Source organism: Orbicella franksi, chromosome 11, assembly GCF_964199315.1.
Source record: "Orbicella franksi chromosome 11, jaOrbFran1.1, whole genome shotgun sequence".
NCBI classification, from domain to species: Eukaryota; Metazoa; Cnidaria; class Anthozoa; order Scleractinia; family Merulinidae; genus Orbicella; species Orbicella franksi.
Window position 1 is genome coordinate 28,420,402 of NC_138155.1, and position 143,230 is coordinate 28,563,631.

The window sequence follows — 143,230 nt, forward strand, 5'->3', positions numbered from 1 at the left end:
TTCCCGGAACTTTCGGGATATTTTCCAGTCCCGGGGACTCTAAACTAATTCATGATGGCCTTGGTTTTTAGTGAAATGGACACAAGTAAAACGATCGCACGCTCGGTGTCGAGCTTCTAGGCCGAAATATAGCCCCACCACTCTAAGACTGATAGAGTAGCTGAGACCGCCTCACGCGCATCGTGATTTTGACCAACTTTGGCTCGATTTTCCGGAACTTGGGGGATAATTTCCAGTCTCGGGGACTCTAAACTAACTCCTGATGGCCTTGGTTAGAAGTGAAATGGACACAGGTAAAGCGATCGCACGCACGGTTTCGAGGTTCTAGACCGAAATATAGCTACACTTCACTTTAAGACTGAAAGAGTAGCCGCGATCGCTTTCCGCGCATAGTGATTTTAACCGACTTCAGCTCGATTTCTTGGAAATTGGGGAATATTTTCCAGTCCCAGGGATTCTAAACTAACTCCTGATGGCCTTGTTGTGCGGTGAAATGGACACACCGAAACTTTTTGAACGCTTACTTTCGAGCTTCTGGGCGGAAATATAGGCCCCCTTCACTTTAAGACTACTAGAGTAGCCGAGACCGCCTTGCGCGCATCGTGATTTTGACCAACTTTAGCTCAATTTCCCGGAACTTGGGGAATATTTTCCAGTCCCTGGGACTCTAAACTAACTCCTGATGGCCTTGGTATGCAGTGAAACAGACACAGTAGAACTTTTTCAACGGTCACTTTCGAGCTTTTGGGCCGAAATATAGCCCCACTTTACTTTAAGACTCATAGAGTAGCCGAGACCGCCTTGCGCGCATCGTGATTTTAACGAACTTCGGCTCGATTTGCCCGAACTTGGGGGATACTTTTGCAGTGACGTGGACTCTAAACTAACTCCTGGTACCCTTGGTTTGCAGTGAAATGGACACAGCAAAACTTTTTGAACGCTCGATTTCGAGCTTCTGGGCCGAAATATAGCTCCAGTTAACCTTAAGACTGATAGAGTAGCCGAGACCACCTTACGCGCATCGTGATTTTGACCAACTTTGGTTCAAGTTTCCGGAACTTGGGGGATCTTTTCCAGTCGCGGGGACTCTAAACTAACTCCTAATGGTCTTAGTGATGTCCTTGGTTTTTAGTTAAATGGAGCCAGGTAAAACGATCGCACGCTCGGTTTCGAGCTTTTAGGCCGAAGTATAGCCCCACTTCACTTTAAGACTAAAAGAGTAGCCGAGACCGTCTTGCGCGCATCGTGATTTTGACCACCTTCGCTTTGATATCCCGAGACTTGGGGGATATTTTCCAGTCCCGGGGACCCTAAACTAACTCCTGATTAACTTGGTTTGCAGTGACATGGACACAACAAAACTTTTTGAACGCTCACTTTCGAGCTTTTGGGCCGAAATATATCCCCATTTCACTTAAAGACTGTTAGAGTAGGTGAGATTGCCTCACGCAGATCGGGATTTTGAACAACTTTGGCTCCATTACCCGGAACATGGGGGACATTTCCTACTTCCGGGAACTCTAAACTAAGTTTTCATGGCCTTGGTTTCATTAGAAATGGACACAGGTAAAACGATCGCACGCTCGGTTTCGAGCTTCTAGGCCGAAATATAGCCCCACTTCACTTTCAGACTGATCGAGTAGCCGAGACCGCCTTACGCGCATCGTGATTTTGCCCAACTTCGGCTCGATTTCCTGCAACTTGGGCGATATTTTCCAGTCCTGGGGACTCTAAACTAAGTCCTGATGCCCTTGGTTTGTAGTGAAATGGACACAGCAAAACATTTTGAACGCTTACTTTCGAGCTTCTGGGTAGAAATATAGCCCCACTTTACTTTAAGACTGTTAGAGTAGCCGAGACCTCCTTACGCCCATCGTGATTTTAACCAACTTTGGCTCGATTTCCCGCAACTTTCGGGATATTTTCCAGTCCTCGGGACTCTAAACTAACCGGTGATGACCTTGGTTTTTATTGAAATGGACATAGGTAAGACGATCGAACGCTCGGGTTCCACCTACTAGGCCAAAATAAAGCCCCCCTTAACTTTAAGACTAAAAGAGTAGCCGAAACCGACTTGCACTCATCGTGATTTTGACCAACTTCGGTTTGATTTCCCGGAACTTGCTGGATATTTTCCAGTCCCGGGGACTCTAACTAACTCCTGATGGGCTTGTATGCAGTGAAATTGACACAGGTAAAACGATCGCACGTTCGAGTTCGAGCTTCTGGGCCGAAATATAGCCCCACTTCACTTTAACACTGAAAAGGTAGCCGAGACCGCCTTACGCGCATCGTGATTTTGACCAACTTCGGCTCGATTTCCCGGAACATGGGGGATATTTTCCAGTCGCGGAGACTCTAACCTAACTCCTGATGGACTTGGTTTCCAGTGAAATGGACACAGCAAAACTTTTTAAACTCTCACTTTCGAGCTTTTGGGCCCAAATATAGCCCCACTTCACAACTTTGGCTCGATTTGTCGGAACTTGGGTGATATTTTCCAGTCCCGAGGACTGTAAACTAACTCCTGAGGGCCTTAGTTTTCAGAGAAATGGACACAGGCAAAAGGAGCGCACGCTCGGTGTCGAGCTTCTAGGCCGAAATATAGCCCCACTTTATTTTAAGACTGAAAGAGTAGCCGAGACCGCCCTACGGGCATCGTGATTTTGAGCAGCTTTGGCTCGATTTGCCGGAACTTGACGATATTTTCCAGTCCCGGGAACTCTTAATTAACTCCTGATAGCCTTAGTTTTCAGTGAAATGGTCACAGGTAAAAGAAGCGCAACCTCGGTGTCAAGCTTCCTGATTGAAATATAGCTTCACTTCATTTTAAGACTGAAGGAGTAGCCGAGACTGCCTTACGCGCATCGTGCTTTTGAGCAACTTTGGCTTCATTTCCCAGAACTTGGGGGATATTTTCGAGTTTCGGGGACTCCAAACTAACTGCTGATTGCCTTAGTTTTTAGTGAAATTGACACAGGGTAAAGAAGCGCACGCTCGGGATCGAGCTTCTAGGCCGAAATATATCCCTGCTTCATTTTAAGACTAAAAGAGTAGCAGGGACCGCCTTACGAGCAACGTATTTTGAGAAACTTTGGCTCGCCTTGCGGGAACTTGGGGTATATTTTCCAGTCTTGGGTACTCTAAACTAACTACTGATGGCCTTAGTTTTCAGTGAAATAAACACAGCCAAAAGGAGCGCACGCTTCGTGTAGAGCTTCTAGGCGGAAATATAGCCCCACTTCTTTTTAAGACTGAAAGAGTGGCCAAGACCGCCTCACGAGCATCGTGATTTTGAGCAACTTTGCCACGATTTGCCGGATCTTGAGGGATATTTTCCAGTCCTGCGGACTCTAAAGTAACCCCTGGTTGCGTTAGTTTTCAGTAAAATGGACACAAGCAAAAGGAGCGCACGCTCGGTTTCGAGCTTCTAGGCCGAAATATAGCCCCTTTTAGTTTTAAGACTGAAAGAGTAGCCGGGAGCGCCTTAAGCGCATCGTAATTTTGAGCAACTTTGGCTTAATTTTCCAGAACCTGGGCGATATTTTCCAGTCCCGGGGACTCGAAACTAACTCCTGACGGCCTTAGTTTTCAGTGAAATGGGCACAGGTAAAAGGAGGGCACGGTCGGTGTCGAGCTTGCAGGCCGAAATATAGGCCCACTTCATTTTAAGACTCAAAGAAGGGCCGAGACGGCCTTACGCGCATCGTGATTTTGAGCAACTTTGGCTTAATTTGCCGGTAATTGGGGGATATTTTCCCATCCCGGAGACTCTAAGCTAACTCCTGATGGCCTTAGTTTTCAGTGAAATGGACATAGGTAAAAGAAGCGCACGCTGGGTTTCGAGCTTCTAGGCCGAAACATAGCCCAACTTCATTGTAAGACTGAAAGAGTTGCCGAGACCGCCTTACGCGCATATTGATTTTGAGAAACTTTGCCTCGATTTGCCGGAACGTGGGGGATATTTTCCAGTCTGCGGGACTCTAAATTAACTCCTGATGGCCCTGGTTTGCAGTGAAATGGACAGAACAAAGCTTTTCGAACACTTACTTTCGAGCTTCTGGGCCAAAATATATAGCCCCATTTCACTTCAAGACTCATAAAGCAGCAGAGACCGCCTTGAACGCATCGTGATTTTGACCAGCTTCAGCTCGATTTGCCGGAACTTGGGGGATATTTTCCAGTCCCGGAGACTCTAAACTAACTTCTGATGGCCTTGATTTGCAGTGAAATGGACACAGCAAAACTTTTTGAACGCTCACTTTCGAGCTTCTGGGCGGAAATATAGCCCCACTTCACTTTAATACTGATAGAGTAGCCGAGACCGCCTTGCGCGCATCGTGATTTTGACCAACTTTGGCTCGATTTCCCGGAACTTGGTGGATATTTTCCAGTCCCGGGGACTCTAAACTAACTCCTGATTGCCCTGGTTTTAAGTTGAATGGACACAGGTAAAACGATCGCACGCTCGGTTTTGAGCTTCTAGGCCGAAATATAGCCCCACTTAACTTTAAATTTGAAAGAGTAGCCAAGATCGTCTTGGGCGCATCGTGATTTTGACCAACTTCGGTTTCATTTCTTGGAATTTCGGGGATATTTTCCAGTCCCGGAGACTCTAAACTAACTCCTGATGGCCTTGGTTTACAGTGAAATGGACACAGGAAAACTTTTTCAAAGCTCACTCTCGAGCTTGTGGACCGAAATATAGCCCTACTTTACTTTAAGACTGATAGAGTAGCGGAGACCGCCTGCGCGCATCGATATTCTGACCAAATTTAGCTCGATTTCCCGGAACATGGGGGATATTTTCTAGTCCTGCGTAGTCTTAACTAGCTCCTGATGGCCTTGGTTTGTAGTGAAATAGACACAGGTAAAACGATCGCACGCTCGGTTTCAAGCGTCTGGGCCGAAATATAGCTCCACTTCACTTTAAGACTGAGAGAGTAGCCGAGACCGCCTTGCGCGCATCGCGATTTTGAGCAACTTGGGCTCCATTTCCCGAAACTTGGGAAATATTTTCCAGTCCCTGGGTCTCTAAACTAACTCCAGATGGCCTTGGGTTGCAGTAAAATGGACACAGCAAAACTTTTTGAACGCTTACTTTCGAGCTTCTGGGCCGAAATATAGCCCCACTTCACTTTAAGATTCATAGAGCAGCCAAGACCGCGTTGCCCCCATCATGATTTTGATCAACATCGGCTCGATTTCCCGGAACTTGGGGGATATTTTACAGTCCCGGGGACCCTAAAGTAACTCCTCATGGCCTTGGCTTGCAGTGAAATGGACAGGGGAAAACCTTTTGAACGCTCGGTTTCGAGCTTCTGGGCCAAAATATAGCCCCACTTCACTTTAAGACTGAAAGAGGAGCGGAGACCGCCTTCCGCGCATCGTGAATTTGACCAACTTGGGCTCGACTTCCCGGAGCTTGGGAGATATTTTCCAGTCCCAGGGACCCTAAATTAACTGCCGATGGCGTTGGTTTGAAGTGAAATGGGCACAGGAAAACTTTTTAAACGCTCACTTTCGAGCTTCCGGGCCGAAATATGGCCCCACTTCACTTTAAGACTGATTGAGTAGTCGAGACCACCTTACATGCGTTGTTATTTTGACCAACTTTGGCTCGATTTCCCGAAGTTAGGAGATCTTTTCCAGTCCCGAGGACTCTAAACTAACTGGTAATGACCTTGGTTTTTATTGAAATGGACACAGGTAAAATGATTGCACGCTCGGTTTCGAGCTTCTCGGTTTAAATATAGCCCCACTTCACTTTAAGAATGAAAGAGTAGCCGAGACCGCCTTTCGCGCATCGTGATTTTGACCAACTTCGGCTCGATTTCGCGGAACTTGGAGGATATTTTCCAGTCCCGGGGACTTTAAACTAACCGCTAATTGCCTTGGTTTTTCGTAAAACACACACAGGTAAAACGATTGCATGCTTAGTTTCGATCTTCTAGGCAGAAATATAGCTCCCCTTTATTTTAGGACTGAAGCCAGGTGGCCAAGCCACCTTACGCGCCTCGTCATTTTGACCAACTTCGGCTCGATTTCCCGGAACTTCGGAGATGTTTTCCATTCCCGGGGACACTAAACTAACCGGAGATTGCCTTGCTTTTTAGTGTAATGGACACAGGTAAAACGATCGCACGCTCTGTTTCCACCTTCTAGGCTGCAATATAGCAACACTTTACTTTAAGATTTAAAGAGTAGCCAAGACCGTCTTGCGCGCGTCGTAATTTTGAGCAACTTTGGCTCGATTTGCCGGAACGTTGGTAATATTTTCCAGTCACGAGGACTCTAAACTAACTCCTGATGACGTTACTTTTCAGTGAAATGGACACAGGCAAAGAGAGCGCACGCTGGGTGTCGAGTTTCTACGCCGAAATATAGCCCCACTTCATTTTAAGACTGAAAGAGTGGCCTAAACCGCCTTACGCGCAACGGGATTTTGAGCAACTTTGGTCGATTTGCCGGATCTTGGGGGATATTTTCCAGTCCCGGGGACTTTAAACTAACTCCTGATGGCCTTGGTTTGCAGTGAAATAAACATAGCCAAACTTTTTGAACGCTCACTTTCGAGCTTCTGGGCCGAAATATAGCCCCACTTCACTTTAAGACTGAAAGAGTAGCCAAGACCTTCTTGCGCGCATCGTGATTTTGACCAACTTGGGCTCGATTTACCGGACCTTGGGGGATATTTTCTACTCCCGGGGACTATACACTAACTTCTGATTGCCTTGGTTTGTAGTGAAATGGACACTGTAAAACTTTTTGAACGCTTACTTTCGAGCTTCTGGGCCGAAATACAGCCCTACTTCACTTTAAGACTGAAAGAATAGCCGAGACCGCCTTACGCACATCGTGATTTTCACCAAATTTGGCTCGATTTCCTTGAACTTGGGGGCTATATTCCAGTCCCGGGGACTCTAAACTAACCGGTGATGGCCTTGGTTTTTTGCAAAATAGACACAGGTAAAACGATCGCACTCTCGGTTTGGAGCTTGTAGGCCGAAATATATAGCCCCATTTCACTTTATAACTTAAAGAGTAGCCGACACCGCCTTGCTTTAATCGTAATTTTTACCAACTTCGGCTCGATTTCCTGAAACTTGGGGGAAGTTTTTCAGTCTCGGGGACTCCAAACTAACTCCTGATGTCCTTGGTTTGATGTGAAATTGACACAGGTAAAACGATCGCACGTTCGGTTTCCAGCTTCTAGGCCGAAATATAGCCCCACTTCCCTTTAACACTGAAAGAGTAACCGAGACCACCGTGGGCGCATCGTGATTTTCACAAACTTCAACTCGATTTCCTGCAAATTAAGGGATTTCTTCCTGTTCCGGGGCTCTTAACTAACTCCTGATGGCCTTGGTTTGCACTGAAATGGACACAGCAAAACTTTTTGAACGCTCACTTTCGAGCTTCTGGGCCGAAATATAGCTGCATTAAACTTTAAGACTGATAGAGTAGCCGTGAGGGCCGTGCGCGTTTCGTGATTTTGACCAACTTCGGCTCGATTTCCTGCAACTTGGGAGGAATTTTTTTGTCCAGGGGACGCTAAACTAACTCCTGACGGCCTTGGTTAGCAATGAAATGGACACAGCAAAACTTTTTGAACGCTCGGTTTCGAGCTTCTGGGCCGAAATATAGCCTCACTTTAATTTCAGACTGATAGAGTGGGCGAGACCGCCTTGCGCCCATCGTTATTTTGACCAACTTTGGCTCAATTACCTCGAATTTAGGGCACATTTTCCAATCCAAGGGAGTCTAAACTAACTTCTGATGGCCTTGGTTTGCAGTGAAATGGAAACAGCAAAACTTTTTGAACGCTCGATTTCGAGCTTTTGGGCCGAAATATAGTTCCACTTTACCTTAAGACTGATAGAGTAGCCGAGACATCCTTACGCGCATCGTGATTTTGACCAACTTTGGTTCAATTTTCGGGAACTTGGGGGATATTTTTCAGTCCCGGCGACTCTAAACTAATTGGTGATGGCCTTGGTTTTTCCTGAAACTTGGGGGAAGTTTTTCAGTCTCGGGGACTCCAAACTAACTCCTGATGTCCTTGGTTTGATGTGAAATTGACACAGGTAAAACGATCGCACGCTCGGTTTCGAGCTTTTAGGCCGAAGTATAGCCCCACTTCACTTTAAGACTAAAAAAGTAGCCTAGACCGTCTTGCGCGCATCATGATTTTGACCAACTTCGCCTTGATATCCCGAGACTTGGGGGATATTTTCCAGTCCCGGGGACACTAAACTAACTCCTGATTGCCTTGGTTTCCAGTGAAATAGACAACACAAAACTTTTTGAACGCTCACTTTCGAGCTTCTGGGCCGAAATATATCCCCATTTCACTTTAAGACTGTTACAGTAGCCGAGACCGCCTTACGCACATCGGGATTTTGAACAACTTTGGCTCCATTTCCCGGCCCTTGGGGGATATTTTCTAGTCCCTGGAACTCTAAACTAAGTTTTCATGGCCTTGGTTTCCATAGAAATGGACACAGGTAAAACGATCGCACGCTCGGTTTCGAGCTTCTGGGCCGAAATATAGCCCCACTTCACTTTAAGACTGAAAACGTAGCCGAGACCGCCTTACGCGCATCGTGATTTTGACCAACTTCGGCTCGAGTTCCCGGAACATGGGGGTATTTTCCAGTCGCGGGGACTCTAAACTAACTCCTAATGGTCTTAGTTTTCAGTGAAATGGAGACAGGTAAAAGGAGCGCACGCTCGGTGTTGAGCTTCTAGGCCGAAATATAGCCCCACTTCATTTTAAGACAGAAAGACTAGCCGGGACCGCCTTAAGCGCATCGTGATTTTCAGCAGTTTTGGCTCTATTTGCCGGATTTTGGGGGATATTTTCCAGTCCCGGGGACTTTAAACTAACTCCTGATGGCCTTAGTTTTCAGTGAATTGGAAACAAGTTAAACAAGCGCAAGCTCGGTATCAAGCTTCTAGATTGAAATATAGCCCCTTTTCATTTGAACACTGAAAGAGTAGCCGAGACTGCCTTACGCGCATCGCGCTTTTGAGCAACTTTGGCTTCATTTCCCGGCGCTTGGGGGATATTTTCCAGTCCCGGGGACTCGAAACTAACTGCTGATGGTCTTAGTTTTTAGTGAAATGGGCACAGGGTAAAGGAGCGCACGGTCGGTGTCGAGCTTCGAGGCCGAAATATAGCCCCACTTCATTTTAAGACTGAAACAGTAGCCGAGACCGCATTACGCGCATCGTGCTTTTGAGCAACTTTTGCTCGCTTTCCCGGAACTTGGGGTATATTTTCCAGTCCCAGGGACTCCAAACTAACTCCTAATTGCATTAGTTCTCAGTGAAATTGACACAAGTAGAAGGAGCGCACGCTCGGTGTCGAGCTTCTAGGCCGAGATATAGCCCCACTTCATTTTAAGACTAAAAGAGTAGCCAAGACCGCCTTACGCGCATCGTGATTATTAGCAACTTTGGCTTGATTTGCCGGAACTTGTGGGATATTTTCCAGTCCCGGTGACTCTAAAGTAACTCCTGATGGGCTTAGTTTTCAGTGAAATGGACACAGGCAAAAGGAGCACACGTTGGGTGTCGAGCTTCTAGGCCGAAATATAGCCCCACTTTATTCTAAGACTGAAATAGTATCCGAGACCGCCTTAGGCGCATCGTGATTTCGAGCAATTTTCGCTCCATTTGCCGGAGCTTGGGGGATATTTTCCAGTCCCAGGGACGCTAAACTAACTCCTGATGGCCTTAGTTTACAGTGATATGGACACAGGGAAACGGAGCGCACGCTGGGTGTCGAGCTTCTAGGCCGAAATATAGCCCCACTTAATTTTAAGACTTAAAGAGTGACCGAGACGGCCTTACGCGCATCGTGGTTTTGAGCAACTTTGGCTCGATTTGCCGGAACTTTGGTCATATTTTCCAGTTCCAGGGAGTCTCAACTAACTCCTGATGGCCTTAGTTTCATTGAAATGGGCACAGGTAAAAGGAGCGTACGCTCGGTTTTGAGCTTTTAGGCCGAAATATAGCCCCACTTCTTTTTAAGACAGAAAGACTAGCAGGGACTGCCTTAAGCGCATCGTGATTTTCAGCAGCTTTGGCTCCATTTGCCGGATTTTGGTGGATATTTTCCAGTCCCGGGAACTCTAAACTAACTCCTGATAGCCTTAGTTTTCAGTAAAACCGACACACGTAAAAGAAGCGCAAGCTCGGTGTCAAGCTTCCTGGTTGAAATATAGCTTCACTTTATTTTAAAACTGAAGGAGTACCCGAGACTGCCTTACGCGCATCGTGCTTTTGAGCAATTTTGGCTTCATTTCCCGGACCTTGGGGGATATTTTCCAGTTTCGGGGACTCCAAACTAACTGCTGATTTCCTTAGTTTTAAGTGAAATTGACACAGGGTAAAGGAGCGCACGCTCGGTGTCGAGCTTCTAGGCCGAAATATAGCCCAACTTCATTTTAAGACTGAAAGAGCAGCAGGGACCGCCTTACGCGCATCGTGCTTTTGAGCAACTTTGGGTCGCCTTGCCGCAACTTGGGGTATATTTTCCAGTCTTGGGTACTTAAACTAAGGCCATCAGAACTTAGTTTACAGTCTTCGGCACTGGAAAATATCCCCCAACTTCCCGTAAATCGAGCCAAACTTCCTGAAAATCACGATGCGCGTAAGGCGGTCTCGGCTACTGTTTCAGTCTTAAAATGAAGTGGGGCTATATTTCGGCCTAGAAGCTCGACACCGAGCGTGCGCTCCTTTTGCCTGTGTCCATTTCACTGAAAACTAACGCTATCAAGAGTTAGTTTAGAGTCCCCGGGACTAGAAAATATTCCCCGAGCTCCGGCAAATCGAGCCAAAGTTGCTTAAAATCACGATGCCTGTCAGGGGGTCTCAGTCACTCTTTCCGTCTTAAAAAGAAGTGGGGCTATATTTCGGCCTAGAAGCTCGACACCGAGCGTGCGCTCCTTTTCCCTGTCTCCTTTTAACTGAAAACTAAGGCCATCAGCAGTTAGTTTAGAGTCGCCAGAACTGGAAAATATCCCCCAAGTTACGCTAAATCCAGCCAAAGTCGCTCAAAATCACGACGCGAGTTAGGCGCTCTCCGCTACTCTTTCAGTCTTAAAATGAAGTGGTGCTATATTTCGGCCTAGAAGCTCGACACCCAGCGTGCGCTCCTTTTGCCTGTGTCCATTTCACTGAAAACTAAGGCCATTATTAGTTAGTTTCGAGTCCCTGGGACTGGAAAATATCCCCGAACCTCTGAAAAATCGAGCCAAACTTGGTCAAAATCACGATGCGCGTAAGGCGGTCTCGGCTACTCTTTCAGTCTTAAAATGAGGTGGGGCTATATTTCAGCCTACAAGCTCGACATTGTGCCTGCCCTGCTTTTGCCTCTTTCCATTTCACTGAAAACTAAGCCCATTAGGAGTTAGTTTAGAGTTCCAGGGACTGGAAAATATCACCCAAGTTCCGGCCAATCGAGCCAAAGTTGCTCAAAATCACGATGCGCGTAAGGCGGTCTTAGCTACCCTATGAGTTTTAAAGTGAAGTGGGGCTATATGTCGACCCAGAAGCTCGAACGTGACCGGTCAAAAAGTTTTGTTGTGTCGGATTCACTGCAAACCAAGGCCATCAGGAGATAGTTTAGAGTCCCTGCGACTGGAAAATATCCCCCAACTTCCGGGAAATCGAGCCGAAGTTTGTCAAAATTACGATGCGAGCAAGACGACCTCGGGTACTCTATGAGTCTCAAAGTGAAGTGGGGCTATATTTCGGCCCCGAAGCTCGAAACCGACATTTCAAAAGGCTTTGCTGTGTCCGTTTCACTGCAAACCAAGGCCATCAGGAGTTAGTTTGGAGTCCTCGGGACTGGAAAATATCCCCCAAGGTCCGTGAAATCGAGCCGAAGTTTTCCAAAATCACGATGCGCGCAAGGCGGTCTCAGCTCAACTTCCGGGAAATCGAGCCGAAGTTTGTCAAAATTACGATGCGAGCAAGACGACCTCGGGTACTCTATGAGTCTCAAAGTGAAGTGGGGCTATATTTCGGCCCCGAAGCTCGAAACCGAACGTTCAAACACTTTTGCTGTGTCCATTTCACTGCAAGCTAAGGCCATCAGGAGTTATTTTAGAGTCCCCAGGACTGGAAAATATCCACCAAGTCCAGGGAAATCGAGCCGAAGTTGGTCAAAATCACGATGCGCGCAGGGCGGTCTCTGCTACTTTATGAGTCTTAATGTAAAGTAGGGTTATATTTAGGCCTAGAAGCTCCAAAGTGAGCGTTTAAAAAGTTTTGTTGTGTCCATTTCACTGCAAACGAAGGCGATCACGAGTTAGTTTAGAGTCCCCGTGACTAAAAAATATCCCCTAAGTTCCGGGAAATATAGCCGAAGTTGGTCAAAATCACTATGCGCACAAAGCGGTCTCGGCTACTCTATGAGTCTTAAAGTGAAGTGGGCCTATATTTCGGCCCACAAGTTCGAAAGTGAGCGTTCAAAAAGTTTTGCTGTGTCCATTTCACTGCAAACCAAGGCCATCAAGAGTTAGTTTAGAATCTCCGGGACTGAAAAATATCCCCCAAGGTTTCGGAAATCGAGTCAAAGTTGTTTAAAATAACGATGCGCGCAAGAAGGTCTTGGCTACTCTTTCAGTCTTAAAGTGAAGTGGGGCTATATTTCGGCCAAAAAGCTCGAAAGTGAAGGTTCAAAAAGTTTGGCTCTGTCTATTTCACTGCAAACAAAGCCCATCAACAGTTAGTTTAGAATCGCCGGGACTGGAAAATATCCCCCAAGTTTCGGGAAATCGAGCCAAAGTTGGTCAAAATCACGATGCGCGTAAGGCGGTCTCGGCTACTCTATCAGTATTAAAGTGAAGTGGGGCTATATTTCCGCCCAGAAGCTCGAAAGTGAGCGTTCAAAAAGTTTTGCTGTGCCCATTTCACTGCAAACCAAGGCCATCAGGAGTTAGTTTAGAGTGTTCGGGACTGGCAAATAACCCCAAGTTCCGGGAAATCGAGCCAAAGTTGGTCAAAATTCCGATGCGCGCAAGGCGGTCTTGGCTACTCTTTAAATCTTAAAGTAAAGTGTTGCTATATTTCATCTTAGAAGGTGGAAACAGAGCGTGCGATCGTTTTACCTGTGTCCATCACACTAAAACCCAAGGCCATCACCGGTTAGTTTAGTGTCCCCGGGACGAAAATATCCCCGAAGTTCCGGGAAATTGAGCCGAAGTTGGGCAAAATAACGATGCGCGTAAGGTGACTTCGCCACCTTGCTTCACTCTTAAAATAAAGTGGTGCTATATTTCGGCCTAGAAGGTCGAAACTGAGCATGCAATCGTTTTACCTGTGTCTGTTTTACGAAAAACCAAGGCAATCACCGGTTAGTTTAGAGTCCCCGGGGCTAGAAAATATCCTCTAAGTTCCGGCAAATCGAGCCGAAGTTGGTCAAAATCACGATGCGCGTAAGGCGGTCTCGGCTACTCTTTCATTCTTAAAGTGAAGTGGGGCTATATTTAAACCGAGAAGCTCGAAACCGAGCGTGCAATCGTTTTACCTGTGTCCATTTCAGTAAAAACCAAGGTCATCACCGGTTAGTTTAGAGTCCCCGGGACTGGAAAATATCCCCAAAATTCGGGAAATCGAGCCAAAGCTGGTCAAAATCACATTGCGCGTAAGGCGGTCTTGACTACTCAATCACTCTTAAAGTGAAGTGGGGCTATATCTCGTCCCAGAAGCTCGAAAGTAACCGTTCAAAAAGTTTTCCTGTGTCCATTTCACTTCAAACGGAGGCCATCAGGAGTTACTTTAGGGTCCCTGGGACTAAAAAATATCTCCCAAGTTCCGGGAAGTCGAGCCGAAGTTGGTCAAATTCACGACGTGCGCAAGGCGGTCTCCGCTACTCTTTCATTCTTAAACTGAATTAGGGCTCTATTTTAGCCTAGAAGCTCGTAACCGAGCGTGCGATCGTTTTAGCTGTGTCTATTTTACTAAAAACCAAGGCCATCGCCCGTTAGTTTAGAGACCCCCGAACTGGAAAATAGATTTCTAGGAAATCGAGCCAAAGTTGTTCAAAATTACGATGCGCGTAAGGTGGTCTCGGCTACTCTATCAGTCTTATAATAAAGTGGGGATATATTTCGGCCTAGAAGCTCGACACCCAGCGTGCGCTCCTTTTCCCTGTGTTTATTTCACTGAAAACTAAGACCATCAGTAGTTAGTTTATAGTCTCCAAGACTGGTAAATATCCCCCATGTTCCGGCAAATCGAGCCAAAGTTGCTCAAAATCACGATGCGCGTAAGGCGGTCTCGGCTACTTTTTCAGTCTTAAAATGAAGTGGGGCTATATTTGCCCAGAAGCTCGACACCGAGCGTGCGCTCCTTTTGCCTATGTCCATTTCACTGAAAAGTAACGCAATCAGGAGTTTTTTTAGAGTCCCAGGGACTGGAAAATATCCCCCAAGTTCAGGCAAATTAAGCCAAAGTTGCTGAAAATCACGATGCGCGTAAGGCGGTCTCGGCTAGTCTTTCAGCCTTAAAGTGAAGTGGGGCTATATTTCGACCTACAAGCTCGAGATTGAGCGTGCGCTCCTTTTGCCTGTGCCCATTTCACCGCAAACCAAGGCCATCAGGGGTTAGTTTAGAGTCCCTGGGACTGGAAAATATCCCCCAAGTTGCGGGAAATCGAGCCAAAGTTTGTCAAAATCACGATGGGCGTAAGGCGGTCTCCACCGGTCTCCTTTTGCCTGTGTTCATTTCACTTAAAACTAAGGCCATCAGTAGTTACTTTAGAGGCTCCGGGACTGGAAAATATCCCCCAAGTTCCGGCAAATCGAGCGAAAGTTGCCCAAAATCACGATGCGCGTAAGGCGGTCTCGCCTACTCTTTCAGTTTTAAAATGAAGTTGGGCTATATTTCGGCCTAGAAGCTCGACACCGAGCGTCCGCTCCTTTTGCCTGTGTTCACTTCACTGAAAACTAAGGCCATCAGTAGTTAGTTTAGAGTCTCCGGGACTGGAAAATATCCCCCAAGTTCCGTGAAATGAAGCCAAAGTTGCTCAAAATCACGATGCGCGTAAGGCGGTCTAGGCTCCTCATTCAGTCTTGAAATGAAGTGGGGCTATATTTCGGCCTAGAAGCTCGACACCGAGCGTAAGCTCCTTCTGCCTGTGTCCATTTCACTGAAAACTACGGCCATCAGGAGTTAGTTTAGAGACGTTGGGACTGAAGAATATCTCCAAGTTCTGGCAAAATCAAGGCAAAGTTGCTCAAAATCACGATGCGCGTAATGCGGTGTCGGCTCCTCTTTCAGTCTTAAAATGAAGTGGGCCTATATTTCCGCCTACAAGCGCGACGCCGAGCGTGCGGTCCTTTAACCTGTGTCCATTTCACTGAAAACTAAGGCCATCAGGACTTAGTTTAGAGTCCTCGGGACTGGAAAATATCCCCCAAGTTCCGACAAATGGGCCCAAAGTTGTGAAGTGGGGCTATATTTCGGCCCAGAAGCTTAAAACCGAGACTTCAAAAAGTTTTGCTGTGTCCATTCCACTGCAAACCAAGGCCATCAGGAGTTATTTTCGAGTCCCCGGAACTGGAAAATATCCCCCAAGTTCCGGGAAATTCAGCCGAAGTTGGTCAAAGTCACGATGCGCGCAAGGCGGTCTCGGCTACTCTATGAGTCTTAAAGTGAAGTTGGGCTATATTTCGGCCTACAAGGTCGAAAGTGAGCGTTCAAAAAGTTTTCCTGTGTCCAATTCATAGCAAACCAAGGCCATCAGGAGTTAGTTTAGAGTCCCCGGGAGTGGAGAATATCCCCCAAGTTTCGGGAAATCGAGCCTAGATTGGTGAAAATCACGATGCGCGCAATGCGGTCAGGGCTATTTTATGAGTGTTAAAGTTAAAAGTTGCTATATTTCGGCCCAGAAGCTCGAAAGTGAGGGTTCAAAAAGATTTGCTGTGTTCATTTCACTGCAAACCAAGGCAATCGTGAGTTATTGTGGAGTCCCAGGGACTAGAAAGGCGGTCTCGGCTACTCTATGAGTCTTAAAGTGAAGTGGGGCTATATTTCATCCCAGAAGCTCGAAACCGAGCATTCAAAACGTTTTCCTGTTTCAATTCCACTGCAAAACAAGGCCATCAGGAGTTCCTTTATAAACCCCGCGACTGGAAAATATCCCCCAAGTTTCAAGAAATCGTGCCGAAGTTGGTCAAAATCACGATGCGCGTAAGGCGCTCTTGGCTACTCTTTCAGTCTTAAAGTGAAGTGGGGCTATATTTTGGCTCAGAAACTCGAAATTGAGCGTTCAAAAAGTTTTCCTCTATCCATTTCACTGCAAACCAAGTCCATCAGGAGTTAGTTTAGAGTCCCCTGGACTGGAAAATATCCCCCAAGTTCCGGGATATCGAGTTGAAGTTGGTCAAAATCACGATCCGCGCAAGGCGGTTACGGCTACTCTATGAGTCTTAAAGTAAAGTGGGGCTAAATTTCGGCCCAGAAGCTCGAAACCGAGCGTTCAAAAAGTTTTGCTGTGTCCATTTCACGGCAAACCAAAACCATTAAGAGTTAATTTAGAGTCCCCGGGACTGGAAAATATCCCCCAAGTTCCGAAATATCGATCAAAGCTGGTCAAAATCACGATGCGCGCAAGGCGGTCTAGACTACTCTATCAGTCTTAAAGTGAAGTGGGGCTACATTTCGGCCCAAAAGCTCGAAACCGAGCGTTCAAAAAGTTTTGCTGTGTCCGATTCAATGCAAGCCAAGGCCATCAGAAGTTAGTTTAGAGTCCCCGGGAGTGAAAAATATTCCCCAAATTCCAGGAAATCGAGCCGAAGATGGTCAAAATCACGATGCGCGCAAGGCGGTCTCGGTTACTGTATGAGTCTTAAAGTGAAGTGGGGCTATATTTCGATCCAGAAGCTCGAAAGAGAGAGTTGAAAAAGTTTTGCTGTGTCAATTTTACTCTAAACCAAGGCCATCAGGAGTTGGTTTAGAGTCCCCGGGAGTGCAAGATATCCCCCAAGCTCCGGGAAATCAAGCCAAAGTTGGTCAAAATCACGATGCGCGAATAGGCAGTCTCGGCTACTCTATGAGTCTTAACGGCCCATTAACCGATCTTTTTGAGCCGTTGCTAGGGAAAATTTAGTCTCATATAACCTCATCATTTTTAGTTAGTTCAGAGTTACTTGATGTGTTTTAACTTTTTCCTCATCAGTAACACTAGTGATGACGTCACCAGGCCACGCCCATGGTCATGTGACTACTACAGAAAAAATGCAAAGGCTCCCAGGTAAATTACTTTCCCGGAATTTTTTTCATTGATTTAGTATTTTAATTTAAATCCTCATTACGCTATGGATCGATTTTGTTTAATTTCTAAAAGGTCAGATTTTGAGAGCATTTCAAAATATTGAAAAACTCGTAATTTTCTGAAAAAGCATGATTTCGAAAAAAGAATGCATAGCTATGTTGCCAACGTTGGCTTTAATCGAAATTCGTCGAAAAAGGCTGAATTTAATGAAAAACCGCGTTTCCTTTAGCATTTAAAGAAACCGGAAGTGCGCCCGATATCTATTCGAAGTTACCCTATCAGCGCGTGCGCAATTTACACTACCAGCGCACTTCGGTAAGATCAAACAAACCCACAGGGAGTTAGTTTTTCTCTTTCTATTGCCCTTGTTTTTCTTTCTCTTATTTTGTCTTTGCTTGTACTTTTTTTACTTTGCATTTTGCGAAACACAAAGAAAAAGGTCTAAAATGTAAGCGAATTTGCAAGTTTTTGAGTTGTTTTTATTTTCCGCGCTCAGGCTGACGTAAGTGACCGGAAGTAAAATTTCACCCCCTTAGCAACGCGCGCCAGTGCGCGCATGAATCGGTTAAGGTGGCCGAACACAGTTTTCGCGCGCACAAGGATTGCAAAAACAAACATGCCGTCAATAGAGCGATCATTTTATTTCCTCAACACCCGCACTATCTGCGCTATTTTTCTCTATTATTGAACGCAGTGTATTGATGGCTTTAGTCTTTTATTACAAAGATATGTTAGAAAAGGTAACGACGCAAAGAACCCAGCAATTCTCAGCTTTTTCTTTGTTACCGAAAGAACCCAGTTTGATGCAACGCATACGCAGTTGCTCGAAAAATTGAGACCGATTGCTTTTGCAGAAACATGCCGATTTCTAGCGATCCAGTCGTTAGAATTTCAAGAAATTTGGCAAAAAAATAGTTCAGAAACCACGTGAATGCTTTATCGCAAAAAATTTGAATTTTGACATAGGGAATTTTTAATAATACAGAACATGCAGTGAAAACGGTTAAAGGCGAATTACGAAAATTTTATTAGAACAGTGTTGACAGAAGTGATTTAATGTCAATTCTTAGTGGGCAAATGATGAAAAAAATCTAACGACTGGATTTTTTTTAAATAAACAAAAACCATTTTTTAAGCCTTGTTTTTAACCAGCCCCGTTGCCATGGCAACAGCACACACCTTAGCCAAAATGCGATAATAAACCCTTCTGTGGTTAACCTTGACGCTTGCAAAAAACGGGCGCCAAAGCATAAATAGCTTAAAAGTAATGGTGAATTAGGCATAGGCTCTTGAAAACTATGTTCGGCCACCTTAATGGGCCTTTAAACTGAAGTGGGGCTATATTTCGGCGTTGTAGCTCGAAAGTGAGCATTCAAAAAGTTTTGCTCTGTCTATTTCACTGCAAACAAAGGCAATCACGAGTTAGTTTAGAGTGCCCGGGACTGGAAAATATCCCCCAAGTTCAGGCAAATCGTGCCAAAGTTGCTCCAAATCACGATGCGCCTAAGGCGGTCTCGGCTACTCTTTCAGTCTTAAAATGAAGTGGGCCTATATTTCGGCCTAGAAGCTCGACACCGAGCGTGCGCTCGTTTTGCCTGTGTCCATTTCACTGAAAACTAAGGCCATCAGGAGTTAGTTTAGAGGCCGTCGGACTGGAAAATTTCCCAAAAGTTCCGGCAAATCGAGCCAAAGTTGCTCAAAATCACGATGCGCCTAAGGCGGTCTTGGCTACTCTTTCAGTCTTAAAATGAAGTAGGACTATATTTCGGCCTAGAAGCTCTACACCAAGCGTGCGCTCCTTCTGCTTCTGTCCATTTCACTGAAAGCTAAGGCCATCAGGAGTTAGTTTAGAAGCCGTCGGACTCGAAAATTTCCCAAAAGTTCCGGCAAATCGAGCCAAAGTTGCTCAAAATCACGATGCGGCTAAGGCGGTCTTGGCTACTCTTTCAGTCTTAAAATGAAGTAGGACTATATTTCGGCCTAGAAGCTCTACACCGAGCGTGCGCTCCTTTTGCTTCTGTCCATTTCACTGAAAACTAAGGCCATCAGGAGTTAGTTTAGAGTCCCCGACACTGGAAAATATTCCTTAAGTTCCAACAAATCGAGCCAAAGTTGCTCAAAATCACGATGTGCGTAAGGCGGTCTCGGCTACTCCTTCAGTCTTAAAATGAAGTGGGGCTATATTTCTTCCTAAAAGCTCGACACCGAGCGTGCGCTCCGTTTGCCTGTGTCAATTTCACTGAAAACTAAGGCCATCAGGAGTTAGTTTAGAGTCCCCGGGACTGGAAAATATCCCCCAAGCTCCAGCAAATCGAGCCAAACTTGCTCAAAATCACGATGCGCGTAAGGCGGTCTCGGCCACTCTTTCAGTCTTAAAATGAAGTGGAGCTATATTTCGGCCTAGAAGCTGGACACCGAGCGTGCGCTCGTTTTCCCTGTGTCCATTTCACTAAAAACTAAGGCCATCAGGAGTTAGTTTAGAGAGCCCGGACTGGAAAATATCCCTTAAGCTCCGGCAAATCGAGCCAAAGTTGCTCAAAATCACGATGCGCGTAAGGCGGTCTAGGCCACTCTTTCAGACTTAAAATGAAGTGGGGCTATATTTCGGTCTAGAAGCTCGACACCGAGCGTGCGCTCCTTTTGCCTGTGTCCATTTCACTGAAAACTAAAGTTAGCTGAAAAGTTAAGTAGGCTAGGCTGTGTGAGTAGGCTGTGTGTTAAAGTTAACTGAAAACTAACTATATTCCGGTCTAGAAGATCGAAACCGAGCGTGCGAACGTTTAACCTCTGTCCATTTTACTGAAAAGCAAGGCAATCAGGAGTTAGTTTAATGTCCCTGGGACTGGAAAATATCCCCCAAGTTGCTGGAAATCGAGGGAACATTTTTCAAAACCACACCACGCGTAATGCGGTGTCGGCTACCTTTTTTTAGTCTTAAAATAAAGTTGGGCTATACTTCGGCCTAGAAGCTCGAAACCGAGCGTGCGAACGTTTTACCTCTGTTCTTTTCACTGAAGAGCAAGGCCATAAGGAGTTAGTTTAGAGTCCCCGGCATTGGAAAATATCCCCCAAGGTGCAGGAAATCGAGGCAAAGTTGGTCAAAATCACGCTGCGCGTAAGGCGGTCTCGGCTAAAGTGAGGCTATATTTTCGCCTAAAAGCTCAAAACCGAGCGTGCGATCGTTTTACCAGCCCCACGTCATTTTAAGACTAAAAAGAGGAGTCAACACCGCCTTACGCGCAGCGTGATTTTGACCAACTTTGGCTCGATTTGCTGGAACTTGGGGGATATTTTCCAGTCCCGGGGACCCGAAACTAACTGCTGATGACGTTGGTTTCCAGAGAAATGGACACAGGTAAAACGATCGCACGCTCGGTTTCGAGCTTTTAGGCCGAAATATACCCCCACTTCATTTTAAGACTGAAAGAGTAGCCGAGACCGCCTTACGTTCATCGTGATTTTGACTAACTTTGGCTCAATTTGCCGGAATTTCGGGAATATTTTCCAGTCCCAGGGACTCGAAACTTACTCTTGATGGCCTTGGTTTGCAGAGAAATGGACACAGGTAAAACGATCGCACGCTCGGTTTCGAGCTTTAAGGCCGAAATATAGCCCCACTTCATTTTAAGACTGAAAAAGTAGCCGAGACCGCCTTACACGCATCGTGATTTTGACCAACTTTAGCTCGATTTGCTGGAACTTGGGGGATATTTTCCTGTCCAGGGGACTCTAAAGTAACTGCTGATGGCGTTTGTTTCCAGTGAAATGGACAGAGGTAAAACTATCGCACGCTCGCTTTCGAGCTTTTAAGCGAAAATAAAGCCCAGCTTGATTTTAAGACTGAAAGAGTAGCCGAGACCGCCTTACGCGCATCGTGATTTTGACAAACTTTGGCTCGATGTGCCGGAACTTGGGGGATATTTTCCAGTCTTGGGGACTCTAAACAAACTGCTGATGGCCTTGGTTTGCAGAGAAATGGACACAGGAAAAACGATCCCACGCTCCCTTTCGAGGTTTTAAGCCAAAATGTAGCCCCACTTCATTTTCAGAGTGAAAGAGTAGCCGCAACCGTCTTACGCGCATCGTTATTTTGACCAATTTTGGCTCGATTTCTAGGAACTTGGGGGATATTTTCCAGTGCCGGGTACTCTAAACTAACTGTTAATGGCCTTTGTTTGCAGAGAAATCAACACAGGTAAAACGATCGCACGCTCTGTTTCGAGCTTTGAGGCCGAAATATAGCCCCACTTCATTTTAAGACTGAAAGAGTAGCCGAACCGCCTTACGCGCATCGTGATTTTGACCAACTTTGGCTCGATTTGCCGGAACTTGGGGCATATTTTCCAGTCCGGGGGACTCTTAACTAACTGCCGATGGCCTTGGTTTGCAGTGAAATTGAAACAGGTTAAACGATCGCACAATCGGTTTCGAGCTTTTAGGGCGAAATATAGCCCCTTTTTATTTTAAGAGTGAAAGAGGAGCCGAGATCGTCTTACGCGCATGGTGATTTTGCCCAACTTTGGCTCAATTTCTAGAAACTTGGGGGACATTCTCCAGTTGCAGGGATTCTAAGGTTACTGCTGTTGGCCTTAGTTTGCGGAGAAATGCACAAAAGTAAAACGATCGCACGCTCGGTTTCGAGCTTTTAGGCCCAAAAATAGCCCCACTTCATTTTAAGACTGAAAGAGTAGCCGAGACCGCCTTACCCGCATCATGATTCTGACCCACTTTGGCTCCATTTACCGCAACTTGGGGGATATTTTCCAGTTCCGGGGACTCTAAACTAACTGCTGATGGCCTTGGTTTGCAGAGAAATGGTCACAGGTAAAACGATCGCACGCGCAGTTTCGAGCTTTTAAGCCGAAATATAGCCCCACTTCATTTTAAGACTGAAAGAGTAGCCGAGACCGCCCTACGTGCATCGTTATTTTGACCAACTTTGGCTCGATTTGCCGGAACATGGGGGATATTTTCTAGTCCTGAGGACTATAAACAAACTGCTGATGGCCTTGGTTTGCAGAGAAATGGACACAAGTAAAACGATCGCACGCGCGGTTTGGAGCTTATAGGCCGAAATACAGCCCCACTTCATGTTGAGACTAAAAGAATAGCCGAGACCGCCTTACGCGCATCGTGATTTTGACGAACTTTGGCTCAATTTGCCGGACCTTGGGGGATATTTTCATGTCCCAGGGACTCTAAAGTAACTCCAGGTGGCTTTGGTTTTCAGAGAAATGGACACAGGTAAAAGGATCGCACGCGCGGTTTCGAGCTTTTAGGCCGAAATATACCCCCACTTCATTTTAACACTAAAAGAGTAGTCGAGACCGCCTTACGCGCATCGTGATTTTGACCAATTTTGGCTCGATTTCTAAAAACTTGGGGGATATTTTCTAGTCGCGGGGACTCTAAGGTAACTGCTGATGGCCCTGGTTTGCACAGAAATGGAAACAAGTCAAGCGATCGCACGCTCGGTTTCGAGCTTTTAGGCCCAAATATAGCTCCACCTCATTTTAAGACTGAAAAAGTAGCCGGGACCGCCTTACCCGCATCGTGATTCTCACCAATTTTGGCTCGATTTGCCGGAACTTAAGGGATATTTTCCATTCCTGGTGACTCCATACTAACTCCTGATGGCCTAGGTTTGCAGAAAAATGGACACAGGTAAAACGATCTTACGCTCGGTTTCGAGCTGTTAGGCCGAAATATAGCCCCACTTAATTTTAAGACTGAAAGAGGAGCCGAGACAACCTTACGCACATCGTGATTTTGACCAACTTTGGCTTGATTTGGCGAAACTTGACGGATATTTTCCCGTCCCGGGGACTCTAAACAAACTGCTGATGGCCTTGGTTTGCAGAAAAATGGACACAGGTAAAACAATCCCACGCTCGCTTTCGAGCTTTTAGGCCAAATTATAGTCCCACTTTGTTTTAAGAGTGAAAGACTAGCCAAAATCGTCTTCCGCGCATCGCAATTTTGATCAATTTTGGCTCGATTTCTAGGAACTTGGAAGATATTTCCAGTCCCGAGGACTCAAAACTAACTGCTGATGGCCTTGGTTTGCAGAGAAATGGACACAGCTAAAACGATCGCACGCTCTTTATCGAACTTTTAGGCCGAAATATAGCCCCACTTCATTTTAAGACTGAAAGAGCAGCCGAGACTGCCGTACGCGCATCGTGATTTTGACCAACTTTGGCTCGATTTCTCGGATTTTGGGGGATATTTTCTAGTCCCTGGAACTCTAAACTAACTGCTGGTGGCCTTGGTTTCCAGAGAAATGGACACAGGGAAAACGATCGCACGCTGGGTTTCGAGCTTTTAGGCCGAAATATAACCCCACTTTATTTTAAGACTGAAAGAGTAGCCGAAACCGCCTCACGCGCATCGTAATTTTGACCAAGTTTGGATCGATTTGGCGGAACTTGCAGGATATTTTCCAGTACCGGGGACTCTAAAGTAACTGCTGATGGCATTGGATTCCACAGAAATGGACAGAGGTAAAACGATCACACGCTCGGTTTCGAGCTTTTAGCCGGAAATAAAGCCCCACTTCATTTTAAGACTGAAAGAGTAGCCGAGACCGCCTTACGCGCATCGTGATTTTGACCAACTTTGGCTCGATTTGCCGGAACGTGGGGGATATTTTCCAGTCCTGGGGACTCTAAAAAAACTGCTGATGGCCTTGGTTTGCAGAGAAATGGACACAGGTAAAACGATCCCACGCTCGCTTTCGAGATTTTAAGCCGAAATATAGCCCCACTTTTTTGTAAGAGTGAAAGACTAGTCGAAACCGTCTTTGGCGCATCGTAATTTTGACCAATTTTGGCTCGATTTCTGGGAACTTGGGGGATATTTTCCATCCCGGGGACTTTAAACTAACTGCTGATGGCCTTGGTTTGCAGAGAAATGGACTCAGGTAAAACGATCGCACACTCGGTTTCGAGCTTTTAAGCCGAAATATAGCCCCACTTTATTTTAAGACTGAAAGAGTAGCCGAGACCGCCTTACGCGCATCGTGATTTTGACCAACTTTGGCTCGATTTGCCGTAACTTGAGGGATATTTTCCAGTCCCAGGGACTCTCGACTAACTGCTGATGGCCTTGGTTTTCAGTGAAATTGACAGTGGAAAGATATTTGAACGCTGGGTTTTGAACTTCTAGGCCGAAATATAGCCCCACGTCACTTCATTTCAAGACTGATAGTGGAGCCGAGACCGCCTGACGCGCATCGTGATTTTGACCAACTTTGGCTCGATTTGCCAGAACTTGGGAGAAAATTTCCAGCCCCAGGGACTCGAAACTAACTCGTGATCGACCTAGTTTTCAGTGAAATGGAGAGAGGAAAAATATTTGAACGATCGATTTCGAGTTTCTAGGCCAAAATATAGCCCCACTTCATTTTAAGACTTATAGACTAGCCGAGACCGCCTTAGGCGCACCGTTATTTTGACCAACTTTGCTTCGATTTCTAGCAAATTGGGGGATATTTCCCAGTCTCAGGGACTCTAAACTAATTCCTGATGGCCTTGCTATTCAGGGAAATGGACACAGGTAAAACGATCGCACGCTGGGTTTGGAGCTTTTAGGCCGAAATATAGCCCCACTTCATTTTAAGACTGAAAGATTAGCCGAGACTGCTTTACGCGCATCGTAATTTTGACCATCTTTGGCTCGGTTTTCGGGAACTTGGGGGATATTTTTCAGTCCCGGAGACTCTAAAGTAACTGCTGATGGCGTAGGTTTGCAGAGAAATGGACAGAGGTAAAACGATCGCACGCTCGCTTTTAAGCTCTTAGCCGGGAATAAAGCCCCACTTCATTTTAAGACTGAAAGAGTAGCCGAGACCGCCTTACGCGCATCGTGATTTTGACCAACTTTGGCTCGATTTGCCGGAACTTGCCTTGATTTCCAGCAACTTGAGGGATACTTTCCAGTCCCAGGGATTCTAAACTAGGCCCTGATTGCCTTGGTTTGTAGGGAAATGCACTAGGGTAAAACGATCGCACGCTCGGTTTCAAGCTTTCAGGCCGAAATATATAGCCCCAGTTCATTTTAAGACTGAAAAGAAGTAGCCGAGACCGCCTTACGCGCAGCGTGATTTTGACCAACCTTGCCTCGATTTCCAGCAACTTGGGGGATATTTCCCACTTGCAAGGACTCTAAACTAATTCCTGATGACCTTGCTTTTCAGTGAATTGGACAGAGGTATAACGATCGCACGCTCGGTTTCGAGCTTCTAGGCCGAAATATAGCCCCACTTCATTTTAAGACTGAAAAAAAAGTAGCCGAGACCGCCTTACGCGCAGCCTGATTTTGACCAACTTGGCTCTATTTCCAGATACTTGAGGGATATTTCCCAGTCCCAGCTCCTTATGGCCTTGCTTTGCAGAGAAATGGATAGGGGAAAAACGATCCCACGGTCGGTTTCGAGCTTCTAGGCCAAAAAATAGCCCCACTTCATTTTAAGGCTGAAAAAGTAGCCGAGACCGCCTTACGTGCAGCGTGATTTTGACCAACTTTGGGTCGATTTCCAGGAACTTGGGGGATATTTTCCATTCCCAGGGACTCTAAAGTAACTTGTGATGGCCTGGGGTTTCAGTGAAATGCACAGGGGAAAAATGATCGCACCCTTGGTTTCGAGCTTCTAGGCCGAAATATAGCCCCACTTCATTTTAAGGCTGAAAAAGTAAAAGAGACCGCCTAACGCCCAGCGTGATTTTAACCAACTTTTGGTCGATTTCCAGGAACTTGGGGGATATTTTTCAGTCCCGGAAAATATCACTACAGCACTGCTTACCATGACACTCTTAAACCAAACCTAACGTAGTAAAATATAGGAGGGAAGCTGGCAAAATATTTCAGCATGAGACATCAGGGCACTCTATGACCTAACCTCACATTGAGAATCAGAAAACAGCACTACGTAGCGCACTATAGCAGAGAATATGGCAAAATCTTACAGCACGACTTACCATGACACTCTTAAACCAAACCTAAAATCTAGTGCCAGAAAACAGCTTAACGTAGTAAAATATAGCAGAGAATATGGCAAAATATTTCAGCATGAGACACCAGGGTACACTTTAACCTATGCTAACATTGAGAATCAGAAAACAGCACTACTTAGCGCATTATAGCAGAGAATATGGCAAAATATTACAGCACGACTTACCATGACACTCTTAAACCCAACCTAAAAGCTAGTGGCAGAAAACAGCCTAACGTAGTAAAATATAGCAGAGAATAGGGCAAAATATTTCAGCATGACACACCATGGAACTCTATAACCCAGCCTTAAAACTATAACTAGAAAACAGCACACTAACTTGTAATGACCTTGGTTTTTGGTAAAATCCACAGGGGAAAAAATAATTGCACGCTCGGTTTCGAGCTCGCTGGCCGATATATAGCCCCACTTAATTTAAACACTGAAAAAGTAGCCGGGACCGGCCTAAGCGCAGCCTGATTTTGGCCACCTTAATCTTGCTTTCCAAGAAATTGGGCGATATTTCCCAGTTCCAAGGACTCTAAACTATCTGGTGATGACCTTGCTTTTCAGTGAAATCGACAGGGTAAAAATAATTGCACGCTTGGTTTCGAGCGTGCTGGCCGTAAAATAGCATGGCACACCATAGCACTCTAAAACCCAACCTAAAAAGTGTTAGTACAAAACAGCACAACGCAGCGCAACATAGCAGAGAAAATGAGAAAATATTACAGCATGACACAACATAGCACTCTGTAACCCAACCTAAAAACTAGTAGCAGAAAACAGCACAACGTAACCCAATATAGCAGAGAAAATGGCAAAATATTTTAGTATGACACACCATGGCACTATATAACCCAACCTAAAAGCTAGTGGCAGAAAACAGCCTTACGTAGCGTAACATAGCAGAGAATAGAACAGAATAATTCACCGTGAAACACTATGGCATTCTTTAACCCAACCTAAAAACTATTAATACAAATCAGCACAACTTAGCGCAACATAGCAGAGAATAGAACAAAATATTTTAGTATGAAACACCATAACACTCTATAACCCAACCCAACAACTAGTAGCAGAATCAGCCCAACGTAGCGCAACATAGCAGAGAATAGAAGAAATTATTTCAGCATGACAGACAATGGCATTCTATAACCCAACCCAAAAACTAGTAGCAGAATCAGCCCAACGTAGCGCAACATAGCAGAGAATAGAAGAAATTATTTCAGCGTGACAGACAATGGCACTCTATAACCCAACCCAAAACCCAGTAGCAGAATCAGCCCAACGTAGTGCAACATAGCAGAGAATAGAAGAAATTATTTCAGCATGACACACAATGGCACTCTATAACCCAACCTAAAAAGTAGTAGCAGAAAACAGCACAACGTAGCGCAACATAGCAGAGATTATCTTTTCAAAATTTTCGACGAGCACCCCCGACCTTGTCCTTTTGATACAGTGGGAGTTCTAGTGGGAGTCCCCGCAGGACCTTAAATTTTTTTTTTAGTTTATTAATTTTTATTGATTTGAAGTTACTTACAATTTTTTATAAACACACATAATTCATCAACAAACAGACACGGTACATCATACATTTACTTTAGACTTGAAAGCACTGTTTCTATTAAAACATTTTTCCATTAAAACCTAACTCAATTTCATTATTCAAATTGAAAGGATCGTCACTGGCTGAACCTGGGTCCTAGACAACATCTTCAGCCATTTTTTCAGTAAGTTTTACCCTTGGTTCATTGACTTTACTGTCCTCTAAAAACAATGACGAAGAAAAGTATCGTGATCTCTTGTTTTGAAACAAGGATTTTAGAGCTGTTTTAAAATCACGCCTAAAGAAAGTATAGAGAACAGGATTTATGATAGAGGTAGTATACCTAACGAGGACAAACACGTGAGCAGGGATTTCCAGCTCTTTAACATTGTCTTTTACTTTGAACAACAACATCAAAATAAACCATGGCAACCAACATACAAGGAAGACTGTTGCCATGGAAGCGAACAAAATCAAGCATCTTTTTTCGAGAGCGGCTTGTCGACTGAGCTGCGAGGTCCGTGAGGAAGTGTTTTCTTTCGCTTTGCCCCTTTTGGCAATAGATTTGAAAATAACCACAAAAGCATAGATCATGAATGCATACGGCAACAGGAAGACTGCCACGAGACAGAATATGACATGGCCTAGTGTTAATTTCTCTTGCGTTTCTTTATCCTCTATGTTGACCCAGGCAAAGGGAATGAAAGCCACAATGAAAGACACTACCCAAACAACTTGAAGCACTTTAAAAACGGTTTTTCTCGTCATCGAGCGATGCGTTACTGGCCAGATTATCGACAGATATTTCTCTGTAGTGGCAGCGAGTATGTGATAGCAAGCTAATATGGCTGTAAAATTGTTGAGCACGCTCACCAGAACAGTCATATAATATCGAACCTTGAACGAAGTGATGGCCGGTGTGAATGCAATTACGATGAACAAGGGAATATTGATGACTCCGGTGATGAAGTCACAAGCTGCCAAACTGAAAAGCACGTAATTTGCTGGTGTACGGAGTTGTGTTCTTTTCGAGAATAAAACCAACACCAACCCATTGGCAAGGATGATCAGTAATGCAACAGGAACTAGTTCAGCTATTGCTTGAGTGTTGGTGCTGATAGTCTTGACTGGAGAAAGTCCTTGACGTTCTGTTCCGTTTGTGTTGTTGAACATCTCCTTCTCAGACGAATTTTCGTGCAAGTGAAACCTGAAAGATCTAGAAGGAAGGTTAAAGTGTATTTCATTGGCCTGACCACTAAAGACAACATGCCTAATCAACATAAAGACTTGGCCATTTACAGCTTAACACTTGCAAATTACCGTTTACACCGATACGAGATCTTAACTAATTACATATCCAGCACTACAAACTACCAAAGATAAAACCTATTAAAAGATCTGACACACTGAGGCATCGCTTTGAAGCGTTAAAGCTGGTAGTCCCATTGAGGCCTCATTCGTTGTGAAGCAGCAGTGTACTAGCTAACTTTACAGCGCCATGAACGAAGCACACAGCTTCTTTATTACAAGGATTTCTTACGACTTTCAAACCACTCTGACTCTTTGCGCGGTAAGGAGGTCTACCTTTAGACTGTTTTATTTAGGCTAAATTAAAATAGCAAACAGTGACGGATTTTTCTTGATCTTTGCTTGCTTGCTTGTTTTAAATTGTTTTTGGTTGTTTCGAACAAACTGTAGTTAACACTTCTTCTAAATAGCAATAAATCTACGTCAAATATGAAGCATTTAACTTGACAGCATTGTTGAATGCCTTATTGTAATATATCGAAGGTGTAAAGATGGTGTGGATGGGAATTAGAGACAACAGAAAATGGCGTCTCAATCTAACAGTCTAACAGGTAACTCGAAATCTTGTTCGCAACTATTTAAGGCCTAACCAACTTTTTCTCGTCCTTGTGGGACTAAAACAACATAATTCAACTCGTTTCCATACTTTATATGATATGAGCTAGCATGAAATTTCCGCTAAGAAAGCATTTGAGTTATTTACTACGAAATTTGGTATCCACTCGCTTGCGCGTAACTTACCGCTGTTGTCTCGATATGGTTTGAATAACTGGATGATGTCGCATGCAGTACAGTCGAGGTCGTTTGCCAACGAAATAGACAATAATAAACTGATACTGAGCTCCTTTGCTTCACGTAAATAAAGCCATGTCAACAAACATACATTTCTGTAATTGCAGGCAGCATAAAGCTAAAACAATGGCGGCTTAGACAAGTGTCGCTGAGAATACAAAAGAGGTTTTTCGTCCGGAAAATATGAATAATACGTTTAAGGATCCACGATTAAGATCAATTCTCATTACTGATTTTCGTACATTTCTTTTAATGAGAATTGTGAGAATTTGGTGTTGCATCGATGCAATCTGCCCTTGTCGACGATTTTCTTTATTCGCTTCTCTCATCTGCTTTCGTGAAATTTGAATGAACACGTTTTTTGTGGAGATTAGCATGAGCTTTCGACTCTCAAAAAAATCGTCGCGTGCTGTTCAACCTTCTTTAAGCTAAGCGAATATTCAAATTTCTTAAATACATGTAGTTTTACCCGGCTCCCTCCATCCCTTGACGCCTCATGTGTAAGGATGAGTTTTTATCTAACTAGTCAGTTGGTCAGTTTTTTATGATGATGTTCATAGGGAGATCCGAATAGAGTGAGACCCCGCCTTACGGCCACCTCGTTCACACGGCTTCCTCGTTATTACAGCCACGTTATTCTGGCCCGAAGAAAAAATGCTCAGTCTGTAATTTTCTTATTTGAAGAACCCTTTTAATACGATAAGATTTGTGACCGGGTTAAAACAGGGTTCCACTGTACCAAGTTAACTTAAATTTTCCGCAGCGGAACGCAAGCGAGGATGATATCGAGATAACAAGTAAAAAAAAAGTAAAATCTTAACATCTGAAAAGTCAATCCGAGAACGAATCTTGATTCCAGTGTTTGCTTATCACCTTCAATTTATTTCCTAAATTAACAACGGCAAGAGGTTAATCAATTGGTAAAAATTAAAAACTGTAACCCGTGAATTGAAATTACGATTCTTTCGGTTAAAAATAGCTAGTCACAAAACCTTTGAGTTTGCAAATTATTACTGAGTAATTTTGAAAATATGAGCTTCAACTTTAATTGGGAAAACGAGCGTTTCTTGAGAGGAATTGTCACGCTTTTAAATTTATGTTACCTTAAATCAAAATCTGCGTGCCTGGCTTGTGTTGAGGTCGGTTATCAGTGCTTGTTTCGTGTCTTTCATCGTATGCACTGCTAATGCTTTTCTGGTATCAACTCGTTAGCTTATCTCTTGGCAATCCAGAATTTCTTGATTTGCATTCCACTAATCCACCATCGCTTAATGTTATCTTAACAAAACATGCGCAGCATGAACACAATAGCATTCTGTTTTATTAGTCACCATCTGCGGCCGGACTCATGGAAACCGCCATTGGGCGGTATTATATTATCCAGGAAATTATACTCGCCGATGTGGCGCACGAAAATGAAGCCGACACAAAGAAGATTACCAAGCATTTTTATTCAGGTTTTAAAGAGGTCTTAAAAAGACACTTTTTTCTTCACTTACCGATAAAAGGTAGAAACCGCGAAAACCCTGTTAATCGATTGGTGCCAACACCAATCATGATTTTCGGTTCTTTAGTGATATCTGCCCATCACACGTAGGATTAAAAGAGAAAAATACTGTTATTGTGAAACACTGTTCGATAACATTTACAAGTTTAGTTTAATTTGTATCAATGCAAAAAGATCTTATTCACGATTCAAAAACAAAGCACTCTAAAGTAATTAAGGGGATTTACAGAGCGCTTGTCCCATAGAAAGACTAGTGCCTTCCAATTTGCAAATGAAATATTTTGCGAAAATTCGAGGTTTTGTTTCACATGTTAATTTGCTTCAGTCCAGTTAATTTGAAGCAGATCAAAAACATCAGGAAGAAAGGTACATTTTAGGTTTTAATTTGTCTGGGGAAATTGCTAAAACGAAAATAGCAACCCAACGTCGCATCCATCATAGTCCATGACAACTGAGAAATATCTTCCGGAAAACATGCAGCTGTTTTCAATTTGTTCGTCATTATAAACTAAGTTAATTTTATTTTCTGGGTCTCACCGCAAAAAAAATTACCGGATAAAAACCTGCCGAAGTTCAATATTTATCCATATTTCATTGCAGTTCACAAATTTAATGTCTGAAATGAGTCGTTTTAGCGATACCAGGAATTGCAAGGAAAACGGCTTTCAAAAAAGGCTTAATATTTTTGCTGAAAAATTATGTGGGTTGTATGCCTCTAGCGCCCTTTATCTGATATTTTCAAATGTAAATTTTTAATAATGGTTTTAAGTAATCGAATTTCTGAATTGTAGCTTATTGTATTTCCATCGAGGGTATTAGTTCTTTCCCACGCAATCACCTTCTGGCCGAATGCTCGGCTCCAGACCCCTGTGCTGTTCACTCTGCCGGTTCATGAACTAGCGAGACGGCAAGAAAAAAGATTAGTCCAATAAACCATTTCTGAGCTACTTTGTAACTCTGTGTTAAAACGAGCCCTCGTGGATATGAAACTGAGTTTGATTTAAATGAAAATAAACCCCCACGCGGAACACATGTTTATATGAAAAGTTTTGCACGAAGACTCGTTTGAAAAAAGGCCTATTGACAGTAATTTCTAAAGCAACTAAACCTACAGTTTAAAAGCAAAGATTTCCTGTTTGGGAGTAAAACACGAATAAATGAATGGATTTTCAAATTATTTAGGTTTAGAAGTTTTTGTTCAGGAACGATTTTGTGCCGATTCGTAAGTCAGGGAAGCAGGTAGCTGTAGCTACTCGGTCAGCAAAAGCCGCTGGTTGACCTGGGACTATTGTTAATGTCAGTTCAAATCTGTTTCATTTTATTAGTTGCGAAAAAAGACCATAATTTGAAATGGACATAAAACTAAAATTTTCGCCACCATTCGAAACCTGTCGTATACCTTTCTCATTTCGGTGTCCATTTACTGATAATTTCATCAATGTTAACTGTTCGAAATAAAAACTAGTGACGACTTGTGTAAGACTGATATGGGATTTAGAGCCAGTTAGCGTCGAAACCGGTAACGCGTTACTGAATTGTCCTAAAAGTTCTAGAGTCGAGTAGTTCGAGGCTTGGCACTTGAGTCGAAGGGATTGGACATCGTGTAAGCCGTAACAAAACAAAACGGTGTTAATAAAACCCTTCACACGTGCAGTGTTAAGCCTGGTTCTCACTAGCGACGCAAGCACAAGCGCAAACATAGTAATTCTTATTTCACCGTGAAAACGGCCTTGACGCAGGCATAAGCACAAGCACAAGCACAAGCACAAGGATCAAAATTTTCCTTTCTCTTGTGCTTGCGCTTATGCTTCAGTGCGTTTGCGCTGCAACAAGCGAAAACGAAATACCACTCAGGCACAAGCACAAGGATATTTACCACACGTGGTTGTGTTTGGCCAATGAAATCACTGGACCCAGATCACCTCGCGCCTAAACAGTTTTCTAAAATGCCGGAGAGTTCGGTTCGAATGATTTTGCTTGTGCTTGTGTTTGCTTCGAATTTCGTTTTCACTTGGGTCATCCCTATTGCTTGCGTTTGTGCTCGCGTTTGTGCTTGCACTTGTGTCGCTAGTGAAAACCAGGCTTAAGGTTTACCTCATTACTTAACTGGACAAGCAGTGAAAGATAATTTAAATATGATAGACATGTTTTCAAGAGACTTTCCGTCGATTAATCAACGTCGGGCCAGAGTCGGGTAGCACGACAAGATCAGTCGCGCCACCCGAGTTTGCCGGGACTTTGATCCGAACGTCTAAAGACACTTGTGCCGACTTCAGTCACTGTATATGTGTGATCTTCCTGTTAGATTTTTCACCTATCAGAATGCAGTGCTTCTAATAGAGAGTAGAACTGAAATACAAGTACCACTGAGTTACTTTCGAAAGAAGAGCCAGAGAGATCTGAATCACAACGGAGTTCGATCCGAGAGCGACGTTTGATCAACTATTGATCCACGGTTGTTGTTTAATTACGCGACATTTGAATCAACTATTGACCTCCAGTCGCCCTCAACTGTTTTAAAATACAATTGAGTTCGGCACGACGAAAGTGACAGAAGTGAGACGTTAGAACTGAGCAACTTCATTAAGGAGATTGAAAATAATTCTAGCGCATGCGTGTAACCCTTCAAATAAAAGCTATAAGTAATACTTTCATCAGTCTCCGCTTGGTTATCTGCATTTGTCAAAATCTCAATTTAGAACTTGAACAGATTTGCCAGTTAAAATTTTCAGTGTTTCTTTAATTGTCTGCACAAGATATTTCAGAACTGATAACAATATAAGGGATCTACTTTGGCAATTAAAAGCCACTAAACAGAGACGGTTCCACAGATTTGGTACAGATAAGCCTCTTGCCTTAGTGGTAATAGATCTTTTGCAAATGTCAATGCACAATGAAAGGCCTTTCCGGGAAAAGTAATTATCAAGATAGCATTTCAGGACGTTTTCGTAGCACTTTGTCAAATGTTAATTTGCACTAGTTAAAAATTGTTTAAAAGGTGTTAATTTCGTTTGCTGTGCCACAAAAGCAAATTCGCTTTGAAGCCTTTCAAGTCCATTTAGGGGTCCGTCCAGATTTTATCCAACAAGGTATGAGAAAAAACCTTTTAACAAAGCTGTTTGGTGACATTTTGAGAGATTTTACGGGATAATGGTGTCGGTGTTGGGCGGCTTTCTACGCTGTGCTGTTCTATTCAACAATTTCGGAAACTCCTGTCTCCTATATAGTCCTAGAAATCTAATCAGTTGCATGTGGCTTAGCAGAAAATCGAACTCTTGGTATATCTTCGGTCCATGTTTTACCCTGAATAGAAAGCTGGTTCTTGAATTCCTTGTGACAAAATCCAGGTCTTCCTTTATTGCATTCATTCAAATTCGCACACCTTCTATTATGCATGATGTCGTTCATTTGAAATCTTTTTAAATTCAGCCTTTACAAAGACTATTCAAAAATTAAAGTAATGCAATGACAGCACTTAATAGTATCTGATCAAGACTTGAGGTTAGTTTTAATGCGCCTTTGATGTAAAGGCAAGAAAACCCTGTTGCGTTTTGAGTAGCAGTTATGAATAATCCATCTATACCTGCCAAAAAATTAATGGTTAAATGGAGGTGTTCGAGTCGCAAAATACCACAACATTTGTCATCACACTGTACAAAAGCTTAACTGCTCCCGCAAGTTGTTAGACCGCAAAATCGCCACTGAATATTTAAAGCTGAGAACGAATACGTGTTCTTATCACAGGACAGCCAAATCACCACAACCATACCTTGAGTAGTTTTGTCCCCTACCTATATTTCTCCCGTTGTTAATGGTACAATCAGAAAAGTTTGTAGGCAAAGAACTATTTGTGGAATATTATGTCGCGAGTGAAAACCAAACTGGAGGCGACGTGATCAAGCCAAAAACTTTTAGGGTATTTTTACATAATTTTATCTGTCAGGTGATTAGCCGCGGGGACATAGACCATGTCAAACTCACACGGCACCAAAGTGTTCACGTTTTTCAGATTCGCTCAGTAAGATGGCACTCTATGATCGAACCACACTGAAGAAGGACAGTAATCACCATCAAACTGTGCTTAATAAAATAAGATTAAACATTGAATTTTGGCAGGATCCTTTCAATACCACCGAATAAGAGATTAACTGTGAAACCAATAAAGTCTAAAAATCCTTTTAATAATGAACAACACGATTCCAACAGTAGCGTATACTTGTTCAGTGTATTTCGGCCAGCATGCACATAACCAAACTTTCGATTATTTTTCACTTTTCGATTTCGCTGAAGGACAACGTTCTCTCGAGTTAGTTTAAAGTCCCTGGAAATCGGAAATATCGTGCGAGCTCTTGGAAATCAAGTCTAAGAAGGTCAAAATCAAAATTTGCGTAGCCAGGTCTCTGCTTCTTTCCGGTTTCTGCGTATGCTACATTTCGGCCAGCATCCACATAACCAAGCTTTCGATTATTTTTCGCTTGTCGATTTCACTGAAGGACATGGTCTTGTCGAGTTACTTTGAAGTCCCTGCAACTCGGAAATATCGTGCAAGCTCTTGGAAATCAAGTCTACGTATGTCAAAATCAAACTTTGGGTAGACCAGTCTATGCTTTTTTCCAGTGTCTGCGTAAGCTCTATGTCGGCCAGCATGCACCTAACAAAGCTTTCGATTAGTTTTCGCTTGTCGATTTCACTGAACAACAAGGTCTTGTCGATTAGTTTAAAGTCTCTGGGACTCGGAAATATCGTCCAAGATCGTCAAAGTCAAGGCTAGGTAGGTCAAAATCAAAGTTTGCGTAGCCAGGTCTATGCTTTTTTCCAGTGGTTGCGTAAGCTCTATGTCGGCCAGCATGCACATAACCAAGCTTTCGATTATTTTTCGCTTGTCCATTTCACTGAAGGACAAGGTATTCTCGCTTTAAAGTCCCTGGAACTCGGAAATATCGTGCAAGCTCTTGGAAATCAAGTCTAAATAGATCAAAATCAAAGTTTGCGTAGCCCGCTCTCTCCTTCTTTCCAGTGTCTGAGTAAGCTATATTTCGGTCAGCATGCACATAACCAAGCTTTCGATAATTTTTTCCTTTTCGATTTCACCGAAGGACAAAGTCTTCTGAAGTTTTTTTAAGTCCCTGGAACTCGGAAATATCGTGCAAGCTCTTGGAAATCAAGCCTAAATAGTTCAAAATCAAAGTTTGCATAGACCGGTCTGTTAAGTTTAACAGTGGCTATATTTCGGCCAGCATGCACATAACCAAGCTTCTGATTATTTTAGGCTTGTTGAATTCACTGAAGAGCAAGGTCTTCTCGAGTTAGTATAAAGTCCCTGGGACTCGGAAATATCATTCAAGCTCTTGGAAATCAAGTTTAAGTTCGTCAAAATCAAAGTTTTCGCAGCGCGGTCTCTACTTTTTTCCAGTGTCTGAGTAAGCTATATTTCGGTCAGCATGCACATAACCAAGCTTTCGATTATTTTTCGCTTGTCGATTTCACTGAAGGACAAAGTCTTCTTGAGTTAGTTTAAAGTCCCTGGAACTCGGAAATATCGTGCAAGGTTTTGGAAATCAAGTCTAAGTAGGTCAAACCAAACGTTTGCGGAGCCCCGGTCTCTACTTCTTTCCAGTGTTTGAGTAAACTATGTTTCGTCCAACATGCACCTACCCAAGCTTTGGATTATTTTTTGCTTGTCGATTTCTCTGAAGAACAAGGTCTGCTCGAGTTAGTTTAAAGTCCTCTGGACTCGGAATATCGTGCAAGCTCTTGGAAATCTAGTCTAGTAGGTCAAAGAAAACGTTTGCGCAGCCCGGTCGCTACTTCTTTCCAGTGTCTGAGTAAGCTATATTTCAGCCACTATGCACATAACCAAGCTTTTGATTATTTTTCGCTTGTCGATTTCACTGGAGGGCAAAGGTCTTTTCAAGTTAGTTTAAAGTCTCTGGGACTCCAAAAATATCGTCCAAGCTCTTGGAAATTAGGCCTAAGTCTGTGGAAATCAAAGTTTGCGCTGCCTTTCTCTGCTTCTTTCCAGTGTCTCAGTAAGCTATATTTCGGCCAGCAAGCACACAACCAAGCTTTCGATTATTTTTCGCTTGTCGATCTCACTGACGCACATGGTTTTCTCGAGTTAGTTTAAAGTCCCTGGAACTCGGAAATATCGTGCAAGCTCTTGGAAATCAAGTCTAAATAGGCCCTAAACCCTAGCCCTATCCCTGACCCTCAAATAGTTTAAGACCCCCGTACGGAGGCTAGATCTAAGCAACATCCTAGATGGATTTAGTGGCTGCCATCTTTTTAACTCATAATTTTAATTTCTCTTATAAGACTTTTTTGTATATTATATCTAGATAGGTCTTGTTAGATGTCCCCCATTAGCAGTGGGGATTCTAAACTGCTAGATGTAACTGACACGATAATAAAGTCATTATTATTATTATTATTATTATTATTATTATTATTAAAGATTCGCACAGCTATTGATGATATTGAAGCTGGTTTCGTCATTGGCTCCGGGCAACAACAAGTTGCCTAGGGAAGCCAAGAAACACCCCTTGTTTATTATTATTATTATTATTATTATTGTTATTATTATTATTCATTAAATATGAGGTCTTTATTCTTCAGTCAACTGTTTGTCTAATTATCATAATTATATCACCTCTAGTTCGTATAAAAATCATAACATTAATTAACATATTCCATAGAAAATACTACTTATTATAATATTATTATTATTATTATTATTATTATTATTATTATTATTATTATTATTATTATCAGTTTGCGCAGCCGGTCTCTGCATTTTTCCAGTGTCTGAGTAAGCTATATTTCGGCCAGCATGCACACAACCAATCTTTCGCGTATTTTTCGCTTGTCGATTTTATTGAAGAACAAGGTCTTCTCGAGTTAGTTTAAAGTCCCTGGGACTGAAATATCGTGCAAGCTCTTGGAAATGAAGTGCAAGTAGGTCAAAAAAAGTCTGCACAGCCCGGTCTCTGCTTCTTTCAACGTCTGAGTAAGCACTATTTCGGCCAAAATGCAAGTTGCCCCTGCATTTTATAATTAATATTCTTGTCTCAGTAGGATTGTCTCAGGGGCTGCTTGAAATGTTTTTAGATCATTTTAGCTGCGCGCTCGCTGATTTTCGCCACTGTTTCAGCTGCCAGTAAATCTACTTGATCACAATAAACCGCGCTAAAACAAACGCACGAAGAAAACAATAGCCTTCACTTTCCTGGAAAGCTAAGAAAGTAGAAGTTCTGCCGAGATAATTACTACCGGCTGGAATGATACAAACAATCGTCGTTTTTTTCCCTTTTCCTTTTTCTTCTTCGGTTCAATCAACGTATAACGTAACAAAACAAACAGCACCAAATTAAAAGACGAAATTAAATTCGTTTCTTTTTTCCGTTAAGGTGATCGGGCTTTTTTGGCCCAATCTATATCAAAAATTGAATAACTTACTGTTTCTTGGTCTTGATGAAGCCCGTGCAACAATACTTGGTAATCTTCTTTGTGTCGGCTTCGAAGCAGTTTGTAAAAAAAAAAACGTTCGTTAAAATTATTTAATTACGATGTGACTGAGAGATTGTCATAAATACAAAAGATAACTGATTATGCGTTTGTCTGATTTGCTCAGTGCACGGTGGTTTTTCTCGAAAATTTGTTTATGCGAAGTATGGTGTATTGACAAGATACAAATAAGTAAGGTGCATTTTCGAGCCATGGTATAACTGATAAACTGAAAAACGAGGAAACCGTAACAAAGAACAAACAGAAGGTTTCTAAGGAAAACTTGGAGCAGAAAGAATCAACGCACAATAAGAGAGAGGTATGAGATTTTAATTACGAAACGTTCGTTGCGGCGAAGCCGTTGTCTCCTTGAATATTACGTTTGAAGCCAATTATCAAGCAAGATAAGATTGAATATTGTGCATTGTAACTTCGTCTAGCTGAGATAATTAGCGAACAGCAAACGTTCTGTTTTTCTTTTTGTCAGTTCGTGTCATCTCTAAATTTCCAAACGATTGACTTATCTCCGGAATTGTTGATTTAGAGAAAGAGAAACTACAGGTATCATTGAACAGTTCAAAGGAGTCCGGAATATTTATTTCCTATTGATATTCTCGGTGTTAATTTTATCAGTTGCCTATCTTGCTTGTTTCTCGATTTTTTGAGGAGCCTCAATAACATCAACTTGGGTTTTTTGATTGAATTTTTGCTCTTTCAGTGTCCTCTGAATTTTTTACCAGAAATATTAAGAATAATCAATGTCAGTGCGATCCGGTTCGTGTCAGGGCGAACAGCGATTTATCCAGAATCTGACCCAGAAAATCTCATTTTTTTACTTTGCCGTACCCATATCCGGCTAAGTGACCATGCGATATCGTAGCCATATCAGGTCAGTGACTTGATATCGTAGGAAATCAGGGCTGGATACACAGCTTCTGATTGGCTAATAGAAAATTTTGACACGATAAGAGTTAATACTTTTATAAATGGTATTGGAAAAATACAATGAAGACTCCACAACGACTAGCACGTGTACATAATCGATTAGATTTTTGTGTGTCACCAATTAAATCACGAAGGCGCTAAAGCTTATATCCAGAGTTTGTTTTTGAAAAGTGAGAAAAATATGACCGCTGTACATGTCAGTGTAATATATAAGAAATCCTATAAAAGTAAATATATGAAAGATCATATATTTGAACTGCGGAGACAGATATGAATCTCCGACATGATTGACATGATTGTATAACTGCGGTGATCAATCACGTCTTCATAAGAAACCCAGTGTCCATATCTTACTTTGACAGCTCTACAAGTGTTTGCCCTATAAAGTTATTTAAAAAATACGAAGTGTTCACTATCTAAATTCTCGTTACAAAATCGATAACTTTCCGGTAGACAGGTGACAAGAACAAAGAAAGCATTTGTTTTGATTTACCACTAAATTCTTCGAACTGAAATTTAAAGAGGAGTATGTCAATCAGTTAAGAGAGTTGACAGTGTGGAACTGAAGTACATTCACATTTGTTAATAATTAACGTGAACCCTTAAGCGCCTTTTGTTTTGTAGGCGACGTTTCGCCTCAGGGGCCATTGTCGGCATTGTTAATTGTTAGCTTTGACGCACCTTTACTTCCATAAATGTTTGCTTGTTTAACAAGGTGAGTCATTTTAGCTGTCGATAGGCAAAATGGTATGTTCTTAACGTTATCTTGGGTCAAATTTCGACTCATCTGTCGGCACATCCTTCGTTTGAACGCGTACGGCTTCAGTGAAATCGACACCTCTAATGATCTGTGGATACAAAGTTTCAAAGTAAGTTTGCTTTATTGTTGGATCCTTTCTTTCCTTCCAGTCGGATGAGCCCGGATATATCATTCTTAACCTATCCTTACATTGCGCTGAATACGTTACAGTTCTCAATCTCTACCTGGGTTTGTGAGTTCCATGATATTAATTCAGTGGCTTGCGCTGTTTACAATTTGCACTCTGATTTAATTCCGGCGCCACTCTGACCTGCTCCAACAAATTTGAAAACGTCAATCTATGGAGAATTTGTTCCGGTAACATTTGAAGCTTAATAAAATGAGCGAACAACGTTCAAAGTCAAAGATTTTAAAAAGCTCTCATTTGAAGCCCCAGATTATTTTCTTGGCCCCGGTTGCAACTGGCGTAATGATCACTTTTCGCTCGAATTCTCAATTAGTCATTGACACATTATTGGCACAACACTTTCGCTTCCATTGCCAGCAAACTTGTTTAATTTTAATTTTTAAACGAATTCTAAATACTCAATCCCAAAGCCTAACTTAAATCACCAGTCTATCGTAGTTTTCCCGCGTAATTTCAATATTTAAGGTTTTTGAAATGTTAAAATCTGTTTTCAGCTTTTCCGCTCCATTTCATTTTTAAGGGGTTGAAATTTTGAGATGCGCAGTCTTGGCATCAATTTATCTCTTAGCTATTGTGAATATAAAGCTGCACTTTCCTCTTAGCGAAATGAAATTTGGCTTATATCTATCCTTTCTCTTTGTTTCTTCTTTAAAAAGCTTGGGTATGGTAAATGTGAGTCACTTTTAATGTGGTACAAATCAAGGAGGAAGCAGTAAACTCGAAAGGGTGGCTCTGTATCTTAGACTAAATGAATACTTAAATTTTAGAATAAATTTTCAAGGATACGCTACCAGTGACGTAGCGCCTTAAACAACCAATCACGACTGTGGAGATAAGAAAATATGAAGATGAATTTATAATTTTTACTGCGTTCTTTCTTATCCACTGAAGATCTGCAAGGGATTACCCTTTGTCTATTTTTCCAATCTTTTAGTATAATTAAAATGCTCATACAAAATAAACTTTTAGGCCTTGACTCCGAATTACAACATTACTTTTATCCCGAGAGTTTATCTGCTAATCCATTTGGAAACTTTAAATGTGCGATATTAAAATACACTCATATTTGAAAGAGCTTGTTGGCTGCGACTAAATTCAGGGAAAATCGAACGTTTCAGAAAGGCTTTCAGCTACTTTGTAATTGGTGAATTACGTACGAAATAAAAATTACGGACGTAAAACCAAACGGAATATAACAGGGAAATGTGATGGCTATTTTTATTTCTTGTTCAAATCTTGCAGGGTGTAGCAGGTGTAGCAAACCAAAAATAATTCAGGCAGATATCAAGATGCTCAACAATACGAACTCATCAGCGCCCCAACATCCCCAAGACGACATCTTGAGCGTTGACACTCAAGCAATAGCTGAGCTAGTTCCTGTTGCATTACTGATTATCCTTGCCAATGGATTGGTGTTAGTTTTATTTGTGAAAAAGACACAACTTCGCACACCAGCAAATTACGTCCTTTTCAGTTTAGCTGCTTGTGATTTCATCACCGGAATCGTCAATATTCCCTTGTTCATCGTAGTCGCGTTCACACTGCTTATCGGGCCGTCAGACCTTCATTATATGGTTCTTCTGGTGAGCGTAGTCAACAATTTTACAGCTATATCAGCTTGTTATCACATACTAGCTGCAACTACGGAGAAATATCTGTCGATAATCTGGCCAGTGAAGCATCGATCGATAACCAGGAAAACAGTTTTTAAAGTGCTTCAAGTTGTTTGGGTTTTGTCTTTCATTGTGGCTTTCATTCCCTTTGCTTGGGTTAACATGGAGGATACAGAAACGCAAAGGAAATTAACACTAGGGCATGTCATATTCTGTCTCGTGGCAGTTTTCCTGTTGCCGTATGCATTTATGATCTATGCCTTTGCGGTTATTTTCAAATCAATTTCCAATCAGGGGAAGACGGAAGGAAACATTATCTCGAGGTCACATTTCAATCGACAAGCTGCTCTAGAAAGAAGATGCTTAATTTTGTTCGCTTCTATGGCAATAATCTTCCTTGTATGTTGGTTGCCATGGTTTATTTTGTTGCTCATGTACAAGGTAGAAGACAATTTGGAAGATATGGAAATTGCAGCTCACGTGTTTGTGCTCGTTAGGTATGCTACCTCTATCATAAATCCTCTACTGTACACGTTTTTCAGACGAGATTTCAACAAGGCACTCAAGTCTCTGTTTAAAAGGAAACGATCACAGCGCTTTTCGAGAGACAGTGATGTCAACAGGCAAGTTTTAACTAAAGACGGGGATGACACTGCTGAGAACATCGTCTGACTCATTTGTGTTAAAAGACATTGTCTAGGGCCTCGATTTGTTTTGAAAACCGATCACAGCTTGCTTGTTATTTAATTCTAAGAGAAATACTTGAAGGAAAAGCTCAGTTTTGGCGCTTTTACTGAACAATTTACCTAATGGAGCTCATTGAAAACACGCCTTATTAAAGTTCTACTGAAACGATTCTTATTATCCAATAGCAAAGTAAGTTAAGTTAAGTAAACTTTATTTAAACAGGGTGGCACATTCAGCTCCAAGGCTGGTCTCCATAGGGGCCCTGTATCTAAAAGTTATACAGATTAAAAGCCTGAAATACAATAATAAAATTTAAGAACATTTACAACCTCCTAGCAAAATTATACATATATAAAAGCCTTTATCCTTTCCAGAACTTTCCAGAGTGAACATTGTAAGTATACTATGCCTAAAGCAATTCAATAATTCGTCGAACATCTTTGGGCGGTAAGAATTGCCTTACTCAGTTTTTATTCCTCTTTGACAGTTTAACACATTCAGCTCTAGCTACAAACTATCAATTCTTCGTACATTTTTGAAGTTTACTTCACGTTCGTCACCTGTCTGTGTGAGGATCTGTATCCGGCCATTGTCAGAAGAAACTTTATGTTTATTACTGTTGGATTTATAACTGAGAAGCTGACATTAATCAAAAGACAAATGTGACTTCTGTACGGAAATTAACACCGAACATTAAAGTGTAAAAACGTTCTAGAAAGGCCTCAGGGTTATTTTTTGTTCGTAAAAGCAACAGTAGCCTTAATGTCATCAGAGTAGTATGAGAAAATAAACACTCTTCCTCGAATTACATGATTTATCAGACACCATCGTCAAATAAAATGAATTTTTTCCATCGGTTCGCTTTCAGTCAGCTTTAAGTACGGTATTTACATGGAAAAGAGCTTCCCTCGATTAAGTGCTGGTGCCGAATGAGGGCTGCACATGAGAGTACTTTTAAGCCCATGAAAAATACTTTTAAACGGCGCTTTGCTAAACAACAACTCCAAAGTGCTTAGTCCAAGCACTTGAATTCTAGAGCGACATTAATTGTAAGTGGCTTACACCCCAATGTAGCCGGCTGATTGATTCCATTTAGCAAGGAAGCAGTGACATTGATATTTTAACAATTTCAAGGTATGTAACACGCGACGAATCCTTTACTTGTCTAGTTACAAAATAGAGCAGCCCGTGTTTTGACCTACTCAAACTATGACGTAGTTGCTGGACACCTGTTCAAACTTCTCGGGTGGAAAAATTTAGCATGCCAGCAGCAAATTCAAAGAGCTAAGGCGGTTTACAACTCTCTGCACGGGATGGCTCCAGAATATCGCAGTTCTAAATTCGAGCGGCCAGAAACCGCATATAGCTTAAGGGACTCTGAGAGTAAACTAAATGTTCCATTGCCGCGCACAAACTATCATAAAATTGTGATTCCATTCTTTGGACCAGCCGCCTTTGCGACTTAAGGGAAGCAGAGTCCCTGAGGAATATTAAACGTCTGCTCAAAGGAGATGTAAAAGGCACGGCATTCGTGGAAAGCAGGATTTCTATTTAATTATTTTTATTATATTAGACATTAGACATTAAATGGGTTAGGTAGTTTTAACCTGACGAAATTTTTTTACCGTACTTAAATAAAGATTATGTATGTACGTATGTAGTTCAGTTTCACAAAAGTGTATGAAAAAAGGAAACGGCGTAAGCTCCCCGATTAAGAAAAATCATTTATCCCACGAAACTTTTATATCTGTTTCTTTCTGTTTTAAATATGCGCAATACAATGGCACGGTTCTTTCGATGGTAAATGGCTGCGATTTAATTACATCAAAAATCCGGCGCCTTGAGAGGATTCTTAGAGACCTTTTAAAAGGGTGAATTTCATAGTCACTTGAAAATAAATTGGGAGTATATTGTTACGTTAATGGAGTTTTTGCTTCGAAGGCGCAATTTGTATAAAAGAAGATTGTAATTGTAATTTTAGTTCACATTCGACTCTTCTCATGTGTGGACCAAGAAAAATCATCGAACCAGAGATAAGATGTCGAACAACACCAACTCGACAGCGTCCCCACATTCCAAAGACGACATCAACGGCGATGCAATTGCTCAATTAGTTCCTGTTGCATTTCTGATTATCGTTGCGAACGGATTGGTGCTTGTTTCATTTGTGAAAAGAACACAACTCCGCACACCAGCAAACTACGTTCTTTTCAGTTTGGCAGCTTCTGACTTCATCACCGGAGTCATCAATATCCCCTTGTTCATTATAGTCGCGTTCACACCGGTCATCCCTTACTCGTCCAAGTTTCAATATTACATGGTTGAGCTGGTGAGCGCGCTGAACAATTTTACGGCCACATCAGCTTCCTATCACGTACTAGCTGCAACTACAGAGAAATATCTGTCCATAATTTGGCCAGTGAAGCATCGATTGATGAGCAGGAAAAAAGTTTTTAAAGTGCTTCAAGTTGTTTGGGTGGTGTCTTTCATTGTGGCTTTCATTCCCTTTGCTTGGGTTTACATGGAGGATACAGAAACGAAAGGGAAATTAACACTAGGGCACGTCATATTCTGCCTCGTGGCAGTTTTCCTGTTGCCGTATACATTTATGATCTCTGCCTTTGTGCTTATTTTCAAATCAATTTCCAATCGTGGCAAAGTGAATAGGAGCATTATCTCGAGGTCACATTTTAGTCGACAAGCTGTTCTAGAAAGAAGATGCTTGATTTTGTTCGCTTTCATGGCAACTATCTTCCTTGTATGTTGGTTGCCATGGTTCATTTTGACGTTACTGTATAAGGTAACCGAGGTATACGGCACTGAAATGAAAGGAATGGAAATTGCAACTAAAGTGTTTGTTCTCGTTAGGTATACTACCTCTATCATAAATCCTGTGTTGTATACGTTTTTTAGACGAGATTTCACCACCGCCCTCAAGTCTCTGTTTAAAAAGCAGCGATCACGGCGCTCTTCGTTTCCACTGTCTTCAATTGACAGTGAAGGCAATAGGCAAGTTCTAAGTAAAGCTGAGGATGACATGGCTGAGACAATCGTGTAACTCTCGTGTAATAGAACACATTGTCTAGTATGTATTTCTCGGTTTCTTATGAAACCTGATCATCACACACTCACACTAAAAGATTTTTTATTTAGCCAAGAATTTAATATTTTGCTTTCAGCTTAGTACTAAACCATTTGACACTTAATAGTAATAGTAATAGTAATAGAGAACTATAGGCGACGTTATTTGGGCTTTTAACGTACCACTTAAAAAGCACATTAAGATCTTAGTATAATTTTGAGTTGATATATCACATTTTATTATGTATGTTCAAAGAAAACATTAATTAATTAAAATAATAATAAAAAAACTTCTAACCTCTCTGTAAAGGTGGTTAGTTCCTAATAACATTTAAGAGTTGTAATAAGAGATCCAAATGAATTGTACAAAGTAGTTTGATATTCTAGTCAATATATCTATCAAAGGAGGTTCATCAGAGCCACCTAAGCATTTACGAATTCTTCCTCCTTATGCCATATTTGTTAATGATCGATTTGGAGAAGTTCACGTGACGTCTATATCATTCTCTCAGGGAAAGATTTTCTTAATGTTCTTCTATCCGTGCGGAAGTATTTTCTATTGAACTTTTTCCACGTTGACGTTAGGCTTTGAAAATGCAATTTGCAAATTTATCGTCAGCGAATTGCCAAAGTAAATATGAAAAGAAAATCTACGCGAAAACAACACGAAGCTTAAGGTACCAAAGGATTGAGGAAATCGCGCGCAAACAAGGCTTGGGCTTAGGCATTTGACGTAATTATTTATCAGAACTATTGTATAAAGAAGACAAGACAAGACAACTTTTTTTTTACTGTAGAATTTAATATATAAATTAAAAGTACCCACAGTAACTGGTTACCCAAAATAACCAAAGATCCAAAATAGCTGGGTGACCACCATAAGAAAATATAAGTTGATCACTGTTGGGACTACATGTAAATTGTTAAAACGAAAGCGAATAACTTTGACTTTCAAAGCGTGCAAACGCTTACTACAGAAATATTTTGCGAAAAAAGTGGTGGCTGAAGAATTATTATATTTCAGGAGCCATGGTCATGGGTTCCTGCTTTGTTCTTAAATAAAATAATGTTTACATTTGTTGTCTTAAAAGAAAATGAGACAATAAGGATAAACTTAGATTTGAAATAAGCGGTTTATTAGACTCCGGGATCAATTCCGAATTTACTTAAATTAATTTTAATATAATTAATCCTTTTGATTTTTCGTTCATTGTCAAGAGTTTTATGCATCAGCCTCTTGCTCGAATATGGAGGGAAACCTCATCCCACGTTTTGACCTCAATAAATTGATTTCATTAGATTTTGATTAAATGTACGCTTCAGTCATGCAGTTTTTATTACCCTATTTACTCAAAACAGCGCCTCCCTCAATTAAGCGCCCTCCCCAAGTAAAAGCACTAGTAATCTCGGTCTCGATATCAAGCACTGCACTTCTCAACGAGAAAGAGGAGCTTAGCTCAGGAAGCAGGATAGCTCTACTCTGCCTTACCACCCCCCGTCCCTCCTTGTAGTCCAGTCCCTGAACTCTCTCTTCTCCGCGCGCTCTAAATAGGGGTTCATTCCAGGCAGTAGAAAAGACAGTCTCTCTAACAACAACTTTATTTATTTCTCCCTTATTTTTTTCATATAAATTAAATTACATAGTAGTATAATAATTAAATTAAAATAAAGGTAACTGACAACCTGAAATAGTCAAAAATGCCAGGTTGCCAGTTAATTACATATATATTACAATTTATCCCGCGTGGTTTCAACTCTTATATAGGACGGGACAGGAAGAGTTCAGGGACTAGACTCCCCCCCCCCCCCCACCTGAACGCCGCCCTCACGTAAAGAAGCACGTATTTTTGTCCCTATCATTATGATAAGGAGTTATTCATTCGTCTTCAAATGTAAACCTGTCATAAAAGGGAAACTTCTTCATCATTGCATACACCCTGTTTATCTGTTCATCCGTCCACACAATGCGATGTCGGGTGATTGAAGGGACTGGATCTACTATAGCTGCACAATCCTGGATGTATTTTTCTTCACACGTGATATCGAGGAAATCGCATATTCTTCTGAGTGAATCCGCTGGATTTTTCACAACATCCATGCTGACAACGTTTATGAAGTCTTCTGGGAAGGTTTTCTGTGCCACGTGAGTTCCCTCTGCCCAGTTATTGTAAAGCTGTATCTTTATATCCAGAATTTCACTCGCATTAATCTGCTGAGAGTTCTACCACATCATTAGTCAGTGATAAGTGGTAATCTTATTTCTTTCTTATTTAGTGGTAAAATAAACAAAAACTGTAGCCTATTGTTAGACCTGTCTTCGTTCAGTTGCCTAGAGACTCTCAATTAAGACCCCAATTGATTTGATAAACCTTGCTGCTTTCTCTTTCCCCATGCCATACCCCCTCCACTTCCCCGCTATTGTGCCTCTTCCTGCCGGGGATTTTCGCTCGGCCTACTCAGTGATCCAAAGATTTTTAAAACACTCGCCTTTGGCTTGGTACTTACAACGCCTCTATAGGTAAGCCTTATCAAATACTAGGTGTGGAATGAGAGTGTGTATCTTAATGATCAGGAGATTGATAGATTAGAGACTCAAAAAACTGCTGTACTGGGATGGTGTGCGAGTAACTCAGTTAAAAAAGTTCGATATTTGGGGCGCAAGTAGTCATTTGAGTACGATACCTTGATGTTCGGATCAGCGTCCCTTGCCTGGATATCTCTGTGACGTAAAACAAATGTTGCAATATTGTCAAAGGGATTTCTAACAACGTGAATGAACTTGACTTTCACTCCTAGTTTCTCTTCCATCTCGTAAATTGCGGCTGTGCCTTTTAGACGAAGCACTACTGCAGTGTCCCATGCTGTCTTGTCTCCAATGACCTTAGGGTTGTTATATGAAAAAAAAATTCAGAGAATATCAAAACGATAATTTTATCAAAGCTAGAATCGGTGACAAAAATTGTTGAGGTGGTTCCAACATTTCGCATTGTCAAAATACAAACTTAGTACTCCAGTCCTCCACCACTCCCACTTTCAATGTTGTAAGTCTGCATACCTACATTGATTGGGGGCGGTGCAAACTGGGCACGATTGCAATAAAAATAATAGAAAGAGATTCTAAAAAGGGAAATGTCTTTTGTCACTGATTGTAGACTGTTCATACTATACAGTCTTGAGAAAAAGATACTATTGTACGTCTAATATCTCTTTAACTCGAAATAAAATGTTATCATGACTTTACAGGGGTATACTGGACTAAATTGAAACTGACGGTTTATAAGGGGCATATAACGAACACGAGCCATGACTCAAAAGACTTCCACAGATCGTAAACCTGTACCTTGTACGTTTATGCATCAATGCTGTAATAGCATTATACCTGAATATATCGATCGTATGCTCCCTGCCATTGATCAGGAACATTGTAGCCAAACAATTGGAGGTTGGTAACGCCTCCTTTCGATTCGCGGGATCTTCGACCATGTAAAGAAGACCGCACTGAATTTCCCATCATGGTATCAAAAAAATCATACTTCGAGTTAACCGTCTTCCAGTCTGGGTTTGAAATCCATTTTCTCAGCGCGTACGATTCGTCGGCAACTATCATGTGTGGATGAGCATCGAGTAAAGAAGACACCAAGCTGTGTCGACTACGTGAATAACCAACGAACAACAGCAACGTAGTCAAGTGATCATAAGCTCTGTTTTTATTGTCTTCTTCGCTAGTAGGCTCCTCTGTAAAAGATAAAATAGAAGCGTTACGTGAATTATTTGAGAACCGAGCAACCTCTTTGCAGAGGAATGCTTTTGAGTACTCCCAACACAACGAAAGTAGCACCGCAAAATGTCACAGTTCTTTCTGTTTCTTTTTTTCCCCGAATTAATTTACATTTTTTTACAGTTACATGTAAGATGATTTACGTATTTGCAGTTGGTTTTGGTGATACCCAGCATCTTTCGTTTCTTAGTTTTATTTATATTTTTTCACGGAAAATATGCTGTTCTTTGAAACCGGCTAGAACCGAAAAAAGTTCATGCGCCCTTGGTTAAATAAAGCGTTAGGTTTATATGTTACATTATGTAAAAGACTCTTTCGATTAGACAATTACAAAAGGTAGGAAAACAAAACATTTTCAAGTTGTATAGAGCCAATGTTGTTGTAACAGTCAACGTAGAATCCCGGAAAATGAAGGTCCCGGAAATAACACCAGCAGTGCATAACTAGGAGTGTACACCCTCTGATCTATGCTCAGTCCCTATCCAAGCCTATGACCAGATCAAACGAGCTATCTTTATAGACTATTCACACAATTCACTGCAAATTACTTTCAGACTTCAATTAATTGATTACACAAATTCAGCAATAATTCAAATTCTTGCCATTGTCGTGTTCTTGTTGGGTGGAATTATCCTTTTTAACGTCTTCCTTGTTTTTGCGTTGTGAATCACTCACGCCGCTGAAACTGGGGTTCGTTTTATCTAAAAGAAAATTTTAATAGTAGAAAAATTATTATTTCATTGGTTTCAAGGTGCACGACCTGATCACATGCGAGTCGAAAGTTTTTGTTTCCCTAGGGAGTTAGTGAGTGACGAGAAGCGAGCAGTACGCAAGGAAAGAGCCACTAGCACTAATAGCACAGCCCTTACCCACTTCTGCCCTTCCTGTGGGAGAGGCTTCCTTGCCCGGATTGGTCTCATCAGCCACCTCCGGACACACCGTAGAAATTTATTAACAAACTAGATGTCTTTGGTCATCTTCGACTACGAAGGACGAACAACAGTGAGTGACACCTTCTCGTCCAATCAGAAAACCTACTAAGGTTGAGAGGTGTAACAATTTAATTTAATTTTAATTTTAGGGCAGTTTTCAATTGAGTGTCGAAAGTAATCAGGCAATTACTTTGGTTTTACTGTGGTTTGACATTGGCTGAGTAGTCTAAATTGGTAAGTTATTGGCTTGATTTTGGTTTTACGACACTCAATTGAAAACCGCTCTATTATGCTCGACTTCACAAGCTACTGAACTTTGATTTTAATCGTGCTTAAAGAAAGGTTGTCTGTCCGTCTGCCTTTTGCCGTCTGTCTTTCTAATCAATCTAATATTGCGCAGTTTACCGATGAATTTGGTACTTTATTATTCTAAAATAATTCGAATTATTAATTTTAAATTCAATAGCGTTCTTACCCTTGTCGCGGATTTGAATTAAGGATTTGATCTCTTCTACGTTTTTCTTGCTTCCAGAGTGGGAATCACCGACAATGCTCCCATGGTTCGTTCCATCTGAAACAGGAATTGTAATTTCCGAAAAATCCTTACAATTTCTGCAATCGGTGTTGCAATTCAAGTAAATAAGATATCTGCCAGCATATACATTTTAATCAATAAAAGCCTCACACCACTATACATCAGTAGTTTTAAATCTCACTCACGGTAACCACAATTTTCTTTACTTAAGGACGTTCGCGCGAAACTTTTCAAACATTGACTTTTTTCTGAGACTTTTAGCACTGTAAGATGATGAGTTAGTTATGTCAGAAATGTAAAAAAATGGGGGGTCACCGACTTTGTTTAGAGAAAACATGCACGGAAGAACACCCTGAATCTGAAAAAAATCGGGCCTCATTAGTGAATAAGGCCACAGTGTCTGTAAGCCCAAAAATATTGCAATTAGATCTTTGAAGAGAAATGTGCTCTGCCCAATATTGTTTAGGTGGACCTATTAAGTGAGTTTAGTCAACTGGTGAGGTTCCTTAAAGAACAAGTTCGCATTTAGCGACGATAGTTTCACGCGCCTTGCAGCCGCAAGATGGCAGGATTCGATGTCCCGTGGACAGAAATCTTGAATTTTTTTTAACTTCCCACATTGATTTTTTGTTCCTTTTTGGACAATGTGGAGATAATTGTAAATAGAAAAGTAGGGGTCACCGAACGTCCAAGATCGTTAAATCCAGGGAAAGCCATAGCAATGGCCATCTGTCCTATCATTGTTTATTTATTTACTTAGCGAGCTCTCTCACGCATGACGTGGCGTGTGAATTTGAGTGCGCAGTAAGGATGCGCAGAAACAATTAGTGCGAACGTCCTTAAGGGCCTAGGCATGTTACACTTTGTGGCCTCTCCGTCTTCCTTGTCGTATGACTGATCGTGAAGATGAAATTTCTGGCGATTTTTTTTTCGATTTTTTATTTCGCTTTAACCACCGATAAGTTAGCATCTAAGGTTACCAATAATATTATATTCTTGAGTTTATGATACATACCTGTCAAAACCCTGTCGGTTATTCCATTTATTTGCCACATGGTTAAGATCACCGCTACAGCAACCGAACAAGCCGCTATTAACACCAGACGGAATAACTTTGGACCTCGAGCAAACATTTCCTTTCCACTTCTGGAAAGAAGAATCTACAAAATTTAAAATAATTTTTTTCAGTTTTAGTTGAAACTCCTGAACAAAAAAAATTGAGCGAGGATCTGCTCGCAGTCGAGTAACTGCGGCTACAGTTCGCAAGTGTTTATGAGCAAGCATTTATCATACGTTACACAAAATGTAATTAAAACATTTCACGTTACGCTTAATTGTTATTTTTACAGATATTAAGTGTGGCTGTTCTGTTTCTCAAAAGTGGACGACTCAAGGATAAGCTAAAGCAAATAAGCGTGATCGATAATTTTTTGATCTTAGCTCAGTATGTTTCTCTTGAGACAGTTTTCTATCAAGTGCTATCAATTTTGCGCTATACGGCATGAGTCAATAAATATACTAAGAATATATTTCTGTTATGGAAGCATGCTACACCTAACCCCGTGATAAAAGCAACCTAACTTCGCTTGTTCTCGTTCTACTGATACAATTCCTCCACGGGCGCACAAAGATTTCACATGCATGTAGCACTTGTTGTACCTCTGCTAATTTCGCCTCGGGTGTTCACTAATTCGGCTTATTCTTGTGCCATTGAAAACCAGGATTTATTCAATTTATTTTATTTATACTCCGCGTGCATGAATTCTGTAGATATACAACTAACCGAAATTCAGTTATTAAGCTTCAGTTACATGAGTGAAATGACAGCATTTACTTCAATACATGTACTACCATTAAAACTGCATCCCAGTCAGCTCAGAGCATCCGCTCTCCAAATGTCGTGGGCCGCACGGCTGTAGATGCGATATATCCACTGTATATCTTTCGTGGTGTGTCTCTGTAAATTACTTCATATCGCTGATTATTTATCTTACCTTTCCCGTGCTTGTACCAGTTGAACCTGGCCGTTATTTCTTAGTGAAGATTAATGTATCAGAACTTAAACTTCAAGGGAATTTTATTTGCATATTTTGATCGACAGCCGATGCAAAGAAGGAACTTTTGTAACTTAGAAGCCGGAAATTAGGGCTGATTGGTCCTTAATTAAAGTTCTGAGAAGAACAAAATAATTTTGCGGGATTTTCTTATCATCAAAATCATTGTAATTCATTGATCTAAACTTTTTAAAACACGTTTTTAAAATTGGTCTTATATTTCGTGAGCATTTGTATCTTTTATTCGCAGTTCTTTTTTCATGCATTTTAATAGGACGTAGTCTCTAAGTGACCGTTCATTTTACAGCAAATATTTCTCGAAAAATCAATTGATTGTAAACGTTGTTTCTTTAATGAAAACCTTACCAATAAAGGTCTCTAGTACCATGTTTGACAGTCTAAATTGACAGTCGGCGCACGAGGTTGATATAACGATAAGCAGTTAAATTTCCGTATACACGGAACATACATGTAGTAACACAGGCCGAGACGTTTGCATACACGCGCGTTACACGCACGCGGCACTTTTGTCCCAGTCTCTTTCAGTTTCTATACAAGGAGAGGTGGCCTTTTTTGGCAATATGGCGGACGTGAGCGTGAGAACTGTTTACGATAATGATCTATTCCCTTACTTAAAACGTTTGTTCTGTGAAGCTTTGAGAACAGTCAGTTGGCTAGATCAAAGAAAACTGGATTCGTTTTCTTTAAAGTTCAATAAGAAACTTTTAAATGGAGATTTAATCATTCCTGCCTTTGTACGAACCTGTCTCGGTGATGTTATGAACGACAACAAGGTAAAAGGCTTAACTCCTTAAGTCTTACATGTAAGCTTACTTGTAAAGGTTTATCAGCTCTTTATATTGCTCTTTAGAAGAAGCGGAGGATAACAGCTGCGGAATAAGTCAATAACCAGTTATTAATAATTTGATACATTCTTTTGATAAGCTGAAAAGTGGGACCACAGCTCAGACAAAATGTTTTTATTCAGTTGGCCTTGTTTGAGTGAAGTCATTTATTTACTTATACCATGCCATAGAAAATACAGCCAATCAGAATACAGGAAAGCCGTGTATATTCGACATTATTAAAAACTTGATCATTGGATAATGCAATTTGAGAGTTAAATTCATTGGCCTAGCCATCATGGGTTATGAGCCATTATAATCCATTAAATGTTTTCGCTCATGCGCGATTGGTCTAAACGCGTCAAATGACTGAATATTGCCCAGCTAAAACTGAGGAATATCCAAGGATATTCCCCAATTTTCATAATCTAATTGCTTAATGGAAACACTCTTGAAAGTTTGGGAGAACGAGAAATGCTGTAGGAGGTGAGTGTTTCCACAGCTTTTTCGAATTCTCGCAAGCTTTTATGAGTGTTTCTATAACTCCATAGAAACACAGAGAACATGTTTTCTATTTCTTTTAGAAAACACCACGACAAAAAAAGGAAAGCAACTTGTTTACTTTGGTCATCAAAATTTAAATTCTCTTTGCTTTCGCCATCATTACGTCAACAGCTCATGCTTGTTCTGTGTTTCTGTCAAGTTTTTTCAATAACTGTCTAATTTCTTGCACACTGATTGGCTCATTTCTATCATCAATAAGAGTACAGACAGATAAAATTTTAATTTATGCCAGCTTTCAAGTTCAACTTTTAGTTGTCAAACTGTCAACTTTTTAACCAATGAGATTTTATGGACTTTTTTAAGTAGCCAATCAAAAAGCAAGAAAAGCTATTGACAATGTTCGTGTCATTCACTTATCTTTGTTTACAGCAAGTTTATGGCGTCTTTTCCCCTCATTCCCAGCATTTGACCATTTTGGGGTCTTGTTATTGTAAAAAACAAATTAACGTCAGTTTTTTTATGCATCTGTCCTCATATTGATGATAAATTTCATCATAACATTGTCAAAGTTTACTGCGGAAGCATTCGCTTGTGGCTCATGGTTCCACAGCTACTTTGACAATGTTATGATGTAATTTATCACCAATAAGAGGACAGACGCATAAAAACTGATGTCAATTTGTTAAATAGAAACAAGATTTTTAACCAATCGACAAGTGTATTTTCTTAGGGCTGTTTTCTAAATGGGAGTTGGAGTATGGGATAGAGGATATGGGATATAAGGCTGCAACAATACAATTTCTCACAATACAATACACATCTCAATACAACTGTCACAATATGATACATGATACGATACATCATTACATACGACTGACAGGTGAAGAAGAGCTGCAAAGAACAGACGAACCAATGTGTTTTGTCCATGGGCGCACAAGACTGTGTCAGCTGACAATTAATTAGAACTGCACCTGCTCTTGTGTTTGCCATCTTGACAGATATATGACCAGAAGAACGCAAAGCAATACAAAGCAAAGATGGAAGTTTTTTTCCCTTTCCTGGGTCTCTTTGTTTTATAAATAACCCTGAAAGGGCTTGGACTTGGGTAAAGAGTCATAAAAGACAGTTATTTCTGAATGTTGAATTTTTAATACATGAAGAATCACAATATTATAATATCGTGATATCTTGTCATAATATTGATATTCGTATTGTTACAAAAAATATTGCGATTCACTGGTGCATTGGTGTATCGTTGCAGCACTAATGGGATAATTTATGAGGGCAATTTTCTCTAAAATTATGGAGGCTTACCCTTAAGTAGGGTAACTAAAAATCAGGTTGTTTCTAAGGGGGCATCACATCAATAGATGATCTTTTTTATAGAGTAAATTTTGATTTGTGCATTGCTTGAGACTCAAACTGAATTGCCCAGTGTTTCTTCCAGAGTGCGCTATTGCGGGAATCCCGTGTTACAATCAGAGATGGCCCCCAGAAAAATGAAAAAAGGGCCAATTTGGCCCTTTCCTTTTACAAGACTGCAGGCTTAACACAGGCATAATATTTTAAAAGCCATCCCAGGGCTTGAAATTGTGATCTATATGATCGTCAATGTAACAAGCAGTTCATCCTTGACGACCAAAAATTCTGGTTTAGTCGCCATATTACGGCATAATGGCGACTACATTTCTCTGTGTTGACTATCAGTAACGGTTATTTTGTCACACATTATGTCCTTCTAGAAAAATCATATTGAAAGATCTTTGCTTCTAAAACATTCAGCATAAGAAAAGAAGTCAATCCGTCCTTTTGCTTTGCTGTATTGATTCTCTGATATCGGAACACTTTCAAATGGCTGACTGTCTGTGAAATCGCCCTATAGTGCATTACAAGCCCTTGATCATTGACTACGTCATGTATGCCTAAGAATTGTTCTCTTGTAATGCACGGATCCTTCATACTAGTATCTGATTCAAAAGAAACTTTATTGAGTAGAAACCTTTCAAAAAGCACTTACTATTAAATTTTGTCATAGATCCTAATAAACTGCTTTATTTTCCTTGGTACCCTGATGCATTTTTTCCTTCTGTAGCTTTCAATTTTAGTGGCCCCTTTCCTAAAAAATTGGCCCCTAAAAAAGATCTTCAGGGGCCACTTTGGCCCTCAAGTTAAATTTTCTGGCTGAAACACTGATTGCCATTGATAATTGTATCAAAAAAGTATCAATATGTTATTAGAACATAAAATAAAGCAGTTTATTAGGATCTATGATAAAATTTAATAGTAAGTGCTTATTAAACATAAACAGGAACATTGTGCCTATATTAGATCAGTACGCCAACTATATAATCGGACAACACAAACTTTTTAGTCTTATATTAAGGACTGGGAGCAGAATAACCTCCTTGCAAGAGCTACTTGTTTGTCAGTGGCCTAAAGGGATAGAAATATCGAGTTTTTACAATTTTATAATATATTATATTGTTCAGTCAGTATTAGTTTAAAGGTTCTATGTTATATGCTTGGTATTTTTAGGCTGAATTTGAAAGACTCTGTCAGGAGATCATTGAGCGTATATCAACAATTCAGTTTGTACAACACTGTCAATTGACGAGTGGAGGTCATCTTCTACTGACTCTAAAAAAGACTGATGTTACCAGAGCTGCACTTCACAATGTTATAAGTAAAGCAGACCAGTATGGAAAATCAATTGGACAAAACTCTCAGGGTGTGCTATTGAATCCTTCTGTGTTATTAAGTTCACTTGATAAGGATCAAGATCATTTAAGTCTTGATCATCTAAGAACAGCCCTTATTTGTGAACACACCAAGCAGCTTCTAAATGCTAATAGGTATGTTGTGTTTTAATAACTACTTGTCATGTGCTAATTTATTATAAACATTATATATACAGTGGGTCTTCATTTCAGCTTATTTCTGTACTCAATATAATTGTGTAGTGCAATGTACATTAATAATATAACAGGGATTAAATCTGAGGGTGGACATTAGACAAATTGATCATCCATAAAACCCTTTTTGCTCAGTTACTTTCCGGATATCAATTATCTGTTCTCTTTCATTAAATAGATACAGCTGACTATCCGTATGCCCAATTTTTACCTCTTGACTCAGACCTGGTATTAGTAAATAACTTACCGTAAAATTGCTTGGTAGTAGTATATTGACCAGTTAATAATATGAAAGGCAGTATTTATACTGAAACACAGAAATATTTATTTAGGAATAATTTTAGATACTCTTTCTCTTTCTCTCTCTGAGTAATCGGTTAGAATCTGAATACAAGACAGTTATCCATGACTGTGTTTTAAAATAGGATATATTGCTGATTCTTCCACTCATCAGTGATATATTTTCCCAACAGTTCATTTGTTTTGTAACAGATTACTTACATTGTATCCTTGTCAAAGGGTGCAGATGTCTATAAATTTGAAGCATTCTCTAATTTGGTTTGTAGGGCTGAGGTGAAATCAATTCCAGGCAGCACAGACCAAACTGTACATGAATTTGAACTCAGAAACAATCAAAATATGCAAGAAACATGTCATCTCTTTTCTACATCATGTTGCACTCCAACTAAAACCAATATGTGGACAGATAAAGAACTCGATGAAAACGCTAAAGAACTTCACAAACTCTTAAAAAGCTGCAAATATGCAAAACAAAGTCATGAGTCAGCAGTCTCAATAAATATTGAGACTAGAGATCAAGTTGCAAACAATGTACCGAATTGTAATTGTGATTGTGAAGATAATTGCAGCTGTCAAGACTCTGATTTGAATGTTGATGGAATTATTTTGGATGGGGAGGAGTTTCTTAAAGATAATACACAGTTTGAAGGTGAGGAACACATTCATAATACAATCCAGTAGCATGCGATTTTAGTTTTGTTCTTAAAATATATTACCTTTGAATATGTCTAGAATTATCAAGGGTTATAAAGGATCATATTTCATCCATTCAAAATGATCTTGGATGGCTCACCATTGAAGAACTTCTGAACGTACGTGACGTTACTATGATTTATAAATATATTTTCTAGCCCCAACCTCTTTATCTACTACCCTCTTCAAACGCTCTGAAACTCATTCATATAACACCAGAAATAAAGACCATCTCAGTTTACCTATATGTAGGACATCAGCAGTGCAACATGGCTTCCATTATACAGTGTAGGGCACTTAAAACTTGGAATAATCTTTCTGTTGCAACTAAGAACTTGCACTCAGTTCTGCATTTCAAGAAGAGTGCGGGAAGTGAAATGTGGCAAGTAAGATGCATGTAGATTTAAGTAGGATGTAGTGATAATCTAATAGGTTTACTCAAGTTTAAAGTTTTATAAGTCATCCATCACATGTTTTTAATATGAATGTTATTAGACATTTTGAATTTATCTTACATTGTATTTCCTTTTTACTTCATGTAAATAAATTCTGAAAAACCCTTTTGGGAGAATCAATAAAATGTATTATATTGTAAGCACATGATAAACATGCAATATTAGCTCACAAATCCTGTGAATAGCATGTTAATCTTTTTCCTGAAATTATATGCCGATTTGCTAGTTCGATTTTTTTTCTTTGTCTGAGGTTTGACAGCTGTTGGGAGTCGATCAAAAGGTATGGAATTTCTTTCTTGTCACAATCAAGAGTAAAGTACTGTAAACATTTTATTTGTAGTACTGGGAAACCAGCTGCTCATTACAGTGTGTTATGGTCAAATCTTTGTTAATGTCCCTGTTCTGTGTGAGTTCACTTTGATGTGTAACCAATAGAAAGATGCCATGATGCAGGTCATACTGTGATAAGACTAGACAGTCGTTCGCCACACTTGACACAATAAAACATTCAAGGATCTCACCTGATCTAGAGCTGTAGGTGCCAAACATATAATTTGACAGGATTGTAACATAATTAGGTAGAACAACAAACTGTTTCCGAGGTTTGCATGTCACACTCCATGAACTGCATTTAACTGCTTGTGCCGTAAAACTTTCTCAAAAGGTTTTGCCAACAATGCCAACTATTTAATTTTCAACGGCCCACATTTTTTCTAGTTACCCTGTCAACTTCACTTCTTAAAGATGTGGCAAAGCTGGATTTAGCTGGAAAAAATGTAAGGTAGTTTCACATTTGTTGGGAATGGGATCAAGACATATTTTTTAATTTATTGTTTACCTGTCTCATCAGTCTCATGTATTCGGGTTAAAAACTTTGATCTTAAGACTTCTCATGCCTAGTAATCAATGTCTCATGCCTAACTGAAGTTTTTGGAACTATTACAGCCTTAATGGCACACTTTTGTAAAAAATTAATAATATAGAAACTCAAGCCAATACAAGTAAAGGATAGTGCACTTTCCTCAATTCCCTAATTTCAAGCTGGCAATGTTGTTATGTTTTGCAAAACATATCCTGGAACTAAGACAAAGATATCTGAGGAAATCTTTGAAGTATCCTTGAAAATCTTTTGGATCTCCAGAATAAACATTTCAAAGCTGTGGCTCCAGAAATGTTAGCAGGTCTATTGTTGTACTATGACATTACTTAACTGTCCCACCGTTATTTCCATGTCATCAGGCAGCAAATGCAGATATGGTGCTCCATGTTACAAGCTGTAGAAGAAAATTTATTCAACAGCAAATCAGCAATGTGTGGCTTATGATATCTACAAGTCTGCTGACTAGGAAACAGGCATGTGCACACATACCAAATTGTGTTATAGAAGTGTGTAGATTGGGGTTTTAAGGGTATCTCAAATGACGATTCAAAGGTATCTCTTATACAAGGAAATGTTTCATGAAAAAACAGATACAAAGCCAATACTGATAAAATGGGAGGAAGTAATAGACTGTGCTCTGGCTGTTGGACTTGTACTACGCAAACTAATGTTGTATTTGTAGTTCTTAACTGTAAGGTAACTTACTGGGAACAGTGCAATGTTAAGTGTTTTTAACTTACCTAGCTAAATTTACTGGGTTTTTTTTTATCAACACACGACAAAGCACTACTGAAACTACTTACAAATTTTACTGGTTGTCTGTTTATGAGTCCATTAGTGCATTAGATCCTTTGTTAAACAATCCCATGAGCTTTGTAGTTTTGAAAACTATCAATTTAAATTAAAGGTTGACTGATTGATTGATTCATACATGTATAATCTGCCTGGTCTTAACTACAAATGAAAAATAAATACTGAGTGGTTATTATGTCTAGTAACATCATTTTGAACTTACAGTATATCATTGTTATTTTTTGGTAAATATTTGCTGTGACACTGAAAGATTTTTGGATCCTAACTATCTAATCTAAAACAGGCACAAGCACGCATGGTTTGCTTAGTAACTACTTTTGCAGAAAAAACCGCACAAATTTTCTTCTCAAGCAGTACTTACTTTCAATGAAAAATTCTGACATTTGTTTTCTAACTAACATTGGCTATTTTGTTCGTTGACATACAGTTTTACCTGACACATGGTTTGGTATCAGTGTATAATGGCACAGAAAAAATCCAAGAACATCTTGATGCCATGGATCTTCTAAGGTGCAGAGGGTTTATTTCTTTAGCATAGCATCATAGCATGATATAATTGGACTCCAGTTTGAAAATGTGAATTCTCCTAAGCTTACAGCTTGATTTATAAAAGTCTCTTAAAACTACATGTAGCTGGGATGATTTTAACACATCGGGACAATTTCTATTTAATGATGCAGTTGAATCTCTATTAAGTGGTCACCCCTTATTAAGCAGCCAGTTACTGAAGTCACAAAATTGTCAGTAAAATACTGTAAAAAAACCTATTAACAAGCCACTGCTATTACAGTGTAGGTGGCCATGGCCACCTTTTGGTCATCCCGATGAGGGGTTCTATTCTCCTTACCCCTATTGAGCAGCCAACCATAATTTAACTCACATATCGTAAAATCCCATGTTAAAGCCCCCCTTCCCCGAATAAAAGCCCTTCTATTTGCTAACAAAGGTATTATTCCGGATATAAGTTCCGCCGGATATAAGCCCATCTAATGTATAAGTGCATTCCCTTTGCATTTCTTTACAAAGATTAAAATTTTTAATTGAAAGTTAGAGGCAGATAGGGTAATAATAGGGTAATAAGGTAATAGCTTTAAATATAATGGTATGTTAGCTTTAATTCATTTCTCTGATATGTTTTATCTCGTTTTCCAAGCCCCCCTGTTTATAAGCCCACCCAAATCCCCTTATGAAGTTATATAAGCCCAGGACTTTAACGTGGGATTTTATGGTACAGTTGAAAGTTACAATGGTTGTTTATTTATATTTTTTGATAGCGTACGTAAAAAACAGCTAAGAGAATCTTACATTCTGAAATATGGAGATAAAGTAGAAGGTATGAAATTAAATCAAAGTTTGATTGATATGTCACACTCAAACCCATGTAGATGTTATTGCTTTTACTTACGTAAACAGACTGTAGGAAATTTCTCATAAGCTTACAAATACCGTGGGCTTGTCTCTCGAAACCTTTTGTGTGAACTGTTTGGCGCAGTGGTGAGAGCGCTGATCTCCCACCAATGTGGCCTGCGTTGAATTTCGGCTTGGTGCCACATGTGGGTTGAGTTTGTTGTTGGTTCTTGCCTTGTTCCGAGGGTTTTTCTCCGGGTTCTCTAACTTCTCTGGTTTTCCTCCCTCCACAAAACCCAGGATAGCGGACCTGCATGAAAACCAGCTAAGGCTGATGTGGCTTCTCTCTAAATATTGTTATTTATTTAATTTTATTATTTCTTGGAGACTTGTCCCCTTACCATAAATCCTCGAATTAGCGCCAGGGGTGCTTATTTCAAATTTAGGAGAAGACGTGGGGTGCTTATTTGAGGGGGGCAATTAATCAAGGGCGGGCGCTTATTTAGTTTTTCCCAAATCGTAGCCTGACATGATCATTTTTTAAATACATCATCTGGATGTAAACAACAACATAAGCTGTTTAGCGACACAAAAAGCTGATCCTAAAGTTTAAATCGTGGCACGGTTAGAAATTCATGTGGTCACAAACTGAAGCAATGAACAATATCCTTTGCTGTCTCATTACTCATCCACAAAATGGGGGGGAGGGGGGCGCTTAATTTAAATTTTGGCCAATTGGAGGGGCGGTTATTCGAAGGGGGCGCTTATTTGAGGGGGGCGCTAATTTGAGGATTTACGGTATGTGTGCCAACCTTTTAATGACATCAGATAGATTCATAGTGTACATGTACAAGCACTGGAAGAAATATTACACATGGTGTATCTGTTTTCCATTATCTATTCCCAGGTCGTGGCTGGGACATATCAATCAGGGAAATGGCAATAGCTGTTATCAAACTAGAAATTCTCTCTGCAGCTCCTAACAGTGAAGTGAGTATCATGGGGTTGCAGCTTGTAATGAACATTGAAAATGTAATCAGTGAGTATAAACTTCCTAATCCTGTAGAAAAGAGATCATATTAAATATTGTTACCATGGAGATTCTACAACTTCATGAAGCTTTATAAGAGTCTTTAAATTTTCAAAATAATAAAATTCGTATTATTTTGCATAACAAATTAATATAAAATTTATTTTTTCAGTGTGATGCATGCACTGTGAAATACATGACAAGAGTAAAAAATAAATCTTCAACTAAGAATATTGGATCCTTTATATCTCAGTACTAACAAACCAACAAACCCTGAGAACTGACATCAAACGTTTACATGAGTTAATAAGATAAGCAAATTTTGATGCCTTTAATAAGTGCAGATTTTTGTCAAAATCAGTTAATATAATCTCTGTTATTTATTTAACAGTTTTCAGACCATTGCAATTCTTATGTTTCTTATTTCACACATGTCACTCAGTGTCAATTGATTGAGAAAAAAAAGTTAATTGAATTTTTCCTGCAATCTTGCATTTCTAGGTGAAAATTGACTTGTGTGAAACTTCAAGAGAATTCAGGCAGGCCACCTTTGTTTTGTACAATTATGCAAGACTTGCTAAACTTTTTCAAAACTTTGAGGAAAATGTCCACAAAGGTGAGATAAACACTTCCTATAAAATTATAGTGATTCAGTTTCAAAGCCTAAAAATACCTGTTTCATTACAATCTACTCAGTCCTTTTACCTAACAGATGTAAATCTAAGTGAGTTTGAGCCAATATGCATTTCTCAAACTTTCAACAACAACAACTTCAGTATTAATGTGTCTCGGTTAAATGGACGAGGGTGAAACCCACTTTAAGAAACCTCTAGTCCACAAGCCCTACATGTACCACACCTTTATCTTCTATTAACAAATAAACAAACAGTTCTCTTGTTATACAGGTATTTATCCAGCCCTCCCACCTGTAAATGATGTGGATTTTAATCTCTTGCATGATCAAGTAAGTTTTGTTTGATGAGAAATACATGCAATCATGTGGTGGAAACCTCTATGTTAATTAAGTGGACACCATCATATATGGATTACACGCCCTAAAATTTTCTGTTTCTCACCTTTGGAATTCCCTGCCAATAAATGTTATCAGGTCAACTTCTCTTTCAATCTTTATAAAACCCTTAAGAACTCTATGCTTGACAATTATACTTATTAATTAAAGCCTAGCACATGAAGAAGTACTTTTTATCTTCAAGAACTTCCTTTTACACTTTGTGTAACTGTATTCTATTAGGAGTATCCACTCTTACCTTTGCTATTTAGATGATCCTAACTCACTCACTATTAAGTCATTGTTATTTTTATTCTTTATTTTTGATGTGATGATCTGTTTATAGTGTAATCTATGTACAAAAGTTACATGTAACTGAACTGAGTTTAATAAATAAATAAATAAATTTGATTTGATTTGATTTGATTTGCCTCAAAATAAACAGTTAGAGAAAGGTTTTTATTAATTAGCAGAAGTCCCACTATTTATTGTCAAAGATCAATATTGAGCAAAAGCCAGATCTGATAAAGGGAAACTTAAGATGCTAAAGATCTGTTAGTTGTTTTGGGTGATGTTCAAATTACTGTCAAATTGAAGAAAACCATAAGTCAAGTTAATAGACCAGTAAGATAAAGGCCAATAGACCCTATTCATAAATGGATGCCAATTTAACATTCTTTTGTATGCATTTAAATTAGCCCAACAAACCTAGTTTGAGAGTAAAAATTCTTTTGAATTATCAACTCAAAAATGAGGTTAGTTGGGCTAATTAATTTTTCATTGGGAGCCATTTTTGAATAGGGTCTATACTGTAACTTACATTAAGCCAAGAAGCCCTGAGTAATGATGGATTATTAAGCAATGGAGAAGACTGAGGTACATTTGAATGACAAACTATAAAGTCTCTTACTAGTCCAATGTTCACTTGTCTCTATCCTTGTCAACAGGCAGAATGGGAGTTAACATTAAACTATATTGTGGCTTTTCCATCCATTGTAAGGGATGCTGTGCCAGCAACCATAGCCAAGTCACAAAATGTCACCATCCACACAAATAAGGTCAATTAACATCACTGTTCATGTTAGTCAATTGGTGCAGGAAAACAATAATTGTCTTCTTTTCACCTTTAAGTGTTAAATAACCAACTGTAAGACATAATGGCGGCTCCAGTTATACATTGTACCTCATTCACAGTAACTAAACCTGTTTCACAGGTGAATGTGAAGGTGATACAAATTAGCCCTGGTGGTAACATAATTTGGAAAGCTATAACCATATTCAGCCAAAGTATGTAACCTGTCAGAACAAACTTCTGCTTGTTCATTTGTTATGGGAACGTACATATAAACACAAGCACATGCATCTATTATGCTGTGAACAATTTTGACAGAACCATTGTTTAACAAATAATATTATGTTTCTCTACAATCTTTTGGTTGATATCTGCATTGTCGTTTTTATTTGTAATTTACTGTTTTGTGTTCAACCTCTTTTAGATCTGTTGTTTCCTGTTCAACTTGAGTCACAAATTTAGTGCATATTATGGACGAGTGCACATTCTTGGAGTGAGTAATTTAATGGACTGTAAGACTATATTGATATCATTCCTGCTCTAATTTGACTTGCAGTGGAAGTGTACAAGTTAGGCACCAGTAATACATTTGGACTGTGAAAGAAACTAACAAAAATTAAGGACAGTTTTGACAAATACTTTTCCTGAGCTTGAATTCTCTTCTGGTGTTACCCCATCCCTTCCCCGGGTAGATTTCCCTTGAAACTTTGTCACTCCCTCTCCTGGCTCTGCTGGCAAAACAAAGCACTCTTATGTAAAATGATGCCAGCTACTCAGGCTACTACATTGTACTTTACAAGCGCTTGTCAAGTTTCTTCATCACCTGGAGAGGGAGAGCCCTGTATGAGATGCAAACGAGTGGCATTGCTTTTCCTTTGCTCCCATGTCAATGTTTTTGAAACAGTGTTGTTTCTTTTCTTTATTTTTTTTTCAATAAGGTTATTTGTAACCACTATCTGCAGAATGAACTACATGTTCTTGATTCTCCAAGAATCAACTCACTAACACTTACTTGGTATTTGTATTTTTCTTTCATAAATTTCAAGGAGTCAAAGCAACATCTTTTCCCCACAATGTTTGCAAGAGTTTATCTAATGAAAACTCTTCAACAGGTCAGCAGCTTTCAGTGCCAGGCTGTTAAATTTGTTATCCCTACTGATTGCCTTATTTAATTTTGATGTTAGTTTCCCGAAGCTACTCAGGTGACTTTTTTAGATTGTATTTGTGTTATTTAGATTATTTGATTTGTAGTTTAGATGGGTCAGGAAAGGGTTTTTTCAGGATATTTTTTAGGGGGTTGGGTGTGGGTGTATTAACCAAGTAGGGGACTTGTGTCCTATTGTTAAGCACCTGTACTTGTGCGAATCCATAAATAAATAAATAAATAAATAAATAAATAAATAAATAAATAAATAAATAAATATTTGCTTGACAATGTGTCGATTACTGTAAGGAGAAGTTAAATGTTTATTACATGGCTACAATTTTCTGGGAATTGTGGTTGGATGGATCTGTAGTTGAGAAGTACAGAAACATAGTTACAAGTTGTTATACAAAGTCAGGAATAGGCCATTTTACAGTTGTGTGCTTAGTTACCTGGCCATGGATGCAAGCGAGGCTGGAGGTGACCTTGCTTTGATACAGATCTCTCTGCTTTTCTCATTTAAATGTCAGCTAGTTAGCATAAGAATAACTTGATTTACACAACAAAAGCAGTAAGGTCTGTATCAAAACAAGGTCACCTCCAGCGTTGCTGCCATTCAAAGGCCAAGTCACTAGGTAGACAACTGTAAAATGGTCTATTTCAAACTGCTGCGGACTTTTTCAGTTTATTTCAGGGCTTCTCCAAATTCTGTGACAAAGTTAGCTGATAATGCCAAGAAATTGGGTTTCTTTGTTTGTAGCTGAGATGCATCTTTTTTTCTCTCTCTCTTTTAGCATAAATGAATACAGAAAAAGACAGGTAGTTAGAGAAAGCCTGGGATTTCAAACAATCTTGAGCATTCTAATGTATCTCAGGACTTTCCAATTTTCCCTGGCCAGTGGTTTCATGTTACCAGAAAGGCTACCCTCTGTGCCATAGAAGCCTCTGAACTACCTACAAACACTTTAGAAATGAGGCAGACAAAGTATGAGACAAGTATTTAACTTTTTGTTTAATTTACAGACTAAATTAAGTGTTCTGATTGCAGATATTTTTTATTGCAGATATTTCTGAACAGTCTAAACCTCTTGAATGTCAGTTCTCTGACGCAGATGTAAAGTAAGAGTTACACAGAGTGCTGTGTTGTCATTTAATGTAAATTGTTTTTAAAAAACGTATACTGAAACCTGAGATGAAGTTAAAAGAATAGAAGGGTTTAATAGACCATTTTACAGTTGTCTGTTCAGTGACCTGGCCTTTGAATGGCAGCAAAGCTGCAGGTGACCTTGTTTTGATACAGACCTCACTGTTTTTGTTGTGTAAATCAAGTTGTTCTTATGCTAACTAGTTGACATTTAAATGAGAAAAGCAGAGAGGTCTGTATCAAAGCAAGGTCAGCTCCAGCCTCGCTTGCAATCAAGGCCAGGTAACTAAGAACGCAACTGTAAAATGGCCTATTTCCATTAAATTTCACACATAAATCAAACATGAAAAGATGTCTTTATTTGTAATAGGACATTAGCTCTGATATTGAAGACTCTTTCTCAGCCATAATTTTTGTCTGATTGGATGTGTTGTGAGATGACGTTTACATATATTGCTTGCTTGGGGTGACGTCATTCATATCAGTGACGTGGAAGAGGCTTGGTTCCCCAGTGGGCCATCTTATTACTTATTGGTTGATTACGAAAGTACTCCGAATCAAGGAATGTTTTGATAGCGGGGATTTCCTGAAATTAGATAGAAAAACTATTTTTTTTCATATGCGAGACAAAGAACAGTTAAACATTACACGACATCCCTAAAAGTGCTAGACTGTGATAATTTTCGATAAGATGTAAAAATGTGTAGATCTCATACAAAGGGATAATAAGTTGTGCACACCTTGGCTGCCAAAGCGCCAAATACATTTTTCTGATTAGTTGGGAAGTAGTGCGATAAACGGTGAGAGAATACATGAGTAATACCCCCCCCGTTTTTTTTCCGCTGTTTTCGTGCCGCTCCGGGTATTACTCAACGCCCAGAACAGGTTATAAACCAACCAATCATTGTCCTTGCACCATATTTGGGTTAGTTTTTCTTGCAATCGAAAAACAGGATTTTGGAACCATGTTGTCTTGTTACAAGATTTCACTTATCAACTATTGCGAGTTCATCTTGCTTACCTCAATTCTTGCCATGAAGTCCTTTATGTTTTGAAAAGGGTCAAGAGTTAAAGGTTCAAAGGTTCGCAGTTGATCCAAGAATTCATACATCATAAAGTCGGCGAAACTTAGCTGTGAAACAAGGAAAGCAACCTTCAATAAATGTTTTTTTTACAGATATCAGTGTCGAAGAATATTGTGTAAAAGGCTCTTTTGAGTTCGCAGGTTCAAGTCCCGCTCTGACCACTAATCTGGAGTTGTTTTCTCGGTAGACTCTAGTTCAGCTTCTCAGTCATGCTTATAAAAAAAAAAACATTAGGTTTACATTTAATTGAACGATTTGTTTATATCAGTTTAAGTGGCATGCCCGAGAACCAGCTGGCTATAGCTAAGCTCTACATTCATTTTTGTTGTACAACATATAACGAAAGCCTCACCCTACCCCTTTCCTCTTCTCGCTTGTTTCCTCACCCCTCCTATTTTGCTTGGCTATTGCTTTTAATTGAATGAGTACTGAGAGATTTTTCATTTAAAACACATTCGTACATCATGCACCTCAAGGGAAGCAAAGTTGTCGGAGCGGCGACGGTCACTTCTTTGAAGAGAGATCTGTGATACACTAAAATTGACAAAGTTGGACGCTTTTGATTGGGTTAATGACCGTAGACGATTTATACTTACATGTTCTCCAGTGAAATAAGGATAAGTACCAAGGAAGTCAGAATGACGCCGAAGGAAGCTGTTGCAAGAATTCAGATAATCAGCTCTACCTCCTTCCTAATCACAAACAAAGTTAAAATAAAGTTGAAATAAAGTTAAAATAAAGATGTCAAAAAATGCTGTTTTGGATGTAAACCACAAAACTTGCACTCACAAAGTCTGGGCTGAAGTAAGTGAATTTCATGAATCCAGCGATGAAGTCCGTGGCCTGTAGCGGGAGAAAGAAGTCAAAAAATAGTCGGTCAGCTTGGATGGGTGCACATAAATTATGCTGAAAATGGGTTGGGCGGGGTTAAGATGTGACTTACGAAAGCGCGACATAAAAAAAGTAGTAATAATACAGTCTTCCGGCTTTCTGACCCACAAAAGTAGATTAATTTGATCAATTAAGCCAAACAAACTGAAACTATAAGGTGATACCTCGCCTTCAATGACATCCGCTCTCATCATTTCCTCCTCTGTGGTTCCACCTGAGAGGAGGATCGAAAATTATTTTTTCATTTTACCAATCGACACACTTTTTACTTCTTTCAGTTCTCTGCACATCAAGATGGTAACCATAATTATATTTAAAATACTCAACTCTACTTATAGAGGGTAACACAGACCAGCAGATATACTGAAAAACTATAAGCCACTCAAAGTTCAATTATCCCCTTTCATGTGAAAACTTGCTAGCGGGGCAGGAGTAAAGAGAGGGGGATTTGGGTGCAAACGTTAAGCAGCCGCTTTCAATTCACCCCTGGATCGATCGGACTTGCCGATTTTCACTCAAATTCTCCTCTCCTCCCTTTTCTACGCTTGCTATGCAGTACTATGTAACTGTCCTCTACGCGTCAAGCCTGTTTTAGGTAATTGATCCGTAAGCAAAGCAAGTTAAGTGCTGTGAGGCAGCAAGCTCAGTTTCGTCTAAGCAGACACTCGCGGGGATTTCCACATTGCGCGGAATGCAGGTGTTAAGAGAACGAAGGAAAACGAATCTGAGTATCAGTAGCCTGCCTCGCCGTCGTCCATGCTGCCCTCCACTATCTCAATATATCTACGGCTTCGTCTCGAGCGTGAAGGTTTCACGCGGCTGCCGCACACTCGCAAAGGGAACAAGTACTAGCATGCTTTCCCGACTATTTAAAAAATCTCCCTTGGGGGCTCTATGGAAAAGAAAAGGAAGTTACTCTGATGCAACGGATGGCGATATAAAGCAAGTCTGGATTTGGAGTTATCTGTAAGATTCCAAATTAATCAAAGTAATGAACTTACACAGATCGTGCTTGCGTGCGATGTGTCGCATAATCTGAGAAGACAAAACATATCAGTAAAGTTTGCTATTTCACAGATTTCTTCAGTACTATAATGTAGCCACACTTGTGCCAGGTGATCGCTTAGTTGGGAAGTCGATATTACTTGAGCTCGAGGAATTAACGGCGAGTGAAGAGAGCGCAAGGGTCCCTTGGTTGTAATTTTTGGCAGTATTAGAAGACCGTGATGCACATAAGCAACTTTGATTTTCCAGTCAGTCAATATTCTAATATATAATAACTTGCACGTACATGGTGGCTTCTTATTCATGAATTGTTGCAAAAAAAAAAAGAAAGAAAAAAAAAAAGAAAAAAAACTGCGGCGGATGTGTTTCTGACGGGAATGGATGTCTTATTTTTCTGGAAAATTATACATGTAAGAGTTTTATTAGCTACTTTCCATGTATTTACCGCCATGGTCTGTGTCAGTTTCACATCTCCATCGATAAAGTAAGGCAACTGAAAAATAAAAGATCTCGAAATAAACTCACTCCCCATTGTAATAACCCCAGGACCAGAAGATCGTGCTTTAAATAAACGCACCAGGCCCCGGTTAGTCGAGCCCCCGGGGGGACTCCCATATAAAAAGGTCGGGGTGCCCGTCGGAAATTTTGAAACAAAAAAGCCCTAAGAGGTACAAAGATCTTGCCTTGTGGGCATGGCTTGAAATTTCTTTTCCCCCTTAGAGGTGCCTATGCTAAAACGAGAAATTATCTCCTGCTCAACACCCTAAAAGATAACGTAAAAGCTCCAACCGTGGACCTTTTGAAGCTACACACCCTAAGAGATAGCAAAACCGATTTTTAACGCCTAAAAGGCACGGCGAACAAACCCGTCTTTTTATATTTGAGTTCTCCTCCCCCTTCCCCCGTGTTCGAGGCTGCTGCGCGCATTTCAGGTCGAACATTTTGTAGAAGAACTTGAACCACCACCAGGCCCGCGTTGTTCGAAAGGTGGATAACACTATCCACCGGATAAATCAGTATCCAGCGGGCGGATAGCGTGGTTTGTTAAGCTAACACGTATCCACTGGACAGCGATTTATCCGGTGGATAACGTTATCCAGCGTTCGAGCAACTGGGGCCCGCAAGAGGCCGCGTACTTAAGATCAAATGTTCTTTTTTCCTTCCTTCCGACGCCATGGAAAACAGAACTTCTGATCCTAGGTTACCCTCATGGTTGTGATTGATCTATTTGGCCATCTTCACGATCTATGACAACTCCGCGACACTGACAAACCGGCCAAGTTTGCACGTCTTAGTTCTGAATGCGTTAAGTTTTGCTGGTTAGAGAATAATCGAAGTTGATGACAATCTATTCTTTTTTTTTACATATTCTGGTAATTTAGTTTAGAGTCAGTTTAATATTTCCTTTTAATTGACGCAATGGGAAAATTAACATAAAGATATTTTGAAAAAGAGGAAAGGAAGTCAGTGTACTTACGTTTGGGAACGGTAAACCTAATGTTTCTTTAACGGACAACCAGCAGCTCTTGTCGTACCCAGGAGCTAAAGATTTTTGACATGAGATTTCTGTCAGCTCGGTACTTAATGTGACATTTATTACGTTGTAGCGAAGATGATTTAAAAAGAACTCAGTCAAAATTTGTCAAGAATATTTGTAGGAGGGGAGAGGAACGGTTAAGGAAGGAGGGAGAAACGATCGAAAAAGTATTTTACGATAACTGCAGAAATTCTCGAGCGCTCATTGGCTAATTTTATTGTCAATAAGCGGACAGACACATGAATTTATAATTTATGCGATGCGTCAACGGGCGAAAGCGGACGATTTGACAATTTGTTATCGTAAAAAACAAATTAATGTCAGTTTTTAATGCGTCTGTCCTGTTATTGACGATGAATTCCGTCATAATATTGTCAAAGCAGTCTGCGGATCCATTCGGCTATCGCCCCGTGGATCCACAGCTACTTTGACAATGTTATGACGAAATTCACGATCAATAACAGGACGGACACATGAAAAACGGACGTCAATTTGTTAAAGGGAGAAGCGAGGTCAAAAAAATAAGCGAGATAAGATATTTCAAGGCCCGTTCCTCTCCTCGGCCTTTTGTTGAGAAACGATCACCTTGGAGTGTTTTTTTCGTCGGTTGTGATTGGCCAGTTGAACTATCTCTTGCAGTTCCTCTTGTGCGTCCGTCCGTCTGTCCGTTCGTGTTTCCTTCAGTTCGTTGTTTTCTCAGTGTTTTCTTTTGTTTGTTTGTTTGTTTGGTCTGCTCGTTTCGTTCGTTCTTTTGCGGAATAATAACGGCTCTTTTGTTGCCACAGCTGTTGAAAGACTGGCTGGACCTGGAGCCAGATCCAAATGTAGGCAGCTGAAGGCAACATTGAAACTCATTGTTCAACTAAGGGTGCGTTCCTTTGGGGTGATCTGGATTAGGATCAGTGATCCAAGATCACTCGGAGCATGGTGCATCAAAGGAACACGGATTCATCGGTTCCTTTGATGAACTATGATCAAAGTGATCTTGGATCACTGATCCTGATCCAGATCACCCCAAAGGAACGTACCCTAAAAGGCCTTATGTGCTACCCAAGCTCAAAGAGGATTATGAATGTATGTGTCTATAGGCTGGTTTTCACTAGAGCATAAGCACAAGCATAAGCATAAGCACAAATGAAAACAGCTGCGTTACTACTGAAAACTGCACAAGACAAATAAGTGAGTTCGTTCTTCTTATGTTTCTGCTTATGCTTATGTTTATGTCGCGGCTGTTTTCACTTGTGTTTATGCTTATGCTTTAGTGAAAACCAGTCTTATGTTCTCTTGCTACTAATAAATCAATAACAGTTCTTTCTGACTTAATACAACAGGTTTTGTTCAAAGGAAGGACTTACCGTCCCCTGTCACGTAATCGCAATATTCGCACTCTGTTTCAGTGTAAGCCAACAGATAACGAATGGGTTGGGCAAGCTTCGAAAAACAGCAAAAATAAGACTCATTATTATATGGCATATTCTTGTAGCCGATATACACTGTAACGCGCGTTCTGATTGGCTAATTGAAGGGCATTATTCTCCCGTAGTGCACACGGGCCGATTGCGGGCTTGCATAAACAAAACAAAAAGCCATATAATAAACAACTTATTAACCTCGAACGTTCGGTCTTTACGGGAAAATCTCAAACCTCGATCTTGTCGTACGCTCGGTCAATACGGCAAGGTCTCGGTCTGCGATTTTCCCGTAAAGACCTAAATCTCAGCAGGGGTGGCTAATGGTCCTTCAAAAACTCTGGGTCTCGCAAAATTTTAGTCGAACTTCACGGGTCTCACAGTCTCATTTTGAAGCAGTTATGTGCGTCTCGCCGTCTCGATTTTTATGCGAAACTGTCTCGGAGTCTCAATTTTTTGCAAAGCTAAGGGTCTCCAAGTCCTGATTCGTTTGTTTACCTGTTTTTATTAATAACTTCTTTTCGTCACTTGATATTGAATTTCAATGAAGCAACTTACAAATTTCCGAGAAAAAGTTAATTCTAACTTCTCCTAAATTGTCTGAATTCCACAAAAAACTACAAAACCTACCGAAACATCCGTTTTGGTGCCAGAAAAACAGTTATTTTGTCCTAGGATATCATAACGAAGTGTGTTATAATCGAATTTCCAGTTCCAGCCAGTTCGAAGAAGCTGGCTAGAAAGCTGTACAAGCTCATCATGTCTAGCTCTCAACTAAATCTAGGGCTTGAATTTTAAGAGTCTGAACGTCTCGCGCTCGCACTTAAAACTTTGAAGTCTTAGTCTCGCAATCTAAAAGTTAAAACGTCTCGTGCTAGAAAAGAAAAACGCTTGTCTCGCCGTCTCGTCTCGCATTTACCATTCGCCACCCCTAATAACCATACCCTATTGATGACCAAAATGGCCAAAATCGATACCCTCTTTATGATCAAAACGGATGAAAAACCATACCCCTTGTAGTCTCCTCCGCAGCCGTTTTTTGGGATGTCACGCAACGCTCCCCTTTCTTTGGGGGAGCGTTGCGTGACATCCCAAAAATAACGGCTGCGGAGGAGACTATACCCCTTGGGGCCGCACATACCCACATAGCCCAATAAAGGAGTACCCCACCCCGGGTTTGCGTTACATTGAATTTGGAATGTGCGTGTTTTTGAAACTAATTAGCAACATACGACATCTTCGAATACTCAGCGGCGGATAAGGGAGTAAGTCAAGCTTAAGAAATCTGGCTTGTGCTCCTTAATACAATCACGCTGCAGAAACCTATGGCAATGTTTTACTAAGTGGTTATTTGAAAAAAGGTTTGTTAAAGAGGTTCATTTACATTTTTCGAGACTGAAATTGGGCAAACCTGAATACAGAGAAAATTACATGAACTACATTGAGCTCATACTTTAGGACATGCGACCTCAATTTCAATTATTACAAATATCTAAAATTAACAAATTTCTGTCAACTAAATGTGTTTGTAAATCCACAGGGCAAATACAAATGAATTTTCCAGAAGCCTCTTACCCCTCGCACATTCCAGTAGCCCAAAATTGGAGCCATTAGAGATGAAAATCTTGTTCGTATGACACTGTTGCAATCCACCCGCACAAAGACACTTCTTTCGGCTGTCGTTCATTTCGTCATCACCGCAGGGCACAGGTCACGGTATTTGTTTTTTACGCTATTTGAAGAATTGCTCTCAAGCCTTTAGATGAAATTCTGTCACGTTTTTTTAAAGAAATTCTATCCTCATTTGAAGAAATTTCATTTAATTACCGCGCTGCCTTAGGCCGGGGAGTTCTATGACGTTATTTGAGAGGGGTTTTCCACGCAAAATAGGAAATTATTGCCATTTTTTTAAGTATTTACGATAATCAATTTTTTAAAAAATAAATTACCTTATTATTCGTCTTATTAACCACAAACTGAGAAAACTAGACTGGACCTTATTCACCGATGGACTCGAAGACAGCCAGTCTTAGAAAGACCCGGCAGGTGATCTCTCCACTACCGTTGGAATAGCTATAGGGGCTAAATCAAAGCGAGAGCCCAACTCTTATGTGTACCTTCTTTCCTTATCCACTTCCCAGGACAAATAGCAAAACGAGGATAAGATTCTTATAGCAAAAAGCTGCTCTTTATCAGCGTATCAAGACCGGCATAGCCCGCGAATACAGCCGCCTTTCATTCGCTCGAATGCGTGCCCGCTACGTACCCGCTACTCCCGCACGTAGTCCCGGGAGAGAATGAGAGGCGGCTGTATTCGCAGGCTAATCAGGACATAGAAACGAGTGGCCTTCCGGGCCGTACATGTTCAAGGTCCTATGTCTCTCTACGTCGTCTGTCAATAGCGCTAAAAAGCCTGGTTCTCATATGCACCGACATACCTGGGACAGGGCCTGGGACACCGTTACGGCATTTGTGAACATTTATCGCCGAATCATAATCTATCCCAGGCATTGACCGCCGGCTTGCCTAGCTGAGTTTAACTTCGCAGGCAAGCCAGCGGTTGTCGGCGATAAAAATATTTTATGTGAACATCATCTGGACCATCTGCGGACTCAGTGTATGACCTAACAACTCGATTTTTCCCACAACTCCTTACTTTACAGATGGAATGGTTGAAAATTGCCCCAATTCGATTTGCATTTCGCGCGAGTTTGAGTACGTCGGCCCGGGACGTTTGCGATCTATCGCATAATTATTACAATACGCATCTTCATAATAGAATATTGTCACATAATTCTACCTTATTTCATATTATTTTTATAATTCCTTGGTACGTTGATTTATTTCATTTTAATTTTAATGTAAATTATTTAGTAGCATTAGTACTGAAAAGCCCCCTTGGGGAGTGCTAATAAAATTTGTATTGTATTGTATGGTATGCACTGGAGACCCACTAGAACTGGTCGCCGAACGTTGTCACTACTTGCAACCGGCGACTGCGTCGCAGGTAGGTCGGCGGCATATGAGAATGTAGACTGCGAGTAGTCCCTTTTTCGCTTCGTGCGTCGTGCGTGTAGCGAAAGAAAACTGCCAGAAAAAAATAGCCGCGCGAAATCCTGGGGGCGAGGAGCCAGGGTTTCGCGTGGCCATTTTTTTCTCGCGGTTTTCTCTCGCGTCACGCACGACGGACTAATCTACTCGTAGTCTAATGAGAACGAGGCTAAAGGCGCGAAACTCGGGTGGCGGCGCGCGTCGCACGCGAACTCACGCTGCTGGCAATGTATTGTGGTATTGAGCTATCTAAACGTTTACTTCGACCGCGAAAAATTGAAAAATGTCTTTGAAAAACAGGTTAGTTTCTATTCTGAAACATCCTTTGTTGGAAATTTTCCGGTATTCTACCCAATACTACCATTTCGTTTGTACATTAAGATAATTTTCTGATGTTTCTTTTCGACTTAGGAGATTTAAACGAGATCTCGAAGTACCCACGTGCAAGTACGACATGACCCATGGCTTCCGTGAGTTTACAACCATATCATGATAAAGGAAGATACTATTGACTGAAAAGCAACTGGAAATGGAGATCCGAGGTGTGTATATAGTCTGTTTATTGTCTTAAAAGCATCATGACCGACGGTCTTTGAACTAGTGTGGTACAATTGCTCTGCGAACAATTTGCTGAGTGCAGACCGCAGATCACAAACCTTCAACCAAACATGGCAAGAATTCAATTGATGTCCAGTAATTTTTAAAAAAATAATCTTGAAATTTTTTATGAATTACAAGATAAAGGTAGTAAACAAATCCGAAAGATACTGCTGTGCCTATGCGAAATCACCCCCACCCCCTCAAAAGTCAAATGGTCTCCCCCTAAAATGGAGAATGGATACTATTTAACAATTAGATTGTGAGCTCGAGATTGCTATGAGGTGATAGCTGATGAGGCTGAAGGCTGAATCAACTACCACTTCATAGAAATCGATAGAGAATAACCTAACTGTTTTAGTAGAATTCTTACTAAAATTTACATCAAATAACTGTTTCCAGTTATTTCTTGACGTATTATTAAACTTTGCGCCTGAAAAAGATTGCTCGGATTGAATTGTCATTTAAAATTGAAGTTGTGTGCACACGCACATCAGCTTTTTTCAATAATTTCAACTTTTTTTAAAGTCAAGAAGCCGTAAATGTCCTTTGTTAAGCCTTATCAGAAATTTAATTATCCATTCCCATCAAAATGTTCCTCCAAAACTTTGGAAAACGAGAAAAACGTTTTCATTTCTTAGACGACCTCCAGCCACTGCACACTAATTACACAATAGAGTGTTTCTGTTGAGGAACTATTGACTGACAGTTGCCCCACAGAAATTTGATGTTCTTAAAGCAAATATGCTAGTTTTAGGAACATCAAATTTCCAAGAGGCAACTATCAGACTGATAGTTCCAAGACATAAACACTCTATTGTCTTTATTGTTCACCACTAAATTTTCTTCCGCATGCCAGTTCAAAAATCATATTGAATTATTTTCAACTTTTTTAGATGAAAGCCGTGAAAGCCAAATGTAAATTTAAAAAGGAAAATAAACAAAACCCACTTAGTACAATTTCATTTGTTTATTTTTTCTATAAGCTCGCTTGTTTACAGAAAATTTTTCACTTACGAGTACTATCCATCCGGGAATTTTCCTTGGATGGTTACCATGGGCTAATAGTGTCTCTCCGCGGATGAATACTATCCCGTCACATGATCAATTCAAACCAATAAGAGTCGCAGAAAATTTTGTGGTGAACTATAATGGCTGATAGTGTTCAATGGCACAGCCAATCAGATTACAGCATTTGCATTAGTATACTAGTAGAATTCTTCTAAATTTATTTAGTAGAATTCTACTAGTATACTAATGCAAATGCTGCAACCTGATTGGCTGAGCTACTCATATACTATCAGCCATTAGAGTGCAGTAGCTGTTGGTCTTCCAGGAAATGTGATGTTTTTATTGCTTTTCCGAAGTTTTGGAAGAAAGTTTTAGATGTGAACGGATAATTAAATTCCTGAGAAGACTAAAAGAAGGACATAAACGGATTCATGACTTTAAAAACTTGAAATTATTGAAAAACCGGTGTGCGTGCGTAAACAACCGCAAATTTACCAAGGACAATTCAATACCTGTGAATTTTGTTCAAGGGTAGTCTGGGAACTTCTGTCAAAGCCATCTTGGGTAGACTTCTGTTTCCTAGTAATACATCCCCTTTGGCACCAAAGACAAAGCGCGATGAACTTCAACAACTTGAGCCAGGATGAGAACCGCTGGACCACATAAATGACATTTGACTGCATCTCACTCAGATGTGTGTTGACAACAAAGGATTTTGACTCTTGTTTCACCTCCAGGTCATCACCAGACAGCTCTATACTGTGTTTGGGTAGGTTAATCCATTTGGAAGGAGGCTTTAAAAGGAAATCCAACGGTCATTTCAAATGAATGCATCTGCAGAAGTTCCTCATGAGGCATCGTCAGCTGGATTAGACTTGGATTCTATGTATCTCCATTGTGAAGGACTTGAGTCTTCTCTGATGATAGCAACACAGTTAGCGACGTAAGTGTGGAAGCATTTGGACTCATTCGCAATTTAGCACAGGACAGTGATGCTGTCAGTCCAGAAGGTAATTTTATCTATTAGAATTTCCAGGTCATTCTTCAACAACTTGTTTAAACGAACTGCCACAGTTACAGCTGCTAATTCCAATCTTGGAATACTCATCTGCTTAAAAGGGGCGAGGCGGGATTTTCCAACCAGAAAGGAGCAATGATGAACAAAGACAAGGACCATTAGTTTATCAGTTTTGTTACTGTCAAATGTTACCCTCTCCAATAAAGTCTTATTATTAATGAGCCTGACCATGTGAATTAACTTGCTGAAGATATGAGACAGCTCCATGAGTGCAGTGGGAAGCATTGCAGGAATGATGAATTTCAGTGATTACTACTTCTCCCAGATCGGCTCCCTTAACACATCTTTTCACTGAGAGCTGAGAAAGCTTCAGCAGATCAGCAAGCCAAGCCTGCCAACGAGATAAGTGTAAACACGGAATTTCATCGTCCCAACCGAGGCCTTTCCTGTATAAGTCCTGAAGGAGAAGCTTTGCTGGGAGAACGAAAGGCGCTGCCATGCCGAGCACATCGTAGACTGAGCTGACAACCAAGAGAATCCCATGCCTGGTACAAGGTTTATCCTTAATGTTCACTCTGAAACCGAACGGATCCGTCTCGACAAACCATGACACGCCCAAAGCTCTCTCTGTAGGAAGCGTATCCCATTCAAGATTAAGCTCCTTCATGTCCTTGGCTCTTTCTTCCAGTGGAATGGACTCTAAGACTTGTTGATCATTGCTCGCCCATTTAGTCAAATTGAATCCACCAATCTTGTATTGAATCTTGGTGAGGTCACCTTTGGACCACCAGAGGAATTGCAGGAAATCTCTATCTTCTTCTGCTATTTACTAGCATTTTCATGTTGCGGTTCCTTAACGGCAGTGAAACCTGGCAATGTCCATCTGCACACTGCACAACCGAGTCCTAGACATAGACATAGACATACTTTATTTAACGTGGACAAGTACACACTTAGCTGTTCGCTAGTTTCCAGGTGTTCCACGATTTAAATTAAGTAATGTACAACATTATAGGAGCCTAAAAAAAGGTATTCACATCAAGCTAATTTAAAAATCACTATAAAAAAAAGAAAAAGAACCCGAGCTAAAAGCGATAAAATATAATCAAAGTGTATTAAACATGAAAATCAGTTTGCCGAATCTTTTTCAAAAAGTCTTTTGAGCCTGCCATGGAATGAATATCACGAGGTAGTATATTCCAGTACTTTGCTGCTGCATAATGCCACAACTTAAGACCATATCTGATAGTGTTCATTTCAGGTATGGAAAGATTAAAATTTCTGCGAAGATTGTGGGCTGTTCTCTTCTCAGTTATAAGATTTTTGAAGCTGGATGGAGCCCTGCCTTGAATAATATTGTTCACAGTCAGTAACGTGTCTTGAGTGTGATGATTTTCTAAGGTTGATGTTGATCCAATGCGCCCTAAGAGTGCTTCGTACGTCGAGATCTTGCTGCTGTACACAAATCTCAAGGCCCTCGCATTTGTTCTTTCCAGTTTTGCTATATTCCTTCTTCCACAGTGATACCAAACCTGACTACAATAAGAGAAATATGGTAAAATAAAAGCTCGATACAAGGATTCCTTCATTTTGCAAGGTAGAATGTTCTTTAACCTGCTTAGAGCATTTGTTTGGCTCCCCACCTTGTGACAAATGTCCGCAATGTGTGAATCAAATTTTAGTTTTTTGTCTAAAGTTATGCCCAGTAGTTTTATCTCCTTGGATACTGGAATCTCTTTACCCGCACATTTGATGCTAATGCCACACTGATTAGCACTTCCTAGCAACATGGCGTTATATTTTGTCGGGTTGGCAATCATTCTGTTTTGTTTAAACCAAGAGGTGGCATTGAACAGATCTTGGTTAATCATGTTTTCTACTGTGCGGGGACATTCGTTTGAAGCATGTAAATTGGTGTCGTCTGCAAAGCTTAACAAGCTGCTCTCATTTATAGTATAGGCCAAATCGTTCATAAAAATATTAAAAAGAAGTGGTCCTAATATTGACCCCTGGGGTACACCACTACGAACGACATTCCACAATGAAAAACTGTTTCCCAGTTTGACTTGTTGGTAGCAATGTGAGAGGTAACTCTGAAGGAGGGACCATGATCTTTCATCTAGTCCGTTAAATCTAAGCTTTTCCAACAGAAGATCGTGAGGGATACAGTTGAATGCCTTGCTAAGGTCCAGTGTAGCAGCACCAATAACGTGGCTTTGATCAAGTTTTTCTTTCCACTCTTTGGTAAGTGTTAATAACGCCGCAGAGCAGCCATGCAATTTCCAATACGCAAACGTAAAATCGTGGAAAATGGTATCAAAATAACTACTCATCTGAGTATGGACAATGCGTTCAAACACTTTGTCGAATGTGGGCAGCACGGTGACAGGTCTAAAGTTTGCTTTGTCCAACACGCTGTCCTTTTTGTGTAAAGGTGTAATCTGACCATACTTCCACCCTTTGGGGACTTCTGCCATTGCAATAATAGTATTTATAAGATCACTTAGCGGTTCAGACACTAATGGTGCCACTGCTTTGACTGCGCATGGTGGAATTAAGTCATATCCCTGGGCTTTGTTTGCCTTGATGTTGTTGAGTATTTGCCTTACTTCGTGGTGATTTGTAAAACGAAAAGTAAAGCTCTTACTGGCTATACTGTTCGTAGGTAAGCAAGAGGCATGTGACTGATGTTGGAACGGTGTGTATGAATCGATTGTTAACCTATCGGTGATATTTGTAAAATAGTCATTAAAAATCTCTGCTACTTGAGCTTGATTGATAATCGTTCTGCTATTTTCTTTTAAAATGATCAAAACACTTTGCGCACGTTTCTTTGTGTGTAAAAGAGGACGTAGTGACTGCCAAAAAGCCCTGTAGTTTCCAGCACGTGAGCAGCACAGATGATCGAAATGTTTAACAACAGACTTTCGCCTCATGGAGACCATGCGATTTCTTTCGGTATGCTTCCCAGTCGTCTGTTTTCCTTGGTTTGTTAAATTTTCGTTTTAGATTGTTTCGCTTCCGAATGGCCTTTCTTATCTCCGGTGTAATAAATTTGGATTGGCCTGAAGTCGCCTTACGCTTTCTCATTCTGAGGGGTGCATGATCGTCAAGCACATCGGTATAATACAGGGCTGTCATTAAGGGCCGTAACCCGTAACACCTGTTACGGCTGAGTTCACTCGATGTTACGGGTGAAGATGTCGATTGATGGTACGAACATGCTACACTTACCTAATTTATTTTTAAACATTTACCTGTTGAAATAAACAGAACTGTTTCTTGGTGTCTTGCATCCTTGGTTCTACTATTTATATTTTACTCTGGAGATGAATTTTCAGTTTGCTTAATCGCCGTGAATTACATTTAGACACCATTTTAAGCAGCAAAACTTATTACGCAATGCGCTGCTCCTACCTTTTGAGAAATTCCGCCGACCGATGTAGAGTGTTGTCCAGGCTGATCGATCGTGTTTGGTCCCGCGCGTGTGTAGAGAAAGTTATGTTTTAATATGAATAAGAGAAAAGAACCCACGTCAAAACAGCCTGAGATCGACAGATTTTTTTTCTAAATCCCAACGGACCGATGGAAATGAGGAAGCTCACAAAACAGCCGGTCGAGGCGGTCGACAAATACCAGCGATCACAGCTTCAAGTACTGCGAGTACTTCAGCCGCACGGGGGCAACCTATAGAACCGAGTATTATGCTACAAAGAGTGGAAGAAAAATTTCCCGAGTCTAGAAATGGTTAAGCATTTCATTCTTATTACCACTGTAACGGAAAGAGATGTTCAATCCAGCTTATTTGAGCTCCTCTAACGGTAAGATAGCTTGGTAATGTAGAGATGTTATTATAATTTTTATTTCCCGTTTCACTCCCGTGTTTTGCATTTGACCATAATAACGAATAATTATAACTGTTAGCAGACATCAAACCATATTGCTGATTATGGACTGTCATTTATTTTTTTATTAAACAAGGAACACTCAAGTCTGTTGGAGATATTTTGTAACTTTATTCATTTGATCTCTGTAAATTAAGGTGCATGAATTTGAAATTATGCACTGTGAAAAACAAACAGTACTAAAATAAGGACCACTTGCATAGGTTGGTGCAACAAAGATGTTATTTCACTATTTGCTGATGATGTACTATAACATATTATCACTCTGTTTCATCAGCATTTTTGATTAGGAAAGTTGCCATTTTCATGCCCTAAAAAGCAGAAAAATGCATTTCCAGGGGTTTCATGTTCCAAAAATTTCTGGGGGGCATGCCCCCAGACCTCCCTAGATGCTCAGCCCCTTTTGGGCCTTCGGAATGTGGCCGTCGGGCATGTATTTCACTGCTACAGCTGATAACTTACATGCAACTGCTGCTTCAAAACTTAATGAGAGCCCTGGTATACATCTTTTCCCAAGCTCAACAGATGTCATTGATGTCTTCGAACACATACGCCACATTAAATGGCACACGTGCAAGGTCGTTATTAAAAGCATTTGCATTGAAGCTTTTAAAACACCTGCCTTTCGTAAAAACGGTCTCTGTTTTGGATAATTTCTTGTTAAGAATGGTGTAGACCAGTTTGTGATCACTCAGGCCTGTCTCCATTGTTCCTGATTTTAATGCAAATGTTGGAGAATTTGTTGCTATAATGTCTAAGCAAGACTCTCTAGAAATTGAAATCCTTGTTGGCTCATTTATGAGATTGTCCAAGCCGTAGATGTCACAGATATCTAAGAAAGCTCGACCTCTTTTCCAGCTGTCTTGTGGTTTTAGAATATCGCAATTAAGATCTCCCAAACATAACACACTAGCTCGGTTTGAAATCGCTGCGTCTAAAATTTCGCGCATGTTGCTCGTAAACGTCTGGTTGTTTACTGATGGTGGTTTGTAAACATTAAGTAAAGACATAAGTCGCTGTCCAAGCTGAATGTTGACGACAATGTTCATAAACTTGAGGTCATCCTTTGACATACTTAGACCATCAGAGTAAAGTGCGTCCACGAGATCAGTACAAGCTGCACACATAGGATGAGTCTCCTCAGATGTAATGACGAAACTAGAGCAAGGTACATACTTCTGCTTTCTCCCAGTTGGACCATTAATGACCCAGCCGAGGTCAACTCTGGTTGCATATGGACCTCCATCAGCAGCAGGGATTATTTCTTTCGGCTGCAAGGCATCAGGAACATTGCCTCCAATCAATAAATCCACTCCGGAATTCAGATTGGTTAAGTACACATGGCCCTGAAGGTGAGACTATCACTCCACATCCTCTTGCTTTGGGATTTCTTCCCTACCTACGGGCATAGCTGGTCTAGAAAGTAGTTCAGGCAGGAGGATGGCAACATTTCTGTCCAGATCAGATACACCAGGTTGTTAACATGAGCAGTGTCTACATCTTTTTTGCTATCCATGGTGGTTAGCTTCAGTCTTGTCTTCTTGCCGATGACAATTAGATGCTCCATCAGGTTAACTAAACAAAAGGTAGAATTGGAACCATTGTCCAGTAACGCATAAGTTTCGATGCACAGAGGACTTCCTTTAACTTTGACCTTTACCACCACTATAGGCAATGCAGTAATGGGGGAACCCTCCATCGTGGTTAGGCCACAGAATTGATCACCAGTGCTCTGGTTCATGTTCTGGACAGTGTTCGACTGGCTGTTCAAAGATTGAGGTCTGCCTTCTCCACCCTCAGTTCCAACAAAGCCTTGTTGTGTTCCGACTCCAGCAACAACTTCCGGGGTACTTGGATGCAACACAGTGGCATGTTTCCTATCACAGTGATTACAGGGTTTCTTCTTGTAGCAACCTTTGGACTGGTGGCTGCCACTCAAGCAAGAACAGCAAAGCCTCTGCTTCATCACGAAGTTGCGTAGATCAGCATCGGGCACTTTGGCAAAACTGGAACATTCAGCGAGAGTATGATCTGCATTGCAAAAGGGGCACTTCTTCTGGGAAGGGTTAGCTGAATTGGACGAATCACGACTGGATGTACTGGGAGGTGTCTTCTCAGTAATGGTAAAGAGGGCAATTTGCATGTCACCACACTTCTCAGATTTAGATCTCAGGCCTCTGTCCCTGTTATCCTTCTTTCCCTTTTCCAAGAAAGGGAGTTTTCCAAAGACTGGATAGGACAAAGCATGTGCCTTCTGCTCAACGAACAGGGAAATGTCATCAATACAAATGTCTCTCCCTTCAGTGTTGGGGATTCTGTCAGTGTTGTCATGGCAACTAGTGTCCAGCTTTGGAGGAAGTCTCTTGATAATCTGTCGCATGCAATCCGGGCTTTCAAACTTGCTGGAGTAACCAATAGCTTTAAGAGTGTTCGTACAACTGGCCAGCAAAGTGGCGAAACCTTCTAGAACTTTGGCATCTTCAGCCTTAATAGCAGGACCATTTGTCACTTTATCCACATAAGCCATTGCAATTTTATGCTTCTGACCGAATTTACTCTCCAAAAGCTTCCTTGCCTTTAGGTAGCCTGTTTCAGCGTTCGTGTAGAGACAGCTATGCCAGTCTATGCCTGTGTCTGCCAGTCATATGCTATTCTAGGTAATCTGACACTCTAGTCTCGATCACAGTTTCAAAGGCACAAAATGAAGGTTCAATTATCCAGCGGTTGCCACTAAACACGAATACGCATTTCCAGGGGAGCAAGTTTCTTTGTTGTTGGCTCACGAACTCTTTCATGACACAATTCTGTTGTGCAAGAATGTCATAAGCCATGTCACTCAGTCCAGATTTCTCAGAGCCTGAGATTGAACCACTTGCAGGGCTGTCATTAAGTTTTGAAGCAGCAGTTGCATGTAAGTGATCAGGCGTAGCACTGAAATACATGCCCGACGGCCACATTCCGAAGGCCCAAAAGGGGCTGAGCATCTAGGGAGGTCTGGGGGCATGCCCCCCAGAAATTTTTGGAACATGAAACCCCTGGAAATGCATTTTTCTGCTTTTTAGGGCATGAAAATGGCAACTTTCCTAATCAAAAATGCTGATGAAACAGAGTGATAATATGTTATAGTACATCATCAGCAAATAGTGAAATAACATCTTTGTTGCACCAACCTATGCAAGTGGTCCTTATTTTAGTACTGTTTGTTTTTCACAGTGCATAATTTCAAATTCATGCACCTTAATTTACAGAGATCAAATGAATAAAGTTACAAAATATCTCCAACAGACTTGAGTGTTCCTTGTTTAATAAAAAAATAAATGACAGTCCATAATCAGCAATATGGTTTGATGTCTGCTAACAGTTATAATTATTCGTTATTATGGTCAAATGCAAAACACGGGAGTGAAACGGGAAATAAAAATTATAATAACATCTCTACATTACCAAGCTATCTTACCGTTAGAGGAGCTCAAATAAGCTGGATTGAACATCTCTTTCCGTTACAGTGGTAATAAGAATGAAATGCTTAACCATTTCTAGACTCGGGAAATTTTTCTTCCACTCTTTGTAGCATAATACTCGGTTCTATAGGTTGCCCCCGTGCGGCTGAAGTACTGGCAGTACTTGAAGCTGTGATCGCTGGTATTTGTCGACCGCCTCGACCGGCTGTTTTGTGAGCTTCCTCATTTCCATCGGTCCGTTGGGATTTAGAAAAAAAATCTGTCGATCTCAGGCTGTTTTGACGTGGGTTCTTTTCTCTTATTCATATTAAAACATAACTTTCTCTACACACGCGCGGGACCAAACACGATCGATCAGCCTGGACAACACTCTACATCGGTCGGCGGAATTTCTCAAAAGGTAGGAGCAGCGCATTGCGTAATAAGTTTTGCTGCTTAAAATGGTGTCTAAATGTAATTCACGGCGATTAAGCAAACTGAAAATTCATCTCCAGAGTAAAATATAAATAGTAGAACCAAGGATGCAAGACACCAAGAAACAGTTATGTTTATTTCAACAGGTAAATGTTTAAAAATAAATTAGGTAAGTGTAGCATGTTCGTACCATCAATCAACATCTTCACCCGTAACATCGAGTGAACTCAGCCGTAACAGGTGTTACGGGTTACGGCCCTTAATGACAGCCCTGACTTGCAACACTCACCTGGTCGATAGCCGCCAAATTGACCCCTGCTTTAACTGATCCTTCCTCGCTTTTTTCCAGAAGGTACAAACTGAAAATTTTTAGTGCCATTGGTCCTCGTCACCTTGGTGTTGGAGGACACATCTGGACATCAACATGAGTGTTAGAGGCTGGCACTTTTTGGGAACAAAGTTTCCTGCTTCCGCTTGGGCATAAGCTTCCTCTCTAGCCAGAGCCTTAGCATATTCCTTTTTGAGGTTCAGCTCATCTTTCTTCAGCTGAAGCTTGTACTCTTGTTGTTTGAGGAGTAGCTCTGTCTCCTGAAGAGAATGGCGCTGATTTAAAGCAAGTACCTTGGCTCGAAGTCCGGTGATCTGGGCTGCCTCTTTTGCTCTTGCAGCTGATATAGAGCTTGTTTTAGAGAGGCTGCTTGACCTAGATCCACACTCAGAGGGTTTAGGCTTGTTTCGAAGACCAATTCCAACTTGAGAAGCACTGTCATCGGGCGTCACCAGGTTATCCTGAAGATTTGTTTCCGTAACCCGTAACCAATCATTTACCGTTCGACAGAAGAAATCCATACTACTTTCTATTTCAGTGAAATTGACCTCCGATTCTTGCCTTTGACCTTTGTCAATCAAAACTGCATGATACACGTGCTGGGCTTTAGCAAACTTGCAAAACAATGATGTATTTTCCGGCAGCTTTATTTTCAGTGCTACCAAATTGCTTTCATTGGTTAGAAGATTGTCAATCTCTCTCCATTTAGCAGATAAGGAACATAACCCTCCTCCTCTCTTCTTTCTTAGGTCTCGAATTTGTTCAAGTGACGCTCCTTTGTGATCCAAAGAAGAGTTAGGTTTAGGAACACGTGCACTTGTGTGTTGAACAGGTTGACTGCTCTTCCCTTCAGCATTCAACAAATGAACATCCGCATCATCAGAAGACATCGTGGTAGACCATACCCACAAACCCGATTCGTCTTTTACGAATAATGTTGCATACGCTTATTACACGTATCAAAATCTTGCAATAGAAGTTTAATTCCACCCAAACGTAGATTGAACACAGTAACTGAGCATAACAAAATTACAAACACGGGAATGAACATAAAATAACTAACAACGACCGAACATGAAGAATGCAGAAAACTGGCAAAGCGAAATAAACAAGGAAACTTTCAAGACAAATGTGACGAACCCAAAAACCAAAGAGGAACTGTAAAACTGAAGCAAATCCAAACAAGGCATATACAGAAACTAAAACTGCTACTAACTAAATAAATTATGCGTGAACCGAACATATAGAGTATGCAAATGAACATAACATGTACATAGGCCACCAAACAAAGGAAACTAATTACGTGAAAACTTGACACCAAACTCAAAGCTATTACTCAAATTCTGGCACCTACACAAATAGTTTGCTGATATACAAAGAACATTGGATTGATAGATTACCGACATTTCAGGGATGTACCAGTAATATTTGGCTGATATACCATAAACAATGATTTATTAGGGACTGGTAACCAAGATACCACTGGCTGTTGACTACATACCACTAAGGTAAAGGTTAAATCTGTATAGAAGCCAGATGGCCCACGAGGCCTGAGCTTATCCTGGTTTCTGTTGCCTGAAGCGACTAGGAGTATTTCTATTGCCCCCAGGGTTGCTCCCAGCATTACGTTAGCTGGTTCTCATTTATACACCTGGGTGGAGAGAGGCACTGCAAGAGTTAAGTGACTTGCCCATGAACACAATGCAATATCCCCTGCTAGGGCTCAAGCCCAGACCACTTGATCCAGAGACGAGCGCACTAACCATGAGGCCACTGCGCCTTCCACACAAACCACCCATAGTTGACCAATATTTACTAACAGGTTGGGGAGATACCAGCTACAGTTGACCAATATACCAAAGATAGTTCACTAATACACCACAGACAGATGACCAATATATTACTCACAGTTAACACATATATTACATACAGTTGGCCAATATACCATTGGCAGTTGATTTATACAGCAGCAGCTGTCAATTGATAGTTAACTAGCAGCTGACCTATGTACCATCAATATATCAGAGACACTTGCTGATATTTAAATGACCCTTATTTACCAGAGACAATTGACCAGTGTTCAGCTTACTATTTATTTTAAGCTTCGTTTCGTATACAAATATCTCAAATTTGAATTAAAACAGCCCTTGTAGGTTTTAATTGAAAATGTTATTCCATTTTTCAGGTAGAAGAGATGGATATTCAGCTGCAACAGCCATATTTTCGCAAGGCTCAGCAACATGAATGAGGAAAAGATGGACTGGATTTTTAATGAGACAAAGGTGAGCAGTAGTTGCAGCTTTTGGACCGTGACAATGTCTTAATCAACTTAACTAATATGGATAGTGTTATGTAATGTGTTAAAAGTTGACTTTAAGTATAGAATTATTTTATCTCTGATACATATGTATTGGTGGATATGTACTTGGACCGATATATTTACATGTAGTAGTTCACCAATATTGTTCACAGACACATTACCTCTAATTTTCCAATACTTTGATCACCGATACATAGCCGATTTACTACCATCAGCTGGGTTAGGTACATGTATGACAGATACTGCTATTCAACTGATGCCTAACTGATGTATGTACCAAACGCACTTAACAAATATGCATGGACACACTTTATTTAGACACGGTCGAAACATCAGTTACAAGATCGAGATTTTAAAAAAAGCCGATTTACATGTTTGCCGTGTGGGAGTACAAGGAGGACAGTTGGTGATTTATCTCATTTCTAAAGTTAATAAAAGATCTAATGGCTCTGACGTTGGATGGAAGGCTATTCCACAAATATGCCCCACTGTAGCAGCAACTACGTTTCAATAAATTGGGGTTGGCAGAGCCAATTTGTTTTCAATATTTCTGAGTCCATGGTCCGTGCTGAAGGGCTTAAATAGGCCTAGAGTCCAGGGCTCGAAAAAAACTTGAATTCCAGCTGCCCTTGGGACAAGTATGTCTCAAATATTTCTTGCCGTGGGCAAGCCTTAGTTTGCTCTTTTTATGATTTAGTTGCATTGGCAGACAACTTGCCTGATGCCTTGCCCATCAGGCAAGTCAGAATGAAAAGGTACTTCCTCAGAAGGAGAATCTACTTGTTCTGGACAACTGGACGGCACTATTTTTGGCACTTGACTGATAAACCACCAACTAATATAGCCCGTGTTTTCAAGAAAGATGTTTACCTTGGTTTTGTTTTAACTTTCCTGAAGTGAAATTTTTAAATGTGTAAACACCGTAGTAAACCCCCTTAAATGGCAGCAAAATCAAAAGTAAGTCAACCCAGGTTTGTCGATAGTTGAACGCCTCATCAGGCATGGTTTAGCTTAGTAACAGACGGTAACTGAGGAAAAGCAGACATTGTCGCTACATCTTGGCAGCAAGTGTTCACGAGTTCAGTGCGTAAAGAAGAGAAAAAAAGACAAAGATTCCCCCTAATAAAAGTAGGTTTCAAGTCAATGGGCAAGAAAAGCTAAATTAACTCTTACGAGTTTAGGCAAAGAAAGTCCAGACAATTGTTTCCCTTTCACTCTCGAGTGTCATAAGCATTTCCTTTCTGTTAGAGGCTCAGTTGCTCAACAGCAGGGTACATGCAGGCACAAGAAGAAGACCTGTTGGTCACAAAGAGAAAGAGAGAGAGAGAGAGAAAAACATCACCGATTCCCCTGAAACATGGCAAACGTGCACAACATCACTATTATGTTAACTAAGTGCAGCAGTTTGATTAAACTGTCTATTGTTTACGAGATATGTCAATCAAACTGTCAAATTTGTGGTAAGAATATACATCAAGTTTGATCACTTGTTGCAAGCTAGAAACAACTTGAAATGACATTATATTTCTGCATAGAGTAGTTCAAACCCTTAGAAATAAAACGTTGAGTAAACTTCCGTGGCTTATTTTTTTGGCCAGGAGCTAAATTTCAACTCACCCTAGTCAAGTCATATCTAAACAGTAGGGTCTTTTAAGGGCCCATTAACCGATTTATGTGCGCCCTTGCGTGCGTTGCTAAGGAGGTGAAATTTCACTTCCGGTTACTTAAGTCAGCCCGAGGCAGAAAATAAAAATAATTCAATAACTTCCAAATTCGCACACATTTTAGTTGTTTTTCTTCGTGTTTCACAAAATGCAAAGTAAAAAAAGTACAAGCAAAGACAAAATAAGAGAAAGACAGAAAAACAAGAGCAATAGAAAGAGAAAAACTAACTCCGTGTGGCTTTGTTTGATCTTACCAAAATGTGCTGGTGGTGTAAAGTGTGCACACGCTGATAGGGTAACTTCCAATATATATCAGGCGCACTTCCAGTTTCTTTAAATGCTAAAGGAAACCCGGTTTTTCCTTAAATCCAGCCTTTTTTGACGGACTTAAATTAAAGGCAACGTTGGAAACATAGCTATGCATTCTTTTTTCAAAATCATGCTGTTTTCAAAAAATTGCGAACTTTTTAATATTTTGAAATTCTCTCAAAATTTGACCTTTTAGAAATGAAACAAAATCTATGCATAGTGCAATGAGGATTTAAATTAAAATATTAAATCAATGAAAAAAATTCCGATAAAGTAATTTGCCTGGGAGCCTTTGCATTTTTTCAGTATTGGTCACATGACTATGGGCGTGGACTGATGAGGTCATCACTAGTGTTGCTGATCATGAAAAAGTTAAAACACATGAAAAAAACTCTGAAGTAGCTCAAAATGACGAGGTTATATGAGAATAAATTTTCCCTAGCAACGGCTTGAAAAGATTGGTTAATGGGCCCTTAAGTTGGTGTTTGAAGTGATGCGGCCTGTTTTTCCAATCAAATTTGGAGCTATCTAAAGCTTGCCAAAGAAATGATCTTTCAGTTTGAAAAGCAAAAACTCTGTGAAGGACGCTGTTGGAAAACCTCTCTTTGCATCATTTACTAATGTTTGTTTGTGACAATATGCAAATTAGCTCGACATGGAATTACTGTCAGAATGTTCATTGTTTGTTAGTCTATACTTTAAAAAACTGTATCCATCAACACCGTGATTGATTGTGACTTTTTAATTGTGGATTTTGTAGATGTACACTACTGATTTCTTTCACTCGTCCATTGTTTTTTCTTTTCACTATACTTTTTATAGCGGAGCTCGGGCGGCCCAAAGGGCCGCTAAGCGGAGGCCCATACTCATATAGGAAAGAAAAGAAAACCCACGAGTTGATTTTTTTGGGGGACTGGGGCTGACCATCATGGTGTCGAGCTCACTGCTTCTATAGCTCCACAAACTATGGCGATTTAATGATTTGTAAGCTGAAGTTTTGGTTATGCATGGTGAACAAAAAGGTTAGATGGACTATTTCTACACAAATATTTGGCTGATGTAGCTGGACCTGGATTTTAAAGATGCCACCGAAGGAAAAAAAAGTGGCCACGAGGTTCAAGTTCATCGACCGGGGAGGCTGACGAAATTCTTGAGAGGCTGTTAAGCATCCAAAATCGCATTGAAAATGGATTTACAAAGATTTACGATGAAATAGAAACTTTGAAGACTGAACTAAACCACAATATCAAGTCTGTTAAAGAAGAACTGGGTGAGACAACAAAATCTCTAAATGCCGTATGGGAAGAAGTTCGATTGCTCAAAGAAGAGAACAAAGAGCTAAAAAAGCAACTTGACAGCACCACTAAAAAGAGTGATACTTTAGAGAAGAAGGTCGAAACCCTAAGGAGCGACTGGTAAAACAGGAGGATTACTCAAGAAGGGAAAATTTACGTTTTTATAATATCCCAGAAGAACCAAATGAGATGAACAAAGAATGTTTTCAGAAGCTGAGGCAAGTTTTGACCGAGCTCGGAGCGCCTTCAGATGTCAAATTTCATGGGGTTCATCGTACAGGAAAGCCAAATGTGGGCACACGAACACCTTCAACATCGAATGAAGAAGAGATACAGGGACCACCTCGCCCGCGACCAATATTAGCCCGTTTTCTATCGCGTATGGACTGCGATTTGGTGTGGTTTAAGAGAAAGGAATTGCTGAAGAGCGCCCGTTTCCCGACTGTATTTATCGACAAGGATCTCTCTCCAGAATCTGCTAAAGACCGAGCTAAATTATGTGCTGCCTTTAGGAAAGCTAAACAACTGAACATTGCTAAGGTACTACTCAGAGGTAAAAGTCTAATTATAAATAGTAGTAAATATTCTGTAGACACATTACCAGAGTACTCGCTGCCAAGCGAGCAATCAACTACTCCTGAGTAAAAACCTTTGATTGACTTTATTTCCATTTTATTTTGTAAAGCCGATGATCGGCTTTTATCGTTTAAGGCGCCACCAAACCTCTCAACTGATAGGCAATTTATAAGTCTTAACTTTGCTTTGGTGTCGCTAAAATTGCGATGTAAATGGTAATTAGAATTGCGATAAAATTCTTGCATACCAAAATTTAACGGAATGAAACACCAAAACATTTAATTCGCCAAAGTTTTTTCATTAGCACCTAACATTTTTGTTTTGTTTTTATAACAATAGCTGAATAAGTCCAAAGTCCCAAGGGTCCAAACCAAGGTTCAAATCTTGAGACCCTTTTACCATCTAATCAGTTTAGTTTTTTGTTTTAATATGTGTTTAAAATGTCTATTTAGTGAGTGTACGTGTTATTGCTTCTATGTATACTGCATAGACTTTTCTTTTGGAGCTGCCAGTTAGGAAACAGCTCTTTTGAGTCAAATAATGATTATACAATGGCAAGCAAAAAGGAGAATGTGAATTTTAAACTTCTTTCGCTTAACGTACGTGGAATCCGTTCGCTCGAAAAAACGGAAAGCTTTGTTTATCTGGTTGAATAAGCAAAAAGCAGACATTATTTTCCTCCAAGAAATGTACAGTTCAGTAGAAATCGAGAATATATGGAGAACCCAATGGAATGGGAAAATGTTTTTCGCGCATGGATCAAATCACAGTTGTGGCGTTATAACACTCGTTAGAAATGATTTAGATTTTGAAGAAGAATCCTGCAAGTGTTACCAAAATGGTAGATTTATAATTTTGAATGCGTCTGTGCAAGGAGTTAAATATGTCTTTGCCAACATCTATGCACCAAATAAGGTACGTCATCAATGTACTTACTTTAAAGATTTATATGAAAAATTGGACGACATCATAACAAGCGCTGAACAAAACGTTATCATTGGAGGTGACTTCAATGTCACTTTTGATTCAAGTCTGGACTGTTTGGGTGGTTCACCAGCAAAAACAGAATTGGTTAAGATTCTTGAAGAAATCTGTTTGGATCTGGATTTGATCGATATCTGGAGAGTAAGAAATCCGAAAGAGAGGCTGTTTACTCTGAAGCAAACCAAACCTTTGATCCAAAGAAGACTAGATTTTTGGCTGATTAGTGACACCTGCCAAGATGAAGTCGAAGAAGTTAAAATTATACCTTCTATAAAGTCAGATCATTTAGCATTTACATTAATTTTTAATGGCATAGAAGAACAAAAGCATGGTCCATCTCATTGGAAATTCAACTCTACTTTGACTAAGGATGACGAACATGTAAAACTTATTAGTGAAAGTGTACCCGTTTGGATTGAGGAATTTAAAGAGGTCAATGACAAAAGAGTGCTCTGGGATCTTATAAATATGGAATCCGACAAGTTTCTATAAAATATAGTAAAGGGAAAGCATGGCTAAGAAAAGACAAATTGCTAGAAATAGAAACACTTCTTAAAGTGTACCAGGAAAAATGCCCTACTGATCCATCAGCAGAAAATATTGAGCAGCTTGAAATTCTTCAAAGTAAGTACGATGCACATTTTGATTACCTTTCGAAAGGAGCTATTATTCATTCGAGAGCGTCCTGGTACGAGAAGGGTGAAAAAAATAATAAGTACTTTCTAAGCTTAGAATCTCATAAAAAGGCCAAAAGTTGTGTCCATAAAGTTTTTACTAAAAAAGGAACTTTAAGCTCAGACCCAAAGAAAATTATGAATGAGATTGAAGATTTTTACACAGATTTATACGGTCTCGAGAGTAACCTACCAGAATTTGCAGATTCCTTTTTTCAACATTCTGCAATTTCTAAACTCTCACCAGATAGAGCAGCAACTTGTGAAGGAAAGCTAATGGTGGAAGAATGTTTTAAAAGCCTACAATCCTTTAAAGAAAACAAATCACCAGGAAATGATGGACTTACTGTAGAATTTTATAAAACATTCTGGGGTGTTCTGGGTAATCTTCTAGTAGAAAGTCTAAATTGTGCTTTTGGCTACAGTGAGTTATCAAATTCACAAAAGCAAGCGATTATAACTTTGATAGAAAAGAAAGGAAAAGACAGAAGACATATTTCCAATTGGAGACCAATCTCGTTAATAAATGCGGATGCAAAGATTGGATCAAAAGCAATTGCAAGAAGACTTCAGGGGGTTTTACCTGATATAATACATCATGATCAAAATGCTTATGTTAAAGGAAAGTCTATCTTTGACGCAGTTAGAAGTATTGACGATATTTTATAATTTACTGAACAGAAAAAGATCAAAGGTTTTATGCTAGCAATTGATTTTAAAAAAGCGTTTGATTCGCTTAACAGAAGTTTTATGTTTGAAACGCTGTTAACTTTTAACTTTGGCCCTTCCTTCGTGCGTTGGATTAGGACTTTTTATCAAAATATAACAAGTTCAGTTATGAATAATGGTTTTTGGACTGGCCCATTCAACGTACGGAGAGATGTTAGACAAGGTGACCCCCTATCAGCGTATTTGTTTATTATCTGTCTTGAAATTCTTACTATCTCTGTGCGTGAAAATAACAATATCCAGGGGATTCAAGTCGATAAGGAAGAAATTAAACTTGAAATGTTTGCCGACGATGTTACAGCCTTTGTAAGAAACAGGAGATCTCTTGAAGCCCTTCTCTGCACTACTGACTTGTTTAGTAAGTGCTCTGGACTTGAAATCAACTCCGAAAAAACTGAATGTATGCTTTTGGGTAATCGAGTCTCCTTGGCAGCAATGGATGTCATTCCTCCAAAAACATCCGAATTAAAGACACGGTTAAAATTTTAGGTGTTTACTTTACTTACAATGAAAGTCAAAGAAAAAAGTTAAATTTTGATGAAATTCTTAAATCCATTAAAGAAAAGTTGCAAAGGTGGAAGTGGAGGGACCTTACCATTCTAGGAAGAATTCAGATTGTAAAGACGTTTGTGACACCATTGTTCATGTACCGAGCCAGTTTAATTTGTGTGCAAAAAGATACCGTAATGGAAGTCAACAGATTACTCTTCCAGTTCATCTGGAAAGGAAACGATAAAGTCAAACGTTTATCACTTGTAAGTGATATCGATAAAGGTGGACTAAAAGCGCCTCACGTAGAATCGATTATTAAAAGCCAAAGGATCATGTGTTGCAAGAAATTTGCCGATGATCAACAAAGTAATTGGAAGATTATTCTTTCCCATTACCTAAAAATGTGGGGTCGAAACTACTTCTGCGCTGTACTTTTGACTTAAAGAAATTGCCTATTAATTTACCCATTTATTTTGAAGAATGTCTGCGATGTTTTGCAGTAGAATGTAGAATAACTGAGTAGAATAACTGAACAAGCACTTTGTCAAGAAATACACAACAAGTTTATTTGTATACAAGTTAGGTCCATTTTCTACGAAGAGTTATTTAGAAAAGGAATTATTACACTTGGGGATCTTACGACTAAAGAAAATGCAGTATTCACAGGGTTTCAAATTATTACAAGCTCTTCGCTTACATCCAAAGAAAAGTTTCAGCTAATGGCGATAATAGACGCATTACCTGCACAGTGGCGACAACATTTAAAAAACACACATATAAAGTGAGGGTTCTGGCGCAGCGCTCACGCACACTGTGCAAGCGTAACGCAACTCCTCATCTCAAAGATTCGGAGTTGCGTCACGCTTGCACTGTGTGCGTTCGCTTGCGACCAGAACTCTCACTTTATATGTGTGTGTGTACAAAGAACATCAGTTGTTGAAAGCAAAGCTCGACAAGGATACAGCGTGTTGCGTGAGCACTGCGCCAGAACGGTGAGTGTATGTACGCACCAGTGCACCAGTAAAATTTGGCGAAAAAGCGGGTCCAGCAAAGCTGCAACGTCCGTAATCAATATGCGCGGACGTGCCTTTCACTGGTATATATAGAAAACCGCACCAGAAAAATTTTCCCATTGGAGAAGTGCACGCTCAGTGTATACTGTGCCGACATGGCTGCCTGTGGACTTTCCGAGGCCATCCAAAATCTCCCTCCAGAGCTCCGTGAGATGATTTTCAAGGAGTACATTGCGAAAAAAATCAAGGAAAAAAAAGAAATGGGGTGGGGGAAAGTACACGAAAATCTTAAAAAACTACCGTTTTGCGAACTGAAGCAGCAAATAGCCCGCATGATAATATGTTTCGATGATCCAGACTGTCCTTTCGAAGGGAAATGTTCTCGCTGTTTTGATGAGGGAAATGTTCATGAAATGCGGAGGTCCGAGTTCAGTGGGTTTATAATTCCATGTTCTTTGGGTGCTTATGATTATCACGAATTATTTCTTACCGACTACATAATGTTTTAGCGAAAAGCATCATCCGCCAAAGCCATTGCGGCGACGGCGCTGCGCCGGGGGTACAACTCACAACAAAGGAGTGTGACATGTTAGAAACAAGCGAGCACGTTGTTATACCACCAGAGCCAGGGATGGCACGAGCCCCAAACAAGTGTGGGTGGCTGATGCGGGGCCGGAAAGAAAGCTGCAGGCTTTCAGAGGCCATTCAAAACCTCTCTCCAGAGCTTCGTGAGATGATACTCAAGGAGTATCTCGCGATAAAAAAGAGGCAAAAAAAGGAAATGGGCTGGGATGAGGTACATGACGAGATTGAAGAGGCACCGATCTGCGAAAAACGATCAAGAATTGTAAAGGTCATGTTTTGCCGTAAATGCAACTCTTGTGGCATAAACGGGCTCTGTTACGAGTGTTATAAAAATGCAGAAAAACATTATCTTGCCTACCCCATGTATGATGAGAACGACCACGCCGAAATCTTTCAGAAATTTTACTAACTGACAAAGCTTTATCTTTGTTTTTATCTCCCAAGGAGGCCGAACCTTCTATTTTCAAAGTGTCCCAACGCACTTTCGGAATCGGGTCTTCGAAATAGATAGTCTGCCCGTTCTGTTGCGTGGCAATAGTGAGAACAACCATTTTATATTCAACAAATAAAATTGTGTTCAAATAATATGGCAAATGTGTGGAAAGATCCAAACATTGTGATAAAAGACGCAATAGCCAAGACAAACGCATTGATAGAATTTGCAGCACATTTCCCCAAGGCCGATAGATCCCGTTTCATCGCTCAGGGGAATACAGACGGAAAAAACGTTACAGAAGAAATCTTTTTCAAAGAGGGCCCAGGCTCCCTTCAAAGCGTCTTCGGCTCAGACAAAAAATGTTGGAGCGAGGAAATGAAAAAGGCGTTGGGTTTGGAAGACAAGCGCTCGGGGGAAATTGGAAGGTTTCCTTACCAGCTGGCGCCGCTTGGTTCAAAAGTTTCCTTGCCCATCCCTGCCGTACCTTTCGACGGCAAAGCACAAAGTTTGAAAAAAATATTCGATACCCCCATCCAAATATATGTCACGCCTGAACAATATTTTACGACAAAATTCCGAGAAATATTTGAAAAAACCAAACTCAGGCACATGTCGGCAGTCGAATCAAAACGCTGGCTGGGAGGGCCTGACATGAAATATTGGCCACAGCAGCTCAACTTCGCGGTTTTCTGCTTGACACAGGGGTGCGGAGTTTCTCGCGAAAAATTTTCCCATTGGAGAAGTGCACGCTCAGTGTATACTGTGCCGACATGGCTGCCTGTGGACTTTCCGAGGCCATCCAAAATCTCCCTCCAGAGCTCCGTGAGATGATTTTCAAGGAGTACATTGCGAAAAAAATCAAGGAAAAAAAAGAAATGGGGTGGGGGAAAGTACACGAAAATCTTAAAAAACTACCGTTTTGCGAACTGAAGCAGCAAATAGCCCGCATGATAATATGTTTCGATGATCCAGACTGTCCTTTCGAAGGGAAATGTTCTCGCTGTTTTGATGAGGGAAATGTTCATGAAATGCGGAGGTCCGAGTTCAGTGGGTTTATAATTCCATGTTCTTTGGGTGCTTATGATTATCACGAATTATTTCTTACCGACTACATAATGTTTTAGCGAAAAGCATCATCCGCCAAAGCCATTGCGGCGACGGCGCTGCACCGGGGGTACAACTCACAACAAAGGAGTGTGACATGTTAGAAACAAGCGAGCACGTTGTTATACCACCAGAGCCAGGGATGGCACGAGCCCCAAACAAGTGTGGGTGGCTGATGCGGGGCCGGAAAGAAAGCTGCAGGCTTTCAGAGGCCATTCAAAACCTCTCTCCAGAGCTTCGTGAGATGATACTCAAGGAGTATCTCGCGATAAAAAAGAGGCAAAAAAAGGAAATGGGCTGGGATGAGGTACATGACGAGATTGAAGAGGCACCGATCTGCGAAAAACGATCAAGAATTGTAAAGGTCATGTTTTGCCGTAAATGCAACTCTTGTGGCATAAACGGGCTCTGTTACGAGTGTTATAAAAATGCAGAAAAACATTATCTTGACTACCCCATGTATGATGAGAACGACCACGCCGAAATCTTTCAGAAATTTTACTGAGCGGCTACGATATAACCTCCGGCCGAATTACATTTAAAATCTATGGTTTCATTTGCATATGATAAAACATGCTTGTCAGTGTTCACTTGATTGCGTTTCTTTTGAATGAATATTTCACGCCTGAGTGGCAGAGACAAGTGCGTGATATTACACGCGAAGTTGTTGATTGCTTTCATGACGCGGTTCCGGTTGAGGCGATACAGCTTCCCGTTGCGAATTCCTGAAGGCTACAGTTTAAGTTTGTTGCATTCCTCTTGGCTTCAGTTGAAGCGATCAGGAATTTTCAAAGCCATCAGGAATGTTGAAGTCAAAAGGAATTTTACAGGCGGATTTCTATTTTTTGTCCACAGTTTGTTAGAATATGGTATTTCTTCTCGGCCTGGCCAATAAAAATGGCACTTTTCACCTTTTTTCGAAAAAAAATTGGGCACGAAACGTGATAGAACAAAGAGACTTCACCAGAACGATAAAAAGAAACAGCTGATCGCGGGGTTTTCCCTATTTCGCACGTGACTGCGTAAGTGAGTAACCTTCTCGAAAGTTCAAGGCTATTTTTGTGACATGATAAATACACAATCACATGTTTTTGATAAGACAAAGAGAGAGTTTTGTGTTTTTTCGCTCAAAATTTAGTTCAAATCTGGTGTTTACTCTGCATTTTTTTTTCTATATTCCTGAACCTGGTCCCGAACCTGGTTTCTTATTTTTTTGATATCTGGCTGGATTGGACTTGTCTGTATTTGAGCAAAGTTCGAGCGTAAAGTATCTTTAAGCTGGCTATATTTCTGCATTTCACGTGTGATCAGTTGAAACTCCGTGTCAGAAACCTGATTATCATTAAGAGCCTGTGAGACGGCGAGGTTAATCGAGTCATGTTTCGCAATAGCCAGAGAATGGATTCTGGAGTGCTTATTGACTTTGCGTTCAAGCTTCTTGTTGACAACGGACAGGCCAGTGAAAACTGCACCAGATAAAGCGGCAATCCCGGCAACAGGCGCGCCGACAACAATTCCAACACCAGTGAGTGATGTTGCGACAGCCCCAGAAGACAGAACTGCTGTGAAGGCGGTAAGGCCAACCACGGAATAGTGAAGCGCTTTCTGGGCTTTTTTGTATTTTTTCAACACAAGCCTGTAATGCTCGACCTCAGCAGAAATTTCTTTTTCAATTCTGCTGATCTCGGTTAGCCGGAAATTCTCGGCATTCATCGTTTCGGGAAGGCTTGGATAGATGTCAGGCGGTGCACTTGGTGGCAACAGATTTGCCGAAGACATCGCGTATATATAGAAATTTAATTTAACTCTAATTCAAAAAGAAGAGGAAAGCCCTTGAAATCAAAGAGTTCGCCATTTTCATCTTTCACGCTAATGGTGATGCTATTTATGGACTGGTCTGTAGAGCAGTCTCGCAAAACCTGTTGCGGAGAACCCTGGTAGCTCACCTTTTCATAAGGATTCCCTTTCACATCAAAGAAGGCTAATACATCTGACCTTTTGCCATTGAACAGATTCCGTTTTGTGTCGATCAAATCACAATGAATAAAATATGTCGTTGAAGCTGTAAGCCTTTTTACAAATGTTATAAGACTCAACTTTCGCCCAATACCAAGCAAACCGGCTAAATCGCGATCAAGTTCAATCGGTTTTGCCCCAAAATGTCTGATTACAAGCTGGCCAAGAGGTTGGTTTATTTCTGTTTCTAACTGTTTATAGCCATATTTGTCCAACAGACCGTCTATTTGTTTTGACATTCTTTCTAAATTATAATGCCCTGGGGGTATTTTACTAACTGACAAAGCTTTATCTTTGTTTTTATCTCCCAAGGAGGCCGAACCTTCTATTTTCAAAGTGTCCCAACGCACTTTCGGAATCGGGTCTTCGAAATAGATAGTCTGCCCGTTCTGTTGCGTGGCGATAGTGAGAACAACCATTTTATATTCAACAAATAAAATTGTGTTCAAATAATATGGCAAATGTGTGGAAAGATCCAAACATTGTGATAAAAGACGCAATAGCCAAGACAAACGCATTGATAGAATTTGCAGCACATTTCCCCAAGGCCGATAGATCCCGTTTCATCGCTCAGGGGAATACAGACGGAAAAAACGTTACAGAAGAAATCTTTTTCAAAGAGGGCCCAGGCTCCCTTCAAAGCGTCTTCGGCTCAGACAAAAAATATTGGAGCGAGGAAATGAAAAAGGCGTTGGGTTTGGAAGACAAGCGCTCGGGGGAAATTGGAAGGTTTCCTTACCAGCTGGCGCCGCTTGGTTCAAAAGTTTCCTTGCCCATCCCTGCCGTACCTTTCGACGGCAAAGCACAAAGTTTGAAAAAAATATTCGATACCCCCATCCAAATATACGTCACGCCTGAACAATATTTTACGACAAAATTCCGAGAAATATTTGAAAAAACCAAACTCAGGCACATGTCGGCAGTCGAATCAAAACGCTGGCTGGGAGGGCCTGACATGAAATATTGGCCACAGCAGCTCAACTTCGCGGTTTTCTGCTTGACACAGGGGTGCGGAGTTTCTCGCGAAATCTTTGACAGCGGGTTGGATCTCCCTCCGCAGATAAGAGCTTTCTACAAATTCCACGTGTACTTCACGGTCAGGCGCATTTTGTACCAGCTTGGAGGAATTCAGAGCATGAGCGCTTTGCCCGGACACCCGCCTTTCAACCAATACAATAGTCATTACGACGTCGCTTCATACAAAAGGATATGCAGCGAGTTCGGCATTGCCCCCTCGAGTGATTTGCGCTTCACACACGGCGAAAACCACAGTCCGGGAAGCGTTTATGTGTACGCGACAGGCGCGGGCGCGACAAAAACTGACTATAAATACCCTGGATGGAACAAATTCAGTGATGAAGGCGGGAGAGGGATAAAAGGAAACCTGATCTATTAAATCGAGCTGGGGGCTGCTTCTGATGCTCAAGCGGACTGGTTCGCGCCAAACACCGCGAATGGTTTGACGCAGGCGGGATTGTCGAGAATAAATCAGTCAATCGAGGCTTTCGTTTACCGCATCCTGGGCGCGCAAGTCAACGTCCATAGCAGCATTCTCGGCTCTGGCAATCGGGCGAGAGAAGCTCAGAGCGAGTTCCTGGTGCTGATGGAAGACGCAATCAGACAGCCCGACTTGGCCGTGAGCGTGCAAAGGTACCAGCTCGCAGTGGACCAAGCAAAGGTCAGGCTCAATCTCGCTGTTGCCCCCATGGCCTGGCTCATGCCCGCGCAGATGATAATCAACACCGCAAGCACGATAGGTTACAACAACAAGCTGAAACAGGCGGTCACCGGGATGAAACTTGGGGTGAACAACAAGGTAAACCCTGAGACAAAAAAAGCTGGGCTCAAACTAATGGCAGGCGGCCCGTCAAAAATTAACCTGCCCAACAGCCATCCGTCCAACCCTATACACAAAGTGGCAACAGCCAAATCGGGGCGTGTGGTTCCACCCCACAGGAAATCAGCTTCGTCCGAAACTCAACAAGCGCAGCCAGCGGCACAAAAAATTGAGCCCGAGGCTCTAGACAAAACACCTCAACACGAAATTAACAAAACGGTTGTCATTGTCGGTGTTGTTGTTTTATCAGCTTTTATGTTAATGGTTTGGCGGTAAAGTGGGGGTTCCACCCCAAAGCCCTGCTGGCTAACGCTGCTTCTTAAATATTTTTCGAACAAAAAGGCCACCGCGGCAAGAATGAGAAGCCAGGTGTGCTCGGCCAGAAATCCGACGACTTGGCCGGCGGCTTTGAACAGGAAGCTCACAATCGAGCCAATCAGCCCGGGCAGCAGAGAGCCGAGTTTCGCGGCAATATCTTTGAGGCCGTTCCCCAAAGCTTTGCCGGTGGCTTTCAAACCTCTGGTGAGGACCCCGATGACAGCGCCGATTGTGCTTCCGGCAGCGAGAAGAATGGCGGTCAACGTCACGCCATATTGTTTGAAGATGTCTTTGACCCTTTCCAAGAGAGGCCGCTCTATTTCCCTTTCCGCGATCTGAGTTTGCAAACGCGCGATCTCCTCGTTTCTTTCTGCCACTCTACCTTCTGCGACTTCTTTCTCAGAGGACGAGGCATTCTCATCTTGGATAATCTTCTGGTCTTTCTCGTTTTGGCGCTGCAGCTCGCTTTCCTGTTCTTTCAGGTCGTCCAACGGTTTTGTTTGGTTGAGCCTTTTTTCTATGGCGTTTGTTTCACTTTCTTTTGCTGCGAGGCTGGCCCTGAGTCTGTCAACCTTGGCTTGCTCCTTTTCTCTGTTTTTTGCTTCTTTTGCCCGCGAGTCCAATTCTTTTTTCTTGTTTTCCAGATTGGTTTGATAGTTCTTTTTCAGTTGTTTCAGCCTGCGAAGCTCTGCTTCACTTTCAAGATTCGAACCTTCTTTATCCTGAATGGAATCGATCTTAGCGGCAGTTTGCTCTATTTTACTTCTCAGAACTTCCACCTCTCTCTTTTCTTTTTCTCTTTGCAAAGAGAGTGTTTCCACCTGTTGTGGTTGCTTTTCAGCTTCTGTCAGCCTTTGTTTCATTTCTCTGATAGTATCCCGGTCTTCTACAATGACATCTTCAGTTTTTTGCCCCAGAATTTTTTTGAAGAATGACTTATTTAAGAAATCTTTCCGAAAACCGCTCCCATCTTCTAGCATAATTTTTGTTTCACCTTGCTTCGGGCCAAGAGCGACTATCTTTCCTTGGTCGGAGTATCTGATGACCAGATCGTTGACATTGGCGCTTCTGTACTGAGATTTGATAAATTCTCTGACTCTTTCGATTTCTTTTTGTCGTAAATCGTGGGGGACAAGAGGTATTGCGTTATCAGGAAGGACTTTTGTGTTCTGATCTCTCAAAGCATTCAACCTTCTTGTAAGCTCTTCATCTGTAAGTTTTCTCGATGTTTCCGCATAAGTGTCAGGCAGCCCTGTCTGCTCGTGTTGCAACGTTTGCATTTCTATTGTCTCTCCGCCGTGGTAAGGAGTTGATGTCACGCCTGGCTCAAAAGGTTGGGTTCTGTTGACCTCTTGCCCCCCATCATCATCATCAGAGTCATGTTTAAGCAGCCTGACACGTTCCGTGTTTTCGGGAACAAATTCGCCCCCGCCTTCCGCCGACATAGCGATATATTTCAAGCCTATTATTTTTCAAGTTAGAAATAATCGCCGGCGTGTAATACGATCTCAGTTCCAGAGAACCTTCGCCCAACGCACAGCGAAAAGACCTTACACGCCATGAAGGCCGAGCGCGCGGTCAAGCGAATCACTTTTAACCCCTCTGAGGCCAGCCCCGGAAATACGCTGTACGTTTACGTGCCCAAGCTGAACGAGAACAAGGTTCTGGTGCCGGGCTCGCTAGTGCTTGTCTTTGACATCGACCTTGCTGGGGGGCACGCCAACAACTTCCTCGTCCAGAACGTCATGCGGGCGCTCGTTGACAAGCTGGTCGTGTTGTTTGCGGGCAGAACCCTGCAAGACACGGTTGGGTACGACATCTACAAAACTTTCGAAGACCTTTTCCTTTCGCAGGATTCTCGAAGAGATTCAGAGCGAAGATCTGTGCAAGATCCGCTCAGAAGCGGGAGACAAGAAAACCTTGGGCGTTGACGCCGAAGAAAAGCTGACCGAGGTATACGGAAAAAAGTACCGGATCAGGCTTGACCACCAGATCTTAACCGACAACGGCATTTTCTACCCCCAGGCCCTTTACAACGACCTGAATTTCGAAGTAAAACTTGCCGAAGCAAGACACGTGGTCAAAGGCTCTGACACGACCCAGCTGAAATACAAGCTGAAAAACATCCAATTCGAGTACAAAATGATCTGCACCAAGACTCTGGCAGATGAGGCGCGGAGCGTTTACTCCAGCGGTAAAGAGCTACTTTACGACCACGTGGTGCATGACAAAGAGGTGTCCCTCAAAAAAAACACTGACCAGAGGCTAACCATCAAAGTCAACGCCCAAAGAATGTCACTGAAAGCTCTCCTCCTCCTGTTCATAGAGCCGTATAACGTGGGCGCCAGAGATTCAGAGAAATTCATTTTCCCCGATCTGACGAAAGTCAGCGTCACAGTCAACGGCTTGCCCAACATGCTTTAGAACAACGGCATCGAAGGCAAGGACATGTGGGAAGAGGCCCGCAACCTGTTTGTGAAAGAAAAAAATAAAATGGAGCACATGGATATGACAAAGTTTTACACTGGTGATAAGTTCGGGCTTGTGATTGATATGCGCACGATGGCGAATCAGTCGATGCACGGCAGCGGGACGCGCATTGTGAACAGTTCGGACGGTGTCCAGCTGGAAGTTGAGCAGAAAACCGAAGGCTCAGGCGACGTGAAATGCCACGTATTCATCATATCCGACTCGCAGCTCAACCTTATGGACAGTCAGCTCTAAGATGTGTAGTATTGAATATAAACATGGACCCCGGCAACATACCCTTTAACGCTCTCATCGTGGGGCCGACCAATTCAGGCAAATCGAGGTTCGTGGTGGACCAGCTCTACGGCCCGTTCCGCAGCGAGTTCGACTTCATCGTGCTCATCTGCCCGACGTTCACACACAACAAGACCTACCACCGGCTTGGCGAAAACGATCCGAGAATGGATGTGATAGTCTGTGAGCAGAACGACGTGGAAAGGTGGTTGAAGCTCGTGAGATGGCTTTTCGTGGGCACCAACACGCTCATAATCCTCAACGACTGCGTGGCCTCCAAAGACGTGAAAGGGCGCACAGGCGAGCTGGTGAATCTCGCCTTTTCCGCCTGGCATATGGGCATCAGCGTGTGGGCGCTGACCCAGAAGTTGACCGGAATAACATCTTCCTTACGTGAGAACGTGGCAGCGATCGTCCTCTTTTACACCCCCTTGGCCAGGACAACGAAAGCCATCTTGGACGATTACGCCGGCGAGCTCTCCCCCGATGAGTACAGAGGATTGATTTCAAAGCTGAAAGAGTGAAAGTTCTCTTATCTTATGTTCGTGCTTCGCCACCCATACGGGGTAAAGATATTTGAATAAAAAAAATTGCAGCTGTATATAGCCTTGCACAATGGCTGCAGAAGACGCCGCGTTAACAGAAGTTATGAACCTTCTTCAAATGGAGCCCGAGATGTCGAGTGGTGGCCCCGCAGGCGGCCTTGTTCCAACCGCCCTCGACATTCCTGCTCTTCGGGAGCAGCTGGCCGTGCTCGTGTCCACAGGCAAAGCCAAAGAGGCCATTGGAGTGCAGCTCTCCCACGAGCAGGTGAAGCGCCTGAGCGACAAAGAGGTCGAGAATTTCACCAAACGCTACGAGACGTACATGGGCTCGAAGACAACGGAAAGCCTGATCGACAGCTTCATTTTTCTTGCAACCAAAGTGGTCGGAATGACCGTCAAGATCAAAGACATCGACGCTTATTGGAGAGAGCTCAGAAACGACTACATCTTGAACAAAGAGCTCTCGTATCTGACTGGCAACCTTGCTTTGAAGTGCGGCCGGTTTCTTGCCGCGGCCAACGCGGTGCTGATCACCACAAAACATATTGATTTTAGTCCACAGTTGGCCGTGCAGAGCCACCCTTCTTGTGATGAAAATGGCTACCCGCTTGAGGGCGTTGATGAAGTACCCGGCTCAGCAACTGCAGAATAAATGGTCACCATTCATCAACGGATGGTGAGGTCTTGCTGACAATTTGTTAACAATTAAACTTTTTTCATTTGCTTATAATACGGTTCGCTTCCATGTCAACCGAACAATCCGAGAGCGTGCCTGGTGCCGTCACTGCGCCTCAGGTAGAGACCAAGGCAGCGCCTGCTGCCGATGAGTGGGCCTCTGCCCCGTGCTTCGGGGCTGTGGGGTGGAACCCCACACAGCAAGCAACGGCTCCGACTGCAACCATGCAGCGCATAAAAAACCCCAAGCGTGTGGCTGCGAGAAAAATGGGTGCCGAAAGAACGCGAGTGGCCCGAGAAGAACAGAAAAAAGCGGCCGAGGCTTATGACGTGAAAGCCGCCCCAGAGGCCCCTGAGCCAACTGCGACTACAGAAGGCGAAAGCCCAAAGATCGGCGGCCTTTTTGGCCTCAGCACCAACCAATGGATTGGTATTGGCGGCATATGCGTTTCACTGCTTGGGCTTTATTACAAACGTAAAGAGCTCATGGCGAGGGCCAAGCCTGTGTTTGACTAATTCAAAACGCCGGAGCCCGGACCTGAGCCCGCGATTGTCGATCCAGAATCTGCTCATGATACACAGCCAAGAGGATTAAAAACAACGGTTTGAACATTTGCGTGTGAATTATACCACGATGCCGAGCCTTGCGCAATTTCTCATCCATACAGCAGCAATCGGAGGGATTACGCTTTTTGGCTCGATTTCACCTTCAAGACTTGGGGGATGGTGAGACGTCTTACCGACGAAATTCTTCTTGAAGAGTGAGAAAGGCGGAGAAAAATGAAACAAGAGGTCAGGCGAGATGACAAAATCAAAAAATTCGCGGAAGAAGTTGAAAAGACAGGTCCCCGTTAATTTTGTTTTAAACTTTTGCTCTTTCCGATTTATATAACGATGCCGAGAGTTTGCATTCCGCATGTTCTGATCTCTTCAGCAGCATTTCTGGGTATCACGATGGTGTTTTTCGACTTCAACATAATGGTTTATAAAAGAGTCACCGATCTTATCGACTCAATGTGGTGTGAAATGGAAGAATAAATGGAAACAAGACGGAAAAAAGAAATAGAAGAAAGCAGAAGAAAAAGAAGAGAAGAAGAAGAAGAAAGAAGAGAAGAAGAAGAAGAAAGAAGATGGAGAAAAGAAATAGAAACAAGATGGAAAAAAGAAGAAAGAACAAGAGAAGAAGAAGAAGAAGAAGCCGTGGGAAAGACAGATTAATTTTGTTTTAAACTTTCGCTCTTTCCTTATATCAAGCGCGCCATGTCCGACAACAAGCTTGTCAAGACCGTCATTGACGCCGCAACTCTCACGGGATTAGCCGCGGGCATCAGCTGGGCCGCGAAAAAGGTTGTGAAAGAGAATTTCACTTCCAATCCCAGCAGCAGCTTTATGAATTACATGAAGTTCACCGCCGTCGTGGCGGGCAGCATTGGGCTCAAAAACTACCTTGAGGACCAGAAAATCCTCCCCATCAGCATTTGAAAGCGAGGCTCTGCGACGCACCCCAGGACGGGGTGAAGACCACATAATTCTTTTTGAATAAAAGAAGCCTCTCAATAGCGCGCGATGCTGAGCATCGCGATTATGATTGGCGGGGCTGTTTTGAACGCCACGGCTTTTACCGGCGGCAATTATCTGCCTAGGGCGCTCGGTGGGGGCGACGAAGCCGTGCTTGAAGAAAAAAAGCGTCACGACAAAGCTCTCGAAGATTATCAAGCCGCTTAGGCCAAATACACGTGCGACCGAACACAACTTCTCAACTGGATCGCGACCAACGCGCAAACAAAGGAGCAAGCAAAGCAGAACATGACCAACACGGACTACGCCTTCAAACTCTACAACCAGGCGCATCCCGGTGCGCAGGTGGCGTCGCCCAAGGAGCCCAAGTTCTCAGCTTTCTATCAGCCGAGCGAGCAGCAGAAAAACGGTGAACTCGCGTTCGTGGGCGCCAGTGCTGTCGCTCTGGGCTACGTGGCCTGCCAGTTCCTTTAAACTTTTTTACGCCTTACTAATATGGACGCCAAACTCGCAAAGATTTACTACGGGCCCGGGGGCTACTGGAAAGGCATAGCCGCGATAAAAAAATTGGCCGAGGCCGCCAAGGTACCTGAAGAAACCGCAAAAAAGTGGCTGATCAGGCAAGCGCTCTGGCAGATATTCCTCGCCGCGCCAAAGCGGTTCGCTTGGCTGAAATTCGACGTTCCCATGCCCAGCAAGGTCCATCAGGCAGACCTTCTTTTTCTGCCGCACGACAAGCTCCCTCGCGGCCGCAAAGTTTTCAAATACGCGCTGACCGTTGTCGAAGTGGCCAGCCGCTTCAAAGAGGCCGAAGCCCTGACTTCGAAGAATTCTGATGAGGTCACCCAGGCCTTTCAGAAGATTTACAAGGGCTCGCCTCTCGAATGGCCCGAAATGCTGCAGGTTGACCCCAGGCGTGAATTCATGGGCGCTGTCACACAAGAAATGGAAAAGCACAAGACATATATCCGGTGCGGGCGCGTTAACATTCACTGCGACCAGGCCATTGTGGAACGTTTCAAACGCACCCTGGCGGAGCGATTGTTCGGGCACCAGTACGCCGTGGAGATGCTTCTCCCTGAGGGCAAGCGGTCCACTGCCTGGGTGAAAAGACATCCTGGAGTTGTTTCGGCTCTTAACAACAAGGTCACAAGCCTTATCGGCATGAAACCCACTGTCGCCATCGAAGAAAAATCTGTTTACGCAAGGCCGTCGACACCTTACACGAGGCCTGTTGGAAAATGCGAAAAAATCCTCCCCCCTCTTGTCCAGGTTCGTTATCTCTACCAGGCCGGTGAGCTTGAAGGGGGCGTGAAAAGAGCCAGAGACCCAATCTGGTCTTTGAAAGTTTACAACATTGAAAGGTCTTTCATCAAACCGGATCAACCGTTCTCTACTATCTGAGCGACGGGCCTAAGCGCGGCTTCGTGCGTGAAGAGCTGCTGGTTGTCCCTCCGAACACACAGTTACCCCCAGAGCAACTTTGAAACTTCAGCTTCCAACCCTTTAAGTTCATCATCCGTCAATGTTGACAATGTACCGATGCAGGTGTACCTGTAAGCTTTTGTATGGATACCATCATCACCTATCCATCGCTTTGAATCAAATGGCGTAAGCGAAATTTTGTTAAGATGCATGCCGTATATCTCATGCCCCTCGCTTCGAAGAATATTTATTCCATGCCATTGCTGCTTCGCGCCTAAAAGCGTTTCCTTGTACTGTTCATGCGTTATCTGTTTCTTGACAACGTTCTTTTTCACACCCTTCGCTTTTTTGATATTTTTTTCGTCCGCCTTCAGGATTGAGTACATTTTCGGTCGCAGACCCACGTACTCTGCGATGGGGGTCCCTGCACATTCGTCTTTCATTTTGCCCAAGACGTTTTTGTTCGTGTTTGAGTGGAGAGGATGCTCATTTGAGTAGTCGCTCGTGTCGTAAAGGTGCATGTTGTTTTTCATGTCTTCGTAGACGTCTTCTGTTTTGATTATAATCAGAAGGCTGTTGGTGTCCGTGTACAAGAGCTCGACTTTTGAGCCATACTTCTTTTTTAGCTCGTTGTAAAAGAAGTCGTACATCAGGATCTTGCTGTTGTCAAGGATTGTCGTCCCCGTGTAGACCGGCTTGTTTAGAAGCAGCTTGCTTTCTCGCATGTCAATCCCTGCCATGTCGTTTGAAAATAAAACATGCCTTGAGTACAAAGGGCTGGCGATCAATTTCCTTATTTTGTCTGTCTTGTTGCTGCACACTATTCTTATGTCAACGCGGTTACGCAGGTTTTCCATGGTTTTACCGAAAACGGAGTTGTTCATGAGCTTGTAAAAGTTCTTTTCAAATTCGCTCTTCGCTTTTTTCCTGAACTCCATGTTCATCCGGATGTACCGCTCCATCCATCGTTCTTGTTCGAACTCCAGCACCCTGTGCACACGCTTCAGTTTCATGCCCTGCTTCAGATAAAACTGCAAGTTTCTGTAATGCACGACGTAGTTCTTTTTGTCATGAAGCGTTAGCAACAGCTTTTTGCTGTCCGGGGGTTTTAGATCCAGGTCTTTCATCAGCCCCCCTTGGTAATCTGACATCCACTCCTTTTTTACGGCTTCTTTCTCCGGCGCAAGGGGATAGCTGTTGTGCTCCTGGTGAAGTTGTAGCGGGTATTCGAGATCGACCTCAAGAATGAACCCCTTCTTCGCATTTTCTTTCATACCAAGAATCTCCTCCTCTGTGGGTAACTCTCTTTTCCACTTGAAGCCTCTTATCGGGAGGGGCTTGCACATCGCCCATCCGTAAAGATTGTTTGCGTCGAGATAGATGATGTGTTTTTTGGGATTGCTGGGGTCGTATACCGGTACTTGCTGGTTGTTTGCCTTGGCGTACCTCTTGCTCACCCGAGACTGCCTTACGCGCATCGTGCTTTTGAGCAACTTTGGCTTCATTTCCCGGACCTTGGGGGATATTTTCGAGTTTCGGGGACTCCAAACTAACTGCTAATTGCCTTAGTTTTTAGTGAAATTAACACAGGGTAAAGGAGCGCACGCTCGGTGTCGAGGTTCTAGGCCGAAATATAGCCCAGCTTCATTTTCAGACTGAAAGAGCAGCAGGGACCGCCTTACGCGCATCGTGCTTTTGAGCAACTTTGGGTCGCCTTGCCGGGACTTGGGGTATATTTTCTAGTCTTGGGTACTCTAAACTAACTACTGATAGCCTTAGTTTTCAGTGAAATAAACACAGCCAAAAGGAGCGCACGCTCGGTGTCGAGCTTCTAGGTCGAAATATAGCCCTGCTTCATTTTAAGACTGAAAGAGTGGCCGAGACCGCCTCACGAGCATCGTCAATTTGAGCGATTTTGGCTCCATTTGCCGCAACTTGGGGGATATTTTCCAGTCCCGGGGACTCTAAACTAACTCCTGGTGGCCTTAGTTTTCAGTGAAAAGCACACAGGCAAAAGGAGCGCATGCTCGGTGTCGACCTAATAGGCCGAAATATTGCCCCACTTCATTTTAAGACTGAGAGAGTGGCGGAGACCGCCTTACGCCCATCGTGATTTTGAGCAACTTTGACTCGATTTGCCGGATCTTGCGGGATATTTTGCAGTCCTGCGGACTCTAAACTAACTCCTGATGGCCGTAGTTTTCTGTGAAATGGACACGGGCAGAAGGAGCGCACGCTCGGTTTCGAGCTTCTAGGCCGAAATATAGCCCCTTTTCATTTTAAGACTGAAAGAGTAGCCGAGAGCGCCTTAAGCGCATCGTGATTTTTAGCAACTTTGGCTCAATTTGCCAGAACCTGGGGGATATTTTCCAGTCCCGGGGACTCGAAACTAACTCCTGATGGCCTTAGTTTTCAGTGAAATGGGCACAGGTCAAAGGAGCGCACCCTCGGTGTCGAGCTTGTAGGCCGAAATATAGCCCCACTTCATTTTAAGACTGAAAGAAGGGCCGAGACCGTCTTACGCGCATCCTGATTTTGAGCAAGTTTGGCTTAATTTGCCGGAAATTGAGGGATATTTTCTTATCCCGGAGACTCTAAACTAACATCCTGATGGCCTTCGTTTTCAGTGAAATGGACACAGGTAAAAGGAGCGCACGCTGGGTGTCGGATTTCTAGGCCGAAATATAGCCCCACTTCATTTTAAGACTGAAAGAGTTGCCGAGACCGCTTTACGCGCATCGTGATCTAGAGAAACTGCCTCGATTTGCCGGAACGTGGGGGATATTTTCCAGTCTGAGGGACTCTTAACTAACTCCTGATGGCCCTGGTTTGCAGTGAAATGGACACAGCAAATATTTTTGAACGCTTACTTTCGAGCTTCTGGGCCAAAGTATATAGCCCCATTTCACTTTAAGACTCATAAAGCAGCAGAGACCGCCTTGCGCGCATCGTGATTTTCACCAGCTTCGGCTCGATTTGCCGGAACTTGGGGGATATTTTCCAGTCCCGGAGACTCTAAACTAACTCCTGATGGCCTTGATTTGCAGGGAAATGGACAAAGGAAAACTTTTTGAACGCTCACTTTCGCGCTTCTAGGCCGAAATATAGCCCAACTTCACTTTAAGAGTCATAGAGTAGCCGAGACCGCCTTGCGCGCTCCGTAATTTTTACCAACTTCGGCTCGACATCCCGGAACTTGGGGGATATTTTCCAGTCCCGTGGATTCTAAACTAACTCCTGATGGCCTTGGTTTGCAGTGAAATGGACACAACAAAACTTTTTGGAGGTTCGGTTGAGAACTTCTGGGCCGAAATATAGCCCCACTTCACTTTTAGACTGAAAGACTACCCGAAACCGCCTTTCCCACATCGTTCTTTTGACCAACTTTGGCTCGATTTCCCGGATCTTGAATGATATTTTCCAGTCCCGGCGACTCTAAACTAACTGCTGATGGCCTTAGTTTGCAGTGAAATGGACACACCGAAACTTTTTGAACGCTCCCTTTCGAGCTTCTGGGCGGAAATATAGTCGCACTTCACTTTAATACTGATAGAGTAGCCGAGTCCGCCTTGCGCGCATCGTGATTTTGACCAACTTTGGCTCGATTTCCCGGAACTTGGTGGATATTTTCCAGTCCCGGGGACTCTAAACTAACTCCTGATGGCCCTGGTTTAAAGTTAAATGGACACAGGTAAAACGATCGCACGCTCGGTTTTGAGCTTCGAGGCCGAAATATAGCCCCATTTAACTTTAAATTTGAAAGAGTAGCCAAGACCGTCTTGCGCGCATCGTGATTTTGACCAACTTCGGTTTGATTTCCCGGAATTTGGGGAATATTTTCCAGTCCTGGGGACTCTAATCTAACTCCTGATGGCCTTGGTTTACAGTGAAATGGACACAGGAAAACTTTTTTAACGCTCACCCTCGAGCTTGTGGACCGAATTATAGCACCACCTTACTTTAAGACTGATAGAGTAGCCGAGATCGCCTTACACGCATCGTGATTCTGACCAAATTTGGCTTGATTTCCCGGAACTTGGGGGATATTTTCTAGTCCTGGGTAGTCTTAACTAGCTCCTGATGGCCTTGGTTTGTAGTGAAATAGACACAGGTAAAACGATCGCACGCTCGGTTTCAAGCGTCTGGGCCGAAATATAGCTCCACTTCACTTTAAGACTGAAAGAGTAGGCGAGACCGCCTTGCGCGCATCGTGATTTTGAGCGACTTCGGCTCGATTTCCCGGAACTTGGGGGATATTTTCCAGTCCCGGGGTCTCTAAACTAACTCCAGATGGCCATGGTTTGCAGTAAAATGGACACAGCAAAACTTTTTGAATGCTTACTTTCGACCTTCTGGGCCGAAATATAGCCCCACTTCACTTTAAAACTGATAGAGTAGCCGAGAGCGCCTTACGCGCATCGTGGTTTAGGCCATCTTGGGCTTGATTTCCCAGGACTTGCGTGATATTTTCCAGTCCCAGGGACTCTAAACTAACTCCTGATGCCCTTGGTTTAACGTGAAAAGGACACAGGTAAAACGATCGCACGCTCGGTTTCGAGCTTCTAGGCGGAAATATAGCTCCACTTCAGTTTAAGACTGAAAGAGTAGCCGGAAGCGCCCCTCGCGCATCGTGATTTTGACCAACTTCGGCTTGATTTCCCGGAACATGGGGGATATTTTCCAGTCCCGGGGTCTCTAAACTAACTCCAGATGGCCATGGTTTGGAGTAAAATGGACACAGCAAAACTTTTTGAATGCTTACTTTCGACCTTCTGGGCCGAAATATAGCCCCACTTCACTTTAAAACTGATAGAGTAGCCGAGAGCGTCTTACGCGCATCGTGGTTTAGGCCATCTTGGGCTTGATTTCCCAGGACTTGCGTGATATTTTCCAGTCCCGGGGACTCTAAACTAAGTCCTGATGCCCTTGGTTTAACGTGAAAAGGACACAGGTAAAACGATCGCACGCTCGGTTTCGAGCTTCTAGGCGGAAATATAGCCCCGCTTCAGTTTAAGACTGAAAGAGTAGCCGGAAGCGCCCCTCGCGCATCGTGATTTTGACCAACTTCGGCTTGATTTCCCGGAACATGGGGGATATTTTCCAGTCCCGGGGACTCTAAACTAACTCGTGATGGCCTTTGTTTGCAGTTAACTGGACACAGAAAACTTTTTGATTGCTCACTTTGAAGCTTTTGGGCCGAGATGTAGCCCCACTACTTTAAGACTCATAGAGTAGCCGAAACCGCCTTCCAAGCGACGTGATTTTGACCAACTTCGGCTCGATTTCTCGGAACTTGGGGCGTATTTTCCAGTCCTGGGGACTCTAAACTAACTCCTAATGGCCTTGGTTTGCAGTAAAATTGACACAGCAAAACTTTTTCAGCGCTCGGTTTCGAGCTTCTGGGCCAAAATATAGCCCCATTTCACTTTAAGACTCATAAAGTAGCGAAAACCGCCTTGCGCGCATCGTGATTTTGACAAAATTCGGCTCGTTCTGCCCGAACTGGGGGGATATTTTCGAATCCCGGGGACTCTAAAGTAACTCCTGATGACCTTGGTTTCCAGTGAAATGGACACAGGAATGGTTTTTGGACGCTCGGTTTCGAGCTTCTGGGCCGAAATATAGCCCCACTTCACTTTAAGACTCATAGAGTAGCCGACACCGCCCTGCGCGCATCGTGATTTTGACCAACTTCGGCTCGATTTCCCGGAACTTGAGGGATATTTTCCAGTCCCGGGGACTCTAAACTAACTCCTGATGGCCTTGGTTTACAGTGAAATGAACACAGCGAAAGTTTTTGAACGCTCACTTTCGAGCTTCTGGGCCGAAATATAGCCCCACTTTACTTTAAGACTCATAGAGTAGCCAAGACCGCCTCGCGCGCATCGTGATTTTGACCAACTTTGGCTCGATTCCTGGAACTTAGGGGATATTTCCCAGTTGCCGGGACTCTAAACTAACTCGTGATGGCCTTCGTTTGCAGTGAAATGGACACAGCAAAACTTTTTGAACGCTCACGTAGGAGCTTCTGGGCCAAAATATAGCCCCAGTACACTTTAAGAGTAACTGCCACTAACAATCAAAGAAATCGTGGCCACGGTCGAAAAATCGATTTTGCTCATAATTTGCCAGTTTGAAGGCCTAGGTAAGTAACTGAAGGAAATCAAGTTAGCTTTTTGAAATATCCAATATAACGGCAGAAATTCACGAAAAACGGTTATCGCACCGAAAGCTTAGATTTCACTTCGCGATAATCCGAAATTTTACACTTTTCAGCTTTTTGCTACACAGTCGTTTACATCGCTGTGAAACGTTCTCAACTTTAAATCTATGTATTGATTCTTCGTTAATCAAGAGATAGTGATTATTTTTACTTCTTGTGCTTTCTGGCCGAACTGAGGCCCGATTAAGTAGACACACTTTTCTAATTAAAACAAAACTCAAAAGTTATGCAAATTCAGTGAGGAAAAACGCTGACCGGTAGTGCTTCAAATCGTCTGATATTCTAGCAAAAGACAGTTCAGTCGATGAATTTTAGGCTTACAGATTCATTTTTGTGGGATCTACCAGCAATTTTGCATGAACGCCGATCAAAAATCGAGAAAATTGCAATTCAGCCCCCATGAAATTTGCAATGTAACGCAACACGCTAGAATAGGTAAAAATCTTTTGTTGGCTTGACACAGGACAATCAAAGCCTGTTAATGTCTTTAACGTTTGAAACGCTTTAGAAATAATATTTAACTTAGAAATTGCCTGTAATAGCGAAAAAACACGGGTAGAACCAAACTTAATCGCTCCCTAACTCTCCCTGTTTTGTGTCACGCATGATACACTTGGCCCATGCTACAATCTTGGACATGACAATCTGTGGCGAAGGTCAAGTAATTTATGCAGCTTCGGGATAAGTGACGGAGTGTTTGAAGCGTTCAAAGTATTTCCCCACCAGTTGCTCTTAGATTCCCTTTGCGTTTAGATAACTCCTCCCAGAAGCAATTGAAATCTGCAGGAGCAAGGATATTCGGGACGGCTAAAACGCACTGTTCAGCTTTCTCAAATAACAACGCGTACTAAAGCTTTACACTGCAATCCACTGTGCTACTATGGAGCGAGTACGTGACGGACTTGGAAGATGCGTCAAATCTGTAGAAGATGATGGAGCTTTCTCCAGAACTCAACCTTCAATCGCTTTTTCAAATTATGCGATATTCAGCTATCAGTTAACTTTCCTTTGAAGCTTCGTCCAGTACAAAAAGCCTACCTTTGCATTCAGCTCATTGATCGGGGTGGAAAAAGAGACGTCAGTATCAGTTTCATGATCAACTTGCAGGGCGAGAAAGGAAGAGAAAAGAGTTGAATTGCATTGATAACGCTGGGGTGGGGATGAGAGAAAACTCCTGATAAAAATTGCCTTGTTTACAAACCAAATTTGTGACGCCACGGTTGGTTTTCATTGCTATTTAGCACTGAAACCTGAAACATTTTTGTAGCCAATGACATGTCGGTATATCTTTAACCTACGTTGTGGTTTACACTTCTGAAAAAAATTAGTGCTACCTACTCTTTATCATGCTTTATCATGTAGTCTTGTGGATCGTTTTATACCACCAACTACTGCCTCATTCAGTAGACGAGCCTTTCTTCGACCCTGATTTAACAAGCTTTTCAGTTCAAATAAATTAACAAGAAATAATTCGAAAACACAGGTATCCTGTAAGATGTTGGATGTTGCAACAAGGTGGCCAAACGTAATTAACCAAATTGCGTGTGTGCAACATTGATGATATTCTTGCGCGCGTCAATTTTTTTTCCTTGCTTCTAGTCCAGTTCTGGCCCTTTCTCTGTCAAATGTCCATTTCACTGAAAACTAAGGCCATAGAGAGTTTCCGGGACTGAAAAATATACCCCAAGCTCCGGCAAATCGAGCCAAAGTTGCTCAAAATGACGATGCGCGTAAGGCGGTCTCCGCTACTTTTTAACTCTTAAAATGAAGTGGGGCTATATTTCGGCCTAGAATTTCGACACCGAATTTGCGCTCCTTTTGCCTGTGTCCATTTCACTGAAAACTAAGACCATCAGGAGTAAGTTTACAGTTTCCTGGACTGGAAAATATCCCCCATGTTTTGGCAAATCCAGTCCAAGTTACTCAAAATTACGATGCGCGTTAGGCGGTCTCGGCCACTCTTTCAGTCTTAAAATGAAGTGGGGCTATATTTTGGCCTAGAAACTCGACACCGAGCGTGCGCTATTTTTCCCTGCTTCCATTTCACGGAAAACTAAGGCCATCAGAACTTAGTTTACAGTCTTCGGGACTGGAAAATATCCCCCAACTTCCCGTAAATCGAGCCAAACTTCCTGAAAATCACGATGCGTGTAAGGCGGTCTTGGCTACTGTTTCAGTCTTAAAATGAAGTGGGGCTATATTTCGGCCTAGAAGCTCGACACCGAGCGTGCGCTCCTTTTGCCTGTGTCCATTTCACTGAAAACTAACGCCATCAGGAGTTAGTTTAGAGTTCCAGGGACTGGAAAATATCACCCAAGTTTCGGGAAATGGAGCCAAAATTGCTCAAAATCACGATGCGCTTAAGGCGGTTTCGGCGACTCTTGCAGTCTTAAAATGAAGTGGGGCTATATTTCGGCCTAGAAGCTCCACACCGAACGTGCGCTCCTTTGCCGTTGTCCATTTCACTGAAAACTAAGGCCATCAGGAGTTAGTTTAGAGTCCTCGGGACTGGAAAATATCCCCCAAGTTGCGGCAAATCGAGCCAAAGTTGCTCAAAATCACGATGCGCGTAAGGCGGTCTCGGCTACTCTTTCAGTCTTAAAATGAAGTGAGGCAATATTTCGGCCTAGAAGCTTGTCACCGAGCGTGCGCTCCTTTTGCCGTTGTCCATTTCACTAAAAACTAAGGCCATCAGGTGTTACTTTAGAGTCCCCGGGACTGGAAAATATCCCCCAAGCTCCAGCAAATTGAGCCAAAGTGGTTCAAGATGACGATGCGCGCAAGGCGGTCTCGGCCACTCTTTCAGTCTTTAAATGAAGTGGGGCTATATTTCGACCTAGAAGCTCGACACCGAGCGTGCGCTCCTTTTGTCTGTGTGCATTTCACTGAAAACTAAGGCCATCAGGAGTTAGTTTAGAGTCCTCGGGACTGGAAAATATCCCCCAAGTTCCGGCCAATCGAGCCAAAGTTGCTCAAAATCACGATGCGCGTAAGGCGGTCCTAGCTACCCTATGAGTTTTAAAGTGAAGTGGGGCTATATGTCGACCCAGAAGCTCGAAAGTGACCGGTCAAAAAGTTTTGTTGTGTCGGATTCACTGCAAACCAAGGCCATCAGGAGATAGTTTAGAGTCCTTGCGACTGGAAAATATCCCCCAACTTCCGGGAAATCGAGCCGAAGTTTGTCAAAATTACGATGCGAGCAAGACGACCTCGGGTACTCTATGAGTCTCAAAGTGAAGTGGGGCTATATTTCGGCCCCGAAGCTCGAAACCGAACGTTCAAACAGTTTTGCTGTGTGCATTTCACTGCAAGCTAAGGCCATCAGGAGTTATTTTAGAGTCCCCAGGACTGGAAAATATCCACCAAGTCCAGGGAAATCGAGCCGAAGTTGGTCAAAATCACGATGCGCGCAGGGCGGTCTCTGCTACTATATGAGTCTTAATGTAAAGTGGGGTTATATTTAGGCCTAGAAGCTCCAAAGTGAGCGTTGAAAAAGTTTTGCTGTGTCCATTTCACTGCAAACGAAGGCGATCACGAGTTAGTTTAGAGTCCCCGTGACTAAAAAATATCCCCTAAGTTCGGGGAAATATAGCCGAAGTTGGTCAAAATCACTATGCGCACAAAGCGGTCTCGGCTACTCTATGAGTCTTAAAGTGAAGTGGGCCTATATTTCGGCCCACAAGTTCGAAAGTGAGCGTTCAAAAAGTTTTGCTGTGTCCATTTCACTGCAAACCAAGGCCATCAAGAGTTAGTTTAGAATCTCCGGGACTGAAAAATATCCCCCAAGGTTTCGGAAATCGAGTCAAAGTTGTTTAAAATAACGATGCGCGCAAGAAGGTCTTGGCTACTCTTTCAGTCTTAAAGTGAAGTGGGGCTATATTTCGGCCAAGAAGCTCGAAAGTGAGGGTTCAAAAAGATTGGTTCTGTCTATTTCACTGCAAACCGAGCCCATCAGCAGTTCGTTTAGAATCGCCGGGACTGGAAAATATCCCCCAAGTTTCGGGAAATCGAGCCAAAGTTGGTCAAAATCACGATGCGCGTAAGGCGGTCTCGGCTACTCTTTCAGTCTTAAAGCAAAGTGGGGCTATATTTCGGCCCAGAAGCTCGAAAGTTGGCGTTGAAAAAGTTTTGTTTTACCTGTGTCCATTTCAATGCAAACCAAGGCCATCAGGAATTTTTTTAGAGTCCCCGGAACTGGCGATTATCCCCCAAGGTCCGGGAAATCGAGCCGAAGTTGGTCAAAATCACGATGCGCTTAAGGCGGTCTCGGCTACTCTTTCAGTCTTAAAGTAAAGTGAGGCTATATTTCGGCCCAGAAGCTCGAAAGTTGGCGTTCAAAAAGTTTTGGTGTGTCCATTTCACTGCAAACCAAGGCGATGAGGAGTTAGTTTAGAGTGTTCGGGACTGGCAAATAACCCCAAGTTCCGGGAAATCCAGCCAAAGTTGGTCAAAATTCCGATGCGCGCAGGGCGGTCTTGGCTACTCTTTAAATCTTAAAGTAAAGTGTTGCTATATTTCATCCTAGAAGGTGGAAACAGAGCGTGCGATCGTTTTACCTGTGTCCATCACACTAAAACCCAAGGCCATCACCGGTTAGTTTAGTGTCCCCGGGACGAAAATATTCCCGAAGTTCCGGGAAATTGAGCCGAAGTTGGTCAAAATGACGATGCGCGTAAGGTGACTTCGCCACCTTGCTTCAGTCTTAAAATAAAGTGGTGCTATGTTTCGGCCTAGAAGGTCGAAACTGAGCATGCAATCGTTTTACCTGTGTCTGTTTTACGAAAAACCAAGGCAATCACCGGTTAGTTTAGAGTCCCCGGGGCTAGAAAATATCCTCTAAGTTCCGGCAAATCGAGCCGAAGTTGGTCAAAATCACGATGCGCGTAAGGCGGTCTCGGCTACTCTTTCATTCTTAAAGTGAAGTGGGGCTATATTTCAACCAAGAAGCTCGAAACCGAGCGTGCAATCGTTTTACCTGTGTCCATTTCAGTAAAAACCAAGGTCATCACCGGTTAGTTTAGAGTCCCCGGGACTGGAAAATATCCCCAAAATTCGGGAAATCGAGCCAAAGTTGGTCAAAATCACACTGCGCGTAAGGCGGTCTTGACTACTCAATCACTCTTAAAGTGAAGTGGGGCTATATCTCGTCCCAGAAGCTCGAAAGTAACCGTTCAAAAAGTTTTCCTGTGTCCATTTCACTTCAAACGGAGGCCATCAGGAGTTACTTTAGGGTCCCCGGGACTAAAAAATATCTCCCAAGTTCCGGGAAGTCGAGCCGAAGTTGGTCAAATTCACGACGTCCGCAAGGCGGTCTCCGCTACTCTTTCATTCTTAAAGTGAATTAGCGCTATATTTTAGCCTAGAAGCTCGTAACCGAGCGTGGGATCGTTTTACCTGTGTCTATTTTACTAAAAACCAAGGCCATCACCCGTTAGTTTAGAGACCCCCGAACTGGAAAATATCCCCCAAGTTCTAGGAAATCGAGCCAAAGTTGTTCAAAATTACGATGCGCGTAAGGTGGTCTCGGCTACTCTATCAGTCTTATAATAAAGTGGGGATATATTTCGGCCTAGAAGCTCGACACCCAGCGTGCGCTCCTTTTCCCTGTGTTTATTTCACTGAAAACTAAGACCATCAGTAGTTAGTTTAGAGTCTCCGACTGGTAAATATCCCCCATGTTCCGGCAAATCGAGCCAAAGTTGCTCAAAATCACGATGCGCGTAAGGTGGTCTCGGCTACTTTTTCAGTCTTAAAATGAAGTGGGGCTATATTTGCCCAGAAGCTCGACACCGAGCGTGCGCTCCTTTTGCCTGTGTCCATTTCACTGAAAAGTAACCCAATCAGGAGTTTTTTTAGAGTCCCAGGGACTGGAAAATATCCCCCAAGTTCAGGGAAATTAAGCCAGAGTTGCTGAAAATCACGATGCGCGTAAGGCGGTCTCGGCTAGTCTTTCAGCCTTAAAGTGAAGTGAGGCTATATTTCGACCTACAAGCTCGAGATTGAGCGTGCGCTCCTTTTGCCTGTGCCCATTTCACCGCAAACCAAGGCCATCAGGAGTTAGTTTAGAGTCCCCGGGACTGGAAAATATCCCCCAAGTTGCGGGAAATTGAGCCAAAGTTTGTCAAAATCACGATGGGCGTAAGGCGGTCTCCACCACTCTTTCAGTCTTAAAATGAAGTGGGACTATATTTCGGCCTATTACGTCGACACCGAGAACGCGCTCCTTTTGCCTGTGTCCATTTCACTGAAAACTAAGGCCATCACGCGTTAGTTTAGAGTCTCCGGGACTGGAAAATATCCCGCAAGTTCCGGCAAATCGAGCCAAAGTTTCTCAAACTCACGATCCGCGTAAGGCGGTGTCGGCTACTCTTTTAGTCTTAAAATGAAGTGGGGCTATATTTCGGCCTTGGAGCTCAAAACCGATCGTGCGTTCCTTTTGCCTGTGTTCATTTCACGTAAAACTAAGGCTATCAGTAGTTAGTTTAGAGGCTCCGGGACTGGAAAATATCCCCCAAGTTCCGGCAAATCGAGCGAAAGTTGCCCAAAATCATGATGCGCGTAAGGCGGTCTCGGCTACTCTTTTAGTTTTAAAATGAAGTTGGGCTATATTTCGGCCTAGAAGCTCGACACCGAGCGTCCGCTCCTTTTGCCTGTGTTCATTTCACTGAAAACTAAGGCCATCAGTAGTTAGTTTAGAGTCTCCGGGACTGGAAAATATCCCCCAAGGTCCACCAAATCGCATCAAAGTTGCTCAAAATCACGATACATGTAAGGCGGTCTCCACCACTTTTTCAGTCTTAAAATGAAGTGGGGCTATAGCCCGACACCGAGCATGCGCTCCTTTTCCTGTGTACATTTCACTGAAAACTAAGGCCATCAGGAGTTAGTTTAGAGTCCCCGGGACTGGAAAATATCCCCCAAGTTCCAGGAAATGAAGCCAAAGTTGCTCAAACTCACGATGCGCGTAAGGCGGTCTAGGCTCCTCATTCAGTCTGGAAATGAAGTGGGGCTATATTTCGGCCTAGAAGCTCGACACCGAGCGTAAGCTCCTTTTGCCTGTGTCCATTTCACTGAAAACTAAGGCCATCAGGAGTTAGTTTAGAGACGTTGAGACTGCAGAATATCTCCAAGTTCTGGCAAAATCAAGGCAAAGTTGCTCAAAATCACGATGGGCGTAATGCGGTGTCGGCTACTCTTTCAGTCTTAAAATGAAGTGGGGCTATATTTCCGCCGACAAGCGCGACGCCGAGCGTGCGGTCGTTTACCCTGTGTCCATTTCACTGAAAACTAAGGCCATCAGGACTTAGTTTAGAGTCCTCGGGACTGGAAAATATCCCCCAAGTTCCGACAAATGGGCCCAAAGTTGTGAAGTGGGGCTATATTTCGGCCCAGAAGCTTAAAACCGAGACTTCAAAAAGTTTTGCTGTGTCCATTCCACTGCAAACCAAGGCCATCAGGAGTTATTTTCGAGTCCCCGGGACTGGAAAATATCCCCCAAGTTCCGGGAAATTCAGCCGAAGTTGGTCAAAGTCACGATGCGCGCAAGGCGGTCTCGGCTACTCTATGAGTCTTAAAGTGAAGTTGGGCTATATTTCGGCCTACAAGGTCGAAAGTGAGCGTTCAAAAAGTTTTCCTGTGTCCAATTCATAGCAAACCAAGGCCATCAGGAGTTAGTTTAGAGTCCCCGGGACTGGAGAATATCCCCCAAGTTTCGGGAAATCGAGCCTAGATTGGTGAAAATCACGATGCGCGCAATGCGGTCAGGGCTATTTTATGAGTGTTAAAGTTAAAAGTTGCTATATTTCGGCCCAGAAGCTCGAAAGTGAGGGTTCAAAAAGATTTGCTGTGTTCATTTCACTGCAAACAAGGGGAATCGTGAGTTATTGTAGAGTCCCAGGGACTAGAAAGGCGGTCTCGGCTACTCTATGAGTCTTAAAGTGAAGTGGGGCTATATTTCATCCCAGAAGCTCGAAACCGAGCATTCAAAACGTTTTCCTGTTTCAATTCCACTGCAAAACAAGGCCATCAGGAGTTCCTTTATAAACCCCGCGACTGGAAAATATCCCCCAAGTTTCAAGAAATCGAGCCGAAGTTGGTCAAAATCACGATGCGCGTAAGGCGCTCTTGGCTACTCTTTCAGTCTTAAAGTGAAGTGGGGCTATATTTTGGCTCAGAAACTCGAAATTGAGCGTTCAAAAAGTTTTCCTCTATCCATTTCACTGCAAACCAAGGCCAACAGGAGTTAGTTTAGAGTCCCCGAGACTGGAAAATATCCCCCAAGTTCCTTGAAATCGAGCCGAAATTGATGAAAATCACGATGCGGGCAAGATTCTCTCGGCCAGTCTATGAGTCTTAAAGTGAAGTGCGGCTATATTTCGGCCCAGAAGCTCGAAAGTGAGTGTTCAAAAAGTTTTGCTGCGTCCATTTCACTGCAAACCAAGGCCATAAGGAGTTAGTTTACAGTCCCCGGGACTGGAAAATATCCCGCAAATTGCGAAAAATCGAGTCGAAGTTGGTCAAAATCACGATGCGGGAAAGGCAGTCTCGGCTCCTCTATCACTCTTAAAGTAAAGTAGGACTATCTTTTGGCCCAGAAGCTCGTAAGTGAGCGTTCAAAAAGTTTTGCCCTGTTCATTTCACTGCAAACTAAGGCCATCAGGAGTTAGTTTAGAGTCCCGGAGACTGGAAAATATCCCCCAAGTTTCGGGAAATTTAGCCGAAAATGGTCAAAATCACGATGCGCGCAAGGCGGTCTCGTCTAGTCTTTCAATCTTAAAGTAAAGTGGGGCTATATTTCGGCCCAGAAGTTCGAAAGTGAGCGTTCAAAAAGTTTTCCTGTGTCCATTTCACTGCAAACCAAGGCCATCAAGGGTTAGATTAGAGTCCCCGGGACTGGATAATAACCCTTCAAGTTCCGGGAAATCGAGCCGACGTTGGTCAAAATCAAGATGCGCGGAACGCGGTCTCGGCTACTCTATGAGTCTTAAAGTGAAGTGGGGCTGTATTTCGGCCCAGAAGCTTGAAAGTGAGCGTTCAAAACGTTTTGCTGTGTCCATTTCAATGGAAACCACGGCCATCAGGAGTTAGTTTAGAGTCCCTGCGACTGGAAAATATCCCCGAAGCTTCGGGAAATCGAGCCCAAGTTGCTCAAAATCACGATGCGCGCAAGGCGGTCTCGGCTACTCTTTCATTCTAAAAGTAAACTGAGGCTATATTTCTTCCTAGAAGTTCGAAACCGAGCGTGCGATCGTTTTACCTGTGTCCATTTCACTTCAAACCAAGGCCATGAGGAGTTAGTCTAGAGTCCTCGTGACTGGAAAATATCCCCCAAGTTCCGGGAAATCGAGCCAAAGTTGGTCAAAATCACGCTGCACGAAAGGCGGTGTCGGCTACTCTATCAGTTTCAAAGTGAAGTGGGGCTATATTTCGGCCCAGAATCTCGCAAGTGAGCGTTCAAAAGGTTTTCCTGTGTCCATTGCACTGCAAACCAAGGCAATCAGGAGTTAATTTAGAGACGCTGGGACTGGAAAGTATCCCCCCAGTTCCGGGAAATCGAGCCGAAGTTGGTCAATATCATGATGCACGCAAGGCGGTCTTCGCTACTCATTCAGTCTTCAGTGAAGTGAAGCTATATTTCGGCCTAGAAGCTCGAAACCGAGCGTGCGATCGTTTTATCTGTGTCCATTTCACTGCAAACCAACGCCATCAGGAATTATTTTAGAGTCCCCGGTACTAAAAAATATCCCCCAAGTTCCGGGATATCGAGCCAAAGTTGGTCTAAATCACCATGGGCGTAAGGCGGTCACGGCTACTCTATGAGTCTTAAAGTGAAGTGCGACTACATTTTGACCCAGAAGCTCATAAGTGAGCGTTCAAAGAGTTTTCCTGTGTCCATTTCACGGCAAACCGAAACCATTAAGAGTTAGTTTAGAGTCCCCGGGACTGGAAAATATCCCCCAAGTTCCGGGATATCGAGCTAAAACTGGTCAAAATCACGATGCGCGCAAGGCGGTCTCGACTACTGTATGAGTCTTAAAGTGAAGTGGGGGTATATTTCGATCAGTGAGGTTGAAAGAGAGCGTTGAAAACGTTTTGCTGTGTCAATTTTACTACAAACCAAGGCTATCAGGAGTTGGTTTAGAGTCCCCGGGAGTGCAAGATATCCCCCAAGCTCCGGGAAATCAAGCCAAAATTGGTCAAAATCAGGATGCGCGAAAGGCAGTCTCGGCAACTATATGAGTCTTAATGTGAAGTGGGGCTATATTTCGGCCCAGTAGCTCGAAAGTGACCGTTCAGAAAGTTTTGCTCTGTCTATTTCACTGCAAATAAAGGCCATCACAAGTTAGTTTAGAGTCCCCGGGACTGTAAAATATTTCCCAAGTTCCCGGAAATCGAGCCAAAGTTACTCAAAATCACGTTGCGCGAAAGGCGGTGTCCGCCACTTTTTAAGTCTTAAAATAAAGTGGCGCTATATTTTGGCCTCGAAACTCAACACCGAGCGTGCGCTCCTTTTGCCTGTGTTGATTTCACCGAGAACTAAGGCCATGAGGAGTTAGTTTAGAATCTTTGGGACTGGAAAATATCCCCCAACTTCCGGTATATCGAGCCAACCTTGCTCAAAATCACGATGCGCCTAAGGCGGTCTCGGCTACTCTTTCAGTCTTGAAATGAACTGGGGCTATATTTCGGCCTAGAAGCTCGACAACGAGCGTGCGCTCCTTTTGCCTGTGTCCATTTCACTCAAAACTAAGGCCATCAAGAGTTACTTTAGAGTCCCCGGGACTGCAAAATATCCCCCAAGTTCCGGCAAACCTAGCCAAAGTTGCTCAAAATCACGATGCGCGTAAGGCGGTCTCGGCCGCTCTTTCAGTCTTAAAATTAAGTGGGTCTATATTTCGGCCTAGAAGCTCGACACCGAGCGTGTTCTCCTTTTGCCTGTGTCCTATTCACTGAAAACTAAGGCCCTGAGGAGTTAGTTTAGAGTCCTCGGGACTGGAAAATATCCCCCGCGTTCCGAGATATCGAGCCAAAGTTGCTCAAAATCACGATGCCTCTAAGGCGGTCTCGGCCACTCTTTCCGTCCTAAAATTAAGTAATGCTATCTTTCGGCCTAGAAGAACGACACCGAGCGTGCGCTCCTTTTGCCTGTGTCCATTTCACTAAAAACTAAGGCCATCAAGAGATAGTTTGGAGTCGCCGGGACTGGAAAATATCCCCCAAAATTCGGCAAATCAAGCCAAAGTTGCTCAAAATCACGATGCGCGTAAGGCGGTCTTGGCTACTCTTTCAGTCTCAAAATGAAGTGGGGCTACATTTCGGCCTAGAAGCTCGACACCGAGCGTCCGCTTCTTTTGCTTCTGTCCATTTCATTGAAAACTAAGGCCATCAGGACTTAGTTTAGAGTCCCAGGTACGGGAAAATATTCCGTAAGTTCCAACAAATCGAGCCAAAGTTGCTCAAAATCACAATTCGCGTAATGCGGTCTCGGCTACTCCTTCAGTCTTAAAATGAAGTGGGACTATATTTCTGCCTAAAAACTCGACACCGAGCGTGCGCTCCGTTTGCCTGTATTCATTTCACTGAAAACTAAGGCCATCAGGAGTTAGTTTAGATTCCCCTAGACTGGAAAATATCCCGCAAATTTCGGCAAATCGAGCCAAAGTTGCTCAAAATAACGATGAGTGTAAGGCGGTGTCGGCTACTCCTCTGGTCTTAAAATGAAGTGGGGCTATATTTCGGCCTAGAAGCTTCTCACCGAGCGTCCGCTTCTTTTCCCTCTGTCAATTTCATAGAAAACTAAGGCCACCAGGAGTTAGTTTAGAGTCCCCTGGACTGGAAAATATCCCGCAAGTTTCGGCAAATCGAGCCAAAGTTTCCCAAAATCACGATGCGCGTAAAGCGGTCTCGGCCACTCTTTCAGTCTTAAAATGAAAAGGGGCTATATTTCGGCCTAGAAGCACGACACCGAGCGTGCGTTCCTTTTGCCTGTGTCCATTTCACTGAAAAATAAGGCCATCGGGAGTTAGTTTAGAGTCCCCGGGACTGGAAAATATCCCCCAATTTCCGAGATATCGAGCCAAGGTTGCTCAAAATCACGATGCGTGTAAGGCGGTCTCGGCCACTCTTTTAGTCTTAAAATGAAGTGGGGCTATATTTCGGCCTAAAAGCTCGACACCGAGCGTGCGCTTCTTTTGCCTGTGTCCATTTCACTGGAAACTAAGGCCACCGGGAGTTAGTTTAGATTCCGCCGGACTGGAAAATATCCCGCAAGTTTCGGCAAATCGAGGCAAAGTTGCTCAAAATCACGATGCGCGTAAGGCGGTCTCGGCCACTCTTTCAGACTTAAAATGAAGTGGGGCTATATTTCGGCCTAGAAGGCCGACACCGAGCGTAAGCTCCTTTTGCATGTGTCCATTTCACTGCAAACCAAGTCCATCAGGAGTTAGTTTAGAGTCCCCTGGACTGGAAAATATCCCCCAAGTTCCGGGATATCGAGTTGAAGTTGGTCAAAATCACGATCCGCGCAAGGCGGTCACGGCTACTCTATGAGTCTTAAAGTAAAGTGGGGCTAAATTTCGGCCCAGAAGCTCGAAACCGAGCGTTCAAAAAGTTTTGCTGTGTCCATTTCACGGCAAACCAAAACCATTAAGAGTTAATTTAGAGTCCCCGGGACTGGAAAATATCCCCCAAGTTCCGAAATATCGATCAAAGCTGGTCAAAATCACGATGCGCGCAAGGCGGTCTAGGCTACTCTATCAGTCTTAAAGTGAAGTGGGGCTATATTTCGGCCCAAAAGCTCGAAACCGAGCGTTCATAAAGTTTTGCTGTGTCCGATTCAATGCAAGCCAAGGCCCTCAGAAGTTAGTTTAGAGTCCCCGGGACTGAAAAATATTCCCCAAATTCCAGGAAATCGAGCCGAAGATGGTCAAAATCACGATGCGCGCAAGGCGGTCTCGGTTACTGTATGAGTCTTAAAGTGAAGTGGGGCTATATTTCGATCCAGAAGCTCGAAAGAGAGAGTTGAAAAAGTTTTGCTGTGTCAATTTTACTCTAAACCAAGGCCATCAGGAGTTGGTTTAGAGTCCCCGGGAGTGCAAGATATCCCCCAAGCTCCGGGAAATCAAGCCAAAGTTGGTCAAAATCACGATGCGCGAATAGGCAGTCTCGGCTACTCTATGAGTCTTAACGGCCCATTAACCGATCGTTTTGAGCAACATAGCAACATAGCAGAGATTATCTTTTCAAAATTTTCGACGAGCACCCCCGACCTTGTCCTTTTGATACAGTGGGAGTTCTAGTGGGAGTCCCCGCAGGACCTTAAATTTTTTTTTAGTTTATTAATTTTTATTGATTTGAAGTTACGTACAATTTTTTATAAACACACATAATTCATCAACAAACAGACACGGTACATCATACATTTACTTTAGACTTGAAAGCACTGTTTCTATTAAAACATTTTTCCATTAAAACTTAACTCAATTTCATTATTCAAATTGAAAGGATCGTCACTGACTGAACTTGGGTCCTAGACAACATCTTCAGCCATTTTTTCAGTCAGTTTTACCCTTGGTTCATTGACTTTACTGTCCTCTAAAAACAATGACGAAGAAAAGTATCGTGATCTCTTGTTTTGAAACAAGGATTTTAGAGTTGTTTTAAAATCACGCCTAAAGAAAGTATACAGAACAGGATTTATGATAGAGGTAGTATACCTAACGAGGACAAACACGTGAGCAGGGATTTCCAGCTCTTTAACATTGTCTTTTACTTTGAACAACAACATCAAAATAAACCATGGCAACCAACATACAAGGAAGACTGTTGCCATGGAAGCGAACAAAATCAAGCATCTTTTTTCGAGAGCGGCTTGTCGACTGAGCTGCGAGGTCCGTGAGGAAGTGTTTTCTTTCGCTTTGCCCCTTTTGGCAATAGACTTGAAAATAACCACAAAAGCATAGATCATGAATGCATACGGCAACAGGAAGACTGCCACGAGACAGAATATGACATGGCCTAGTGTTAATTTCTCTTGCGTTTCTTTATCCTCTATGTTGACCCAGGCAAAGGGAATGAAAGCACAATGAAAGACACTACCCAAAGAACTTGAAGCACTTTAAAAACGGTTTTTCTCGTCATCGAGCGATGCGTTACTGGCCAGATTATCGACAGATATTTCTCTGTAGTGGCAGCGAGTATGTGATAGCAAGCTAATATGGCTGTAAAATTGTTTAGCACGCTCACCAGAACAGTCATATAATATCGAACCTTGAACGAAGTGATGGCCGGTGTGAATGCAGTTACGATGAACAAGGGAATATTGATGACTCCGGTGATGAAGTCACAAGCTGCCAAACTGAAAAGCACGTAATTTGCTGGTGTACGGAGTTGTGTTCTTTTCGAGAATAAAACCAACACCAACCCATTGGCAAGGATGATCAGAAATGCAACAGGAACTAGTTCAGCTATTGCTTGAGTGTTGGTGCTGATATTGTTGACTGGAGAAAGTCCTTGACGCTCTGTTCCGTTTGTGTTGTTGAACATCTCCTTCTCAGACGAATTTTCGTGCAAGTGAAACCTGAAAGATCTAGAAGGAAGGTTAAAGTGTATTTCATTGGCCTGACCACTAAAGACAACATGCCTAATCAACATAAAGACTTGGCCATTTACAGCTTAACACTTGCAAATTACCGTTTACACCGATACGAGATCTTAACTAATTACATATCCAGCACTACAAACTACCAAAGATAAAACCTATTAAAAGATCTGACACACTGAGGGATCGCTTTGAAGCGTTAAAGCTGATAGTCCCATTGAGGCCTCATTCGTTGTGAAGCAGCAGTGTACTAGCTAACTTTACAGCGCCATGAACGAAGCACACAGCTTCTTTATTACAAGGATTTCTTACGACTTTCAAACCACTCTGACTCTTTGCGCGGTAAGGAGGTCTACCTTTAGACTGTTTTATTTAGGCTAAATTGAAATAGCAAACAGTGACGGATTTTTCTTGATCTTTGCTTGCTTGCTTGTTTTAAATTGTTTTTGGTTGTTTCGAACAAACTGTAGTTAACACTTCTTCTAAATAGCAATAAATCTACGTCAAATATGAAGCATTTAACTTGACAGCATTGTTGAATGCCTTATTGTAATATATCGAAGGTGTAAAGATGGTGTGGATGGGAATTAGAGACAACAGAAAATGGCGTCTCAATCTAACAGTCTAACAAGTAACTCGAAATCTTGCTCGCAACTATTTAAGGCCTAACCAACTTTTTCTCGTCCTTGTGGGACTAAAACAACATAATTCAACTCGTTTCCATACTTTATATGATATGAGCTAGCATGAAATTTCCGCTAAGTGATTGGAGCTAAGAAAGCATTTGAGTTATTTACTACGAAATTTGGTATCCACTCGCTTGCGCGTAACTTACCGCTGTTGTCTCGATATGGTTTGAATAACTGGATGATGTCGCATGCAGTACAGTCGAGGTCGTTTGCCAACGAAATAGACAATAATAAACTGATACTGAGCTCCTTTGCTTCACGTAAATAAAGCCATGTCAACAAACATACATTTCTGTAATTGCAGGCAACATAAAGCTAAAACAATGGCATCTTAGACAAGTGTCGCTGAGAATACAAAAGAGGTTTTTCGTCCGGAAAATATGAATAATACGTTTAAGGATCCACGATTAAGATCAATTCTCATTACTGATTTTCGTACATTTCTTTTAATGAGAATTGTGAGAATTTGGTGTTGCATCGATAAAATCTGCCCTTGTCGACGATTTTCTTTATTCGCTTCTCTCATCTGCTTTCGTGAAATTTGAATGAACACGTTTTTTGTGGAGATTAGCATGAGCTTTCGACTCTCAAAAAAATCGTCGCGTGCTGTTCAACCTTCTTTAAGCTAAGCGAATATTCAAATTTCTTAAATACATGTAGTTTTACCCGGCTCCCTCCATCCCTTGAGGTCTCATGTGTAAGGATGAGTTTTTATCTAACTAGTCAGTTGGTCAGTTTTTTATGATGATGTTCATAGGGAGATCCGAATAGAGTGAGACCCCGCCTTACGGCCACCTCGTTCACACGGCTTCCTCGTTATTACAGCCACGTTATTCTGGCCCGAAGAAAAAATGCTCAGTCTGCAATTTTCTTATTTGAAGAACCCTTTTAATACGATAAGATTTGTGACCGGGTTAAAACAGGGTTCCACTGTACCAAGTTAACTTAAATTTTCCGCAGCGGAACGCAAGCGAGGATGATATCGAGATAACAAGTAAAAAAAAATAAAATCTTAACACCTGAAAACTCAATCCGAGAACGAATCTTGATTCCAGTGTTTGCTTATCACCTTCAATTTATTTCCTAAATTAACAACGGCAAGAGGTTAATCAATTGGTAAAAATTAAAAACTGTAACCCGTGAATTGAAATTACGATTCTTTCGGTTAAAAAATAGCTAGTCACAAAACCTTTGAGTTTGCAAATTACTACTGAGTAATTGTGAAAATATGAGCTTCAACTTTAATTGGGAAAACGAGCGTTTCTTGAGAGGAATTGTCACGCTTTTAAATTTATGTTACCTTAAATCAAAATCTGCGTGCCTGGCTTGTGTTGAGGTCAGTTATCAGTGCTTGTTTCGTGTCTTTCATCGTATGCACTGCTAATGCTTTTCTGGTATCAACTCGTTAGCTTATCTCTTGGCAATCCAGAATTTCTTGATTTGCATTCCACTAATCCACCATCGCTTAATGTTATCTTAACAAAACATGCGCAGCATGAACACAATAGCATTCTGTTTTATTAGTCACCATCTGCGGCCGGACTCATGGAAACCGCCATTGGGCGGTATTATATTATCCAGGAAACTATACTCGCCGATGTGGCGCACGAAAACGAAGCCGACACAAAGAAGATTACCAAGCATTTTTATTCAGGTTTTAAAGAGGTCTTAAAAAGACACTGTTTTTTCTTCACTTACCGATAAAAGGTAGAAACCGCGAAAACCCTGTTAATCGATTGGTGCCAACACCAATCATGATTTTCGGTTCTTTAGTGATATCTGCCCATCACACGTAGGATTAAAAGAGAAAAATACTGTTATTGTGAAACACTGTTCGATAACATTTACAAGTTTAGTTTAATTTGTATCAATGCAAAAAGATCTTATTCACGATTCAAAAACAAAGCACTCTAAAGTAATTAAGGGGATTTACAGAGCGCTTGTCCCATAGAAAGACTAGTGCCTTCCAATTTGCAAATGAAATATTTTGCGAAAATTCGAGGTTTTGTTTCACATGTTAATTTGCTTCAGTCCAGTTAATTTGAAGCAGGGTTTAATTTTGATTTATCCTTCGCAAAAACATCAGGAAGAAAGGTGCATTTTAGGTTTTAATTTGTCTGGGGAAATTGCTAAAACGAAAATAGCAACCCAACGTCGCATCCATCATAGTCCATGACAACTGAGAAATATCTTCCGGAAAACATGCAGCTGTTTTCAATTTGTTCGTCATTATAAACTAAGTTAATTTTATTTTCTGGGTCTCACCGCAAAAAAAATTACCGGATAAAAACCTGCCGAAGTTCAATATTTATCCATATTTCATTGCAGTTCACAAATTTAATGTCTGAAATGAGTCGTTTTAGCGATACCAGGAATTGCAAGGAAAACGGCTTTCAAAAAAGGCTTAATATTTTTGCTGAAAAATTATGTGGGCTGTATGCCTCTAGCGCCCTTTATCTGATATTTTCAAATGTAAATTTTTAATAATGGTTTTAAGTAATCGAATTTCTGAATTGTAGCTTATTGTATTTCCATCGAGGGTATTAGTTCTTTCCCACGCAATCACCTTCTGGCCGAAATCTCGGCTCCAGACCCCTGTGCTGTTCACTCTGCCGGTTCATGAACTAGCGAGACGGCAAGAAAAAAGATTAGTCCAATAAACCATTTCTGAGCTACTTTGTAACTCTGTGTTAAAACGAGCCCTCGTGGATATGAAAGTGAGTTTGATTTAAATGAAAATAAACCCCCACGCGGAACACATGTTTATATGAAAAGTTTTGCACGAAGACTCGTTTGAAAAAAGGCCTATTGACAGCAATTTCTAAAGCAACTAAACCTACAGTTTAAAAGCAAAGATTTACTGTTTGGGAGTAAAACACGAATAAATGAATGGATTTTCAAATTATTTAGGTTTAGAAGTTTTTGTTCAGGAACGATTTTGTGCCGATTCGTAAGTCAGGGAAGCAGGTAGCTGTAGCTACTCGGTCAGCAAAAGCCGCTGGTTGACCTGGGACTATTGTTAATGTCAGTTCAAATCTGTTTCATTTTATTAGTTGCGAAAAAAGACCATAATTTGAAATGGACATAAAACTAAAATTTTCGCCACCATTCGAAACCTGTCGTATACCTTTCTCATTTCGGTGTCCATTTACTGATAATTTCATCAATGTTAACTGTTCGAAATAAAAACTAGTGACGACTTGTGTAAGACTGATATGGGATTTAGAGCCAGTTAGCGTCGAAACCGGTAACGCGTTACTGAATTGTCTTAAAAGTGCTAGAGTCGAGTAGTTCGAGGCTTGGCACTTGAGTCGAAGGGATTGGACATCGTGTAAGCCGTAACAAAACAAAACGGTGTTAATAAAAACCTTCACACGTACAGTGTTAAGCCTGGTTCTCGCTAGCGACGCAAGCACAAGCGCAAACATAGTAATTCTTATTTCACCGTGAAAACGGCCTTGACGCAGGCATAAGCACAAGCACAAGCACAAGCACAAGGATCAAAATTTTCCTTTCTCTTGTGCTTGCGCTTATGCTTCAGTGCGTTTGCGCTGCAACAAGCGAAAACGAAATACCACTCAGGCATAACACAAGCACAAGGATATTTACCACACGTGGTTGTGTTTGGCCAATGAAATCACTGGACCCAGATCACCTCGCGCCTAAACAGTTTTCTAAAATGCCGGAGAGTTCGGTTCGAATGATTTTGCTTGTGCTTGTGTTTGCTTCGAATTTCGTTTTCACTTGGGTCATCCCTATTGCTTGCGTTTGTGCTCGCGTTTGTGCTTGCACTTGTGTCGCTAGTGAAAACCAGGCTTAAGGTTTACCTCATTACTTAACTGGACAAGCAGTGAAAGATAATTTAAATATGATAGACATGTTTTCAAGAGATTTTCCGTCGATTAATCAACGTCGGGCCAGAGTCGGGTAGCACGACAAGATCAGTCGCGCCACCCGAGTTTGCCGGGACTTTGATTCGAACGTCTAAAGACACTTGTGCCGACTTCAGTCACTGTATATGTGTGATCTTCCTGTTAGATTTTTCACCTATCAGAATGCAGTGCTTCTAATAGAGAGTAGAGCTGAAATACAAGTACCACTGAGTTACTTTCGAAAGAAGAGCCAGAGAGAACTGAATCACAACGGAGTTCGATCCGAGAGCGACGTTTGATCAACTATTGATCCACGGTTGTTGTTTAATTACGCGACATTTGAATCAACTATTGACCTCCAGTCGCCCTCAACTGTTTTAAAATACAATTGAGTTCGGCACGACGGAAGTGACAGAAGTGAGACGTTAGAACTGAGCAACTTCATTAAGGAGATTGAAAATAATTCTAGCGCATGCGTGTAACCCTTCAAATAAAAGCTATAAGTAATACTTTCATCAGTCTCCGCTTGGTTATCTGCATTTGTCAAAATCTCAATTTAGAACTTGAACAGATTTGCCAGTTAAAATTTTCAGTGTTTCTTTAATTGTCTGCACAAGATATTTCAGAACTGATAACAATATAAGGGATCTACTTTGGCCATTAAAAGCCACTAAACAGAGACGGTTCCACAGATTTGGTATGGATAAGCCTCTTGCCTTAGTGGTAATAGATCTTTTGCAAATGTCAATGCACAATGAAAGGCCTTTCCGGGAAAAGTAATTACCAAGATAGCATTTCAGGACGTTTTCGTAGCACTTTGTCAAATGTTAATTTGCACTAGTTAAAAATTGTTTTAAAGGTGTTAATTTCGTTTGCTGTGCCACAAAAGCAAATTCGCTTTGAAGCCTTTCAAGTCCATTTAGGGGTCCGTCCAGATTTTATCCAACAAGGTATGAGAAAAAACCTTTTAACAAAGCTGTTTGGTGACATTTTGAGAGATTTTACGGGATAATGGTGTCGGTGTTGGGCGGCTTTCTACGCTGTGCTGTTCTATTCAACAATTTCGGAAACTCCTGTCTCCTATATAGTCCTAAAAATCTAATCAGTTGCATGTTGCTTAGCAGAAAATCGAACTCTTAGTATATCTTCGGTCCATGCTTTACCCTGAATAGAAAGCTGGTTCTTGAATTCCTTGTGGCAAAATCCAGGTCTTCCTTTATTGAATTCATTCAAATTCGCACACCTTCTATTATGCATGATGTCGTTCATTTGAAATCTTTTTAAATTCAGCCTTTACAAAGACTATTCAAAAATTAAAGTAATGCAATGAGAGCACTTAATAGTATCTGATCAAGACTTGAGGTTAGTTTTAATGCGCCTTTGATGTAAAGGCAAGAAAACCCTGTTGCGTTTTGAGTAGCAGTTATGAATAATCCATCTATACCTGCCAAAAAATTAATGGTTAAATGGGGGTGTTCGAGTCGCAAAATACCACAACATTTGTCATCACACTGTACAAAAGCTTAACTGCTCCCGCAAGTTGTTAGACCGCAAAATCGCCACTGAATATTAAAAGCTGAGAACGAATACGTGTTCTTATCACAGGACAGCCAAATCACCACAACCATACCTTGAGTAGTTTTGTCCCCTACCTATATTTCTCCCGTTGTTAATGGTACAATCAGAAAAGTTTGTAGGCAAAGAACTATTTGTGGAATATTATGTCGCGAGTGAAAACCAAACTGGAGGCGAGGTGATCAAGCCAAAAACTTTTAGGGTATTTTTACATAATTTTATCTGTCAGGTGATTAGCCGCGGGGACATAGACCATGTCAAACTCACACGGCACCAAAGTGTTCACGTTTTTCAGATTCGCTCAGTAAGATGGCACTCTATGATCGAACCACACTGAAGAAGGACAGTAATCACCATCAAACTGCGCTTAATAATTGAATTTTGGCAGGATCCTTTCAATACCACCGAATAAGAGATTAACTGTGAAACCAATAAAATCTAAAAATCCTTTTAATAATGAACAACACGATTCCAACAGTAGCGTATACTTGTTCAGTGTATTTCGGCCAGCATGCACATAACCAAACTTTCGATTATTTTTCACTTTTCGATTTCGCTGAAGAACAACGTTCTCTCGAGTTAGTTTAAAGTCCCTGGAAATCGGAAATATCGTGCGAGCTCTTGGAAATCAAGTCTAAGAAGGTCAAAATCAAAATTTACGTAGCCAGGTCTCTGCTTCTTTCCGGTTTCTGCGTATGCTACATTTCGGCCAGCATCCACATAACCAAGCTTTCGATTATTTTTCGCTTGTCGATTTCACTGAAGGACATGGTCTTGTCGAGTTACTTTGAAGTCCCTGCAACTCGGAAATATCGTGCAAGCTCTTGGAAATCAAGTCTACGTATGTCAAAATCAAACTTTGGGTAGACCAGTCTATGCTTTTTTCCAGTGTCTGCGTAAGCTCTATGTCGGCCAGCATGCACCTAACAAAGCTTTCGATTAGTTTTCGCTTGTCGATTTCACTGAACAACAAGGTCTTGTCGATTAGTTTAAAGTCTCTGGGACTCGGAAATATCGTCCAAGATCGTCAAAGTCAAGGCTAAGTAGGTCAAAATCAAAGTTTGCGTAGCCAGGTCTATGCTTTTTTCCAGTGTCTGCGTAAGCTCTATGTCGGCCAGCATGCACATAACCAAGCTTTCGATTATTTTTCGCTTGTCCATTTCACTGAAGGACAAGGTATTCTCGCTTTAAAGTCCCTGGAACTCGGAAATATCGTACAAGCTCTTGGAAATCAAGTCTAAATAGATCAAAATCAAAGTTTGCGTAGCCCGCTCTTTCCTTCTTTCCAGTGTCTGAGTAAGCTATATTTCGGCCAGCATGCACATAACCAAGCTTTCGATAATTTTTTCCTTTTCGATTTCACCGAAGGACAAAGTCTTCTGAAGTTTTTTTAAGTCCCTGGAACTCGGAAATATCGTGCAAGCTCTTGGAAATCAAGCCTAAATAGTTCAAAATCAAAGTTTGCATAGACCGGTCTGTTAAGTTTAACAGTGGCTATATTTCGGCCAGCATGCACATAACCAAGCTTCTGATTATTTTAGGCTTGTTGAATTGACTGAAGAGCAAGGTCTTCTCGAGTTAGTATAAAGTCCCTGGGACTCGGAAATATCATTCAAGCTCTTGGAAATCAAGTTTAAGTTCGTCAAAATCAAAGTTTTCGCAGCGCGGTCTCTACTTTTTTCCAGTGTCTGAGTAAGCTATATTTCGGTCAGCATGCACATAACCAAGCTTTCGATTATTTTTCGCTTGTCGATTTCACTGAAGGACAAAGTCTTCTTGAGTTAGTTTAAAGTCCCTGGAACTCGGAAATATCGTGCAAGGTTTTGGAAATCAAGTCTAAGTAGGTCAAACCAAACGTTTGCGGAGCCCCGGTCTCTACTTCTTTCCAGTGTTTGAGTAAACTATGTTTCGTCCAACATGCACCTACCCAAGCTTTGGATTATTTTTTGCTTGTGGACTTCTCTGAAGAACAAGGTCTGCTCGAGTTAGTTTAAAGTCCTCTGGACTCGGAATATCGTGCAAGCTCTTGGAAATCTAGTCTAGTAGGTCAAAGAAAACGTTTGCGCAGCCCGGTCGCTACTTCTTTCCAGTGTCTGAGTAAGCTATATTTCAGCCACTATGCACATAACCAAGCTTTTGATTATTTTTCGCTTGTCGATTTCACTGAAGGGCAAAGGTCTTTTCAAGTTAGTTTAAAGTCTCTGGGACTCCAAAAATATCGTCCAAGCTCTTGGAAATTAGGCCTAAGTCTGTGGAAATCAAAGTTTGCGCTGCCTTTCTCTGCTTCTTTCCAGTGTCTGAGTAAGCTATATTTCGGCCAGCAAGCACATAACCAAGCTTTCGATTATTTTTCGCTTGTCGATCTCACTGACGCACATGGTTTTCTCGAGTTAGTTTAAAGTCCCTGGAACTCGGAAATATCGTGCAAGCTCTTGGAAATCAAGTCTAAATAGGCCCTAAACCCTAGCCCTATCCCTGACCGTCAAGTAGTTTAAGACCCCCGTACGGAGGCTAGATCTAAGCAACATCCTAGATGGATTTAGTGGCTGCCATCTTTTTAACTCATAATTTTAATTTCTCTTATAAGACTTTTTTGTATATTATATCTAGATAGGTCTTGTTAGATGTCCCCCATTAGCAGTGGGGATTCTAAACTGCTAGATGTAACTGACACGATAATAAAGTCATTATTATTATTATTATTATTATTAAAGATTCGCGCAGCTATTGATGATATTGAAACTGGTTTCGTCATTGGCTCCGGGCAACAACAAGTTGCCTAGGGACGCCAAGAAACACCCCTTGTTTATTATTATTATTATTATTATTATTATTATTATTATTATTATTATTATTATTATTAAAGATTCGCACAGCTATTGATGATATTGAAACTGGTTTCGTCATTGGCTCCGGGCAACAACAAGTTGCCTAGGGAAGCCAAGAAACACCCCTTGTTTATTATTATTATTATTATTATTATTATTGTTATTATTATTCATTAAATATGAGGTCTGTATTCTTCAGTCAACTGTTTGTCTAATTATCATAATTATATCACCTCTAGTTCGTATAAAAATCATAACATTAATTAACACATTCCATAGAAAATACTACTTATTATAATATTATTATTATTATTATTATTATTATTATTATTATTATTATTATTATCATCAGTTTGCGCAGCCGGTCTCTGCATTTTTCCAGTGTCTGAGTAAGCTATATTTCGGCCAGCATGCACATAACCAATCTTTCGCTTATTTTTCGCTTGTCGATTTTATTGAAGAACAAGGTCTTCTCGAGTTAGTTTAAAGTCCCTGGGACTGAAATATCGTGTAAGCTCGTGGAAATGAAGTGTAAGTAGGTCAAAAAAAAGTCTGCACAGCCCGGTCTCTGCTTCTTTCAACGTCTGAGTAAGCACTATTTCGGCCAAAATGCAAGTTGCCCCTGAATTTTATAATTAATATTCTTGTCTCAGTAGGATTGCCTCAGGGGCTGCTTGAAATGTTTTTAAATCATTTTAGCTGCGCGCTCGCTGATTTTCGCCACTGTTTCAGCTGCCAGTAAATATACTTGATCACAATAAAGCGCGCTAAAACAAACGCACGAAGAAAACAATAGCCTTCGCTTTCCTGGAAAGCTAAGAAAGTAGGAGTTCTGCCGAGATAATTACTACCGGCTGGAATGATACAAACAATCGTCGTTTTTTTCCCTTTTCCTTTTTCTTCTTCGGTTCAATCAACGTATAACGTGACATAATAAACAACACCAAATTAAAGGACGAAATTAAATTCGTTTCTTTTTTCCGTTAAGGTGATCGGGCTTTTTTGGCCCAATCTATATCAAAAATTGAATAACTTACTGTTTCTTGGTCTTGATGAAGCCCGTGCAACAATACTTGGTAATCTTCTTTGTGTCGGCTTCGAAGTAGTTTGTAAAAAAAAACGTTCGTTAAAATTATTTAATTACGATGTGACTGAGAGATTGTCATAAATACAAAAGATAACTGATTATGCGTTTGTCTGATTTGCTCAGTGCACGGTGGTTTTTCTCGAAAATTTGTTTATGCGAAGTATGGTGTATTGACAAGATGCAAATAAGTAAGGTGCATTTTCGAGCCATGGTATAACTGATAAACTGAAAAACGAGGAAACCGCAACAAAGAACAAACAGAAGGTTTCTAAGGAAAACTTGGAGCAGAAAGAATCAACGCACAATAAGAGAGAGGTATGAGATTTTAATTACGAAACGTTCGTTGCGGCGAAGCCGTTGTCTCCTTGAATATTACGTTTGAAGCCAATTATCAAGCAAGATAAGATTGAATATTGTGCATTGTAACTTCGTCTAGCTGAGATAATTAGCGAACAGCAAACGTTCTGTTTTTCTTTTTGTCAGTTCGTGTCATCTCTAAATTTCCAAACGATTGATTTATCTCCGGAATTGTTGATTTAGAGAAAGAGAAACTACAGGTATCATTGAACAGTTCAAAGGAGTCCGGAATATTTATTTGCTACTGATATTCTCGGTGTTAATTTTATCAGTTGCCTATCTTGCTTGTTTCTCGATTTTTTGAGGAGCCTCAATAACATCAACTTGGGTTTTTTGATTGAATTTTTGCTCTTTCAGTGTCCTCTGAATTTTTTACCAGAAATATTAAGAATAATCAATGTCAGTGTGATCCGGTTCTTGTCAGGGCGAACAGCGATTTATCCAGAATCTGACCCAGAAAATCTCATTTTTTTACTTTGCCGTACCCATATCCGGCTAAGTGACCATGCGATATCGTAGCCATATCAGGTCAGTGACTTGATATCGTAGGAAATCAGGGCTGGATACACAGCTTCTGATTGGCTAATAGAAAATTTTGACACGATAAGAGTTAATACTTTTATAAATGGTATTGGAAAAATACAATGAAGACTCCACAACGACTAGCACGTGTACATAATCGATTAGATTTTTGTGTGTCACCAATTAAATCACGAAGGCGCTAAAGCTTATATCCAGAGTTTGTTTTTGAAAAGTGAGAAAAATATGACCGCTGTACATGTCAGTGTAATATATAAGAAATCCTATAAAAGTAAACATATGAAAGATCATATATTTGAACTGCGGAGACAGATATGAATCTCCGACATGATTGACATGATTGTATAACTGCGGTGATCAATCATGTCTTCATAAGAAACCCAGTGTCCATATCTTACCTTGACAGTTCTACAAGTGTTTGCCCTATAAAGTTATTTAAAAAATACGAAGTGTTCACTATCTAAATTCTCGTTACAAAATCGATAACTTTCCGGTAGACAGGTGACAAGAACAAAGAAAGCATTTGTTTTGATTTACCACTAAATTCTTCGAACTGAAATTTAAAGAGGAGTATGTCAATCAGTTAAGAGAGTTGACAGTGTGGAACTGAAGTACATTCACATTTGTTAATAATTAACGTGAACCCTTAAGCGCCTTTTGTTTTGCAGGCGACGTTTCGCCTCAGGGGCCATTGTCGGCATTGTTAATTGTTAGCTTTGACGCACCTTTACTTCCATAAATGTTTGCTTGTTTAACAAGGTGAGTCATTTTAGCTGTCGATAGGCAAAATGGTATGTTCTTAA

General features: G+C 41.7%; 7 protein-coding genes and 1 pseudogene across 13 annotated transcripts; 3 read left to right on the top strand and 5 right to left on the bottom strand.

Annotated features, from left to right (window-relative positions):
- Positions 1-19,131: 19,131 nt before the first annotated feature.
- On the bottom strand, positions 19,132-31,391 carry LOC145502527 (octopamine receptor beta-2R-like). Of its 2 annotated transcripts, none has more exons than XR_014051354.1 (2): positions 26,293-29,788; positions 19,132-26,117 (listed from the first exon to the last, which is right to left on the bottom strand). XR_014051354.1 is itself a non-coding variant. In XM_081481848.1 (2 exons), exon 2 carries the CDS (start codon positions 29,008-29,010, stop codon positions 27,994-27,996), a length of 1,017 nt encoding a protein of 338 aa, XP_081337974.1. In that variant the 5' UTR covers positions 29,011-29,053; positions 31,041-31,391; the 3' UTR covers positions 19,132-27,993. The 2 variants fall into 2 exon arrangements, 1 of the variants encoding a protein (XP_081337974.1); XM_081481848.1 differs by adding an exon at positions 31,041-31,391 and having other exon boundaries at positions 19,132-29,053.
- A 10,656-nt stretch (positions 31,392-42,047) lies between these two features.
- Positions 42,048-43,124, top strand: LOC145460519 (adenosine receptor A2b-like). Its single transcript, XM_081445362.1, has one exon. It carries the CDS (start codon positions 42,048-42,050, stop codon positions 43,122-43,124), a length of 1,077 nt encoding a protein of 358 aa, XP_081301488.1.
- A 2,053-nt stretch (positions 43,125-45,177) lies between these two features.
- Positions 45,178-46,197, top strand: LOC145460710 (octopamine receptor beta-2R-like). Its single transcript, XM_081445591.1, has one exon. It carries the CDS (start codon positions 45,178-45,180, stop codon positions 46,195-46,197), a length of 1,020 nt encoding a protein of 339 aa, XP_081301717.1.
- Positions 46,198-48,027: 1,830 nt separating this feature from the next.
- LOC145503175 (uncharacterized) lies at positions 48,028-49,924 on the bottom strand. The gene is made up of 3 exons (XM_081482637.1): positions 49,600-49,924; positions 48,903-49,100; positions 48,028-48,429 (listed from the first exon to the last, which is right to left on the bottom strand). Exons 1-3 carry the CDS (start codon positions 49,825-49,827, stop codon positions 48,097-48,099), a joined length of 759 nt encoding a protein of 252 aa, XP_081338763.1. The 5' UTR covers positions 49,828-49,924; the 3' UTR covers positions 48,028-48,096.
- A 653-nt stretch (positions 49,925-50,577) lies between these two features.
- On the bottom strand, positions 50,578-53,475 carry LOC145502247 (uncharacterized). The gene is made up of 4 exons (XM_081481499.1): positions 53,317-53,475; positions 52,481-52,625; positions 51,406-51,501; positions 50,578-50,699 (listed from the first exon to the last, which is right to left on the bottom strand). Exons 1-4 carry the CDS (start codon positions 53,317-53,319, stop codon positions 50,578-50,580), a joined length of 366 nt encoding a protein of 121 aa, XP_081337625.1. The 5' UTR covers positions 53,320-53,475.
- Positions 53,476-54,221: 746 nt separating this feature from the next.
- On the top strand, positions 54,222-93,701 carry LOC145502524 (DALR anticodon-binding domain-containing protein 3-like). Of its 5 annotated transcripts, XR_014051353.1 has the most exons (19): positions 54,222-54,313; positions 57,404-57,720; positions 58,347-58,729; positions 59,479-59,508; positions 59,946-60,004; positions 60,468-60,581; positions 61,349-61,431; positions 62,196-62,254; positions 63,176-63,258; positions 63,800-63,914; positions 64,204-64,262; positions 65,255-65,365; positions 65,804-65,872; positions 66,426-66,491; positions 67,588-67,642; positions 77,057-77,187; positions 78,991-79,263; positions 89,565-89,661; positions 92,495-93,701. XR_014051353.1 is itself a non-coding variant. In XM_081481846.1 (15 exons), exons 1-15 carry the CDS (start codon positions 54,299-54,301, stop codon positions 67,639-67,641), a joined length of 1,617 nt encoding a protein of 538 aa, XP_081337972.1. In that variant the 5' UTR covers positions 54,222-54,298; the 3' UTR covers positions 67,642-67,708. The 5 variants fall into 5 exon arrangements, 2 of the variants coding, with proteins under 2 accessions (XP_081337972.1, XP_081337971.1); XR_014051351.1 differs by having other exon boundaries at positions 89,565-93,701; XR_014051352.1 differs by having other exon boundaries at positions 78,991-79,196; positions 89,565-93,701.
- LOC145502528 (glutathione S-transferase Mu 1-like) lies at positions 68,149-75,535 on the bottom strand. 2 transcript variants are annotated; one of them, XM_081481850.1, is made up of 10 exons: positions 75,170-75,535; positions 73,541-73,616; positions 72,126-72,190; positions 71,094-71,141; positions 70,645-70,678; positions 69,808-69,857; positions 69,542-69,595; positions 69,349-69,444; positions 68,689-68,799; positions 68,149-68,253 (listed from the first exon to the last, which is right to left on the bottom strand). In XM_081481850.1, exons 1-10 carry the CDS (start codon positions 75,203-75,205, stop codon positions 68,149-68,151), a joined length of 675 nt encoding a protein of 224 aa, XP_081337976.1. In that variant the 5' UTR covers positions 75,206-75,535. The 2 variants fall into 2 exon arrangements, with proteins under 2 accessions (XP_081337976.1, XP_081337975.1); XM_081481849.1 differs by lacking the exon at positions 75,170-75,535 and having other exon boundaries at positions 73,541-73,837.
- A 36,534-nt stretch (positions 93,702-130,235) lies between the features above and the next one.
- LOC145460387 (adenosine receptor A2b-like) lies at positions 130,236-131,815 on the bottom strand (annotated as a pseudogene).
- Positions 131,816-143,230: the final 11,415 nt, after the last annotated feature.

Bases quoted from the DNA above. Each gene is read 5' to 3' on its own strand.
- LOC145502247 (XM_081481499.1), bottom strand. The intron at 51,502-52,480 runs GTATGTATCATA...TTCCTGTTTCAG, and splicing joins AACCGACAGGGTTTTGACAG to ATGGAACGAACCATGGGAGC. The intron at 50,700-51,405 runs GTAAGAACGCTA...ATTTTCTTTTAG, and splicing joins AATTCAAATCCGCGACAAGG to ATAAAACGAACCCCAGTTTC.
- LOC145460519 (XM_081445362.1), top strand. From the start codon at position 42,048: ATGGCTATTTTTATTTCTTGTTCAAATCTTGCAGGGTGTAGCAGGTGT.
- LOC145502527 (XM_081481848.1), bottom strand. From the start codon at position 29,010: ATGTTCAACAACACAAACGGAACAGAACGTCAAGGACTTTCTCCAGTC.
- LOC145502528 (XM_081481849.1), bottom strand. From the start codon at position 73,658: ATGCCATATAATAATGAGTCTTATTTTTGCTGTTTTTCGAAGCTTGCC. The intron at 69,596-69,807 runs GTATCACCTTAT...CTCCCGCTACAG, and splicing joins CGGATGTCATTGAAGGCGAG to GCCACGGACTTCATCGCTGG. The intron at 68,254-68,688 runs GTAAGCAAGATG...ATCTAATTTCAG, and splicing joins ACTTCATGGCAAGAATTGAG to GAAATCCCCGCTATCAAAAC.
- LOC145460710 (XM_081445591.1), top strand. From the start codon at position 45,178: ATGTCGAACAACACCAACTCGACAGCGTCCCCACATTCCAAAGACGAC.
- LOC145502524 (XM_081481845.1), top strand. The intron at 57,721-58,346 runs GTATGTTGTGTT...TTTGGTTTGTAG, and splicing joins CAGCTTCTAAATGCTAATAG to GGCTGAGGTGAAATCAATTC. The intron at 60,582-61,348 runs GCATGTGCACAC...GTTGACATACAG, and splicing joins GTCTGCTGACTAGGAAACAG to TTTTACCTGACACATGGTTT.
- LOC145503175 (XM_081482637.1), bottom strand. From the start codon at position 49,827: ATGATAGTTGCCGACGAATCGTACGCGCTGAGAAAATGGATTTCAAAC. The intron at 49,101-49,599 runs GTATAATGCTAT...AACAACCCTAAG, and splicing joins CATACGATCGATATATTCAG to GTCATTGGAGACAAGACAGC. The intron at 48,430-48,902 runs GTATCGTACTCA...AACTCTCAGCAG, and splicing joins ACGCTGATCCGAACATCAAG to ATTAATGCGAGTGAAATTCT.